This window comes from Asparagus officinalis, chromosome 7 (assembly GCF_001876935.1).
Source record: "Asparagus officinalis chromosome 7, Aspof.V1, whole genome shotgun sequence".
In the NCBI taxonomy this organism is placed as follows: Eukaryota; Viridiplantae; Streptophyta; class Magnoliopsida; order Asparagales; family Asparagaceae; genus Asparagus; species Asparagus officinalis.
In genome coordinates, this window is record NC_033800.1 from 141768903 (window position 1) to 141892639 (window position 123737).

Below are 123737 nucleotides of genomic sequence, written 5' to 3' on the forward strand. Positions count from 1 at the left end.
TTCTTGCCAAGAACACAATGCTCACAGAACTTAACTTTTCTATTTTTGGCTCCCTTCAATAACCCCTGCTTACACAGCGTCTATAGTGACTTCTCTCCTGTGTACCCCAATCTGTAATGCTAAAGTCTGCTAATGTCCACCTCTAAAATAGCTGAAGCAGCCTGGCCAATCATAGTTCTTCCCTTCAGATAATACAAGTTCTGACTACGGACTCCCTTCATCACCACCAAAGATCCCTTAGTAACCTTTGCTACAGCATCCTCAAATGTCACATTGAATCCCTTCGCCTCCAAAGCTCCAATTGAGATAAGATTCTTCTTCAACCGAGGAACAAATCTCACCTTCTTTAATTCACGGACTACTCCATCGTGCATCTGAATCCTCATGGTACCTATCCTACTAATGCCACAGGATTGATCATTTCCCATGACAACAAAACCCCCTTCGAGTCTCTCAAATGATGAAAACCAATCTCGCCTAAGAGTCACATGATAAGTAGCGTTAGAATCAAGCATCCAATCTGATGCATCCAAGTGGCTCACCTCCGGAGTAATTAATAGAGAAAAGCTCGAATCATCGGAATCATCGTCTTTTGCAATATTAACCTCATTGGCCTTCGGGCCCTTCTTCTTGCTATTCTCCTTCTCCTTGATCTTTGGACAGTCTCTCTTCCAATATCCCTACTCCTTGCAGAATGCACATTGGTTCTTTCCTAGCAGGTGACGACCTCTTGACTTTGACCTTCCTTTATTATCACCTTTTGGATATGGACTTCTACATCTCATCAACAAGACATCTCCTGAAGTACTAGTGCGAGAAGTCTCTTTGTCCTTTCTCAAATCATAGTTTGTCAAAGCATTAGTAACTTCACTATAGATGATAGATGACCTCCCGTTTAACAAAGTGAGCATGAAGGTATCATACTCCTCATCCGGTAAGGAGCCCAACTAAATAATCGCCTTGTACTCATCAGATATTTTTTTATCAACATTCGCCAAGTCCGACAATAACTTAGTATAGTTATTCACATGAGCCGCTAGTGAGGTACCTCAGGATATCTGAAATCTAAACAATATTCGTAGCAAGTGCAAACGGTTCTCAACACTCTTCGTAAGGTACTTATTGTTGAGAATTTTTCACATCTTCATTGCAGACATCACCCCAATCACATCATACTTCAATTCCTATTCTAAACAGGATCTGATCACCCCACAAGCGTTCATATTCATCTTTTCTCATATTGTCCCTTCATATTTTGGTGGTCTCTCTTGGACCATGATGGTCTTCTCCAAATTCTGAGCATTGAGCGCATCTTGAACATCGCTCATCCACAAACCAAAGTTGATCTTGCCGTCATACTTCACCACACAAATTTTGGTGTTCTGAAAACCAACTTAAACTGTACTCGCCATCTTGTTGTTTTCACCAACTTCTTCACCCATACTCGTAAACTCTAAATTATAAAGAAAGATTTAAACTTTGAAAGGAATAAGAAATTACCCAACTAAACCCTAGATTGGATTCCAAATAGAACTCCTAACCACACGAGGAAAGCAAGCTATTCAACGACAACTCCAAAACCTATCTCCACCGAAGCTTAAAACTCCAAAAACCAAGCTTCCACGACGAATCTTCCTCTACTTAATGCCAAAATCCTAGATCTGAAATCTGAGCTCTGATATCAATTATCGCGCGCCTATGCGGAAGCGTGCTCGCTCACCAAACAAGTCGTAAGCATGGGAGAAAAATAATCAATCACACACGAGCACAATCCAAAACTGAAATACGGCAAATCAATCACAAATACATAGATATACGTGGTTCGGCAAATTGCCTATGTCCATGGGGAGAGGATGGGGAGATTCCACTAAATTAAGGACAGTACAAAGGGTTACAATCTCACAAAACTCACAAACTAACCCTCAACCAAAGCTCTCAACTTACTCACAATATCTCCGCCTCACAATGCTCAAAAGTCTCTCTAATCTCTGATTACAACTCTCCTCTTTTCGATGATCCTAATCTCTTTTAAGGCGTTCACTATATATAGAAAACCTAAAACCAAAACAGACTAGGAATTCGAAATCCAAAAACAAAACAAATTAGGAATCCTAATAACATGTTACCAAAACAGATTAAGAATCATATTATCAAAATATATTAGAAATCCTAATAATATGTTACCAAAACAGGTTAGGAATCTGCTATCCAACAAATTTCCTTTTCGCCATTAGGCCAGGAGGAGTGGAAACGTACCAAAAAAAAGCTAATGTCATTCTCAAGGAGTTATAGAGTTGTCGAGTCGAGTTGTATCCTCCAAAGATATGGTGACGGCAAAATCCTATAGGGTAATGTGATCTTGTTCCTCACGTCCTTTCTTTTTTCATTTAAACACCAGAAAGATATATTATGTCTCAATAATGTCTCTGCATCCAGTAAGCGCAGGGCAACTAAAAAATATATCAAATTAAATATATAGTCTTTTCTGAATAGTTGGTGGTTGGTTTTTAATGAGCGAACTAGAAAATATATTCGATACATCAAGTGAAAGCTTTAATTTTCTGTTCTTTAATTTCGGTTATCACTTCACAGCTTGTGCATAATAAATTTATTTGGAATGAGTTTGCTCAGGGGGTGTTAGTCAGCTAGAGCATTTTTGATAGAAGTGAAACAATTTAATTTTATTATGGGATAATTTTTTAATGTGAGATATTTTAATGGGATAATTGGGAGTGATATTTTAAAACATGATATTTTAGTGGGACAATTGTTAGTATAATTAAGGATAATTTGGAGTGATATTTTAAAACATGATATTTTAGTGGGACAATTGTTAGTATAATTAAGGATAATTTTTAGAAATCAATAAGCATATAAGTCATGTATTTTGATGATCATACTAGTATTTATACATTTTAAAGCTTATTATTATTATTATTATTTTAGTGTTAATTAATCTTGAAGAACTATTAGATAGATTATAAGATTAACTTCTTGATTTTTTTTGGAATTATTATTGTAATATAAATTAAAAAAATAGTATTTCCTTTTTTTTCTCTTTCTTTTTTGATCTACCAGACATCATTCCATCATCTCTCAATTTTAATTATTTTTTAATAAAACATAAATTTTATAATTTTTAAATTTAAATTAATTATACAATTCAAATATTTAATAAAAAGTAAAAAATAGCATTACATAGAAGGGAATGATAAGAAGATCGAGATGTGATCTAATTTTATGGTGTGGTTTGAAGATGACGGCGAAATGAAATTAAATACGAAAAATAAAAAGTAAATAATAAAGTTCTAGTTTTTTACCATGTAGTTCTAGCTTAAATCTCGGGGCAATTTGAGAGACTAGAACCCTCTCTTTTCTATATATAAATTTGACAAAAGTGGGATAATTTTTTATAATTATCTAAGTTCTACTTTTTATCCAGTTCTTGTTGACTAACACTGTATAGTTTTATCCTAGTTCTAGTTTCAATGGACTAACACTATTAAATATTGTCTCATAAATTATCACAGTTCTAATTTTGAGTTCTACTTGACTACCCCCCCCCCCGCCCTCAATTATCTGAGTTTTCCTAGTGTACTCTCAGTTTTGGGTTAAATCTTATAAAACTAAGTAATGGATTCTTGGGTCCTCCTGGTAGCTTGAGAAAAAATGCTGAATCATCATGTATGAAGGCATATTCGATTTGTCAAATATTTATGTATACAATAGTCAGCTTCAAATATTTTCATTGGCTGTGATTCTTTTGGTCCAGAAACTAAGAGCGGATTATAGGATTCATATTATTAACTTTTGACAATCACGTCATATAATATATATATATATATATATATATATATATATATATATATATATATATATATTATATATAGTATTGGTCTCATCGTACAAGGTTATTTACATCCTGAAGCAAGTGCATCTAAAAATAACGGTTCTTTCCTTTTTTTGGATATGGAGGCCTTCAAATCTTAAGAGTGAACAGAGAAAACTAGAAGTTACTTCTGGTGGAGAGAGATATTTGATATTTTCTCGACATACCACTTCAACTAGTTACGTTGGCTATTTATAGAGAACAAATAGAGCAGTGGACTCACCCACTCTCAACAACCTGACCACTAACTGGGAACCACTCCTTCATGAACATAAAACAAGGCAACTACACACCTGATGAATATATACCTTAAACTAGGAATTGTGAAAAACGTCTGACTTTGAATTTCTCCATTTACCTAACCTTGTGCTGTCTAACATTAATTCCACCAAATTTTTTCAATATTTTATTATTATTTGAAGGCTATATAAGAAGGGTATGGGAGAGAGTTTAGAACACAGAACAAACAGAGAGAAGTGAGAGTTGATAGAAGAGGGTGAGATAGAAAGAGAAGTCTTTCTTTGTGTAGAGAAGTCTTTCTTTGTGTGAGTCACAAGTTAGAGAGTGATCTCCTCTTTACGTGAGATCTGGAATTCTCTCTCTCTCTCTCTGTCTTTCTCTCTCTCTCTCACTCACTCACTCACTATGTGGTTAAGGCTGATGGTCATTAATTGAAAGCTAACAGTTGTACTGATACTTAACCGTATTGAGTTACCACAACGATCAATTCAGTCTAGTTTACGTTTGTCGTAGAATTCCCCTTTTGCTCGTTAGTCGGTGTCCTGCATTTTTAACATGCGAGTGTTTGTGTGAGCGCGCATAAGCGAGCAAGTACATACAAAAAGAAAAAAATTACCATGAGAAAGTATTGTAGAAAATGGCGATGAATTGTTCGAATTGTTGAAAACGGCAAAGCAAAACAAGATGTGCACAAGAGGAGGCTCAACGGTCGACTTATCGGGTTTGATCAGTCGACCGATTTGATCGCAAGCACATTACAGGAGTTTCGAGACAGTCGACCGATGAACATGCACAGTATAGGATCTGGAAACCACGTTCTGATCGGTCGATCGATGCATCCTTATCGGTCGACTGATGGAGGCCTACCGGTCGACCAATAGAGGTGCATCGGTCGACGGTCGACCAAAATAGAGGTGCATCGGTCGACCGATAGTAGATATTTCCTGGTTGGTTTTGGTTTGGGTTTTGATATAAAAAGAAACACGTTTTCTAGGGTTTCTTAATCAGAGAATTTAGATTTGTTTGAGCACTTTGAGAGGGAGATTATTATGAGGGAGTGAGAGATCTTTGGTTAGGGTTATTTTGAGTATTTGTGAGAGTTGTAACCCGTTGTTTTCTCCTCCATATAGTGAAATATCTCCATCCTCTCCCCATGGACGTAGGCAATTTGCCGAACCACGTAAATATATGTGTTTGTGTGTGATTTTGGCCGTTCTTTTGTGAATTGCACTCGTTAGTTGTTCTCCTCTTTTTGCTCGATGACTCGTTTGGTTTGTGCGCACGCTTCCGCCGATGCACAACAATTGATATCAGAGCTCTAGGGTTTTAGACCTAGGGTTTGGTTTGGGTGGAGGAAATTCGGTGTTAGAAGTTTGGATCTTGGAGTTCTAGGCTTCGGTGAAGATAGCGTTGCGGAATTGCCGTTGGAGATCTCGCGTTTCTCGTGTGGTTGGGTGTTCGTTTGGAGTCCAATCTAGGGTTCAAGTCAGGTAATTTTACAAGTCTATCAAGTTCGAATCTTTCCTCTACAATTCGGAGTTAGCAAGCAATGGCAGGAGATAGTGATGAAAGTAGCAAGACTACGACGAGTACAGTTTAGGTTGTACTTCAGAATACGAAGATCGGTGTTGTGAAGTATGACGGCAAGATCAACTTTGAATTGTGGATGAGTGATGTGCAACATGCATTGAATGCTGAAAATTTAGAAGAGACTATTATGACTCATGAGAGGCCACCGAAGTATGATGAGGCGATATGGAACAAGAGGAATCGGAATACTTGTGGGGTGATTAGATCTTGTTTGGAACAAGAGTTGAAGTACGATGTTATCGGCGTGACGTCTGCGATAAAGATGGAGCTATCTGCTTTAGTGCACACAAATCTTAAGAGTGAACAGAGAAAACTAGAAATTACTTCTGGTAGAGAGAGATTTGATATTTTCTCGACATACCACTTCAATTAGTTACATTGGCTATTTAAAGAGAACAAATAGAGTAGTGGACTCACCCACTCTCAACAACCTGACCACTAACTAGGAACCACTCCTTCATGAACATAAAACAAGGCGACTACACACCTGATGAATATATACCTAAAACTAGGAATAAGCAACAAGTTAGAAAGACTCCTTCAAAACTAAACCCGACGTGCAAGCATGGAAACAGCGTCACATGTCATCATCTGATGCATTTATATTTCTTCGTTTCACTGAACGTTTATATTCCCAACTAAATCCTGGTATTTTGCTATTTTTCTGCCAGACTTTGCTTCATGCAGTATTCATCTTTAAGTCCCACCTTTATGCATAACAGTGCTATCATTTGTCTTCAGTTATTGTAGAAGTAACGCTATGGTTGAAGATATTCATGCATTAATTGATGGTAAATAACGTGAGATCTGGGATTGCCTCTCTCTCTCTCTCTCACTCTCTCTCACTATGTGGTTAGAGCTGATGGCCATTAATTGAAAGCTAACAGCTGTACCGATACTTAACCGTATTGAGTACCACAACGATCAATTCAGTCTAGCTAGTTTACGTTTGTCGTAGCAGAATTCCCCTTTTGCTCGTTAGCCGGTGTCCTGCATTTTTGACATGCGAGTGTTTGTGTGAGCGCGCATAAGCGAGCAAGTACATACAAAAGGAAGAAGAAAAATTACCAGGAGAAAGAATTCTGTGGACCTGGTCCACTGAACGCGTAATGTTTCAAGGGGGTGAGAGACCTTGGATCAGCACAAAGCCATAGGATTTGGGGGGTACTCCTCTCTTTTTGTCCCATCACTTGTGGGATGGATTTGGTCCATTGCAAAGTTTTCCAGCATACGCGACTGCAGGAAGTCGAAACTGAGCCACGTGGGAGGCTCAAGGTGTTATCTCTGTGAGGAGAGCATGTAAACAAGAGGGAGTTGATTGACTGCAATTAAGAGCTGTAGGAGTTAGTTGAGTGGAAGCTGAAATGAGGCAGAAGCAGTACAACTTTATGCGATTTGATGGAAAAGCTAGCTAACTAATTTGGTTGTGCTATTGACTACTGAAAATGATCTTTGTTTTAACTTACCAGAAATCGTTCTCCATTTATTTGTTGTGCTGATGCAGAGTACCTGGAGCATTTTGTGCCTATGGTGACTGAGAACTGAACTATATATCAAGACTTCCCTCTCCATATGGTTGATTAATGTTTTAGATAACGTTAGACGCTTCTATGTGTTTTTTTAGCACATAAAGATTTTTTCAAAGATTTGAAGTCCTATCCTCACCATTTTTCCCGATGAACTTGGATCACGTTCCAATCTGATCCATTTTAACTTGACACATTCTCTTCACCTATCGTTATGTTTAAGCACACAATAACCCCCTTTTGGTGTGGTGAGTCCGTATAAGCAGCCCATGTTCGTCTGGGCGCTCTCAAGGATTATGCGAGCGGCCTATGCACCGCCGAGGTCTAGGTAAACGTCCAGATCATTTTTTTTAACGCAATGTCGATCGATTTGCAGTCACCTATCTTTGAGAGTTCTTTTATTTACCCTCTTTTTCATCCTTTTTGTGTTTTCCTTTTGTTCTTACACTTGTAAATGAAGAAACCGCGAGAAATTTGGTGAAGAACAGGTTTTGGAAGCGCAGGGGAACTGTTTGGGAGTTGCGCGGTCGACCGCAGCGCAAGGCCGGTCGACCGCGAACGTGCACAGACTCTGAGAGGAGTCTGGATTTAGCGCGGTCGACCGTCACGGTCGACCGCCAGACCCTGTAAGTGATTTTAAGCTCTGTCGTTGGTCGCGGTCGACCGCGTAGCGGGTCAGGCCCAAAATTTGTTTCCTGTTCTTATTTGGTTTTGGTGTTTGTATAAATACCAATACACGTTCAGGGTTTCTTAAGGCAAGAGTTTGGGATATTTAAAGTACAGAAAAGAGGTATTTTCTGAGCTATTTGATTAGGGTTTATTTGGAGAGATTAAGAGCTTTGTTGGTGAGATTAGTTTGTTCCTTCGAGTGATTTGTAATCTCAAGTTGTACTCTTCTTCTCTATTAGTGAAAAACCACATCCCCTTCTTGCCCCGTAGACATAGGTAATTGCTGAACTACGTTAAAATTGGTGTTTTGTTTGTGCATTGATTTTGGTTGGTTTTGGCCCTCGTTGATCGGCAATTGGTTTGGTTCCTAGACACGATTTTCAACAACAATTGGGGTATTTTGCCTAACTATTGGTATCAGAGCCCGGGCTATGCTTGGGTTATTTGGAGGAGTAGATCGATTTGGAAAGCTCATCTAGGGTTTCAGTTGGTGAGAAATGTAGGATCTTTTTAGTAAAGCTTCTTTCTTATCTCAGTTTTGGATCTATTCTTCGTTTGTTTACGCACTAGTTGTCGGTGTGTTGAGGATTATGACCGAGAAAGAGGGAGTTGAGGGTGGTTCTTCAGGTGTGAAGACTGTCCAAAGTTTGAGTATCCACTCGATAAAGATTAACGTGGAGAAGTTTAATGGCACTAACAATTTTGGACTTTGGCGATGCGAAGTCTTGGATGCACTCAATGCGTCGAATTTGGAAGATACGTTGGAGTTGGATGGGAAACCGAACGACATTGATGAGAATGTTTGGAAAAAGATGAATCGGACAGCGTGTGGTGTGATTAGGTCTTGTCTCACTCAAGATCTAAAATATGATGTGATGAATGAGACTTCAGCTAAGAAGATTTGGGAAGTCCTAGAGAGCAAGTACTTAACGAAGAGTGTCGAAAACTGCTTGCATTTGAAGAGAAGGCTTTATCGCTTCTAATTGAAGAAGGGGACATTCATTAGTGATCACATGAACCACTACATGAAGCTTCTTGCAGATTTGACGAATGTAGATGTCATTGTTGAAGATGAGGACAAGGCGTTGCTACTGTTGAGTTCCTTGCCCGACGAGAAATATGAGATGTTTGTCCTTACTCTTATTAATGAGAAGGCATCTCTTTCATATAGTGAGGTCACCGCTATATTAGTGAATTACCAACTTAGGAAGAAGGACAATAAGACTTCTATTGAGCCGGTAGCGGGGGCATTGGTTACAAGAGCAAATGGTCCAAACCGAGGTAGAAGGTCACAGTCTAGAGGGGCACATCTTAGAATTCGTAGAAATCAGTGTACTTTTTGTAAAGAAGATGGATATTGAAAAACTGAATGCCCAAAATTGAATGATCAAGTCAGGAAGAATAAGGGGAAAGCTATTCAGGCTTCAGAGGTGAATGTTGTCAAGGCTAGTGTCAACGATTCAGATTCAGATTCTTCGGGCTACTCATTATCCGTACTGTCGTCAGTTTGTGTTACCTACTCTACAGAGTGGATGTTGGACTCAGGTGCTACATACCACATTTTTCCTAGGAGGGATTGGTTCTCCAGCTTCCAGGAGTTAGAAAGAGGGGATTTCGTGCTCATGGGTAATTGTGATGCCCCTGGGTTCACACAAGGCTGCAGTCTAAGGTGAAACCAAGAATGTCAAACCTGTCATGCACCACACCGTGTAATAACATGTTTCACTATCACAATTAACATCTCTCTAGTAGAGTCAATAACAGGTGTAGGTACAAAAGCAAGTAAAAGATAATACAAGTGATAACTGATGAAATGATAACAACCACATAGATATCTCATCATCCAACCTACAGAAATGCATAGTCGATGGCTGAAGTAAATAAACTGGAGTTCTCAATAAGTCTCAAATACAAAATATCTGAGTAAAAGAAATAAGGCACACCGCCTTTACAACATCTAAAATATAGTCCTCAAATGTCTAACAGAATCTATAGTGGAGCTCCAAAATAAAACATAACTAAAAATAGACAGCTGAACACTAAAGTGTGTCGCCATCAACCTGCGACTCTCCGGGCTCCTGGCTCGTTACCTAAAAAGGGAAGGGACAACGAGCATCAAAACGCTAGCGAGCAACATCACAACCAACCCCAAGGGAAAAGGCTCGTTGTAAGAAAATACAGTTAATACATATAAATCTAAAATCATGGTTCCTATCAAAGAGGGTTTTAGTATTTAGAAACCTACAACACGAGCATAGGTACGTCGAGCGAAATAATCCCAACAAGAAAATCCTCATGTATATACCTTGTATCTCAAATTGTAAATCCCTAAACACCAAACCTGAAAAACTAGTACGGGAACAATAATAAAAAGAAAATACAACTCATTTCAGAACATAAATACGAAATCATGTCATAACTAACATAGGTGGCATGTCATAGCTTACATGAGTGTCATGTCATAACCTCATGTGAAGTGCCATATGCAGGGTTAATACAGGTGTCCAATACATGAACTAGATATAGTGATTTACCAACTCATGGTACAAATAAGTAAATATCCAACACGATGACTGAAATGGATTATAGTCCAACACGAGGACTCCTATGGATTATAGTCCAACACGAGGACTGTGCAACTGTGCAAATATCGCTAATATACATAGAAATATCTACTATATAGATTTCACACTCGACTCGGTGTGCAAATTCTAAACTGGTACCCTCAGGTCATCTATTATGCATAGATACATAGTAAGACTGAAAGCCAAAGTCAAAAAATCGAGGAAATCCCACCAACAGGCGTAATACTCAACAAAAACCAAACAAGGCAAAGAATCTATGCGGCGGTCGACCGCAGAGGTCACCCCGATCGACCGCACACAGAACCGAGGATCACTGAGCTCAAAAACTGAGCGGCGGTCGACCGCAGAGGTCATCGCGGTCGACCGCGACCAGAGCAGAACCCCAGTGCTCAACTGAACGACCCACGGTCGACCGTCGTGCCACCGCGGTCGACCGCGCAGAGGGCAGACAGTCTCTGCCCTCCTGCTCGTCCAGCGGTCGACCGCCGCGTCCACCGTGGTCGATCGCGAAGCAGACAGAAGCCCAGTAAGGGTTTCTGTCAGCTTCGAAAACAGTTACACTTGATGATTTCTTATGTTATTGAAATTCTAATATTTCTAATGTGTCATTTGGCAGAAAACAGCAAATTTAAACATTTAAAATCTATCACCAAGATCCCAAACATATATAAACATGATTTAGATGTTTTTAAAATAGTAAAAACAGGATTAACTTTTGCTAAAAACATTTTCAGATCTAGATCTCATTAATTAAAATTCGTTGGTGAGCTTTTAAAAATCTAAAAAGTTTGATTCTCACATCATATGCCATAAAGATCAGTTATCTATACATAAAATACGATTTAGGCCTAATAAAACCAGATTAAAACACAAGTTTAAGCATGAAAACCAAAAGGGGTGAAGTTGGGTGAGATGTTACTCGCCTCTGATGAGAATAAAACCCTAGATCTGTAGGAGGATGATCCCTTTCGCTGAATCCCACCAAAAATCCGCTGAAAAACCCTTCGAAACTCCTTCCAAATCACCAAAGAATGAAAACTAGGGTTTGAGGGGAAAGAGAGAGGGCTAGGGTTTCTGATTTCAGATGAAGAGAAGCCTCTCTCGGGTATAAATATATATATACTAACCCGACAAACTTGACCCGAAACCCGTTAAGACCCATACCTAGAAAAACAATCTGCCTGTTGCACGGTCGACCACCGCGCCCAGCGTGGTCGACCGCACAACAGGAAAAATATCTCCTGAGTGCCCGACTGTTGTGCGGTCAACCGCCGCGCCCATCGCGGTCGACCGCGCAGCAGTAAAACTGCCTGCTTTGGTTGTTTATCAACATACTGACTATCCACATGATTTCTCTCACATAGAATCACTTGTTGGGTTCCCAAACACTGGTTATCACATTTATCTATAATATATATGATTGTTTATCATAAAAGAATTATTTATCACTAATAATTCACATATATTCATTATAAAAATTATGGGGTTTTACAGTAATGATCATGAATGCCCTATTTGTGGTATTGGCACCATTCGGATCAGGATGAGTGACGGAGTGATTCGGGAGTTAGTTGGAGTGAGGTTCGTTCCTCAGTTGAAGAAGAACATCATTTCACTTGGAGCTTTTAACGCAACAGGCTATAGGATGACCTTGGCGGATGCACATTTGAAGGTTACATTTAGGTCCATGATTGTGACGAAGGGCATTAGAAGGAGTAACTTATACTATTTGCTTGGGAGCACGGTGATTGATAGAGCTCTGACGACTTTATTAGATTTGGCTAGATTATGGCGTAGTTTGGTGCTGGGGTATATGATTGGTGATGCCGTGCATAGATTGTTGAGGAGTGCTTTGACCTACAGATGGAAGTCCTTTTAGCACATTGGGATGAGCAAGACCGTGGTAGAGTTTGGCACTTCTATCCATCGAGCGAGGGGTCTTTTAGAAGGTGTTCAGTCAGGCATTTGGGGGCCTTCCAAGGAGACATCATTGGGAGGTAATCGTTTTGTAGTTTCTGCAGTTGGTGATTGTTCTAGGTAATATTGGGTCGCAACCAGTTCCTGTTGGTGTAAAGTCCTAGAAGTCAACAACAATTGGAAGAAGTGTATTGGCAAAAAAGTAACTCGTTGTTCTAGATTTAGTAGGGGTCCTTTCTTGTGTTTTTGCCGAGCTCATGGCAACTTGAAACACTTTATTGGTGAGGAGACTTTGGGGCGACGAGATGAGATGACAGTTTCGATGGGTCGTTCCTTTTTGGAGGAGGATCGGTATTGGTTGTCGATATTGGTTCTGGTTCTGAAATTTTGATATATTTGGGTCATCTTAGTCATAGGTCGCTGACTGTTGCATTAGGAGTTATTGGATTTGGTGGAGCTGCTTCAGATTTTGGTTGGTATCGGATATTTGATTATCCAATATTTGGTCACATCGAGGATGTGAGATTTGATCCGATTGCGCGTTTGGGATTCGGAGGCTCATTTGATTATCATTTGGAAGCTTCTGATTTTGGAATGTCACTTTTGACTCTCAGCAGGTGGAGAGTATTGATCAGGTCATTTGGATATAACAGCAGGTAGAGGGTGATGCTACTTCACGTTGAGTGGAACTTATTCCACATACTCCAGATCATACTACGTCATTTGGGATTCCAGCTGAGGTGGCACAGGTTGGGGATCATTTGATTTTGGATGCAGATGATGGATTGGCTTTGTTTTCAGTTGTAGCTGGTGGACATGATTTGGATACGGCCATTGGTTCACCTCTTATGGAGGTATTTTATTTGTATCAGTTTGGGGCCGCTATCAATTGCAGATCCGTTGGCGATATTGGTGAAGAGTTGCAAACTTTTCTATTTGATTGAGGGCCTTTGGAGGCCATTTGGGTGAACTACGTGAAGGCTTGATTCCTTGGGAAAGTGGATACGTAGGCAGTCAGTTTTGATGCAGCCGATTTGGTGAGTAGATACCGATATTTGGGTGAGTGTTCGCACTTCCGTTTGGGTCTCGATTTGTTCTGGATGGAGTCCGTTGTCATGAGTCCATTACCATGGTGTACTGGACGTAATAAGTGAGGCATTTGGTTTGGTCGGTGTCGGCTCAGTTTTTGGAAGAAACTTCACCGAGGTGGAGAATTGAAGAAACCGTGAGAAATTTGGTGAAGAACAGGTTTGGGAAGCGCAGGGGAACCATTTGGGAGCTGCGCGGTCGACCGCGGCGCAAGGTCGGTGGACCGCGAACGTGCACAGACTCTGGGAGGAGTTTGGATTTGGCGCCAGACTCTGTAAGTGATTTTAGGTTCTGTCCTTGGTCGCGGTCGACCGCGTAGCAGGTCAGGCCCAAAATCTGTTTCCTATTCTTATTTGGTTATGGTGTTTGTATAAATACTAATACACGTTCTAGGGTTTCTTAAGGCAAGAGTTTGGGATATTTGGAGCATAGAAAAGAGGTATTTTCTGAGCTATTTGATTAGGGTTTATTTGGAGAGATTAAGAGATTTGTTGGTGAGATTAGTTTGTTCCTTCGAGTGATTTGTAATCTTAAGTTGTACTCTTCTTCTCTATTAGTAAAAAACCACATCCCCTTCTTGCCCCGTGGACGTAGACAATTGCTGAACCACGTTAAAATTGGTGTTTTGTTTGTGCATTGATTTTGGTTGGTTTTGACCCTCGTTGATTGGCAATTGGTTTGGTTTCTAGACACGGTTTTCAACAACAATTGGGGTATTTTGCCCAACAGTAATGAGGCCGTTGCTATTCTAGAGAGCGTTAGTGCAGTTTAGGCTCTGGTGATCCATTTAGAGAAGGCACTGTATCTTTATCAAATATATGAAACTCCTGCATTTAAATTTGTAGTAGGAAAATGATTTAAGGGCCCAAAATATGGGACCAAGGGAGGAGACAGGTGAGGTGTCCATTCCCTATTGCATAATGAGTTGGTCATGCCAACTCATTATGCAATAAGGAATGGACACCTCACCTGTCCCCCCCTGGTCCCATATTTTGGGTCCCCGTAGCAACACTCTTTGTAGTATATACGTTTTGCAAGTAATTATAGCTGAAGCCTTAGATAAATACCCCTCTTAAACTGTTACACAGCCTCGTACTGAGCATTAAGACCTTTTATATCTCCTCTCTTGCCACGAGTCCTCATCTAAGATTTGTTTCTTTTAACCGAACTTAGCGTTTTGAATCCATTAATAAAATTTATTACAATGACCACTCATGTTCCATGGGTTAATTTCGGATAGACCCCTTAATTATAGTTTTATTTTTGCAGATTGATCCGTGAGTGTTTTTTATTTTATTTTTACACACTCTTTTACCCTTAGGTCTGTTTGTAAAAAAAAAAGAACAATTTCCTCTTTCTCTCTGAGAGTAAAGGAGTCAAAATAAATTCACTCGGGGGTGTATCCCCAGTATTAGTAATAAAGAGATCCTTTTGCAAATGGATGATGGGGTGGGTGTTTCTTTTTTCGGTTTTTCTATAGAGTGCCCTTGGGCACTCTATAAGAGAGGAGAGAGATAGAGAGAAATGAATGAGGAGGGGGGCCCTCTGATTTGCATTGGGATCCTCTCTTCATTCATTTCTCTCTATCTCTCTCCTCTCTTATAGAGTGCCCAAGGACACTCTATAGAAAAACCGTTCTTTTTTAAGTTTAAGACAAAAGGCTGGGAGTCCATTCGTATTGATTGTATCCTTACTTGAGTCTCAAAGTTAGGAACAGTTACTAACCCCCCCAACCCTCTCGATTTAATGCCTCATCGATCACTCACTATAAAACCGTAGGCCCCTCGGCCTCGCTCCCTCCCTCATTTCATGGCTCATTCCAATACAACCAAGCAATGGAGCACAGCCCCTTTGGGGGACCTAACAAGCGCAACACTTCTACCAAAAGCATGGCATCATCCACCAAGGAGGAGCTTCTTCCCAACGCCAGAACACGAAATCTTCACTCAGGTCATGGCGCCCGGTCGTCGGCTGCCGGACCCCCCTCGCGGCTCGTCGGCCATGATCCACGGCTACGCCTCCGAGAGCACTGGCTCTTCACGCTGACAGCCGTCGCCATCGCAGAACAAGGATTGTGGCGGTTCGCCCTCGACCTCCCCGCCACGGCCGGTCCGTACGGCCCTCGACCCACCTCCCGTCGATCGACCCGTCGTCGCCTGACTGCATCCAAGTCTTTGACCGCTCGAAAGAGCACCCTCGGCCTCCCTGCCTTCTCTACGGTGAATCCTCGGCGGCGCATCGCAATGCTGATCGCGCTGCCGGCGCAAACAGGCTGCTTGGTCGGCTTGTGCCTCACGGGCGATGTGCGGCGTGTCGATGAAATTCAAACCGATATGGCCGTTGGAGGAGTTTCTACCTCTAGTAGCATTCTTGTTGCCAAAATTTAGAGCAATATTTACGAAGTCATTGATTGAGAGCTCATACAAGGTGAAGTGGAAGAGGGCGTTGGCTCGCCGGAGGCCGACAGCGAGCAAGGCAGAGCACCCAACGTTCGCAACGGCGATGGAGTTTCTGAGGGTGGTCAGAGAGATCGAGAGGAGGAGTCCGGAGCTGAGGCTGCCGGTGTTGATGGTGCACGGGAGTGAGGACCGTGTGTGTGATTTGGGGTCTGCTAAGGCTGTGTTCGGTTTGATTGGGAGTGAAGATAAGCGTTTGGAAGTTTTGGAGGGAACGTGGCATCAGTTGGTGGCTGAGAGGGAGGACATGGTTGAGTTTGGGTTTGAAATTATTTTTGACTGGATTAAGGAGAGGGCTAAGAGAGGTAATTGTGATTAGAGTGAGGGGATTCGAATTTTTTTTTATAGGAAAATTGCTTCTAGCGCCTAAAATAACAACTATTCTTCCCCCACCCAAGACTTTTTCAACACTCACAAAACCCTTAAAAGCAAATCCACAATTCTCAGAGCCCCAAAAACACAAAAGCTAAAAGTTTAAAACATGTGAAGATCATAATACTCATTCTCTCTCTCTCTCTCTCTCTCTCTCTCTCTCTCTCTCATGATGTCACTATGATGATTTGAAATGGGTTCTGAGTGAAAAAATTCTAGTTCCCTCTAAAATTTTTCAACGGCATCAACATCGACGATGGAACTTTCCCAGCGTTCGTTCATGAGGCGAAGAAAAATATTATCTTGAAGACGGTGATGACGAGTTTTGATGGATTCAGCGTCACTGTTCCGAAGAATAAGGAGGCTCCGACGACTCCCAGTGTAATTTTTCCCTTTTTAACTTGTATTTGAACCTGAGAGTTGTATCTTTTTGTTATTTTACATATTGTTATAATTTTTTTTAAAATCGATGACTTAAGATTAAAGCAGAGTCTGTAAATTTATATATTATTGTTATTTTCTGTAATGAGTTTGTTGTTAAGGTTATGAGTTGGTTGTGAAGGATGCAAGTACCCTAGCTAGAATCTTATTAGATATTAATGCCGATTAAAAGTTATTAACAAATATATCCTAACAATGATGATATTCAATAAGATATATGCAAGGGTATATATGCAAAGGGGAAAATAAACAAGAAACAATATAAACAAATAGTGGACACAAAGAGCAATCCAAACATAATAATATGATCACGGAGTTCAGACCTTCCATCCTACGTCTCCGCTCCCCACTCCCGAGGAGAACTCCACTATCGACACACCCGGTTTGGAAGCCGAAACTTCTCTACACACTCGGTTTTCTATCTCACCGAAAACTCTACAAATCTCTTACAATATACATACACAAACTACAACCTCAAGTGTTGGTCCTCACGTATCGCCTCCCTCAAGTACTCGACTTTACTACCTCTCTCTAGGCTTTACTACCGACGTCACTCCTCTTGGTATCGACTACGTCCTCACCACACACTCCTCTTGGTGTAAATATGTATTACAAGGTGAACTCTCACAATAAGGGTCAAATACAAGATTTTGTTCTATACAATAGGTGAGAAAATAATTTAAGCTCACTCTCAAGGTTACACTCACCACAACCCCAAATTATACAATATGTGAAAATAGTTAAGCTCAATGGTTGTGTGTGCAAGCAATGAGAAAATTAAATATAAACTCAATTAAATCTACCAAATATAAATATAATAATTAAAGCATAAACATGCTAGAGATATGAGTTTAGAAATACTTCTCTAATCACAAGAGAGAGGGATAGGAAGATTGAAAGCTCAAACTAAAATTGATCTCCTCTTCTTGTAAAATAATCTTCACAAAACTAATTTTGTAAAACAAACACTTAAAACAAACTAAAACTCTTTTTAAACTTGTTTTAAAACTTATCTTCTTAGTTTAGAAGTGAAATGGTATAGGGTATATATAGGATGAAGAAACAAAGCTCAAAACCCAAGTGAAATCTAACAAAATGATAAAAAAAACAGAAACTAAAATATAGTTGTTACAGGCCATCAGTCGACTGACAGATTGGATCAGTCGACTGATGAGCTGACCGTTATAAGCAGCTAACAGCTCATCGGTCGACTGATGAGCATAATCAGTCGACTGATGACCTCATTAGTCGACTGGTCAGTCGATCAAAACGAAACAGAAACTTTTGATGATTACAGGCAGTTTCATCAGTTGGCTGATACACGCCATTGGTGCGGCATAATTATGTACCAAAATTGCAAGTGCACAATTTATCAAGTTATGGTATAAAAATATCGATCCCACGAGGAAGGTGTTTTGTAGGAGAAAATATAAAATCGGTTCTTATGTTGTGTGCGTGACAAATAGGAGTGATAAGTGAATGTGATTGTGAAGAGATTGAGATAGTGAAAATTGTGTGTAAGTAGGTGCAAAGTGTAAATGAGAGTGGATTTGAAAAAGAATGAGTATGATTAATAAGGTGAGAAGGAAAAAATGAATAAAATCAAGAAACAAAAAAAAATCAAGAATGAAGAATAAAATTCTAGAATAAAAGAAAATGCAAAAAATTAAAGATGGTGGATTCAATTATAGATATGGATAATCTTAAAATTCTAGAATAAAAGAAAATGCAAAAAATTAAAGATGGTGGATTCAATTATAGATATGGATAATCTAAAATTGAACCCACTTCTTAGAAAAGGGTGATTCCCTAGAGGGTTCTAGCCTAAAGGTGAATCAAACAGCATAAAAATAAACAAAAAGAAAAACTAAACCCAAGAGGGTTCTAGCCTCAAGGTGAATAGTGCAAGAAATTAAAATCTAACTACAAAATAAATTGCAAAATCTAAACTAAAGAATAAAATTGCAAGAATTAAATGCAAGAAAATAAATCTATTCTATAAGCATGAAATAAATCTAAGGCAAGAGGGTTCTAGCCTCTTGGCTATTTAACAAGAAAATAAAATCTAAACTACAAGCATAGAAATAAATCTACACTAATAAGCAATAAAAAGGAAATAAAAGAGAAAAAGGAAAGAAAATGCAAACCTCTAAATAATTCTTCATCTCCATCTTCATCATCCAACAAAGAGAAGAAATATTTAAAGTGGTGAAAAAATTATTATTATTAATTGCAACTAAAGTTACAATTTTTGGAAGGCCTTCTCAATTAAGAGTAGCCCTCCTCTCCAAAAGGAGTTTATAAAATTTTCACACCTTAACCCCTCACTCTCTACCCCTATTTATAGTAATTTTCAATGAATATGAGCCATTGGATTTGTCTTGAGCCCCAAGTAACAATCTCCACCTTTGAATTTGCTTTTTGTTCTAGCTCAATCATAAGAGGCCTAATTGATTTTCATTTACAATTGAAAATCAAATTGCATCAAGTAAGCAAGTCCGGTCCATTTGGGATCCAATTCTGCAGCATTCATTGGCCCAATTCATGCTTCATTTGTTTTAGAAAATGAAGAGTCCAATGACAAATGGACAATGCATCAAAGTCCGGCCCATTATGTAATTCACTTGACTTTTACAAGCTAAGTTTGCAGCAGCCCATTTCTTCATTTCTCCATTAGATTTCCGGCCCATTTCTCCATTTGGTTGTTTTTTTTTTAATTGAAATCCGGCCCACTTCTTCAACACAGCAACTTCATTGTCCGGTCCTTGATTCATGTGAAAATTAAAACCCCAATTTTTGCATCTAAGTCCATTTTATTCCAACTCTTTGCATCCAAGTCCATTCCATTGCTTTTCTTGGTATATTTTTTTTTTTATGGGCTTTGCTCTTTGGGCTTCAATCATTTTCCTCTTTTAAGCTTTTGCTTCATGGGCTTCTAAAATGCTACAAAAATAAAGAAGATAGATTTTGAGGGGTTTTTACATTTAATAATATTTATTTATATTTTCATTCATTTATGTGCAAACTAATCTAACAACAATTATTAATGGTATATTTATTCATATAAAATAGATAATAAGGGTATAAAACTGTAATAAAATATGATTATCAGCCATTAGTCGACTGATAACATGTTATCAGCCTGGATTGAATAGTAAAAATAAAATTCAAACCTCTTTTAAAAATATCAAATAAATTCAGAAAAATATAAAACTTTGGAAAATGAGTGTAACCATGATAATGAACATGTTACAAAAAGAATTTTTTAATTTACATTTCTTATTTGTAAAATCTCATCATTTTACAAAATCACATAAGTATGAACATGTTGAAAACTTGATTTTGCCAGAATGACTTAAATAAAACTTTGAAACACTTTAGAATAGATTTATAGACTTATACAAGATATGAAAATAGTGTAAATAAGTCTTCAATCTATAAACATAATATTTTGTAAATTCAATAGAATATGAAGCGTATAAATGTGAAAATGAAGATATATATTTCTTCATATCTATATAGCTAAACCAAAACAACTTATCCACATAGAAAATAAATAAGTATTATATATATATTTGTTTGCAAAATCTTTTGTGGATAAAACACATAAACTATTAAATTGTGTGTGTATAATATTGAGCTTAAGATATTAACACACAAAGTATAAACCCTAAACTAATTTACTCAAGCTTGATAGATCGTTATTGTAGCTTGTCTTGGTAAACATGGAAGAAGCTTGAACTTGGATCTTGACTAGTATGCATAGGTTTCATTATACTATTCCGCCAACCTCCATTTGATGTGATCGTGAATGCTCGATTTCATCCATCCTTCAACTTATTGTTTGTCTAGAATGTAAACCGAGTGTGTAGAAGTTCCGGCTTCCAAACCGGGTTGTGATAGTGGATTTCTCCCCGGGAGTGGGGAGCGGAGATGTAGGACGGAAGGTCCGAACTCCGTGATCATTTGAGTGTGTTTGAGTTTGTCATTGGCGCATTTGCTTTTGCATTTATCTTATATCGCCAATTGTGCATTGCTCATTTATTTCATCCACTATCCAGTTTATTTTGTTTACCCTTGTGTTAGTTTATATATCATTGCACATACATTGCCTATATCTCTTTGTTAGGATATATCTCGTTATTCATATTGTTTATCCTAGCTCATATATTATTGTATTTCATAATTGCTAGGATAACTTGTTAATTAATTTTAATTGGTATTTAATCGGATTAGATTAGCATAAGACCCTAATCAACCCCCCTCTAGGGTCTAACAGTCTCAACTATAATACATCTGATATCTGAATAATGAAAATGTCTCTACATGAATCAACTAAAAATCGTACTAAGGCACACTACCTTTACAATATGAATATGAAACTCTAATATCTGGATAAAACTCAAAACTACAGTGGAGTCTCTACAAGTAAAAATACGCGACTGCGACTATGTTGATTCTTTTGATAGCGCTTATACATTATGGAAATTCATAGAAGCGCATCAAGGAGACTTGGAGGCGATCCGACAAGCTTTGGAGGATCCTGCTTCAAGTTCATATGGAGCTTCATTCACACGGCCACTAGGCGATAGCCCTAGTGAGGTTTGCGAGTTCGAAACCATTAATGATTTACCTAATGATGAACTTGCTTGTGCTAGTGAAAAATTGTTGCATGCCTTTAACAAATTGCACAAAGATTTTGTTGATTTACAGTGCAAGCATGATAATTTAAAATCCGATCATGAGAAGCTAGTGTCCAAATTTAATGTCATTAAAAATAAAAATACTATGCTTAAAGAAAGCAATGACTTATTAAATTTGGAAAATAAAAATTTGATCTCATCTATTGCTAGCCTATCTCATGCTAAGATTGATGCACTGCTTCTTTTATAAATGACTATTTATGTTCTACTTCTAAAAATGCATATGTGCCTAAAAATGAAGATTTGAATCTTATGAAAAATAGTATTTCATCTTTAGATTCAACTTTGAGAACATGCATTAATAATCATAAGAAGCTTATGGATATATGTGCTAAGTCAAAACCATCCACTCATTATGCACACATGTATAGCAAAACTTATAAGTGTTCAATTTGCGGCCGTCAAGGTCATTTAGCTAAGTTTTGTTATGATGCACACAAACATAAAAATATCAATGCTCCTTGTGCATCTCATATAGGTTCTTCATCACATGTACACACACATGCACCCATTGTTCATCATAAGCATGCTCATGTGTATAGATGTGATCATTGTGGTCGTCTTGGTCATTTGGCCAAATATTGTTTTGACTTGAAAATTAAATCTCATTTGCCAAATGCTTCTAGTAGACCACATGTTTTTAAATGTGATGTTTGTGGTAGGTTTGGACATCTTGCTAAATTTGGTTTTGATTTGCAAAATACTCCAAATTTGCAATTTGCTCCAAAAAGACCACATTTGTTTAATGATGTTTCTCATTTGCAAAATAATTTTAAAAGAAAATCTTTATTTGTAAATGATTCCCGTGCACTAGTCAATGGTCCATAAAAACAAATGGATCTCTTTCATTGCACATATTGCAATCGGAAGGGTCATTTGAGCGATTATTACTTTGACCGTGTTAGTACACCACATTTGCCTAAGAGGGTTCATAACCCTAGGACTTTGAGCTTAATTGATAGGGGTCATGTCCCTAAATCTTTTGGTACCAAGAGTTCTTGGGTACCAAAATAAATTTGATTTTCAAACTAAGAATTTTAATGTTTTTATCTTTCTTTGTCTTGGTTTTGAAAATTACCAAAACAAATTTGATTTTTAAACCAAGAATTTTAATGTTTTTATCTTTCTCTTTCTTGGTTTTGAAAATTATGCTTTGAAATCTTTTTATATGAAAACAATTTATAATTGATAAAATCTTTTGTTTTCATGATTATTTGCTTTGTTTTGATGAGAGATTTGTACTTATATAACCCTCCGGATTTATTGGATGTTTATTCCCAAATCATGTTTACCGGATGCTAAAATGTCATATGGGTTAATACTAGCTCAAGAGCTAGATAGAGTTGCCTCTCTTGATTTTTAAAAATCAATAATGATTTGGTTTTATGATTTAAACTTTGATTTATGATTTTAATTGGTTGATTTGTTTTCATTTGAAAACTTTTTTACATGATTCTCATGTTTCTCTTCTTTTGATTTCATAAATCTATTTTATACATTGGCTTTTATGATATGAGACAATATGTTCATCTTGATATATTTATATATGTTCTCATTATCTCTTGAATGTGAGTGATTTTTGGCATATTATTTATGCTTGCTCACATGTTTGCCATGATCTTTTATTGCTTATATTTCATATGGCTTTTTGATAGGGGGAGCTACTCCCTAAATTTGCTTTGTACTCACCCATGCTTATTGATAGGGGGAGCTTTCGCTCTCTTCATACCTTTATCCCCTTTTTGATGTTGTCAAAGGGGGAGAAATATTGTGAGTATATTCCTTCTTGTTTATATGCATGTGAATTATAAATTATATATTCATTTCCTTCATGCATATATCTTTTTTTGTAAATTGTTTGTCATCATCAAAAAGGGGGAGATTGTTGGCCTTCTTGTTTTGATGATGTTTAACAAACAATTTACCACTAATGTTGTTTGTCTAGTATTTGTGTTTTCTTATTTATTATAGACAAACAACGTTGTTGGAGGATGGATGGATTGAGCCTACACGATCATATCAAGAGGAGGTTGGCGGAATTGTGGAGTGAAGCATCGTACAATTCAAGTTCAAGATCCAAGTTTAGCTTCATCCGCAACGTGTACCAAGTTGAGCTCAATGAAGATCAAGATCAAGCTTGGGTAATTTAGTTTAGGATTTATATTATGTGTGTTTAATACATTAAGCTCAATATCTATACACACACATTTATTGGTTTCTTCGTATATATATATATATATATATATATACATAAGTTTTGGTTTCTATGCATATATATAGTTATATATATACATACATGTGTTTTAGGTTTTTATGTTCATTTATTGGTTTCTTTGTATATATATAGTTATATATATATACATAAGTTTTGGTTTCTATGTATATATATAGTTATATATATACATGCATATGTTTTGAGTTTTTATGATTATATATATGAAATTATATATTTCATATTTTCTACTGTGTTTTTCAAAATATTGCATAGAATATGCAATTTTGTGAAAATATTGTATTCTTAGTTTGTAGACTTCAATATCAGTTTATACATGTTTTACTAAGTCTATAAAAATATTTCACAAAGTTTCAAAAGTTGGTTTATGTCAAAACATCAAAATTCAAGTATCTCATATTTTCATGTTTTGGACTATTTTGTAAAATGATGATATTTTTCATTTGGGAGGACCTTTCTGATAACCAGACACTGTAGCATGTTTATTATCATGTCTACAATCATTTTCCAAAGTTTTACATTTTTTGGAATTTGTTTGATATTTTTAAATAGTGTTTTAAATTCAGAAAAACAGCTTTCAGAATCAGTTTTCTGTTATATCAGTTTTCGGTCGACCGCACCGGTCGACCGCTCATTTGTCCTTTTGTCAGCATGCAGCAGAGAGTTAGTCGGTCGACCGATGCGGTCGACCGAGAGCTCCATCGGTCGACCGCACCAGTTAACCGACGAAGTTCTGATTGCATTCTCTATTTCAGTCCTGGATCGCGGTCGACCACGAGAATTTCCGGTCGACCTTCCGGTCGACCGCCTCTCAGTCTGACTGTTTCCAACGGCTAGTTTTGTTACCGTTGGCTGGGGTTTTTAGTCTTTTGTTTTGGGAGTTTTGGCTGAGATTTCAAGTGGGTATAAATACTCTATTGCTGTTCTTTTTCAACCAAGCTAAGAAGTTTTTAACAATGGTTTTAAAAAGGGTTTAAGCTTGTTTTAAGCTTGTTTAAGGGTTTGGTTTAAAGCTGTTTTGGTTTTCACTAGTGGAGGAGATTATCTTCTTGTTTGGGCTTCAATCCCCATCTCTCCATCTTGTTATTCAGAGAAGAATCTCTAAACTCATTTCTAGCTATTTCTTATTTTGTTTATAATTTATATATGCTAGATCTTAATTGAGTTTAGTTTTGATTTTGATTTCACTCATTGTTTACACACACCCACTTGAGGGTGTCTTGACTTTGGCTTAAGGCTCGGTCTGCGCATTCCGTCCGTTTTCGTTGTATTTTCATCATCTGAACTCAGAATCATGCGGTCCAGAATGCGTCGGAAAGCCGACGAGGAGTTCTACAAGCTCCCATGATTGAATCATATGTGAGTAAATAGGACACGAGAGACGCTTCTTCTTTCGTAAGCAACGTGCCGTTCCAGGTTCATTCATGTTTCCGTTATTCCGAAATTCCGTTGCTTCGCATGATCCGTCGACTCACTTCATGCGTTTGTCGTCGTCAAATGAGCTTCTGTGACTCAAATAGCAACGTTCATCATCTTTTCTCTGTCTCGAGCCACGTGCGGGGATCTATAGGTAATTTTTGACGCCTACATTTATGTTTTTGTATTTATTATAGACAAACAATATGTTGGATGATGGATGGAATCAAGCATTCACGATTACTAGACAAATAATATTAGGAATTGTTTGTAATCATCAAAACAAGATTAGAAGATGTAGGCTCATAACACGAGACCTAACAATCTTCCCCTTTTTTATGATAACAAACAATCTACACAAAGAGTATATAAGATATACAATAAAGCACAATACTCTTAAAATATACCCGCAATCCACTTGTTTCTCCCCCTTTGGTAACATCAAAATGGGGAAAACAAAAGAATAAGAGAAGGAAAGCTCCCCCTATCAATAGGCACAGATGAGTATAAAAAATAAAAAAAGATATAGGGATTGCTCCCCCTATCAAAATGCCATATGAAAAGTATGTAATTATGAACATGGCAAACAAATGTGAGCAAGCAATATAAAAGTATGCTAAACACCACTCACATACAAGACCAAGTAAACACTCATATGTGTATCATTAATACAAAGTGTTACAAGGGTCTAACACAAAGATATATATATATATATCCATAGGATATATCAAAAATAATAACAAATTCTAAAAATAAAAATCAAAGATTAAAAATCACAAATCAAGAATCAAATGATTTGTCAATAAATTCAAAAGAAAACACATAATTTATCAAACCATAAATCATAATTGATTGAGAACATATAGAAATACATTATTATGAGAATGATGTCTCAACACATGAAAACAAAGTATATATATCTAAAAAGTGTTTGATCAATAGAAGAAATCTTCTTTGTAGAACTTGATCAAACCACATAAGGAATACATTATAAACCACAACTAGATGATCCGGAAGCTCTTCTTTGTAGAACTTGATCAAACCACATAAGGAATACATTATAAACCACAACTAGATGATCCGGAAGCTCAAACATATAAATGTCATCATAAGAGTGATTTAAAATGATCTCATAAACATAAACACATAGTTCAATCAAAAAAATTGAAAACAAGGTATAATAACGAAAAAATGATGTTTTAGCAAAAAAATCATCTTGATAAAACTCGTATCAATTCATAAGGATGAATACATAAAAATCTATGAAAGAGAATCATGAAAAAATATGAATGATAACTTTTCAAATCAAATACCAAGTATAGAATTGTTTTTAATTTTGTTTATAAAACTTTAAATAGAAAACATCTTTAAGAACATGAAAAACTAAAAAGTTAAAGAATTCGTTCTTAAAGATTAAACATGTTTTGGTACCCAATTACTCTTGGTACCTAAGAGTCTAGGAACATGACCCCTATCATTAAAACTCAAGGCCTTTGAGTTATGAATCTATTTGGGCGTGTATGGTGCACGGATACGGTCACAACAAAATTCATATACGTGACCTGTTCGATTGCAATGTGTACAATGAAAGGGTCTAAAAGATTTGTGTTGACCAAGTGGTGGTGCACGAAAATCATTTGCAGACAAAGGTAATTTATTTGAAGCTTTTTGCAAATGAGAAACATTTTTTAAATCAAAACAAAATTTGATCAAATGACCAAAACGACCACAAAAATTATACTTATACACTTGAGGATGTTTATAATTATCACTATGTGTGTGTACATGTGTATGAGATGGAGAAGCTTGATAGGATGCACAAGGATGAATATATTTAGGCATGGTGGATTTTTGTGCATCATAACAAAACTTAGCAATATAGACTTTGCGGCCGCAAATAGAATACTTGTAAGTTTTGTTATACATGTGTGCATAGTAAATAGGTTTCTTAGAAACATTATCATGAGACTTTGCACACAAGTCCATAAGCTTTTCATTGTTGGTAATGCATGTATTTAAAGTTGAATCTAAGGATGATATGTGTTTCTTTATTTGATTCAACTCATCATTTGAAATATATGCATTGTCACAAGTAGTAGAACAAATAAGAGTATCTAATTTATTTTTATTAGCCTCTACTTCTATCATAGCATTATTTTTATCATGAGTCAAACATGCAATATCCAATCTTAATTTTTCGTTGCATTATTTAAGATTAACATTTTCATTTGCAATGAAATTAAACTTAGATATAAGGGACTCATGATCGGATTTTAATTGAACATGCTTGCTTTTTAATTCTTTAAATTTATGTTTTAATTTCTTATGGTCATGCAACAATTTTTCATATTCATGTGCGAGCTCATCAAAAGTAAAATCATTATCGTTGTCGAACTCGCGTACCTCACTAGGGCTATCACTTAGTGGTCGTATGCATGAAGATGAGGCTCCTTTTGAACTTGAAGCCGAATCCTCCAAATATTGTTGGATTGCCTCCAAGTCCCTTTGATGTGCTTCTATTAATTTCCATAACGTATAAGCACTATCAAAAGAATCAAGTTTGTTAGCAAAAGATAAGCCAAAGGCATCAATAAGAAATTCTAACAAACACTTGTTCATAGCAAACAATCTAACATCATTATTACTCCACTTGGATTTCTCCATAGTGGGTATAATATAAGCGCGTTCAATAATTTCTCATATATCGATATTTGTAGATCTAGCAAAAATGTTAAATCTAGCACACCATTGTTCATAGGGGAAATTAATAATTTTAGGAGCAATGTTAATAGCATAACCAAGACTATGTGCACTGTGCATGTTCATGATATGTGCAAGCAAGAAACAAATAATATCAAAACAAGATTAGCAACAATAATAAGAACAAGGATCTTTAACTTAAGGTGGTTAGACCTTAAATCAAAGAGCACCAAGCTCTGATACCAATTGAAAGTACCCTAGAGGGGAGTGAATAGGGTTATTGCTAATCTTATTAGATATTAATGCCGATTAAAAGTTATTAACAAATATATCCTAACAATGATGATATTCAATAAGATATATGCAATGATATATATGCAAAGGGGGAAATAAACAAAAAACAATATAAACAAATAGTGGACACAAAGAGCAATCCAAACACAATAATATGATCATGGAGTTCGGACCTTCCATCCTACGTCTCCGCTCCCCACTCCCAAGGAGAACTCCACTATCAACACACCCGGTTTGGAAGCCATAACTTCTCTACACACTTGATTTTCTAGCTCACCGAAAACTCTACAAATCTCTCACAATGTACATACACAAACTATAACCTCAAGTGTTGGTCCTCACGTATCGTCTCCCTCAAGTGCTCGGCTTTACTATCTCTCTCTAGGCTTTACTACCGACGTCACTCCTCTTGGTATCGACTACTCCTCACCACACACTCCTCTTGATGTAAATGTGTATTACAAGGTGAACTCTCATAATAAGGCTCAAATACAAGATTTTGTTCTCTACAATAGGTGAGAACACAATTTAAGCTCACTCTCAAGGTTACACTCACCACAACCCCAAATTATATAATATGTGAAAATAGTTAAGCTAAATGGTTGTGTGTGCAAGTAATGAGAAAATTAAATATAAACTCAATTAAATCTAACAAATATAAATATAACAATTAAAGCATAAACAAGTTAGAGATATGAGTTTAGAAACACTTCTCTAATCACAAGAGAGAGGGATAGGAAGATTTAAAGCCCAAACTGAAATTGATCTCCTCTTCTTGTAAAACAATCTTCACAAAACTAATTTTGTAAAACAAATACTTAAAACAAACTAAAAATCTTTTTAAACTTGTTTTAAAACTTATCTTCTTAGTTCAGAAGTGAAATAGTATAGGGTATATATAGGATGAAGAAACAAAGCTCAAAACCCAAATGAAATCCAGCAAAATGACAAAAAAAAAATAGAAACTAAAAATATAGTCGTTACAGGCCATCAGTCGACTGACGGGTTGAATCAGTCGACTGATGAGCTGACCGTTATAAGCAGCTAACAGCTCATTAGTCGACTGATGAGCATAGTCTGTCAACTAATGATAAAACGAAACAAAAACTTTTGATGATTGCAGGCAGTTTCATCAGTCGACTGATACACACCATCAGTCAACTGATAACATGTTATTAGCCTAGATTAAATAGTAAAAATAAAATTCAAACCTCTTTTAAAAATATCAAATAAATTCAGAAAAATATAAAACTTTGGGAAATGATTGTAACCATGATAATGAACATGTTACAAAATAAATTCAATTTGCATTCCCCATTTGTAAAATATCATCATTTTGCAAAATCACATAAGTATGAACATGTTGAAAACTTGATTTTACCAGAATGACTTAAACAAAACTTTAAAACACTTTAGAATAGATTTATAGACTTATGCAAGATATGAAAATAGTATAAATAAGTCTTCAATCCATAAACATAATATTATAATTTTAATAGAATATGAAGCATATAAATGTGAAAATGAAGATATATATTTCTTCATATCTATATAGCTAAACCATGTGAAAATGAAGATATATATTTCTTCATATCTATATAGCTAAACCAAAACAACTTATCCACATAGAAAATAAATAAGTATTATATTATATTTCTTCATATCTATATAGCTAAACCAAAACAACTTATCCACATAGAAAATAAATAAGTATTATATGTCTATTTGTTTACAAATCTTTTGTGGATAAAACACATAAACTATTAACTTGTGTGTGTATAATATTGATCTTAAGATATTAACACACAAAGTATAAACCCTAAACTAATTTACCCAAGCTTGATAGATCTTCATTGTAGCTTGATATTAACACACAAAGTATAAACCCTAAACTAATTTACCCAAGCTTGATAGATCTTCATTGTAGCTTGTCTTGGTAAACATGGAAGAAGCTTGAACTTGGATCTTGACTAGTATGCATAGGCTTCATTCCACTATTCTGCTAACCTCCATTTGATGTGATCGTGAATGCTCGATTCTATCCATCCTCCAACTTATTGTTTATCTACAATACCTAATAAGAAAACATAAACACTAGAAAAATAATATTATGAATTATTTGTAATTATCAAAACAAGATTAGAAGATGTAGGCTCATAACATGAGACCTAACAAAGGAAGGTTACGAGTTGGTTTTGAAGGTTAAGAGTTGGTTGTCAAGGTTACGAGTTGGTTGTGAACCTCGGTAATGAGTTGGTTGTGAAGGTTACGAGTTAGTAGACAACCAACTCATAACCTTCCTTCATAACCAATTCATAACCTTAACAACAAACTCATTATAAAAAAATAACAACGATATGTAAATTTACAGACTCTGCTTTAATCTCAAGTCATCGATTTTAAAAAAAATTACAACAATCTGTAAATTTACAGACTCTGGTTTAATTTACATATTGTTGTAATTTTTTTAAAAATCAATAACTTGAGATTAAAGCAGAGTCTGTAAATTTACATATTGTTGTTATTTTACTATAATAAGTTTATTGTTAAGGTTATGAATTGGTTATGAAAAAAGGTTATGAGTTGGTTGTCAAGGTTAATTACGAGTTGGTTGTCAAGATTACGAATTGGTTGTTAAGGATAGGAGTTGGTTGTTAATGTTACGCATTGGTTGTAAAGGTTATTAGTTTGTTGTGAAGGTTACGAGTTGTTTGTGTAGGTTAGGAGTTGATTGTGAACCTCGGCAATGAGTTGATTGTGATTGTTGTTAACTAACCTTTACAACCAACTCATTACCGAGGTTCACAATCATTACGAGTTGGTTGTGAAGGTTCACAACCAACTCGTAACCTTCACAACCAAGTCGTAATGGTTGTGAACCTCAGTAATGAGTTGGTTGTGACGGTTAGTTAACAACAATCGTAATCAACTTATTGTCGATGTTCACAACCAACTCCTAATCTTCACAATGAACTTATTGTCGAGGTTCACAATCAATTCATAATCTTCACAATCAACTTATTGTCGAGGTTCACAACCAACTCATAATCTTCACTACCAACTCGTAACCTTCACTACAAACTTGTAACATTCACAATCAACTCATAACATTCACAACCAACGTGTAACCTTAACAACCAACTCGTATCCTGCACAACCAACTCGTAACATTGATAACCAACTCGTAACTTTGGTAACTAACTCGTAACTTTGGCAACTAACTCGTAATCTTAACAACCAACTGGTAATCTTGACAATCAACTCGTAACCTTAACAATAAACTCATTGTAGAAAAATAACAACAATATGTAAATTTACAGACTCTGTTTTAATCTCAAGTCATCGATTTCAAAAAAAATTACGACAATATGTAAAATAACAAAAAATATATAGCATTCAGATTCAAGTACAAGTTAAAAATGGGAAAAATTACACTGGGAGTCGCAGGAGTTCCCGTCTTTTTCTTCAGAACGGTGACGCTAAATCTATCACAGCTTGTTATCAATGTCTTCGAGATCGTAGTTTTCTTCATCTCATGAACGAACGCCGGAAAAGTTCAATCACCGATGTCGACACCGTTGGAAAAATTTAGAGGGAACTAGAATTTTTCCCCCCAAAATCTATTTTAAATCATCACAGTGACATCATGAAGAGAGAGAGAGAGAGAGAGAGAGAGAGAGAGAGAGAGAGAGAGAGAGAGAGAGAGAGAGAGATGGTATTATGGTATTCACATGTTTTAAACTCTTAAGTTTTGTGTTTTGGGGCTCAGAAAATTATGGCTTTTGGGCTAGAAGTAATTTTCCCCTTTTTTGTATTAATTATAGATACATCCTATGTACTATGAAAGACTGTAATTCATTTTTCCTAAAATTTTTTATAAACACTTGGTTTTCTAAATGTGCAATGAAACCTTTTATCGTTAGGTTGATGAATTGCCTCAGTTTGATGGGAAATTTAGGTTTTGTTTTTCAATTAAAATGAGAGCAAAAAATGACAACCTGATGAAGAAGTAACGATGGAACAACATCCTTTGAAGTCCAAGAAATGTATGTAATGAAATAGTTGGAGTATGAGTGTTTTCATGCTCTCATAGTAACTGAGGTGTATATTTTTAAAAAGATTTTTTTTTAGTAAGAGAAAATGAAGGTGTGCATGACTATTAAGGTGCTCTTGCGGGTTTTTAATGAATTAGGATCAGCTAGGCTTTAGGTTTATTTTATTTGGTTTTACTTATTGGTTAATTCGAAATATGAATAAGTAGTATTCTTAAATTTGGGTGGTTCTTTATTTAGCAGAATTTTTTCGGCTAAATTGTACTTAAATTCCCTATAGTTTCACCAATCTAGCACTTAAGTGACCCATATTATAGAACTATGCACTTAAATGCCCTATTGTTTCCACCGTTAAAAAACCCAGACACCATTAATATTTCCATAAAAATGAAAATACCCCTCCCCAATTAAATTTCTACACTTTTTCTCCTCATAAAAAAAATCGAAAATACATAAAAAACATAAAACAAAACGAATATTTCCAAGATCGAGAGGCTACCTTCTTCATTTTCTGCAAAGAAATTGGTGAATAATTAGAGATGATGTAAGATTTTGGTGCAAATAAGATGGAAAAGAGTATATAGCATAGGGGTGATATATCTGTAAATTAGATGAACTTTAAGGGTAGAGAAGTGTATCATGATATCACATGACAGGTCACACGGAAATATTTTGAGAATCTACTAACGTTTTATTCATAGAGGGCACTAATATACAATATTTTGAAACTTCGGAGCATTTATCTATAACACTTTAAAACAATAAGGCACTTAAGTGTACAATTTTAGAATAGAGTGCATTAAAGCGCAATATTGGTAAAATTGTGGGGCATTTAAGTGCAATTTAGCTTTTTTATAATATTTCACAATACACCCTCTACAAATTTTGCTTCTTCTAAAATATTTTAGTTTAATTTCCAAAAATCTATGTTTATAAGCTGTAAAAGGTTAGTAGTTGCAATAAGGATAAACCTAGTTCTTGCAAAAATCTAACTCTCGGAAGTGGACAGAATTTAGTATTTCTCGCTTTTTATCTATTATATATTTTGCGTTTTATATTTGGAAAATTTGCTTCAAGGCCCCAAAAGTTAAAAAGTAATGTGCATCAGCCCCCTGTACTTTTACCCTTGTGTATAAATCCAAAATACAATGTAAAATTGCATTTTTAGCCCCGCCAACTCAGCAGAATGAGAGGGAAATTTCTAAAACCTATTCTACCCCTCCCGCCCACAGCGCTACAGTGTCCACGTGTTGGTAACGGTGCCTTCCCACTCCGTAACTCAAATCAAGGCTCTCTCTCTCTCTCTCTCTCTCTCTCTCTCTCTCTCTCTCCCTCCCTCCCTCCCTCCCGCTCTCTCTCTTAACAGTAGCCGGTGAAATTCCTAAATCTCCACTCTAGGGTTTGGTTGAAATCGGCAGAAGATGGCCAAAAAACCGACGAACAAATTCAAAGTTGTTCATCATCCACCTCCGTCGCTCTAAGGTCAGGAACCTGCACTGACAACGACAAGTGACAAGACTCACCTTCGACCGAGGTTAAAGACCTCCCCTCGCCGGTATCAACTGGTAAAGAATCCCCCTCGCCTTCCAAGAATTATGAAGACCCCATTTGCCATCTAAGACCGACCATGGACCCTCTTCGTCCACCCATACGTCATCATCAGGGAATGGCAGCACTGATGAAGCCATCCATACCCTATTGGGCATGCAAAATGGGTTACCAAGAAAAAGAAAAATTACAAGTTCAAAACAGGCATTAAAGAAATCCATAAAGAAGTAAGTTGATGTTAAAATTTCTAATTTAGATAGATGTTATATATTAATGTTGGTGCATTATGAACTATATGCCTAGATCTATGAAATGTAACATATTAAGGTTAGCAATGAATGAATGGTTGTTACGTTTTGTTGTAAGCTACTAACGTTTCTTATAAACTGTTAACTCTGGACATTGGTTGAAGGTATTGGTATCTGATACCTGACTTTACACAACATGTGTTAAGTTTTATTGGTCGATAACAAGTCTGGTGATTGTTTGTTAAGGTGTATAGCATAACTGTTATATTTCATTGTTGCATGTTAACTAATTGCTATTGGATGTTAAGTTTAGAGAGGTTGATGTTAAATGTTAAATTTTAATACAAGAAAAAGTCTGGTGCTACTGCTGAAATTAGACCTACAGCTAGTTTCAGAGCATATTATGATTTTATGAAAGTCCTCGAACCGAGAATGAGGCGGTGTCACTGGGATGCATACCAAGGGTGTACATTTGAGTATTATGTAATGTTTGGTCCCCCAGCCCTAGATCGACCCATGCTTGAACTAGTTTTGAGTCACTGTGTAGGAAATGAAGTGATGTTTTCTCTGCCTGATGTCGAAAGTGGGAGAGAAAATATTGTTAATTTTGATATGGACTGGGTTCATGAACACACTGGTTTTCCAATTAATGGAAAAATAATTTACAGTAATAGAGATCCTTACCCTAGGATTTGATTGGAGTATTTTGCTGAGAAATTTACTAAAAGTGAAAAAGAATCACCAAAGAATATACAGCGATATGTGGAAGGGCTACTGGAATCTCTTGTTGAATCAAAAAAGAAGAAGGATATTAAGGATTTTGTGTTACTACAGATTCTTTATCAATGTTCAAAGATTTGGTACCCTAGCAGTGTCCAAGGCATCCCTAGGCTCTTGTTCAAATATGTGGATTGCACTGAAAGAGTGAAGAATGTGGCCTGGGGGAAATACATTTATGACCAGACGAAGAAAGGAATTAAAATTGCTAGAAAAGGTCTGAAAAAACCAGGAGTTTCATATGTGCCTGGATGCAAGCCTCTGATCCCTATAAGTTGTATTAATTTTTTTATTGTTATGGTTAACTTGTGCATATGAACGTTTGCCTATATTCTGTCAACTTAAGTTAAAAGTAATTAACGTTAACTGGTTCATGTTAACTATATTAAGGTCAGTGTTAAAGTTTGTGAGGTTAGTGTTAACTATAGTTCAGTTGAGTTCTGTTAACCGTATTCATGTTTAACTATATTTTAGTTTAGTTCTGTTAACTATATTCATGTTTAAAAGATCAGTAGTGCATACTAACTGATTAATTGGAATAATTTGTTTGCAGCTATGGTACTACGAAATGACAGGGATTAAAAGATATGCCATGAGTATTAGATTCAAGTCATCCCTCACTAACTGGGTGATGATTGGTGAGAAGTCTGGATCTATCCAAAAGGATACAATAGTTGTAAAAGCTGGAAAAACTAGCATTTCTGTTGTACAGAAACCGCTAGCTAAATTTAGCACATGGGTAGAGAAGTATCTACTCAGAAGGCCAAATATGAGGGAGGATGATTCAACGAGAATTAGAAGTAAATGGATTCAACCACTCCTAGCAAAGAAGAAAATATGACCTTCTCTGAAAAAATTTATCAAGGAGAAGAAAGCAGATAGCAGGAAGAAGATTGGAGAAGAAAAGAAGGGTGAAAAGAAGGAAGAAAAGAAGAGATCGTCAATAGGTTTGGTAAGATCTAAGAGCTAAACTAGTGTACATTAAGTATATTAGATGAACTATTGACTTTGATGAAAGGATGTGTCTGGTACTTGTTTGCATGTTAATAATTAGCACATACATGTGAACTGTCTGGATTTAAGTTGTATGTGTTAACTGTAGGCTTTTACATGTTAACCTTTATAAGGAATTGTTAACTGTTTTCTTTTTTTATAAATTATAGATTATATCAAATGTCATTGATGATGCTTTTCAAAGGGAAGATGAGATTAAGGAGTTACCAATTAAGGAGCACCTCAAATTCTAGAGAAATATTGCTAAACTAAATCAGAGAATATATCATTCACTGAGGCTCTCAAAAAAATTGTATTGTCAAACCTTCATGAATAAGATTCGTAGGCTTAATAAAAAAGTTAAGGATTAGGGGATCTGGTGACATAATAGATCCTGAAGTTTTAAAGGAAAATGTGAAGAAGCTTATTGCACAGCAAAAGAAAGGAAAGACAACCGTGGATGAAGCTTACCGGCATGATGCCGATAGAGAAATCCTTGCTAATGAGTTTGTGCCTGATTATACAGAGGGTAACCTCTGGGAGCATTTCAGTGGAGACGAATAAGTGAGAGATGAAGTAAACAAGAATGAAGAGGACAAGCAGTTAGATGAGAAGTGATTTGACGTAGAGGAGGAGACACAATTTTAGACTAGGGATGTGCATACGTAGCAGCAAGGGGAAGGTGGGCTTGAGGATATTCCACTCAGCAATTTCATGAAGAGGCTGAGAAAGGCGGTGAGCAAAAACTATGTGGGTTATAGGAGTAGAGCTCCAAGTACAAGAGCAACCAAGAAAAGTCAACCGGTTAGGACACCATTCACCGAGGAAAAGAAACTGAAAACTAAGGAAGGGGAGCAAAAAGATAAACCAGTTATTGTCAGTGACAAGGTAGACAAGATAACAGCTTACTATGATGACAGTGTTGCCAAGTGGGACGTGTTAAAAAGCATGTATTTGACTGATGTTGATCATGCTGCTTTAAAGGAGGCGAATGGGGGTATTCCTAATGTAGGTACATTTAGCTTATGAGTGTTGGATAGTGATGGGGCTTTTATACATAACTACAGAATACCAAGCAATGTGCCAGCTAAACTCACAGCTGAGGAAAACAAATAGCTCGTGCATTACTGCAAGTAGAAATATAGTCAGTAAGTGCTGGTCAATGTTAATCCTTTTACTATATATGTTATTTTACATGTTTAAGATGTTAACGTTTAGTATTTCAATGTTAACTCTCTTTAATAAGTTGTGAACGTTACTAGCTACTTGTTATGTTTTCGCGTTTAGATGTTAACTTTTATGATTTAACTTTTGACCCTCTGCTATAATTTATTATTCTGAATGTAATATGTTATGTTTTAGTTTTTAGATGTTAACTTGGAACATTTAGGTTTTAACACGCAGCCTAACCGTAATTTATTGATTTTAATGCACTTGGATGTCATCGTAACAGATAATAGCATGATTACGAGGACGGATCTACTTTATTTGATCTGAGGAGGAAGGCTCGATGACAAAGTAACAGAATCTTTAAACATGTTACATATTGAGTGAGTCATTGTGATCTGAAAGAGTAACATTTGTATTTTTATGGCAGGTAACCGAGGCGATATTAGATAGATTATGGTCATGGTTATAGTTGCTTGAGAACGCTACAATAAACAAGCAGTATGGGATCGTATCATTGTTTTTCTGTGTAAGTTTGTTACTCAAAATCCTCAACTTTATATATTAAAGCTTATGGATAGCACGTTACAGATTATAGTTAACATGTTGGCTTTTACATTTAACATAATACATGTTATAGTTATCATGGTTCATTTATAGTTAACACGTTGTATGTTACAGTTAACATGGTGCTCATTAAAGTTCATGTGTTATAGTTACAGTTAACAGCGTTTATATTATAGTTAACATGTAAGCAGTTATAGTTATCAGTTTATATATAATAGTTAACATGTTAGCTATTATCGTTAACATGTTAAGTGCTATGGATAACATGTTACATATTACTGTAGGCGTTAAAAATTACCTATAGGTTTCCACACACAGCTCAAAATGAAGAGATTGTGATGAACATCATTATCCGAGTCAAAAGAGGATTATCTGATACCGTGGAGAAGTAAAGTGAGTCGGCAAAGCATACAAGTCAAAGAAACGTCGAAACGTGTGCAAAACGACTGAACAAGACCAAAATTGGGAAATCTGAGAGACCTAGCCACTTCGATGTGACCCGTACTCATGCTAGCTACCTCGACGTGACATGCACTCATGCTAGCCACCTCGATGTGACTCTCACTCATGCTAGCCACCTCGATGTGACCCGCACTTATGCCAACCACTTCGAGATGATGCAAGGATGATAAACGTCATCACCTGAGTCAAACAAGATTATCTAGTATCGTAAAAGAGCTAACGAAATGCGCAAAACGGCAAAACAAGACCAAACTAAAAAGTCCGGAGAAGCCCCTAGCGGCCGAGTCGCATTAAAATGACTCAGTCAAGGCCAGGTGGCTCAGCCAAGACCGAGCCACCCTGAAGTGACTCGGCTAAAGCCGAGCCACCCTAAGGTGGCTCACGCACAGAAACGCCCAAAACATGTTTTCAACGATATTCTCAGGATTCTTTCATTTCAGAACCTCTCCAACTACTTTGATATCATCCCTAAACATGGTTAAGTAGTTATTAACCAAAGATATGGCCAAATTACTTGTTCTTATCCTAAAACGTCATATCTGAAGTCTATAAATACAAGCCTAGGGCCCCTATACATGAGAGATTTGAAATTGAGGCGAGGTGTTGTCCCTGTGAAGAGTGATCCACAAATTTTAAAGAGACTAGTGAGATCTTGGTGAACTCCAGCATAAAGAGGGAGCTATTCGAATGATCTGAGGCTCTTTTCATCATTCCTTGATATTAGACTTTGTTTTGATCTCGAGAAGAGTAGTAAACTCACTTCGTTGAGATTATTTACTTCAGCGATTATTTCCTTTATGAGGCAAGAGCATTGAGCTTTTGTTCTATCAACTGAATCTGATCCGTGGCGGTCCACGAATAAAAGCATCTCAGGTACAGGCAAAGAGCACATGCAAGCAGCGGGTGATAAACATCATCTGCGTGTGTTTTTAGAGAGTTATATTTTTCTTATTTTTATTATGTAAGAAAGTATTATAAGAAGACTAATTTTACTTTGAATCTGTAATCGATAAACGTGTAATGGATTCAGTATTAAAAACAACTTTTGATGCAAACACATTGGCGACCACAGTGGGAGCCAACAGCCTCTCTGCAGAGGCTGTCGTGTCACAACCAAGGATCTTGATCCATGTTGATATGGAGGTCAAGTACGAGTTCGACTAGTAGAAGTTTGAGAAATACCTCTCATCCTCCTCTTCAAGATCTTCCATGCCCCGTAGGTGCAAGAAGGTCTCACCTTTTAAGAAGGTTTACACGCTAAGGAAGACTCGGGTGACTCTTGCCTAATTATTGTTAAGGCTTCCCCTCGCAACGCTCCTCTGATATCCAATGAAGCAGGAATTTTAGATCACAATGACTCCTCTTCAGTCCAGGAGTTGTTTACCGAAGGCACGCCAATTCTAATGAAGATGAATAGTCAGAGGCAACACCAACGCCTCACACGTCAGCTTGCCAAGGCCTTGGAGCCGGTTGACGAGATCTGTCATCATGCGGATCTAGAGTTTAGGAAGCCTCAAGCGAATCAACCACCTCAAGGGCACACAGTTGATTCCTCCTCCAAGCCATCAACCAACGAATGGATTCTCATCAAAAGAGCCCGTTCAAATCTCAAGAAGCGCGTCCAAAAGCATCGTGCACGTGCAGCATGCGCGCGGGCCCTTGCACGACAACCACATGAGTTATAGAAGGAAGAGGTGACCAAAAAACCACCAAAACCATGCCAAGTATGGAGGCCAAAATCTAAAACAGTAACTCAGACAAATGCTGAGACTCCCAGAAAACACGAGTCACCCCACAAAGGCTCGGCCAAGGTCGATCTACCTCAAGGTGGCCCGCGCCAAGGCTGAGCCAGTATAACTTGGCTCGTACAGTGCCAAGCGAGCCCGCGCCCCCCGCGCGCCCCCCCTTTTTCAACCCTGGCCGCCGCTGCATCGCCTCCTATAGCCACTTCCGAGTCTACGTCCGCTTCTATTCACATTCCTATTAATCATGTACCTCCGGTGAAGTCCCACAGTAGGGTGGATCTCTCCTGATTTAAGATGAAGATCACGGATCGCCTTAGTCCTTTACACGAGGATCGAGGCAAAGCATCAGTTAAAGAGCGCTTGGGTCCAGTGAATGAATCCCGAGCAACTCACTGGACTGGGGGTCGTACACATCCTCCTAAATAGTTAAACTCATCTTGTCCTGGGAAAATTCCTGTAACCGACCGTATTAGGTTGCATGTTGAAGTCCAAGAGCCCGTTGAGGTCCTGCGCTCACGAAAGTGTGGTTCCAAATGTGTGACTCTTGAGATTTCCAACAATGCGTTGCACCCTAAGAAGGAAACGTACTCATCAGAAGACAATATTATACCTGAGAAGTCGTGCCAACACACAATAGGTTGCTCCGATCATCATGCCGATAAGTTGTACTATCGTGTTGGGGGTATGAACAAGTCTTAGAAGAAAAGTATCTAGGAAACTAATTCTCACTGTCCGTGTGAGAAGCTTATTAGGACAGTATTATCAGAGTGTAGCTACCCTAAGACCGCTCTACAGAGGTCTCGGTATTCCAAAGGCTTTCCATTGAAACATCAAAACCCAAATCAAGATGCTCCCGGAAAAGAAGATCGGTCATTCAATATGACGAACTTCCAAAAGTCACCATCAACATGGATGACAAAGAAAAGTCTGTGTTCACTTTGAATAACGTTAATCCCAAATTTTCTCCAGGAAGAAAAGTCGATTCGAGAATAGCCCGACGAGTGTCTTAGCTCCAGCTAGAAGCCGTCAGACATGGGGATTACCCAAGGATGCACGAAGGACTGTCTTCAGAAGACTAACTTTCGGATACTTGCTCCACAATCACCTCTAATGATACAATGTCTAGCATAGGGCGAGCTCGAGAAGTATTCATGACCACTACCGAACAAGTGGCTCAACTTCTTCAAGAAGCCTTGGTCAAACAGAAAGAAGATTTTAAAATCAAAATGGAGATGGTCGTGCAATGGGTCAAGGATTTACATGCCTACCAACTTCAAGATTTATCAAATCAGCATGGTGAATCCATTCGTCGGAACACTACCAATCAGGTAGACAGCGATTTGAAAGTTGAAGAAATTATCAATGCTGATACCCCTCCCGACAACATGGATGCTGGGGGTGGTCCCATCGATAATAACAATGTTGGGGGTGCTCTTGTTGTTCCTCCCCAAAATTCCCCAAAGGGAAATACATGCAAAGAGGACCAGAAGATGAAAGACCTCGAGAGTAAGATCAACACCTTGATGTCCGCTCGAGAGGGGATGAAGATCGGGATTCCATGTCCGTATCCCAGAGAGTGAGAGTCGATTCTGTATCCGGTGAAGTTTAATCTAATTAACTTCATGCCATTCAATGAAAGAGGTTCACCCACTCAGCATCTGGTTTATTTCATGTCCCACCTGTGCATGATCTTTGGCAACGAACCTTTGATGGTCCGGTCATTTATTGGCACCCTTCGCAGAGCTGCCTTCGACTGGTACTGCTATCTCAAGCCGTGAAGTATTAATAGTTAGAACAATATGGAAGGCTTGTTTCTCACCAACTTCTTCGATGATGACACTGAGGTGTCTATTGGAACACTCTTCGATGAGAAGCAGAAAGATGAAGAATCGGTTGATAGCTTCGTCAAACGTTTTCGGAATAAGGCAATGAACTACTAAGATCCGGTCATGGAGGATTTCATCCTTCAAACTTGTCATAACAACCTCTCCCTCAACGTTCTAGAAGCTATGGGGATTAGTTTGTCCAAGACCTGGAAAGAGTTGAAGGTGCACAGAGAACAAGCCGAGCGTTTTCTCAAAAGAAAGAAGATTGAGAGAAGCTAACCAACGGCGAATTTCACTCTTCAAAGTAAAGGAAAGGTACCTGCAACTATTGTGAATGCCAATCAAACGTCACAACAACAACCTTGGAGGCAACAGAGGACTCCCGATCCGAGGTCCCAGAAAGAGCATTCTTTCGAAGATGATGAAGTTCCATCCATCTTTAAGTACCTCCTCGCCAATAACAAAATCAAGCTGCCACCTATTGCGAATCAGGAGAAAGCTAGTAAGTCTTCGGACCCTAAATACTGTGCATATCATAGGAGGGTCCATCATCCAGCCAAGACTTATTTTACTCTGAAGAACTACATTCAAGCCTTAATTAACGCCGGCATCATAAAGGCGAAACAAGCCAAATGAGAATGACGAATACTCCAAAGAGTATACGAGTATAAACTACTACTTTATGACCTCCAACTGGTATACGAGGCTAAACTATTCCCTGCTTTTGATGGAAAGTTCCTGGAGAATATTACACATAATATTCTTAAGGATAGCCCGACTTCCTCCGACGGGTAAACGAGGTTAAACTGCTTCCCTTATTTCCAACAACGAGAAGTTCCCGGAGAATATTACATATAATATTCTTAAGGATAACCCAATAATGTGACCGAATACAATTAGATTTAGGTTTGCTAAAGATCTGGGGATGGAATATCTCAATACATTCTAATGGGAAGTTCCTAGAGAATACTACACATGGTATTCTTAAGGATAACCCAAAACCGATTGATTATTCAAGATGAAGACCCGTCATCTGAATAATTCATTCTTAATTATGATAATAAAAAAATAATTAAGAACCTCTCACTGTGGCTATTTAATCATTTCCAAGATGATTAAAACCCTCTCATTGTGACTTTCCGAGCATTCTTTCGTCGAGATAAGATTCAATGACTTCATCGGGTCAATCTTCCCTCACTAAACTCTCATGGTGTAACTGTGGAGTGCTTGATAATTCATGATCCTCCACCACAAAGTCCCTCACTGATCAAATTAACGAATGGTGGGTTCACTAAAATTCTTTCTGGTTTGATCCACTCAAACTCCCGTTGTGTCTGTGTACTCAACACTCCCGTTGTTAGAATCCAGACATAGTACTGGAAGTTTCAAACCCCCTCGTGTTAAAGTCCTTACAACTTGACATCAGAAACTCCCACTATATTAACACAGTGGTTTGTACATATTAGCACTCCCATTATTATTTGTATCACCCCACTCCCATCTTGGTCAAACCTTTAAACATTTAGGACCAAAGCCAAAATCCCCTATCGATTCATTCAATGAGCGAGAGGTCCACTAAAAATTGAACGATCAAATATTTAAACAGTTAGGGTCGTCTCAAAATCCCTTCTTGGTCAGACCTTTAAATATTTAGGACCATAACCAGAGTTCCCTTTCGATAAACGAGATATCTCCACCCACATCGAGCGATCAAACCTTTAAACAGTTAGGGTCATCTCAACTCCACTTTGGTCAAACCTTTAAACAGTTAGGGCCAAATTTGGAATTTCATCTCGATAAATGAGAAATCCCCCTTCAGATTAGATATCCAAGACTTTAAACAGTTAGGATTATCTAAATCTTTTTTGATTCTCAAAGTAGAGATCCCACTCTTAGTTTCACCCTTCAGATTCTTGAAGCGGAGATCCCACTTTGAGTTTTTTTGCACCTTGAGATAGAATATAAAATTCTTCCTCTCCAGCACAGGGTTCGTCTTTGCCCCAAGAGAAGACCCACTTTCCAACACCATAATTCATGCCTTACACACATAGTAAATTTTATCTCGAACCTAAGTAGAGATAAGTCTACGCCTAACACGCATTGTCGGTTAGTTTTTTACCGTAAAAAGGACAAAAACCTATGTATTCAACATCATGGCAAGCAATTATTAACAACGTCATTATCCATGTCTTACACACATGGGGAATTTTATCTCGAATTCTAAGTAGAGATAAGTCTACTCCTGAAACGCGTTATCGGTTAGTCCTTTATCGTAAACAGGACAAAGCCCACGTATTCGACATCGTGGCAAATTAATAACACCATAATACATGTCTTATACGTATGAGGAATTTTATCTCGGACCCTAAGTAGAGATAAATATATGCCTAACACACGTTGGTGGTTAGTCTTTTACCATAAAAAGGATAAAAGCTCACGTATTCAACATCGTGGAAGGTCGTTATTAATAACACCATAATCCATACCTTATACACATGGGGAATTTTATCTCGAACCCTAAGTAGAGGTAAATCTACGCCTAACACACTTTGTCGGTTATTTTTTTACCATAAAAAGGACAAAAACCCACGTATTCAACATTGGGGTAGGTCGTTATTAATAACGTCATAATCCATGTCTTACATGCATGGGAAATTTTATCTTGAACCCTAAGTAGAGATAAGTCTACGCCTAACACGCGTTGCCGGTTAGTCTATTTTCATGAAATTGACAAAGCTTATGCACCAAGTCCAAGAGAATTCATTTTTTAGTATAACGTTACATGTGAAACGAGTTTAAATAATTTACATACTAGCCCGATTCAAATTGTGATCGGTAAAGGCTTATAAAATCCATTGATGGTTGAGCGTTTACCAAAAATCCTATGCACATTGTCGGGTAGCCTATTCCCGTAAGAATGGTAAAGTCTATGCATTCAATATCGTAGTGTCAAGTCTAAGAGAGTTTATTCTTTTAGTACAACGTCACGTGCAGAATAGACTTAAATAATCCGCGTGCTAGCCTGACTCAAACGGTAGTCGATAAAGGCTTATCAAATCCGTTGATGGTTGAGGATCTATCAAAAATCCTATGCACATTGTCAGGTAGCCTATTCCCGTAAGAATGGCGAAGTCTACATATTCAATATCATAGCATCAAGTCTAAGAGAGTTCATTCTTTTAGCATAACGTCATATGCGGAATGGACTTAAACAATCTGCATGCTAGCCCGACTCAAACGGTAGTCGGTAAAGGCCCGTCAAACCCATTTATGGCTGAGGGTTTACCAAAAATCCTATAAGTATTATAGTTATTTATTCTAAACAGAATGACTAATCATAATAAGGTACAAAAGTCACTAACGCACCAACTTCACCAGTCGGTCTCGTGACTTGAACACCCGGAAGAATATCAATTCCAGCCGAAGTTTCCACGAAGGACCTTGGACGCATTCGCAGTGGTAACCGTATCAGCTCCAATAGCTGGTCCTACAATCAAAACTCCCCTATGGTTAAGCAAATAGCTAGCGGAACGTAAGGGTAAGATCCATACCTGCAGATGAACCAGTATTAACAGTTGGTCCTACAACCTCTACACTTGGGCCTGTCACACATTATAACGCCAGTCGAGCTTAAACTGTATAGACTCCAGTTAACATATGAGTATAAATTATGTTCATGCCGGTCAACACATTATAGTGCAAGTCAACACCGATCAACATGTTGCAATGAAGGTTAATACCAATCAACGTGTTACAACGAAGGTCAAACACCGGTCAACGCGTTACAATGAAGTTCGATGCCGATCAACGCGTCGATAATTTAGCCAAAATAAGGCTCAAGATAATTCTCAAATCCAAATTAACCCCGGGGAGCTCAATCGCGATTCAGATATAAACTCCCGACGAAGATGATCAGTTCAATATTGATTCAATGACACGAGCTAATTCAGATATCAACACGCCAGTCTCAGTTCAAGATTTCAATAACGGTCAGACAATAAACGTAGCACCGGAAGAATTTCAACTATTTAACAAAATACTGAATAGACTAAAAGCTGAATACGTTGATGAATTGAAGGTTGGGCGTATCATATCCAAAGTATTCCAGACTCCTCTATAAAAGAATGAGACTGAAACAATTTGAAAGGGGTATCTGTAGGTATCAAAAATTATCTATAGGTTTTCGCACACAGCTCAAAATGAAGAGAATATGATCAACGTTATTATCTGAGTCAAAAGAGGATTATCTAATACCGTGGAGAAGCAAAGCAAGTCGGCAAAGAATACAAGTCAAATAAACATCAAAACATGCACAAAATGACTGAACAAGATCAAAATCAGGAAATCAGAAAGACCTAGCCATTTCGACGTGACCTACACTCATGCTAGCCACCTCGACATGACCCACACTTATGCTAGCCACCTCTACATGACTCTCACTCATGCTAGCCACCTCGAAGTGACCCGCACTCATGCTAGCCACTTCAAGACGAAGCAAATATGATAAACATCATCACCTAAATCAAACGAGATTATCCGATGTCATAAAAAAGCTAACGAGTGCACGAAGTAAGTCAACAAAGCATATGGCTTAACGAAACAACAAAATGCATAAACAGCGGAACAAGACCAAATCGGAAAGTCTGGAGAAGCCCTTGGTGATCTAGTTGCATCAAAACAACTCGGCCAAGACCAGGTGGCTCGGCCAAGGCCGAGCCACCCTAAGGTGGCTCGCACAGTGCCAAGCCACCTTAAGGAGGCTCGCGCCCAGAAACACCCAAAACGTGTTTTTGACGATATTCTCGGGATTCTTTCGTTCCAGAACCTCCCCAACTGCTTTGATATCATCCCTAAATATGGTTAAGTGGTTATTAACTAAAGATATGGCCAAATTACTTGTTCTTATCCTAAAACACCGCATCTGAAGTCTATAAATACAAGCCTAGGGCCCCTATACACGGGGGATCAAAAATTGAGGCGAGGTGTTATCCCTGTAAAGAGTGATCCATGAATTTCAGAGAGGCTGGCGAGATCTTGGTGAACTCCAGCATAAAGAGGGAGCTATTCGAAGGATCTGATGCCCGTTTCATTATTCCTTGAGATCAGGCTTTGTTTTGATCTCGAGAAGAGTAGTAATCTCACTTCGTTGAGATTATTTATTTCTGTGATTATTTATTTTGTGAGGCAAGAGCATTGAGCTTTCGTTCTGTCAATCGGATTTGATCTGCGCGATCCATTGGTAAAAACATCCCTGGCACAGGTAAAAAGCCCACACAAGCAGCGGGTGATAAACGTCCTATGCGTGTGTTTCTAGAGAGTTGTATTTTTCTTATTTTTCTTATTTTTATTATATAAGAAAGTCTTATAAAAAGACTCATTTTATTTTAAATCTATAATTGATAAACATGTAATGGATTCAGTAATAAAAACAACTTTCGACGCAAACAATTACCTTAAGTGGCACCGTTGCAAATTAATTAGTTAACATGATAAATATTGCTCCTGCTTATGTCTAATTTTTGTAAAACAGCATTCACTCTATGGAGATCATCCTTATCTACATCAACTATATAAAGTTTATATATAGCATCATATTGCTGTTGGCCGATCAATAATCATTTTCCCAATAGTTCGTCATGACCATTGGCATTGTATCGAAGTTAGATTGGATAAAAATTTAGCTTTACACTATAACTCGGTAACTCACAATTCTTATCTTGAGCCTGTTAATAAATTATCAACTTCATGGACCATATGAAGGCCGCATTTGATCCTGAAAAAACCTGGAGGACATATCAATATAAGGAAATCTCATGCGAGTCTCAAAAGGGAAGGTATGTTGCAAATAAACTCTATCACTTTATTAAAGAAATTTTGTCAAAAAACTAACCACAAATAAGTTTTATATTTTATGATTTGTAGCTACGACTGTGGAATATATGTTTACCTTTATATACGGGTTATTCTCCAAAAAGGTGATGTACTGCATATTACGCGATGATTCGTCAGAGGTAGTACGTGTAAGGCTTGCAGCGGAGCTGATAATAGAAGGTCGGCAATTGAAAAATCTCAAGAGCACACTAGATGCGAATGATCCAGAATTAAAGGAGAGTGTATCAACCACAATTGTAAAGGCCGAGGAAGAATCTTAGCTAGACAACAAAAAAACAATCTTTACCCTTTTGCTTGTATAAATTATCCAAAATCTGTAAGGTGTAATGTGATACTTATACGGAACTACTTTGTAGATTGACATTAACTTATGGATTATAGATTAACATGCTACTTGTCATATACACGTTAAATGTTGACAGTTAACAGATTACATATAAGATTTAACGGATAAGGGATTGTAGTTAACAGTTTAAAGATAAGAGTTAACACATAACTTATTTTAGTTAACAGCTTACTAATAAAAGTTAACAGATAAGGAGTGTGATATACAATGCATTTTACGTTATAATTTAAAAATCCACAATTAATATAATTGATTATACAATGCATTTTACAAATAAGATTTAACAGATAATTGGTTATAGTTAACAACTTACAAACATCAGTTAACAGAAAATGATGTATTATTAACAGGAGATGCTTGTTAATTAATAGTTAACAGTTAAGGGATTAATGTTAACAGTATAAAGATAAGAGTTAATAGATAACTAATTTTAGTTAACAGTCTAGTGATATAAGTTAATAGATAATGACTTATAGTTAACAGGATAACTATTTTAGTTAACAAATTACATATTACAGTAAACAGGTAATGGATTATAGTTAACAAATTACAAATAATAGTTAACAGGTAATAGACTATAGTTAACAGCTTACTGACTCTTGGTATCAATCTACCAGTTAAGGTGAACATGTTATATATCATAGTTAACATGCACTACAACAAAGCTATTTTTTTATAACGTTGAATGATAGCGTTTATGTTGTAAGTGCTATAGATCGTATATACATTATTTTTTGATAGCGTTTGGAAAATTTTAAACGCTATAAGTACTTATCATAATTTTTTTTGTTCCGACGCTTTGAAAACTTAAGCGGGAGACTGAAAACTAAAACATGCCGCCCCCCAAATTTCATTCGTCTCCCCCCCCCAATTTCATTCGTCTCCCTCTCTCCTCTCAGATCTCTCTCTCCGAGATCGACCCGTCGGGACCTTACGGCCCCTCTCCGATATCCCTCACGAGCTCGTACTTCTCCATCGCCAACCCTAGCTAGCTAGCTAGGCCTGCCTCCTCCTCATTCGAGAAAGCTAGGGTTTTTACAAACGGAGGGTTGTGTTGGAATCGAGGCACATGGGATCACTACTGCTGCTGATTTCTGATGATGATTTCGCGTCGGATCGGATCGAGGATGCAGTTTTTGATTTCTTTATTATTATTGTTTGTTGTTGGTGTTTTTTACAGGATTTTTCAATCGTTTAATTTGGGTTTGTTTTGATCTGAGAACGAGGGGTTTGTTGCTGTTTCTTGAGGGTTGGAGAACCATGGGAATATTTGAGGTTTGGAGGACGACCGCCGCCAAACCGCCGACCGCCGCCCTCTCACTCGTTCTCTTCCTCTACCTCTCTCCGCGATCAAGGCGACAGAAATAGGTGAGTATACCTAACTCAAAAATAAGCTCGTTGGCAATGAATAGAAGTTCCATCTTTTGTTTTATTTTGTTTTCTCTTTGTTTTTGTTTTCGGTTTATATTGCAATGGGAAAAATAAACTGCAGACGTATTGGGCTTAATTGTTTGCAGCTCTGGCCCAAGGTTGTGATCCGCAAATGGCTCAATATCAGCACCAAAGACTCTGATTTTAGTGCTAATGAAGGGGATACCACTGAGAGCGATTATGAATTTGAAGGTTTGATTCCAAAGATATTATGTTTTTTGAATTTAGTTGATGGGTTTTTCTTCTCTTAGTTTGATTTGTTTATTTTCAGTACTTTTAGTGGCTTTTAATTGGATTTGTGTGCAATTATGCTAATGGGAATATTGATGGCAAATGAAATTATTGTATTTTCTGTTAAATTTTTAGCAGAGATGTGCCGATGGGAGAGGCAATTGTGTGAGGAAGACAGGAGATAGGGCTTGGGGCTGAATCATATGGTAATTTCTTAAAGACACTTAGTTTTTTTTCTTTGTGATTGAAATTATTGGGTTGCTTGTAAATCCAATTGATGTTTGAAATTTATTATGGTGAGTACAAAGTTTGGGGTTTGCATTGCAATACAAATAAACATAGCACTAGATCTCATTGGTGTGAACTTGAAATAGAATCAATTTAATGCTAGAGTTTTGGTTCTTGAGCTTCGCACTAGATCTCATTGGTGTGAACTTGAAATAGAATCAATTTAATGCTAGAGTTTTGGTTCTTGAGCTTCGTCTTGTTTCAATCAATTAATGATATGAAATAGAATCAATTTAATGCTAGAGTTTTGGTTCTTGAGCTTCGTCTTGTTTCAATCAATTAATGATAGCATTTAGGATTTTGTCATGTGAAATCATTTTCCCCTTTGCTAATCTTCTTATTTGCTAGCCTACTGGATGTGAGGAGATGTTATCTGTTCATTTATTTTACATTATGAGGGATTTATGTATTTTTTAAAATTTATGCTTTGGGTGTGTTTACTGGTTATGAGGGATTTAAAGATGCAAAGTTCATGTTTTTGATGTCCTCTTTGAGATCCAATGATGTAAGTTTTGCTCAATCAACGATGAAAATTTGGGTTTTCTTGATTTATAGAATTTTTTGGCTAAATTTCAAAACAAAATGGACTAAGAAGTCATGGAAGAAGGTAAATGGTCTATTCCATACTCCCACTTTTATGATTTGCTACAACGGAATGACTTCAAACTTGAGATTTTTTGGTAGTTGCTGGTCGGTGAAGTTCATGTATCTAGAAAAGGAAATGGTGTTGAGATATCTCATAGACCTTGATGTTTTATCACTTACAAATTTCATCGATAAGGTATAGGAATGTTGGATTTACTGGACACATCACAGTGACAAACATAAACTGCATCTTGAAGGAATAACGTGGTGACTTAATGATTTTTAATTGCACTTCAAAATCTAGATGTTGGCTTTAGTTGAATACTTCAAATCCACTAATTTCTAACTTGCCTATTTTAGGGTTCGGATTCTCTCCGACCATTGGGTTTGGGTGGTGTACTTTCTTATGTAGTTTCAGATATTTATTTGTTAACTCTTTAGTGTAGCTGGGGCTTGGGTTGGGAGTTTCTATTGAATTACTATGTTAGTTATAGTTCCTGTGAATTACTCTATTCACTTGCACATGAAAGATTTATAAGTGCATATGATTGTGGATCGAGCTCCGTTTCCTCATGTCATGTTCCTCTAAACATCAGTCCTCCATGAAATGTGCAAGGCTCATTGGTTGAAGTTTTAAAATATGCGGTAGTGCTCCCCTCGACAGAGACATGGCAGTTTCAGAATTTATTTTCTTCTTTTAATTATACATTATGCAAGCTCCTGTTTAACAGTAGTTCCTGTAGGACATTCCTGGAATATCCTTTGGTGTTACTTATGTTTATGGTCTTCTATTTGAATTTCATATTTTTGCTGCTTTTTACAGGCTGTCATTTTTGTTGATAATTCTGGAGCTAATATTATATTGGGCATATTGTCATTTGCAAGAGAATTGCTTCAGCGTGGTACAAAGGTTAAACCTTTTACTGTCAAATGGCTTTGTCAGTTTTCTTTTCTTATCAAATCGAAGCATTGTCGTATTGTTGAATTTCAGACTTAGACTTCTTGTTTTACTTGCTTAATTTGCTTTCAGAACCTCATTTGTTCAACATGCACTTTTCTAGACAACAATTGAGTTTCATTTTTATTTACTATTGTATTACTGTATATCAGTGACATCTTTTAGTAATCAAGAAAATGAAATGTTTTTATATATGTTTAGTACGAAAAACCTTGTTATATATGTGTAGCAGACTATCCATATCAAGTACTTATTTCACATATATCAGAATCATCACTTATTCCCCTTGCAGTCTACAACAACAACAACAACAAAGCCTTATTCCCAAAATTTTTGCGTCGGATATATGAATAACAAAAAATGCAGCTAGGGTTTTTGTTGAGATTTGATAAGTAGAAAGGGTTGAAAGCTTCACAGCTTATCCAACAAATTATGTGAAATATAAGTGAACTATGATTATCAAGCTATATCCCAAAAAATTATGTTAGCTTTTTTAATCATCTTTTTCATTCTTTTTCTATTAGCATCTTTTGTTGGTGTGGTCTTCCATTCTCCCTCCCTCTCCAGCTTTCACTTAGACTAGTCTCTTGTTGCTTATGATAAGTTCTTTTACCACTTGTAAAGCAGATATGCATCTTTATTTTTCTATGAGAATTGCTTCAGTCCTTCTATTTTGGTTGTTGATTTCTGTTTTTAGTCCAGATCTTCATGGCTCTAGGATTTCTAATTATTGGTGTTGTTGTTTTCTGTTTTGTGTCCATATATTCATGGCTCTAAGATCTCATTATTGGTGTTGTTAATTTTTATTTTTGCAGCAGTACTAGTACTCAATTGCTGAAGATGATGAGTCTCCCAAGTCATATGTAATGCAACAAAATTAGTTTTTGTTGTTCTGTGTACTATGGTTAATTTCTTGTACTCCATGTTGAATTATCCAAAGACTAGTATTTATTTTTTGGCACATTTGTGTTTTAATTTTTGTATGCTACAACTTGGTTATGTATCAGTTTGAACCTTTAAATGAAATATTTGTTTTTATGGTTGTCATAATTGGAAGCTATTTCTAGTTTAACATCAAAGGTTTATAGGCACAACTGAACTGCTATAAGAAGTGGAAACAATTGCTGAAATGCTATTAAAAGAAGAAAGATAGCATTCATTGAAACGCCATTGTAGTAACTCAAACGCTATCAAATGTAAGACAATAGCAGCGTTGAAATACTATGAATGAAAACTAACTAATAGCGTTTTTCAACCGCTATGAAAGATATTTGTCTTAGCAATATAGAAACGCTATTGAATACTCTTTTACAGCTACATAAAAACGCTATGGTTGGAAACTTTTTGATAGCGTTTGGGGAAACGCTATGTAAAGCCACAGACCTACTATAGCGGGTTCTGACACAGCGTTGATTAAAACGCTATGAAATAATACCATAGCGTTTTTCGGCCGCTATGGTAGATTTCAGGTGTTGTAGTATTAAAACGCTATGAAATAATACCATAGCGTTTTTCGGCCGCTATGGTAGATTTCAGGTGTTGTAGTGATGGTAAATAAGAACGTTCATATACACAGCTATTACATACATAAGTATTATCATAGCTAATAGGGCAAATTTGTACATCATTTTTATATCACATTCTGGTTATAGTTCACATATATATAAAAGTATTTCAGTTCATATGCATAGCTATTACATACATACAAAAGTGTTTCACATCCTTATATCAAGCAGCAATTGGTTTGTTGCCCAAAAGTGTTTCACAACTCTAATATCAAGCAGCGATCGGTTCGTTGCGCAAAAGTGTTTCACATTCCTAATATCAATAGGCGATCGGTTCGTTGCAAGTTGCTCGGTTGTGATCTTCGGTGTGGCATCAAGAGCATTTCGAAGGCTGTTTGTTAATTGTTCTATTGTTGATACGCCATGTTTTATTTCTCCCCTTTCTTTTTACAGTATGTGGTGGAAGTAGCTCGATCTCATCCCTTGGCGCACTTCGCTTCTCAAAATCTGGTATATGATAGAAAATTGGGCTCATATCTCCTTTTAAATGCTTCTATAGACATAAACCAATCGTAATATTGGTAAATGTATCTCTTCATGTAAAAGATGACTGCACATGCATGCTTGCAAGGAATTCACATGACGTTCCAAACACGACAAGTGCATGTCTTCTTCTCCAAATCAACCCGGATAGTTTTATGTGATTGCACTTCAAATATGTCATTTGCAGCTTGTTTAACATCCAATGGACGGTCTTTCTCTATATTTTCTTTAAGCACCATCTCTGCTTTTGGACAGAGATTTCCACCTAATTTATCTACAAGTACCCTGTGATTACTCATTCGGACCATTATTTGTTTACGAATATGCTCAATCATTTGTAGAATTCGTAGCATTCTAGCCTCCCTTATTCAATTATTAAAAGACTCAACGATATTAGATGTTAAGCGCTTATACCTAAAATTATATTAGGAGAGCATTAACAGTTATACAATATCTGGTTATATATATAGCATTAACAGTTCATATATATAGCTAACAATTTCAGGACATATACATGTTAAATGTTGACAGTTAACAAATTATAAATATTAGCTAACAGATAAGGGATTATAGTTAATAGTTTTAAAATAAGAGTTAACAGATAATTGATTTTAGTCAACAGCTTACATATAACAGTTAACAGATAATGACTTATAGTTAACAGGATAACTGTGTTGGTTAATAGGTTATATATAACAGTTAACAAATAATTAAATATAGTTAACAGCTTACTGAATTTTGTTATTAATTTACTAGTTAAGATTAACATGCTATATATCATAGTTAACATGGTAAATGAGAATGTTCATATATGATCGTAGATATAGAACAACTGCATTTTACAGTATACTTTAAAGAAACACAATTAGTAGTTAGCACTTAACATTTAATAGTTAACAGTTAAACCATATAAGTTATCAGAGAACTATTGATAGTTAATAGTTAAATATTATAAGTTAGCAGTTCTAGAGTGGACGTTAACAGTTATATTGTAAATATTATCATTTTCTATATGAAAGTTAACAGTTACGAGACAAAACTTAAATTCAGTGACAAAAAGCTTCATTCTTATTTCATCAAATCTAAACGTGATGTATAACATTACCTTATTCTCAGAAAGAATGCATTTTCCCACTGATCAGGAGAGTAGTTCACAGCAATGTTGTATGCCCTTGGATCAATGTCATATTATCTCTTTCATGTAATCATTCCATTCTGCTATTGTATATTTATAACAATCAGCTTGGAGCAAGTTTCTCAAAACATGAGTGTCCTTCGATTTCATGCCCAAGTCCTTAAGATTTACAACAAGATGTAGAACACACCTCGAGTGTAGAGCTTCTGAAAAATATTCTTTTACTGATTCTTTAATTCCTTTTTCCACATCCGAAATTATAACAAATTGGTAGGGAGGATTGTAAGGGTCAGCCCTGTCATAAAGTATAGACCATAGACCTTAGAGGGATCACTTCCAATTTATCAAATTCTCCTGATCACATATGCAATACGCTAAGGAAAATATCCCTTGGTCCCTCATCGTACACTATGACGGAAAGGAGTATACCTTTATATCAATCCTTCAAAAATGTATCGTCCAAAAATAGAAGGGGTTTGCATCCACTCAAGAAACCATTGATGCATGCAGCATAACAAACAAAGAGTCTTGAAAACCTTCCCTCATTCTGTTCAACATGTATATAGCTGTCAGGATTTATCTCTTTTACCATATGCTCATATCTAGAAAAGTAACAAGCAATCATCCAAAGTTAACATGTTATCAGTGTAACATAACAAGTGAACATCAAAAGTTAACATGTTATTAGTGTAACTTAACAAGCGAAAAAAGAAAGTTAACATATTATCAATGTAACTTAACAATCTAACTGTGAAAGTTAACATGTTATCAGTGTGAAAATAAAGAAAATTAACATGTTCCCGATGACATTTACCAAACAAATGATGAAACTTAACATGTTATCAATGTTATCAATGAAACTTAACAAGGAACATGTTATCAATGTTATCAATGAAAATTAACATGTTATCAATGAAACTTAACAAGGAACATGTTATCAATGTGTTTTAACAAGCATACGATGAAACTTAACATGTTATGGTTGTAGCTTAACATGATTAACAACAGACTTAACATGTTATCTGTGTAAGTTAACAAGCATTGTAACAATAAAGCTTAAAATTTACCATCGTAGTTGATCATACGACTCATATATATATCCACGTACAGCTTCTCTTGTGCTCTCTCTTTCCCCCATCATATCTTAATGTAATCAATTCTAAGACCGTAGTTTGTGAGGAACTCCTTTTGCACATCAACGGGGTGGATTTCTAAACGGACCTTTAGGAGTGGTTGCAACTGTGTTACAATAAAGTTACGGGATGCCCTTGAATGACCTGCATTTTTCCCGTATTGTCCACAAGTGTGTTCATTCACAAACTTCTTGATCGAAAGTCTCTTTTCATTCTTAACAGGTGAAGCGAACAACATCCATGGGCACTCGTAAGTTTTTTATATCGACAATATACACGGATACGTTTTGGTTCGTTCTTTTTTAATTCATAATCAAACATTTTGGCCATAGAATAGTATGTCAAAGCCAATCTTAATTCATCAGCACTTTTAAAATTCATAATCAAACATTTTGGCCATAGAATAGTATGTCAAAGCCAATCTTAATTCATCAGCACTTTTAAATTCTTGACCCTCTTCAGTTAATGAGAATAGTATGTCAAAGCCAATCTTAATTCATCAGCACTTTTAAATTCTTGACCCTCTTCAGTTAATGCATTGTGCCACCAACTAGGAATCATTATTGTATTGTTAATAATGTCATTGGATAGCACTACAATACTATAGATGGGATTATTATTGTGAATTCTTTCTGAACTATGATTTGCGGCAAAAGTGCTATCAATAAATTGTAACTTCAATGTAGTCATAATGTTGCACAAATATAAATATTTTTTTAAATAATGACCAGGACTTGTAGTTAAATTCTACATCTTTAAAAGTTAACACATATACCGTAAAGCTTAACAACCGTGCCAAACAGTTAACATATATCAGTCATATATAACATTTAACCTGAAATAATAAGCTATACTACTCATTTCACCACATTTTACTCACACAATTCACAACTTCTCAAAATGATACGGGTGTATCTTCTCTTCGGGAGCTTAGCGATCCTCATGGGAGCTTGAGGATAGATGATTCTCATGATAGCATGAGAATAGGGGTGTAAAACAGTACAGTGGAACGCAGGTGGAAGCGTGGAACGAGACGACTAGCAGCAGATTCGAAGAATCCATATTTCAGCCTGTGAGTTGACTCATACATGTACATGAGTCGACTCAAGAACTCAAGCCCTGTTAGCAAAAGTTTCTGACCAGCCGACTCATCAGTTATGAGTCGACTCATATGAGGTCATGAGTCGACTCATAACTATTCATGAGTGGACTCATCGGAGCTTTCCAGATTCGTTAAGGACTCTATTTACGTGTTTTCCTGTTTGGGTTGGGCTTGGTTATTTACCAGATTACCATCCACGTTTGTACACCTATATAAAGGGTTGTTTAGGGTTTCTAAACATCATCTTAGATATCTTAATCAGAGAGGTAATTAAGAGAGAAATTCTAATCTTTGTATTAGGGTTTAGAGAGGATTGAGAGGTTGTTCTTGATTCTAGTGAGATTGTGAGAGAGATTTGTAATAATTGATTCTTCATAATCTAGAAAAGGTATTTTCCTTCGTCATACTAAATTGTTCTTGTATTTTAGTTGTCTTCTTCTCAACCCACCTTTTGGTAATTCCGCGACCAAAAGGTGCTCGCACGGCAACTCGTATCAAGTTAGTATCAGAGTAATCAGATCCTGTGAAGGAGGCATCCTGTGTATGGTCCTTACTCGATCACAGTACAAGAAGCTTGACGAGATCCTTATTTCCTTGGAAGAAGTCCACCTTATTTCCTTGGAAGAAGTCCAGAAGATAAGGAAGGAGAAGATGGCTGAAGGAGACAATTCAGCGAGGATTGATGCATTGGAGAAGCAGATCGAGACGATAGGTTCGACTCTCACACAACTCGTCAGTCTTATCCATGGAGGTGGCAAACAAGATGAATCTTCTTCGAAAAAAATTATTGAGTCCGATGTGGTGAGAGTAGATTCAGATTCCGACGAGGAGGAGGAGACCGTTAAGGCTGCATTGCATCAAGGGGGTAAGAATTCTTATCAGAACCTAAAGATTGACTTCAAGGTGGAGATTTCTATTTATGATGGGAGTGTTAACATCGAGAGGCTTGATGACTGGATCGAACGGATGGAGACGTATTTTACTCTTTATGTCTATTCGTCAAAAGAGAAGATTGTGTTCGTGACTTTGAAGCTTTTAGGGCACGCGTTGACGTGGTGAAAATCCTACTGCAAGCAGGAGAAGAAAACGGTATCGTGAAACAAGTTCAAGGAGTTACTGAGGAAGCAGTTCTACCTGGTGGGATTCCTTAAAGAGCGTTAGTACAAGTGGTATGGCTTGTGCCAAAGGGTCAATCAAACCATTCAAGAATACACCACAAAGTTTCAGCAGCAGGCGATGGTCCTCAACATTGCGACAGAGGAATATTCTGTGTTTATGAAGTATATGGCGGGATTGAGAGATTACATCCGAAAGGAGATGAAGCTATTCACGGTGGAATCAATTGCAGAGGCGAACGTGAAGGCTATTGCCCTCGAGGGTAAGCAAAAGAAGGGCAACGAGGCTAAGGGAGACTCCAAACAGACGGGAGGCGAGTCTAGTGGTTCTCAATCTAAGGAGGAGAAGAAGAAGGGTGATCCAGGGAAAGCATGGCTGATTTGTACTCACTGCGAGAAGACAGGGCACACAGCTGATCGGTGCTGGAAGAAGTATCATCATCTCAAGCCAAGAGGGTTGAAGAAGAAGGAGGAGAAAAAGGAATACATGATAGCTCAAGGTCCGAAAGAAGTCCCGAGGATGACAGAGCCCAACAACAGTCTCAACCTTATAGCGGGGAAGCACACCACGAAAGAGGATGATGACCCGAGAGAGCAACTCTTTGTTCTTAAGTTGTAAGTGAAGACCAGTTTGGTTGATGCCATTGTTGATTCGGGCAGTGAGAAGAATTTGATATCCGAGGCATTGGTTCAGAAGCTAGGTCTGAAGACGGTCAAGCATCCGAAGCCCTATCCATTGGGGTGGATTCAGAAGGAGGAGAAACTGAGTGTAGTTGATCAATGCACTGTCAGATTTGTGTTCCACGAGTCGTATATTGACGAGGTCACGTGCGACGTCATTCCATTGGATGTTTGTCAGATTATACTGGGAAATCTGTACTTATGGGATAGATATGTGATCTACGAGAGGCGGGCTCAGAAGTACACCTTCACTAAGGATGGTGAAAAGTTCATATTTCGTTTGGCATCTCTTCCGAGGGAGACAAGCTTGGGGACGGTGATGCGAGCGAAGAGACTAGTGAATGCAAACAAGAAGTTTGTCTTGCTGTGCATTAGAGAAAAGCCTTCGACAAAGGATTGCAACTTAGAGCGAACGGTGACTACGACGAGACGCGGGATGAATGAGTTATTTCCGATCGGACGTCGAGACCGGATTCCTAGCAAGGCCAGGTGGTGCAGAAAATATGGAGGAGCTCGAGAGTTTCCTCAGCAAAAGTTCTAACTTGAATGTGACTTCAAGTTCCTAAAGAGGGGACCCATGATACGGGTGTATCTTCTCTTCGGGAGCTTAACGATCCTCATGAGAGCTTGAGGATAGATGATTCTCATGATAGCATGAGAATATGGGTGTAAAACAGTACAGTGGAACGCAGGTGGAAGGGTGGAACGAGACGACGAGCAGCAGATTCGAAGAATCCAGATTTCAGCCTGTGAGTCGACTCATACATGTACATGAGTCGACTCATCAGGTTGAGTCGACTTATGCCTGTCATGAGTCGACTCAAGAACTCAAGCCCTGTTAGCAAAAGTTTCTGACCAGTCGACTCATCAATTATGAGTCGACTCATATGAGGTCATGAGTCAACTCATAACTGTTCATGAATCGACTCATCGGAGCTTTCTAGATTCGTTAAGGACTCTATTTACGCGTTTTCCTGTTTGGGTTGGGCTTGGTTATTTACCAGATTATCATCCACGTTTGTACACCTATATAAAGGGTTGTTTAGGGTTTCTAAACATCATCTTAGAGATATTAATCAGAGAGGTAATTAAGAGAGAAATTCTAATCTTTGTATTAGGGTTTAGAGAGGATTGAGATGTTGTTCTCGATTCTAGTGAGATTGTGAGGGAGAGATTTGATTAGGGTTTAGAGAGGATTGAGATGTTGTTCTCGATTCTAGTGAGATTGTGAGGGAGAGATTTGTAATAATTGATTCTTCATAATCTAGAGAACTAGTGAGATTGTGAGGGAGAGATTTGTAATAATTGATTCTTCATAATCTAGAGAAGGTATTTTCATTCGTCATACTGAATTGTTCTTGTGTTTTAGTTGTCTTCTTCTCAACCCACCTTTTGATAATTTCGCGAACAAAGGGTGCTCGCACGGCAACTCGTATCACAAAAATTTAAAGATAACTTACATTTCAGAAGGTTCCTTCAGGGTGGTCTGATATTTGGAAATATCTACATCTATAAAAGCTCGGATATGGATCTCTAGACAACCGATATTATGGTTGTGCTCCACCATACACTTCATATCATCCTCATTCTCAATCTCAAAACTGAGATCAGGTATACTTTCAGATTTATACACCATTGATAACGCGTCATATGGAATCTTCAACCTTTCAGCCACGTCAAACTTGAACTCAAAAAAAGAGGTTGCACACGTTACCCTTGAGAACATTGCTTTCTCACCCAAGGACACCATGCAAATCAGGGGTTTCTCTGCCATAAATAAAGGAGATTTAAGAGGACTAATGAATGGAACGTTAGGACAAGCGGGGGGTTGAAGATCATAAGTCCTAAGTTCATAATTGTGCCCTTTTCACCATAAATGAACTCTATTCAAAGAAGAGTGGGTTAAGAGGAGATATAATGGAAGGAACCTGTCAAATTTTTCCCTCAAAACCACCATCACTTCGCCTTAATTGCAACTGGAAGCGATCTCCAACAATCAGATCGTGTTTTCGAGGCTGGAAGAGAAAGTGAGGTATTTTTGGGTCTCTGGGTGTAAATATGGGTGAGAGAAGCTATATTAGGGCTCAGTCACATTATTTTCAATTTTTAATAAGTTTAGCATATGGGCCAAAGTACATGGGGCTGGGCCACTTGAAAACTCTGTTATCGGAGTCTTGAAGCAATTTTTCCTTTATATTTTTCTTTAAATGGAGTTTCTTTTCTAGAGGACAAATGAATTTTTGGATGATGTGACTAGTTAACTTTCTACGGATGGACATTCCTCAACTTGTCAGGTTGTACACCTTTCCTCTTCATAATGTACCTTAAAACATATTTCACATTGCAATATTTCATTCCTTTTGTCTGTGAAATTCGTTTCAGTGTTAAAATGCTAGTGTACTTTAATTATGCTAAGGTATTTTTCCCCCTAATCTCTTATTAACGGTACACAAGGCATTTTCCCACCGTTTCACTCAAAAAGAATAAAAAAAACATATTGAGAAATTGATTGAAGATTTTACTTGCTCTCCAAGTTGAACAAATTATGGCAATGACTAAATTAAGAAGTTTACTTGTTGGACAAGTTAATTAATTCTACGGTGGAGATTCATTCATGTTGCTCGGAGGCCAAAAGAAGGAAGCTATAAGTAGTGAGGTTTGCTATAAGAATTACGCGGTGCAAGAAATTGAAGAGAAAGAGACCAGAGAGTTGGAGAACGATTGTGTGGCTTTGCATTCGGTGCGGGAGTTGCGAGAAAGTTTAGTGTACGGTGACTTTCACAATAGAACGTACTATCGTGTTTCTTTCTCGGTCTTGTAAAAAGCATTGTTTTGGGTATTAACCTTCTAGTCGTTGTTGTTTTATCCTCGATTTTGTTGTATCTGTATTATCTCTTTCATTATAAGAAAGAACTAGAGATCTCACGTGGATGTAGACAATTTGTCAAACCACATTAAAATTAATGTCTTGTGCTTATGCTTATTTTTCGTTGTTATTGTTTACTTTTCGTATGCAACACGATCTAAAGTTCCAACATAAAGTTTGTAAGTCTAAATGCAAAGATTTATACACATCGATTGTGGAAAACAAACAAGAAATTATAGAAAGTGGATAGTCTGAAATTGACAAATGGTAATTCTTATGTCCAAAGTATTTAAGGTACCGTTTGGCAAAGGGTTAAGTGAGGGGTTAAGGAGACTTAACCCCTTCTTAACCTGCCAAACACAACAAATCTATATAAGGGTTAAAGTGAGTTAACCCTCCATAATTTGCCAAACATAAAAAATATAGAATGGTTAAGTTAACCCCTCTAGAGGGGTTAAAATGAGTTAACCCCTCAAAATGAGGGGTGTACTAATACTCCTATTTAGATGGAATAAGAGTTAACCCTTCTAATTATAAAGAAAATAATCAAAATCATTGTTATTCCCAAACACTAAAACTGATCATAAGGGCTAAAATAAAACTTATTTAACGGGTTAATAATTTAGTCCTTCGGATTATCAAATGGGCTAAGTACATTAATCCTTCTCTTTAACCCCTCTTCATTAACCCTTTGCCAAACGGGGCCTAAAGGTATATGAGCACAAGTGAAGAAAGTGGGACCTACTTTACATTAGAACTCGATCCAATCAACTACAACAATTAAGAGGGCCATCCTCTTCCAACTTCCACCAGTCCCCTCCATATCAAATTTATTAAGATAACAATATCTATACTATTTAATAACTTGGTGGGGATACCAAAAGCTTGAAGCACATTTTACATCCTGATGGAAGCGTGAGGAGTGTATAATTAATTTTGCTATAGGAGTTCTTTTTTTTTTCCTTTTTTCCTTCTCTCTTTTCTTTTTCAAAAACTTTCTAAATTTTGATATGAGTATATAATTAATGCTTACTAATTAAATATCTGTCATAATTTGTGTTGTAAGAGATAAATATCAAATGATAAGGTTATTTTCTAAATAATTTCTTAGATATAAATGAATATAAATACAACAATTGGATATCATCGAAAGTCAAAATAAATCTACATACTAAGGAGAAAAACAATTAAACATAATAATTCTAAGATATAATATGAAACATACTCTTCTTATTAACATCATCTGAATGAACTCTATTTTCTTTTATGAATATAATGTCACCACAGAAATTGAAATATTTGTCACAACCAATTTCAAATGAGGCAATAACTCATCACGAATGAAGAAATTGCTGGAATATTAATAATAATTTGCCCTTGAACATCCAATATAAATTATGTAATGATATTTGTAATGTTAATAAATTTAATTGTTGCACATAATTTGGGTATTATTTATATAATTGTTATATATATCCTTAGAAGTTATTTTGTTAGATCATGCACTGTGATGGTCACTTGCTTGGAGATATGATCTAACTTAGAAATTTCTTAAATTTGTGCTTAACCTATAACTAGTAAAGGATAACTTTGTTATAACATGTTATTATGCATGACACCGATATATGAGATATGGTGGTGGGTCTCAACCATCGGAAATGGAGATTCTCCGGGTGTATGTCATAAGCACGCATTATGATGTGTGTAGCACTAGACCGTATTTGAATTCTCTAGGATGAGTCACCTAAGAGATAGAGAATTTAAATTGTTACATGGTCCCTTTGACTTGATGATATTATCATTTTCGATTTGATAATTTAGTATGCTTTGATGTGATGGTTAAGCTTGTTTAGCAAGCGCTACACAACCTGAAACATTGGGTTGCTAATTTTCATTTAGGAAAATGATGGATGTCTAGATAGGATCCAGTATGCTCATTATGATGAGTTAATTTATTATGCATTCCCATGAAGCTATTAAATTCCTGCCGGCAGGTGGTTTTGAAAATATTTTAAAAATTTACTTTCTTATAAAAAATAAAATATTTTGATGTTTCAAAATGTTTTTTATTTATGTTCATGGGAATTGCAAATTTAGGCATGAGCAAATAGGTGAGTTGTCCTGCTTAAAAGAGTTGCCTAAAATAAATGATACTGGAAGGGAGTGAATGTAAGATATTATTTATTAATAATTAATCCCATATTATGGAAGAGCTTTTATGAACAATTGGTCGGATAGGGATTTGATTGTTAAATTAAAATTATTAATTTGATTAATAATTGGTTCTCGATATGGGACCCAATTGGTCTCACTAATGTCATTAGAAGAGGTATACATGCAATACAATTCTATTTCTATCCTTAATTGTTATGGATAAAGTTTTTGAACAAATCTATTCTATCCTTAATTGTTATGGATAGAGTTCTAGATAATTATGAATTGTTTAAAGTTAAAATCTCTAAGACTAGTGTAATCCTATAAATAGGGTTCATATGTAGCCTTATGAGAGGTTAAGAGAAGAGATTCAAAATCTTATGAAGATAATATGAAGAAATAGATTTTTGAGAACCTATCTCTCAGTATTGCTCCTCTACGGTGACGGGTGGATTTCAATTGGAGGCTTTTTCTCTTGAGGAAGCTATTTTGGATTGATCTCGGGACAGATTATTGTAGAAATTCGGAAAGCGTTTCAGGTATTCTTCTAATATTTAATTAATTTTGATTAATAGTCATGATATACTTTTTCCGCTGCGTTGTATGTCATGATTCCAACAGATGGTATCAGAGCGGGTTTAGAATCCAATATGTAATAATTTAATAAGATTAAATTATTTTTTAATTCGGGTACTGTTCACCGGTGTTACTGTTCACCACCGAGAACACTGTTCATCCGGCGTGGTTACTGTTCATCGGGTTACTTTTCATCTCAGTTTAATTTGTTAAACTGAAATTAATTAGATTAACTTAAAAGTTTGATTAGATCAAACTATGGTGTTGTTGTTCAAAGGTTATGATTATTTTGATTAAGATCAAGATTAGGGCTCGGGGTTACTGTTCATGTTCTCGGATTACTGTTCATCCGCAAAAAAAAAAATTCTTTTTTTGATAGAGATCAATTGAGGGTTTTTGATATGATCATGGTTATGATTCTTTGATTAGATCAAGTATTTTAGTTATTTATTTTGATTAGATGTGATCTAATTGGGTTCTTTATTAAAAATAAAAAATAAATAAATAAAAAAACTTCGCCACCGCCGACGGTGGCCGGCCACCCGCCGGACAACCCGCCGCCGGCCATGGTTGGCGGCGGCGGCCCCCCAAACCCTAGACCTAAAAACTTTCTTCATGGGTTGAAGGAGAAGTTTGATGGGTTTACAACTCTTAATGGGTTTTGAACCAAATTTCAATAGGAAATAGGATAAGAGCTAATGGGTATTGACCCATTTCATATAAACCCAAAACCCAAAATGCTATTATGAATAGGATATATTATAACGGGTCTGATCCGCAAACAGAACCAGACCCGAACCCTATTAGTTTTGAATTTTATTATAAAATTAATCTGAGACCCCTGATTGACCAGGAATTGTTCTGAAGTCCATCAGATTCTCAAACACGCTATAAAATTAGTTATAACTCCCTGAAAAACCCAGAAACTGTTCTGGAGTCTGTAAGTATTGCTGAATTGCTATCAGACCCCTGTTTGATTCTGAAACTGTTTTGAAGTCCACCAGTATTGATGAATAACTGTAAAATTAGTTACAGACCCCTGTTTGATCCAGAAATTGTTCTGAGTCTATTAGTATATTAAATTTTGATGTGAAATTAGCTTCACCCTCCTGATTGATTTTGAAACTGTTTTAAGATCCATCTGAATATATTGACTAATTTTCTGATTAGTCCCTAATACTTGCAGAATTTGTTCTGAAGCCCATATATATGTATAATTTAGTTTCTTTTATTGAAAAGATTATCCAACTCTTAGTTAATTGTTAGAAATGATATTGTATCATGTATATTTCTGAAATATTATTTGTATTATACTTGTGATATGATCATGTTGATTTTAAATTGTTTAAATTCAATAATTCATGTGATTAAAGTAATACATGAAAAATTACTGTAAGGTCCAGAATTGTTCTGAATTTGTTTTATTAAATAAGACAGTTTAGAATTTATTAGAAATTGACTGTTGTTATTTTCTCTCAGTTATAATAAATAACAAAAGTTGTATAGAAGTGTAGATAGATTAATTTTTTAAGAAATATAAATCTAAAGGTCTTCCATCATAGAGATATAACTTAGATAATAATTTTTTAACTTATCTGATGCCACAAAGGATAGGGTTTGTTAAAATTTATTATCTAGTTATACCTCGCATAAGGATGCCAAGTATTTTATGTATAATGGGACCACTAGACTAAAATAGGTAGTGCCACCTGTTTTATATAAAATAGCTGGATTGATGGGTTAACACTTCATTGATGTCTTGGGGTGCTCGCTAAAATAGTGGGGCACATCTTACATCAAAGACCAAAATTTAAAGGAAAATCGTTAATTGTTAATGATTGAATAGATGATTCTACCTTGTTTAATTATATTCGATCTTGAAAATCTGGAGGTTTATAATTAAACTTGGATTTCCTGTTCACATTTAAATAAATGAGAGAAATGTTAAATGTTAAATCATTACTTAAAATATCCCTGGTAATGATTGTGCAATAATAAAATAATAACTTACAATATTTGTGTTATTATATTCTGCTTGTACATGATGACTAAATTTTGTCATTTTGATATGTTATTGAATGATTATAAATTAGATAGCCCGAACTGTTGGATTGGAAAAGAAATCTATTTAATTTTCAAATGCTGAATGTTTGGCCTATGATTGTCTAAGGTGACATACCCGCTTAACCAGATGTAACTGATGATAAAGATCATCAATCATAATCCTGCTTAAAGATAATAATGATAAAAGTAATGTTCATAAGATGAAAACAGATATATATTTTCATATGATGTTTTGATATATATTGACAAATTAGATTTGTTGGAAGTTAAGATCGAAATCAAACGTTGATGTGATATTTACTTCCTAATCTCACTCCTTGTTTAATTTAACTACCGTTGTATTAGAATTGAACAACTTGTTAAAGAAAAAGTGAAAAGAATATTATTAAGCAGGTTAAATCCATAATGATGGATATCGAACTGGATTGTCCAGTATTAAGAAAAGAAAATTTTCTTAAGAGGGAAATCTAAAAAGTAAAATAGATTTCTAAACATGAAGCGGAAATTTAAATAATGAAAGTCATTAGAAAAGAAAATTGTAAAGGTTGCATTATGTCACTTAATAAAGAAATGTCTTTTGAAGACAGTTCACCCATTGATTAGTAGAGTCTACTAATGTGAATGATTTTTATATATGATGTATTCATTCTAGTTTATCTTTACATACTTACAAATTTGTTGTAAGAGTACATGAAAAGATTAACTTTGACAATGAAAATAAAAGCCCTAGTTTCAGCATTGTAAATAAAAATAAAAATAATACGAAATTTGTTTCTGTTTTGAGTGAAGGGCATGAAATGAAACTTAAAGATTGTCTTAATGTTAGAAGAAATTTGATTTCCATTTTCTAAATTTTATAGTAGTGATTTTCTATTTTCTTGTAAAATAGAATTTCTATTAAAAGTTTAGAAATTGCTTTGTTGATAATTATGAAATTAAAACTGTTTATTTTCATGATTGCCACCCTTAACTCTTATGTAATGTAATGTTATTGGAATTGATAAATCTCTTAAAATATAGATTGGATCAAGGTAATCCAACTTATCTTTGGCACAAAAATACAAGGTCATGTTAATGTTGATAAGATCAATAAATTGATAAAGGATAGTCCTTTGATTTTTCTAAATTAGAATATTTCTCAACTTGTAAATATTGTCTAAGAGACATATGACCAAACTATTTTTCTAAAATAGTGCTAAAGCTCTTGCGTACTCTTGACTTCATACATTCAGATGTATATGATCCTTTAAATGTTAAAGCAATAGTTAGATATTCTTATTTTATAGCATTCATATATGATGTATTTATATATTGATGTATTTATGTGATTGCATCATAAATTAGAATATTTTTGAAGTTAAAGAGGAGTTTGATAAAAGTATCAAAGTCATCTGATTTGATCCAGATGACAAGTTCCTATTCTTAGGAGTTTAAGAGATTTATGAACAAAATGGAATTGTTAGTACTTTGACATCTATTAATTTATCACTCCTAATTATTTGTCTGAAAGATGGAACTAAACCTTATTCGATATGGTTAGGTTTATGCTGGGCATTAACCTGTTCTTATTTTCTAATAGGTTATGCATTGGAGATTGCATATTATTTATTATGTAGAATTCCTGCCAAATCTTTTTCTTTCACTCCATATTAGACATGGATATGAAGAAAATTAAGTGTATGACGCTTGGAGATCTGGAGTTGTCATATTCTCATCAGAGAATAAAATATGGACAAAATGGGAGTCTAAGGTAAATAATATCCTACTAGTAGGTTATCCTAAAGAAAGTAGTAGGTATTATATTGATAATCCTAGTGTAGTTTTCAGACAATAATTATTACTAGAAATATGTTCTTTTATAAAGTCAAGCTTGATGATTAGGATTTATATAACTCAAGAAGAAAATTTGTTTTCTTTAGTGGGAGAGTTATTTAATCCAGTGGGAGAAACTTCAAATGAGTTGAAGATTGTATAAATTTAGTGGGAGCTTTAAGTAATAAAGTAAATGTAGATTTACTTACTAAATTTATTGTTGAATACACTGATTACAATTAGGAGATCAAACAGGATTTTCATCCACCTGTATAGTACAGTAGCCTTGTTAAAATATATTTGATGAAAAGTAACAAGGAGAATAAAAATCCTAAAACTTACACAAAAGTCATGTTGGACATGATTTCATGTAAGAGACCTGATATCATATTTGATGACAAACGGGTATTAATTATTGAAGAATCTTTTCCTCTAATTGTAATATTATAGTTCATAAGGATCCATTTAGTCATTTCAATGTGTTATGAATATAAGATATCAATAAATGGATTTTAAAATAACCTTCTTGAATGGATATCTTTAAGAAGATATTTACATATTATAGAATCAAGTATGTAAAATTCAAGAAGATAAAATTGATTAATTGAATCAATTAAAGTTATGAACTTAATCAATCAAACATTCATTTTGATGAAATGTTTAAGGAAATTGATTTTAATCATATCCTTAAAAAGAAATAATGTGTGTATAAGGAACAATAAAGTAAGTCCATTATATTCCTATCATTGCATGTTGATGACATATTGCTCATTAAGAATGATATTTTTTAATGTCATGAGTAAAAGTAAGATTTAGTTCTTTATGAAGGATTTTCTTTTGACATTCTATATCGTAGATCTTAAACTCTATATAGATAGAGAAATAGATATATAGAGTTGTCACAATCTACTTATATGGATAAGATCCATAAAAGATTCAACTTAATAAGATTCCAAGAAAGGAAAGGTTCCTATAAGACATAAACAATCTCTCTTTAAGGAAATGTGTCCCAAAAAGGTTATTGATCTTGTAAGTAGTTTTCAATCCAATCATAATAATAGAAAGTCTGTTTCGGGTTATATTTATATCATTAATAATAATAGCAGAATATGTAGTGCCATGTTAAATCATTAAAAGAAGGAATATGGATTAATGAGTTATTCCATAAGCTTAATATTATTTCTTGTAATAATTTTCTTTCTCATTATTATTTGATAGTAATGGAGCTGTTGCAAGAAGCTTAGAAAGAAAAATTATCTTATTAAAGGTTAATAAGAAGAAATATGTTATGGTTTAATAGATGGCTGAGCAGATAACATTTAATGTCCTTTTATAGACCATTGTCTTAAAATGTTTTTGACAGATGGGAGTAAGGATTATATCTGATTGGATGTTAGGGCAAGTGGGAGATTGCTGGAATAGTAATTAATAATTTGCCCTTGAACATCCAATACAAATTATGTAATAATATTGTAATGTTAATAAATTTAATTGTTGCACATAATTTGGGTATTATTTATATAATTGTTATATATATCCTTAGAAGTTATTTTGTTAGATCATGCACTGTGATGGTCACTTGCTTGGAGATATGATCTAACTTAGAAATTTCTTAAATTTGTGCTTAACCTATAACTAGTAAAGGATAACTTTGTTATAACAGGTTATTATGCATGACACCGATATATGAGATATGGTGGTGGGTCTCAACCATCGAGAATGGAGATTCTCCGGGTGTATGTCATAAGCACGCATTATGATGTGTGTAGCACTAGACCGTATTTGAATTCTCTAGGATGAGTCACCTAAGAGATAGAGAGTTCAAATTGTTACATGGTCCCTTTGACTTGATGATATTATCATTTTCGATTTGATAATTTAGTATGCTTTGATGTGATGGTTAAGCTTGTTTAGCAAGCGCTACACAACCTGAAACATTGGGTTGCTAAATTTCATTTAGGAAAATGATGGATGTCTAGATAGGATCCAGTATGCTCATTATGATGAGTTAATTTATTATGCATTCCCATGAAGCTATTAAATTCCTGCCGGCATGTGGTTTTGAAAATATTTTAAAAATTTACTTTCTTATAAAAAATAAAATATTTTGATGTTTCAAAATGTTTTTTATTTATGTTCATGGGAATTGCAAATTTAGGCATGAGCAAATAGGTGAGTTGTCCTGCTTAAAAGAGTTGCCTAAAATAAATGATACTGGAAGGGAGTGAATGTAAGATATTATTTATTAATAATTAATCCCATATTATGGAAGAGCTTTTATGAACAATTGATCGGATAGGGATTTGATTGTTAAATTAAAATTATTAATTTGATTAATAATTGGTTCTCGATATGGAACCCAATTGGTCTCACTAATGTCATTAGAAGAGGTATACATGCAATACAATTCTATTTCTATCCTTAATTGTTATGGATAAAGTTTTTGATAATTATGAATTGTTTAAAGTTAAAATCTCTAAGACTAGTGTAATCCTATAAATAGGGTTCATATGTAGCCTTATGAGAGGTTAAGAGAAGAGATTCAAAATCTTATGAAGATAATATGAAGAAATAGATTTTTGAGAACCTATCTCTCAGTATTGCTCCTCTACGGTGACGGGTGGATTTCAATTGGAGGCTTTTTCTCTTGAGGAAGCTATTTTGGATTGATCTCGGGACAGATTATTGTAGAAATTCGGAAAGCGTTTCAGGTATTCTTCTAATATTTAATTAATTTTGATTAATAGTCATGATATACTTTTTCCGCTGCGTTGTATGTCATGATTCCAACAGAAATAACATAAATATATCTATAAAACTTGATGAAACTTTAATATAAATGCCACTTTTATATAAATTTTGAGATGATTAAGTTCTCACATCCATTGCAATGCAATAATGCTAGTTCTAAAATTGTTTTCCTGGATCCCACAATATGACCAACATTTATTTATCCTTCTCTCTTGGTTTAATAAAAACCAAACTACCCACCATGAGTGACTCAGAGAATTAGGAGACCTAGAGGGTACGTATATTTCAATATTACTCTCACAATCTTAAGTTGAATTTCAGACTAGATTATCAATAATAATAATAACAACAACAGAATTTCAGACTAGATTCTCAATAATAATAATAACAGAATTTCAGACTAGATTATCAATAATAATAATAACAACAAAAAAGACCAAATAACTATCAAAAACAAGACCAAATAAACAACAAATTAATGCCTTCGATGCTCACCCACCCCTTCACAATTATGACTGTAATCCAGCTATTTTATTTTATTATATAAAGCAAATAATCAGAAACGAAAATAAAGAAATATAATGCCAAATGTTTAATAATTGATGGTAAATACCACCAAATATAACTCAAGGCAATCACATCAGATCGCAAGCCAAAACCCCCATTTGAATGAGTTAGTACTAATGTAAGGTAGCTGAATATATGCCTCAATTACAAACTAACCAAATTTACACCCAAGAAAATTTCTATTGAAACCCTAACAAAGAAAACTATAATTCCAGCTACAACTGTAAATAAAAAAATTAAGAGAAAACCCACCCAAAATAAACTCTGAGACGAAACAGTACAAGAGCCAGCAACGATCTCATACACAATCCAGTCTTTTGGCTTGCTGTTTAGACTGAGAGGCATCAACCAGAAGTCCAGAATGATGCAAAGTAGAATGCATTTCAAAGGTTATACATAATTATAAGAAAATTAAAATCACTTTCTCTTTGCCGTTCCCTTTCTTTTTCCCTTTCTCTTTCTCTCTCTCTGTCCCTTCCTCTTCCTTCTCATGTTGCTTAAATCTATATTCGAGCATATCTCCACAGAAACGCTTGCTGAGAACATCAAGTTGTTCGATGAATGGCCTCTCCCGATATCCACCAATATGTCTTACCATTTCTACCCACCTTCTTTCGCAAACTTCTCCAGGCCTTTGATAAGTGACAAAACAACATTAGAATCTCGCATGAGCTGATTTTAATTGAGATTAGAGGCGAAAACAACAGGGACAAAAAAGTAGAGAAAATTATCATTATATCAATAAATGAATATATTCACGCCATATATGTTTGCCGCAATATATCATGTAAAACTATCAAAAGAAACATGCCACAGGAGTACAGGACTATGAAAAGGCATGAAGGGGGGAAAATGAACAGATTTTTTCTCATCTTAGACCCTCAAATCTTAATATTTATAAATTGGATGCCCACTATGAAATGTGGTCTTACGTAGAACAACTTAATTGATTTAGGGGTCTTATTTAAGACAACTTGAGATGTAGGGGACTCATCTAAACAACTTAAATGGATTTGGGGATCTTATTTAAAACAACATAATGGACTCATTTGCAGGTCTAGTTTAGGATATGAAGATTGGAGGGTCTAATATGAATTAATAAAGATTTTGGGCTCTAATGAGACAAAAAACAAGTTATAGCATGTGATAGTCGACAGTTAGAAACGAGGTTCATACAAGAATCAAATGTAACTGACAAAATAGAGGTGAGTGAACAGAAAGGGAATGAAAAACAGTTTTTATCAGATAGATTGATAGCTATAAAAACAATGAATATTAGCATGAACCATGGCAGTACCTTATAAAGATATTTATCAATCACTCAGGAATCGTGGGATGCTAATCCGCATGTTATGGCTTGGATGCAAAACTTATCCTAGAACAATTTGGTGACTTGTAAATTGGTACCTGCCTGTCTCTGAATGTATATCCAATTGTACAAGAAAAAAAATATAATTCTATTCAGCTATCTGGTTAATGTCAAACCCAAGGCAATTGAAAAGGAGGTATACTCCAGCATTATTTGCACCTTCTTAAGAGTGATTTAGAATCTGACAAGGCATAGCCTTCAGCTGAATATGAATATGAACCATAACAATAATAATAACATCATATAATAATATATACTATTATATTAAAACTTAGTGAGGGTAGGAAAAGTTGGAAGAACATCATGGTAAAATTGTCATTCATCTCGCTAAAGACGAAAAGTTTGTAGGACATGGTAAATTGTCCTTCATCTCACTAAAGACATGAGGACAATTTGGTCATTTCACACAAATTTTTTTCTTTTCTTCTCTTTCTTTATTTCTAGAACTTTAGAAAGCATATCATAGAGCTTACTAATAAATTTCTATTACTTTGTATATTCTAGAAAGATATAATATGAAATAATAAAGTTATTTTTCGTGTAAATAAATACAACAAAAACAACAATTAGAATTTCAATATATTCCAATATAAATATGTCATAACCATTTTCAAATAAGCTAAGATTAAATAACGCATATTAAATGAACAAATATCATAAAAAATCTAAGAAATATCTATTGATACTTTAGGGTATTAAAATGACCCTTTTTATAAAAATATTAGAACAATTAAGTTTTAATAATATCGGTTGCATGTGCATTTGCACGTTTTCTAATGCCAGTACGGTTAAATACTATAGATCACTTTCATGAATGACCCATGCTAATTCCAATGTTATGCAAGATAGTTGCAGAGGTTGCTGCTATTACTATCCAAGTGTTTGTGAATTTGACACAGCCTTCGCATGTGCATCTGAATTGGACAAGAAAAGGCAGGATAGTAATGCTTCTCTGTTGTGTGGTTTAGATTGCCAGACCTTATCAGATCAAAAGGAAACAGTACAGGTCTAGCAATTATTTGCACCTCTTCTTATATTGGAAGTTCGATCTCCTGGTAGCACCTTTCAATAACTTCTCGGATCTGAACAAGGTTTAAGAATTTGGAAAAGACGTGTGACCACCCTTCTTCTTAGCATGAACAAGAATTCAGTAAATTTTGAAATCATAAATGGTATTAGCAGGCACAAAGCAATATTTAAAGGTCGTCCTGCAAATCACGGAGAGTTGTCTATGCTACATCTATAAAAGTTCTGATCCCAATAATCAACTCATATTTCTATTTTTGGCGGTTAACCAGACACCAAGTGTGGGAAGGAGTTTTTGACCTAACAATACATGAATAACAGAAGTTATCAGCTGTAATCATCTACTTGAAACACAAGTGACAATAAGCATTAAAAATATAACTAGATGATCTTTTCTTCTTTTTACTCATGGAAAACTTGTAAGCAAAAAATTGAGAAAGGTAGCAAGAACATTACCGTCCATCAACAAGATTGTCCCAGTCAACATCTTCTACAGTGCAAGCTTCTTGCTTCTGAAGACTGCATGAACATTAAAATATTCAAAAATTAACAAGGAACCTCGTTCATACAAAAGCTCCAAGTGGCTACGAGAGACAAATTTCTTCGTTCTTAAACGTCAACAAAATAAACTATTAATTACAGAAATGTACAGCAGAAATTTTCCAGTGCCACTTGAAATCCAAATTAGATGTTTCGGAACAAAAAAATTAATTGTATAGCAAATAGTGGGAGCCATTACTAAAAGAAAGAGAAATAGAGGACAACAAAGACATACAGAAATTAACCTGTTTTTGAAACAATGAGAAAATGGCCAACCAAACAATGCTTGATAGCATCGATGGGTTCGAACTAGACATAACGTTGGTTACTGGTACCAAACTTAAGAGTATGTCAATTGTTCCAAACAATAATTCCAGCCTTCCCTTCATATTCAGGTTATGACAAATTACCACTGGATACCAACTATGCTTTAGCCATAATACTAGCCAGCCTGTGGCTCTTAATTAAGTGCTTCTATCTTTCAGAAACCTTCCGTGCTGGCCACTTAGGCCAATTAGCTACACTCAAATCACCTGAATCTCAATTACTTCACTGACCAAACTTACCATAAAATTATATAACATCCTCTGCAACCCCAAAATGGACCGCAGCAGGGATAGAAGATTAGTGTTTTGCATCCATGTATGAATCAAGCATTTAACATGCAAAATTTCAACATGATTAATAAACCTCAATTAATCAAAAAAGAAAAAAAAATAATCCAATGATATATACTTGTAGGCCAAATGACTCAAACTTAAGTAGAACCAAAAGTCCAAATTCTAACTAAACTAGAATTTCAAACAAGTTACAGAACAAACTAAAATTCTCTAAACAAATTCAATCATATATATTGTTGTTATCTATACTAACCTTTAATCGAAGCAGTGAGGGCAGGAGAAAATATGTATGAGTGGTGGGCATATATAGACTTATTGAGATACCTTCCACTCACAGAATAAATAAATGTCACTTCATCCTCTCACATGTTACTTAAATATTTTACATAATAGGTCAAACAAAATCTTAACAAAAACTTCAATTTCTATAATGAAATACTTTAAGAAATAAATTCTTTCAAAATAAAAATACAAGTGTACATCTCTATGTTTAGCATATCTATAAAAATAATTTCAATGATTTACTGAAGATATATTAGTAATGATACCATTGAAAACTATTGAAGGACAATTGTTTCTTTTTTCACTTTTAAAAAATCACCTACTCAACTTCAATATAACTTATGCCTTATTAGTGGTTAACAAAAAACAAAGTAAATTAAAAATGAATTACAAAAACATTCACGAAATCTCATTCTTTCTCAGATTAACCCTCAAAATAAATAATCTTTTGATGTTTTCATAGTAGAGATCCAGCAAAAACACTCATATACAAAATACTTTTTATAATTTATTATCTTTTTAGTACATGCATTATGCACGTACAGAAATGCTAGTGAAATATGCATAGAAATATACTTCGATTGCACAGAATGGGGTTAGGCTTCACAATCTTGAGAAACTTGTGTTGTGACCAATTGTCACATACCTTGATTTCTGTAATTGGTGAATTATCAATAGGTTCAGTGTGGTGACTTCTCAACTCTAAACCCAAACTTGTTTTAGATGACAACCTCTACTTGAATTGATTGCTTCCTTTCAATTTGGAAGATCATGTACTATCCAGAGGCAGTAGACTTATTCTCCTCCCTCTTCCATTCCCATCTAATATATCCTGTATTTCCACCTTCAACTAGTGATTGATCTTATAACCATAATCACTGGGCATTTCTTGGAAGGGAGAATAGGAACTAGCAGGGAGAACTGGCTTTGTGAAATGAAATATTGTTCGTTCTTCTAAACAACTAGGTATCTTTTAAAACTCCAAGAATTTAACCTCTCTCTCCTGTCGAAGTGGCTGCTCAAAATTGCTTACCTATCATCAATTGACTAGATCCATTCTTGTTTGCAGGTGTTTGACTAGAGCCATTCTTGTTTGTAGGTGTTCTTTACCATGATATGATCCACCAAGACCACAGACCTGTACTAAATAGTTGATTTATCCTTTCCGGAGTGGACCTCTCAAATCATTCCAGGAATTCCATTTGAGACTTTGCTCTATGTGTTGTAATGTCCCATGAGTTATATAGGTGACTTAAAGTTCTTAGCAAATGCCATGAGCTTTTCTTTAATATTGTGGAAAAGTACCACCATTAACAAGTTATCTGCTCTTCAAATCATATGTATTTAATACATAACCTTGGGATCTGAAAATTTATTGATTTAACTGTACGGAAGGGCATCCCCCCTCCCGCAGCGGGAGGAGGGGGGCGGGGTGTTTAAATGGAATTGTGGCTGTTTCTTCTGACGGGTCAATTGGTCATGTATTGTAGTCATTTACAAATAAAAAAAGTTTATGGCAGTTAATAATAATTAAGATCAGGTGCATGTAGACTACAGTTGCACCATATGGTAGTCTTTAAAAGTAAAGAAAGTCAACGTAATGTAAGCACGTTTGAGTAAAAAAAGTTTATGATAGCTACTAATAAACAGAAGAAAAAAATTATGATATGTAAGAATTGAACTTGTGTGGTAACACAGTATGGCAGTTCTTTAGAAGGAGTTAATGGCTTTCCCACTGCATTCCTTCTCCAGTATGTCTTTGTAGCATTGACACTTTTATCATGAAGCCACATTTGTGTCCGACACTACCCACCATTATTGAACACCAAAACTTCCTTGGGCAATTTTTGGATATGTGCATACAGTTATACAAATGTGACATCAATTATATAATGCATGTTCTAATTTAAAACACACTCCATACACTTTCTGGAATCTGGACCTCTATCGCACTCTTCACATGCACTTCTTTATTCAAATGATATGTTGAGATACCTATTTATTTTCATTTATACACCAAAAACTATAGCTGGTAATGCTAAGCAATTGGCTCGTATAAAATTAAGATTAATATGAATAATACTTTGTATAACAATTTTGAGAGCAAGTAATACTGACTTTGCGAAGTCATAGAAGTGTATACAGGTCAAAAGATTAGCGCACAAGAAATTATTTTATATGTCATATTTGCAGAAATAAAGTGTTAAACTCGTGGATACATGAACATTTACATGTAGACAAATTATTATCATTATTATTATTATATTAGTTACCATGAGCATGTGTCGTGAGTGGGTGGGTGGTTGAGGGGTGTGTGATACAGGAGAATCTTCTTTCTTGCTTCGGGAGCTTAGCGATCCTCATGGGAGCTTGAGGATAGATGATTCTCATGATATCTTGAGAATAGAGACGTGGACGAAGTCATTGAAGGTAAGGTTTTAAATGTCGGCCGACATATCCGACATGTCAGCCGACATGTCGGTTTGAGGGCTTGAGCGACACGACATGGGCGTTTTTAACTTGTATGTCGGTTTTTAGGGCCAAATCGAAAATATCAGGGTCATATCGGGCATATCGGCCAATTTTTCATCTTTGAAAAAAAGGCTGATATGGCCTTTTTTTAAAATCTATTTTTTGTTATCGGGTTTGGGTTTAGTGATAAAAACCCAAACCCATTTGACATGTTCTCATGTTTAAGAGTTTCTTATGAACCCGATAGAAAGAAAAGAGAAAATTTAGGACTGCAACGGACTTGGGAACTCATCACTCCTTTCGTGAATGACGACGACATTCCTCCACCTCTATCTCGGCTCTCCGTCGTCCATCTCCTGTTACGCCCCGAAATCTAAACCCCAACCGAACCTGAGGACGGCAGGGTATCCCGTCGTCGGGATAAAGGGAATAGGACGGTCGGTGACTCATCCGAAGGACCCCGAGCAGACAAAGAAGAAGAAGAGCCCCAGCACTGCCTCCCTGCGATGTCGGAATCCACCCATCGCCGGCGTCACCTCTAGAATTTATAAAGTATTCTTATATTGAATTTAGGAATGCTTAGATTACATTTCGGACATGATATTATACATATGTGCTCCACCCGATATGACAATCCGATATTTAGTCCATGTCCCCTAATATATCCCCGATTTTCGCTATACGATATGGATCTCAGCCGTCCGACATGAACCCGACATCGACATTTAAAACCTTGATTGAATGTGGCAAAAGCGAAGATTACGAAAGAAACTACAGGAAACGTTTTGAGCTTCCAGCGGTCGACCGCACGTGACGTCGCGGTCGATCGTGAACGTGCACAAATCTTAAGAGACCTCTAGACTTTTGGTGGTCGACCGTAGCGACATGTGCAGTCGGCCGACCAAACCCTGTAATGGGTTTTGGTTTCTGTCGTTGGATCCGGTCGACCGCGATGGTCTCTGCGATCGATCGCGACGGTTTCCTGAGCCTTTCTAGTTCGTTTGGGATTCTGTTTTCCTGTTTGATTTTGATTTGTTTAATTACAAGTTTGTCATCCACGTTGTAAACTCTATAAAGAGGATTGTTTTAGGGTTTTAACCAGTCAGAGAAATCAGAGAGGTGATATCCTAACCAAAAGATTAGGGTTTAGAGATAATTGGGAGACTATTCTTGATTCTAGAGAGATTATGAGAAAGGGATTTGTAATCTATTATTCTCATAATCTAGAGAAGATATTTTCCTTCGCTAAAACTGAATTGTTCTTGTGTTTTCTACCGTCTTCTTCTCAACCCACTCTTGATAATTTAGCGATCAAGGGTGTTCGTCCGGCAACTCGTATCAAGTTGGTATTAGAACGATTAGATCCTGTGAAGGAGGATCATGTGTATGGTCCTTACTCGATCGTAATACAAGAAACTAGGTGAGATCCTTATTTCTTTGGAAGGAGTTCAGAGATTAAGGAAGAAGAAGATGACTGAAGGAAATAGTTCAGCGAGACTTGATGCATTGGAGAAACAGATGGAGACAATGGGTTCGACTCTCACACAGCTCGTCAATCTTTTCTAAGGAAAGAACAAAAAGAAGGAATCTTCTTCGAAAGGTAAGAAGAAACTTATAGAGTCTGATGGGAAGGGTGAGGAATCTGATTCTGATGAGGAAGCCGAGATTATCAAGACTGTTCTGCATCAAGGAGGTAACGGTTCTTACCAGAATTTAAAAATAGATTTTAACGTGAAGATTTATGTTTATGATGGGTGTGTCAATGTCGAGAGGCTTGATGATTGGATCGAACGGATGGAGACATATTTTATTCTCTACGGATATTCATCCAAGGAAAAACTCGTGTTCGCGACTTTAAGCTTTCGGGGTATGCATTGACATGGTGAAAATATTATTGCAAGCAGGAAAAGAATGTGGTATCATGGAACAAATTCAATGAGCTACTGAGAAAGCAGTTCTACCCGGTGGAGTTCCTTAAGGAGCGTTGGTACAAATAGTACGGCTTGCAACAAAGAGTCAATCAAATCGTTTAAGAATGCACCACGGAGTTCCAGCATTAGGCGATGGTCCTCAATATTACGACGGAGGAATATTCTGTGTTTACAAAGTATATGACGGGTTTGAGCGAGTACATCCGGAAGAAGATGAAGCTATTCACGGTGGAATCTATTACAGAGGCAAGCGTGAAGGCTATTGTCATCGAAGGCAAGCAGAAGAGAAGCAACGAATCCAAAGGAGAGACTAAACAAACTAGAGGCGAGTCTAGTGGTTCTCAATCTAAGGAGGATGAGAAGAAGGGTGATCCAACGAAAACAGGACTGATTTGTAGTCATTGCGAGAAGACAGGACACGTAGCTGATCAGTGCTGGGAAAAGTATCCTCAACTCAAACCAAGAGGGTTGAAGAAGGAGAAAAAGACATACGTGATAGCTCAAGTTTCGAAAAAAGTCCCGAGGATGACAGAAGCCAACAATAATCTCAATCTTATGATAGGGAAACAGATCACGAAAAAGGATGACAACCCTAGAGAGTAGCTTTTTGTTCTTAAGTTGCAAGTAAAAACCAGTTTGGTTGATGCCATAGTTGATCCGGACAGCGAGAAGAATTTGATATCTGAGGTCTTGGTTCAGAAACTGGGTCTGAAGACAGTCAAGCATCCAAAACCCTATCCATTGGGGTGGATTCAGAAGGAGACGGGACTGAGTATATTTGATCAATACACTTTCAGATTTACGCTTCATGAGTCGTATATTGACGAGGTCACGTGCGATGTAGTTTCATTGGATGTTTGTTAGATTATACTGGACAATTCCTATTTATGGGATAGATACGCGATATACGAGAGACAGGCTCAAAAGTACACATTCAACAAAGATGGTGAAAAATTCATATTTCGTTCGGCATTTCTTCCGAAGGAGACAAACTTGGTGACGATTAACCGAGCGAAGAGGTTAGTGAATGCAAGTAAGAAGTTTGTTGCGCTATGCATTAGTTCTTATGAGGAGCCACTGAAAGAGGGTTGCAATTTAGCGGAAGGTGACTACGAGGAGACGCGGACGAAGGAGTTGTTTCCGATCGGACGTCAAGACCAAATTCCTAGCAAGACCAAGTGGTTCAGAAAAGGAGGGGCTCGCGAGTTCCCTCAGCTACAGCTCTAACTTGAACGGGACTTTAAGTTTCTAAAGGGGGAGGCCATGATACGGGTGTATCTTCTTCCTTACTTCGGGAGCTTAGTGATCCTCATGGGAGCTTGAAGATAGATGATTCTCATGATACCTTGAGAATAGAGATATGGACGAAGTCGTTGAAGGTGACAAAGACGAAGATTACGGAAGAAACTACAGGAAATGTTTTGAGCTTCCAGCGATCGATCACACGTGACGTCGCGATTAACCGCGAACGTGCACAAATCCTGGGAGGCCTCTAGTCTTTTAGCGGTCGACCGTAGTGACGTGTGCGGTCAACCGACCAAACCTTGTAATGGATTTTTGTTTCTGTCGTTGGATCCGATCGATTGCGATGGTCTCTGCGATCGACCGCGAAGGTTTCCTGAGCCTTCCTGGTTCGTTTGGGACTCTGTTTTCCTGTTTGATTTTGGTTTGTTTAATTACAAGTTTATCATCCATGTTGTAAACTCTATAAAGAGGATTGTTTTAGGGTTCTAAACAATCAGAGAAATCAGAGAGGTAACTCTATAAAGAGGATTGTTTTAGGGTTCTAAACAATCAGAGAAATCAGAGAGGTGAGATCCTAACCAAGAGATTAGGGTTTAAACAATCAGAGAAATCAGAGAGGTGAGATCCTAACCAAGAGATTAGGGTTTAGAGAGAATTGGGAGATTATTCTTGATTCTAGAAAGATTATGATAGAGGAATTTGTAATCTATTATTCTCATAATCTAGAAAATGTATTTTCCTTCGTCAAAACTGAATTGTTCTTGTGTTTTCTATCATCTTCTTCTCAGCCCACTCTTGATAATTCCGCGATCAAGGGTGCTCATCCGGCAACTCGTATCAGTGTGTCTAATCTCATATCACCTTGTTGTCATGTCCTTTTTGAAGAACTTTTTATATTCAGTGTCTATGTTGGGTGTCATGAGTTGAGATGTCACATTGTCACATGTATAGGATGAAATTAAGGGGGTAAAGCTTCTCTTTGAAAATCCGCAAAATTTCAAGGGAAATATCAACTAAATAGGTTGGTGTTTAAACTGCAATACTTACGCATCCAGTAGAAGATAATCATCTGTATCAGCCCATAAACCTTGTTGGACCAAGGGTGATGTTAGCTGGTCATACCTGTAAAGTACAACAAAAACTTAAGACCCAAAATAAGAATGATATGAAAGTCAAGTCCAAGTTACCAAAAAATCAAAACTAGGAAAATTGAAACTAAATTTTATAGTTGATTACAACAACCATCATAAATAAACATATCAACATCAACATGAGATAATGGACAAGAAAAGATATCACATAAGTGAGGGAGGAGAAAGGCAAGGGGTTGCAGTAGGGATGCAAACGAACCAAATAATTCAGAAATAATTCGACTAACTATTTGGTTATATTCCAGTGATTCAATTAATGATAAACAAATAGTTTTAGTATTCGGTACATAAATGAATAGAATTTAACCATATGCATTTTATATTCGTTTGATTATCAAATATTTGTTTAAAGTTTCATCCCTTATAATTTGTATTATTACTTGGATGATGGTATCTTTTTAGCCCCCTTACCTTTGGTAATTTAATTTAAGTTATATGCTAATTTTGAGCAATGTTTAAAAAAGCGAAAGCGCAAGGTGAAGCGAAGCGTAAGCCTCAAAACGTGAGGCGCAAGCCTCATAAGTTTTAAGTATTGTAATTTTAGAGTTCACAAAAAATATGAACATATAACATATAACGGTATGATAATTTATAAATAGGTACATTCATGTCCTCATTAGTATGTAAGAATTAAATATATGAAGTATAGATGCAAATCATAATAAACTAATCGGCATATATAACTTATTTATCTTATTTACACTCACATAATCATATTGAAGATACATAGGGTCATTCTAATGTTAGTTAAAAATTCTTTTATATCCTCATGTCTAAAGTGTATGCTTCAAAAGAGAAGCGCTTCAAAAGAGAACGTGAAACGCACACTTCAGTTATGCTTTAAGTGATGAGGCGTAAGCTTCAAGGGATAAAAAGCTTCTCTCTTGAGTTTTGAAGCGTTTACCCTTCAAAAAGTTACGAAGCGAGTTTTAAAGCGAGTTTCAAAAAACTTTTTCAAACATTGATTTTGACAACATACCGAGCTTCATGTTAGTTCAAACTACAAATTGTAGGGTTCAAAATGTCCATCTTCATCTATGATGCGAAACATGCATAGAAAAACGATTAGATATTTTAAATGTAAAAATTACCCTTTGAGATAGGGTTTTCATTAATTGTGGATTCATGGCTTCCAATAAACTCAAGAGTCTATCGTCTATTGTCATTAACCCTTTTTTTGTTAGGTCTCTATTTGCTCGTGTTGACATCCACGCTTAACTCTTCTTATGGCAACGGTCAAAATATTTTAGTGTTGTGACCTAAGTTGTGGCTATGCCAAAATATCTTTTTGATGATATCAATCGCGATCTTTTTATTGGGTGTGGAAAATTTTGATGAATAACTATATTAGTGCCTTCAACTGTTGCTCAACGAGAATATCATATTTGGTGATATTAACAACGAAATCTTCATAGTGTTGAAAGAGACTTGCTAAAGAGTTTCAAATGAAGACGACCACTTCTTTTAGTGTAAACTCTTCAAGATGATATCTTGACAGCATATTCTCCAAGTCTCTCATACAAATTTCTTCTTCACACATTTGAATTTCGCTAACGACCTTCATAACCCTTAGCTCTCCTAATAGATTAAGAAATTCTCCCTTGATGATAACTTCGTGATTTATTGAGAGGTTGTCTTTGCCCTCAACAATAAGAGTTGTTGCTACCTCAATCTTCAAGGAACCCGTGAACAGTGTTGCTCTTATTGATCGCTATTGACCCCTTCATGTTTCCCAGAGACATCAACAATTAACCAATTGTTGGAGCTTGAATCTTTTTACTCATGAATTTTGTAAAATCATGTCCTCCAACCCTTTTTTTAACAAAGAGCAACTCTTATAGATTGCAGTTTATACTCATGCACCCGATGAGTAAGGTGTGGATGCAATTTAGACTCATATCCCCAACAAATATGTAGTCGATCCAGTCTTAGATCCTCCAGGGAGTGTACACCAAAATAATGTGTTGAAGATCTAGTCTTAGATCCTTCATGGAGTGGCGTCTTTATTTTTTATTTTTATTTTTTTACTTGTGTTCAAATCGTGGGCAAGAGCAATATCTTAATGAGTCTTTCTTGATCTGTAAATGACAAGCTCCGATTAGGGCTCAGGTGTTGTAGACACTCTTCGTAAAAGCTCCGACCATCTCGCCACACTGTTCAAACTTGGATTTGACTTACGACAGAATGATCCATATGAATAGTTGAACATTGCAAGATTGATTTTTATTTCCTAAAGTTTTTATTTGCTCCGGACTTATGATTTTGTCCTTTTTCTACGTGCATCAATTTGTTGATGTAATACATGAAGACATCTTCCTGAAGACAATGTCGGTTGCCTCCTCGAAAACATCAATCGAAGATCCTCTTAATACATGAAGACATCTTCCTGAAGACAATGTCGGTTGCCTCCTCGAAAACATCAATCGAAGATCCTCTTTTCACCCGTCAAATGGACTACTTCCTTTGTGTCGGTTGCCTCCTCGAAAACATCAATCGAAGATCCTCTTTTCACCCGTCAAATGGACTACTTCCTTTGAAGATTTAGGATCATTTCATTCTTCAATTGCAAACCCATGAGATGATGCTCTCTTCGCAAGTTCTTTAAAACTTTAAATCACGGGTTTCTTTTCTATAAGTTCAAACCATTTTTTGATGACAACTTTGATATTTTGTTGATAGATAGTTTTTTACCCATAGATAAAAGAGTTGCAGGCAATCTTCGTGGAGCTTATATTTGTGAGTGAATAATCCCAACCCCAAGGTGAACGAGCATTGACAGCTATGCGTGATGTGGAGCCGCACCTGTTAATCACCAGTAACTCCTTCATGTATTGGAAGGCCGGAATATCATCAACTATTAGAACATGAAATTTTTTGTTGAGTTTCTTTTGGTTATGTATATCAGCACAAAGATGTAAGGTCCCACAAGACATGCCAAAATTTTGTAAACTTGAAATATCTAATCATTGTTCTATTCATGTTCTATATCATAAACAGATAGGGACATATTAAACCTAGAGATGGACATATTAAACCCAACCCAAATTGCAATATCTTTTAATTACATTGTTTCATACTCATAAACTATAAATTCAACGAATAATATTCACAAGTATTCGAAAATTAGTTGTATTCGAGTTCTAAGAAATTCAGAGAATAATATTAGAATTTGGTAATTTTAACAAATACAAATATGAACACCATGCTATTAGCCCTAGTTATAGGAATTGAGAACTCATTTGAGAGTAGTTAATATAGTCATCACATGGACTTCAAACTTGATGGAACGGTTAGGATTATTAGTTTACTTAAGGGTGTGTTTGACAGCTGAAAAGTAAATGGAAAGTGAAACAAAAAATAGAAAGTTACTCCATTTTCTATGTTTTCCTATTTGGTAATTGGAAAGTGCCTCAACAGTAAATGGAAAGTGAAGGATGTCACATCAACTTTTCAGCCCCTTTCACTATCTCAAAAATTTTGAAAAAGTGAATGGAAAGTGAGCAAAGAGAAAAAAAAAAGGAATTTTTATTTTCTCTCCGAGTAATTTCAATTTTGATATTCACTTTATATTGACTACTTTTTATGACAAGCCAATAGGACTAGAAGTGACCGTCACATCAGCTACTACCCCAAATTTTCATATTTTCACTTCCTATGATCAAACACGATTTGTATGTAGAAACAGAAAAGTACTTTCTTGAGAAAGTATATTTTCTTCACTTTCTACTTTCGATTTATAACCTAGTTGTCAAATACCCCCAAAAACTTCATCTCTTTGTTAAAAATCCAAATAGCTTTATATCTTTAACTTGGGGAAACCCGAATTTGAAAAGGTAAAATTGAAAGGACACTGTTATATGAAAAAAGGAAAGGTTTTCCAACCCATTTCATAGATTTGTGAACTGAAAGGTTTAAAAATATCATTTAGCTTGACTGGTGAACCTAAATTCAGAAGGTCAGACTAAAAAACACTCTTGTACGAAAACAAAAGGGAGTTCAAAATTACCCAACTAGATCTTTCTCATTTTGACCCCCAAATTTAAGTTTCTTAATGCTTCCTTAAATCCTTTTAACTTCTTTCAAAGAAAACATGTTAATCGTTTTGAAGTTAACAGAACTATGGGATTGAACTACAGGTTTAGTCAAGATGGTCAAAGACCAAATAACCCTACTACAAACGACTCAATGCAAGGGTTGGGCTAAGTACAAAAGGACAAAGGGAATTAAAGATCTGGACATGGGTTTCATCCCCATGACTTAATATGGCTATGGAAGTAGAAAATGACCATCTAAGGGGCTGTAAAGAAGATAGGATCAAATGGCCCCAGCACAGGTCCTGTCAAGGTCAGAGTAATATCCCAGGTGTTAACAATCAAAATAAATGTTCATTATTTAAGATAATTCAAAGAACTTAGTAGCTAAGGAAATAACAATTTTAAAGAACTAATATCAAAATAAGAAAGATATAAGATAATATAACTAAGCAAATAACAATTCATATGTCACTAGATGCAGTGGCAAATCCGGAAAACTTTTCCTAGAGGGGTGAATAATAAGTATCTATTTACCTACATGAAAATGGGCTACCAATTTCAAATAGACTAAATGAAAATGGGCAACTAATTTTCAAGGCTAAATACAAATCACTTGAAATTTAAGATAGGTACAAATTTTTTAAAATTATGGGGGACAATTGTAATAATAGAAGGCTTTAAAATGTAATTTCTAGATTGGTAGGGGTCCAGTTGCACCCCTAATCAACAATACTCACCGCCCCTGACTAGAAGGTCCTACAAATTTCATAAACACTAAAGGAAGTACAATATCCAGGGCATTGTTTGCCAAGTAGGTTTAGAATCTGATTTTCACTCACGTTAGACGTTTAGGTTTAATCTCAGATTTGACACTTTCAAGCTTTCAAATTCACATATAGATATATTGTAGATTGACCTCCATTTAATAACCGGTAGGTGATTCAGTTATTAGATAGGTTTACCCTTCCTTTTTTTCTTTTTTTTCTTTTTTTTTCTTTTTTTTTTAGTATTTTGATCTTAGCATCATACGAGCATGTGAATATTATAGCATACAAGTTTCGCTATCGGAAATATAGGCTTTGAACCATCATAGTTCTTTAAAGGTAGTTCCTTATCTTTTCTTTTTTTTCCCCTTTGCACTTCTATAAGTGAAAAATTGAAGAACTGCATCCTTACCCTTTTAGCCAGCAATCATCAACAAAATGAATCCTTCAGAGGTAAAACTGGGAAAGAGACAAAAGTTTGAAATACATATACTTACATTTGCAGTCAAGAAAACAAAATTATGAAAATTCCTGGTTGAAGGTATATTAAACTGTCAATACCAAATTTAACACATAAAGTGCATACCATTTATGGCAGCAACCTGACATTGTTCTTGTAGAAATATTGTCACTGATTGCTTCCCAAGATATACCTTCTCTAATCTGCAGCGCAAGACAGAGAGATGATATGTGATAAGGGAGGTATCAAAATGAAAAATAACACTTCATGACCACGTCCACAAAAATCATTAGTGGACATGACTACTTTCTGGAATTGCCAGATGTCCCCTTCTTTTATAAGGAAAAGTTTTTAATGCTGAAGACAACAGTGTGCACGACTATCCTACACAAACAATGTAGCCCACAGAAAAGCAGCGGCTATCCACCACAACAACCAAAAACCCACAAAAGCAGTGGCACTAAATGATAAAAACTACTAACCATGTTATTAGTAGATTTCTTTTCTTCAAAGGCTTTCATCCGCAAATTCAAGTTCACCAAATCAAATAAAGACTGGTACTCATCCTGAGACCACCGCCCTGTCCCAAAGACAAGCAACGAAAAAGAATCCTACTCAGCAGACTCTAATACATAGGAAAGGGAAAATTTGAGCAAGGAGCAGGGTATCTTTTCTACTATTGAAAGGACACGTAAGTAAACAATTAGAGTTATATGATAAATACAAGAGAAGATGGAGCAAAAATAAGACGAGCTATATAAAAGAACTATTGGAAGATAATTAGAGATGGAGATGCTTGGTTGAACTCCTTTATTGTGCTGACTTTGTAGACTACAACCATAATGAAACATCAGATGCCATTTGGATTTATTTACTTCCTAAATCTTACTTTAATTTTGATATACTCCAAAAAGTAGACATCAATCATAGAGACTAACCATCCATAAGGGATGAACTTTATGATCAACAATGTCAATATAGAAAAGATAGTGATAAACTAGATAAGAATTAGTCTTATTTTCACATCTGAGTGTGAATTAACTAAAAGAAATTATTCAAGCAATGGAAAAACGAAAGCCATCTCAACAATCTGATTCTCATTGTAGTTGTTCAGTAGTGCACGATGCGTCATGTGATATTAGGTCATAACAAAATAATGAGATACAATTTCCTAGTCCTGCAGATTTGTCCTCAGGTTCACAACTGAGATTGTTGTACAAGCATGAGCCAAAACAGGTAAGTGGTAACTGAAAACTCAAAGCAGCAGTCCACAAATGCATCTAGAGCATTTATATGAGTTAAATAGTTAATCGGTCATTTAATAGTTATACTGCTGTCAGGCAAAATTTCAAATCCAATATCATCCATCATTCAACCAAATTTACTAAAAGTAAGCCTACATATAAAAGTAGTAAATGGCAAATACACATGAATATCTAATACAAACATTAAAAAAACTTCCTAGAAACGTTTTGACATCTTCAGAGTAAGGATATATCCAAAATATGAGGAAAGTAACAGAAAAGAAGAACAGAGAAAAATGTGTAAGTGAAATTTAGCAACAATAGTATCAGTGCACTCAAACACACAGAGATACTACAAAGACACGGTCTATTACAATGATCAACATGTCTGAGAAACCAGAGCTAGAGATCCATAGATTCATAAGCAGTACCCACCTTTTTTTCTATTTGGCAGTCTTATCCTTCGCCAAGCATCTTTTATATGGATCCTTTGCTTCCCGAGAATTCCTGACAGCTTCTTCCAGTCTGATCCATATTCTGCATGAAACCTGGACATTCAAAATGCAAGAGAGAATTCCTGACAGCTTCTTCCAGTCTGATCCATATTCTGCATGAAACCTGGACATTCAAAATGCAAGATTTTGAATAAGCTTTGAAGATTAAAAAGTACCATATTCTGCATGAAACCTGGACATTCAAAATGCAAGATTTTGAATAAGCTTTGAAGATTAAAAAGTAACACAGGTTTTAGAATGAAAGACCTAGTCAGAGAATGTCTAAAAAAAATAGAGCAAAGCATCAATAGAAATAAATAATTGTATGAACCCAGAAGTGCTGATGACATAATATTCTTTGATAAGATTAGGGAAGAAATAATTTCTAAAGCTGAAGGGTGGAGAGAAGTCCTTGAATCTACAACATTTAGAATTAACAGCAAAAAAGAGAAAAACTGAAAAATAATGAACATGCAGTACATAATAGCAGTCAATGAAATAACTAGGAGTAATCACTTTCGCCATCTAGAATCAATCACTTGATAAGATGGTTGAATTGAAGTAAACGTGGTTCATCTAATTAAATAAGGATGCTTAAAGTTGAGGAGTCCTTCCGAAGTCTTACATTATGCGACTGTAATAGCTATTAACGTTGAGGTACAAATTTTATAGGACTAATAAGACCAACAATATTCTATGGATCATAATGTTGGGCAATTAAGAAACAACATATGCAACAACAAAGGGTTTAGCAAAATTTTAAATGTTATGATCCACTACATGATATGCACTCAGAAATATGATAAGAAATGAATGCATTTATAGGAGGTTAGGGATTGCTGCTATTGAGCTAAAAATGAGAGAAAATAGAGTAAGATGATTTGCCCACATGAAAAGGAGGCCACAATGTACCCAATTAAAAGCAGAAATGAGATAATAATTAATAGAGCAAGGAGGATTAGATATAGGCGGCAAAAAAGCTGGTTGAAAGCAACTACGAAGGATGTGATAGTGGGTAACTTCATGGAGAACATAGGGCGGCAAAAAAGCTGGTTGAAAGCAACTACGAAGGATGTGATAGTGGGTAACTTCATGGAGAACATAGCCTTAATCAATAGTCAACCTCAAAATGATTCTTACAAACCACCTTAAAAATAGGGTAATTATATGGCAACCACCTTTCAATTTCAATTTATATATAGACCACCTTTAGGTTTTTGTTGCAATCAACCACCTCCTAGTCAAATTTTCACTAAAAAACTAAAAATAAGCTTAAAAATTACAAGTTCAAGGGTACATGAGTTGTATCTTACTAGACCTAAACACTATAAAAATAGTCGCATGTCTTGAATATGAGTTTATTTTAAGGGTAATTTTGGGTTTTTAGTGAAAATTTTGACTTGGAGGTGATTGATCTTGAATATGAGTTTATTTTAAGGGTAATTTTGGGTTTTTAGTGAAAATTTTGACTTGGAGGTGATTGATTTTAACAAAAATTTAAAGGTGGTTAATGTGTAAATTGAAATTGAAAGGTGGTTTCCGTACCCTATTTTTAAGGTGGTTTCAAGGAAAAAACTTGAAAAGTTCTGTTATTGTTGCTGTTGTTGTTGCAATGTTGCATGAACCAGAACTGAAAAACTCATTGAGGAGTTAATTCAAGCAATGATCTAGCCTGACAAACACTAACCAACTAAGGGCTGACCTCTAAATATAACTATTTTTGGGGGATTTCCTAAATGCAAGAGATCTGAAGAGTATGTACCTAAAGATGTATCACAACTTAAGTTAACACATTTCAAACTACATAATTACAAAAGAAAACATATTCACTTGTGTAGGCAATAAAAATTGCCTTTAATCCTTATCAGAGAAGTTCAGAACAAAACTGCTAAAACCTCGCCGGAAATAGCAGAAAAAGGGGAAAACGCAGATATCTGCCAAACCGTAAGGAATTTGGCAAAACGGAGGAAGCGAACCGAAGCCTTCGGCTAGGTTCGGATGGCTCCATCTCGTCGAGATAGGCGATTTTCATATGTAATTCGTCCAATTCCGACTTACGGTTTGAAAGTTACGGCCTATTCTTCAATCCATGCTCAGGAGCTCGCCTGCAACTCAAATTCGCCTGCAGTCCCAAATCCGCCTGCAGACCCAAGTCTGCCTGCGCACCTGAGCTCGCCTGCAAACCCAGTTCGCCTGCTAGCTCGCCTGCAGACCCAAGTCCGCCCTGCAGCTCGAAATTCGCCTGCAGCCCCAAACCCGCCTGCAGACCCCAAGTCTGCCTGCAGTCCCAAACTCGCCTGCAGACTCAGCTCGCCTGCAAGCTCGCCTGTAGACCCAAGTCTGGCTGCAGTCCTAAGCTCGCCTGCAGACGTGCGGGTGGCCCAGCCCCAAGAGGCTGAGGCAACCAAGCCTGAGGGATCTACCCAAGCCGAGGCAGGGGGTTCTTTTCCCCCCGAACCAGTTGAGGCCGAGCCGAGATTCGAGAATGCAGGTCTAGGGGCTGCTGAATGGGTCGATGAACGATCCTCGCAGACCCCTGTGCAAGAGGAATCAACCATTTGTGTCGACGCAGAATACGCCTCCGTCGTCGACATGAACGCTCCTCGTTCAAAAAGATCCAAACAGCGGCGACGAAAAGCTCTCGCTCGTCTCGAGGCACAATCCCTCATCCCCCACGACAGCCTGAATTATTATTCAGGCTTGAGGCGAATCAACCTCTTGAGCCAGGTTCCCATTTTTGGCGAACCGCTCAAATCAGGCGAGCTTAGCAGTTTAGGCGAGCCCATCTCTTTGAGCCAGGTTCCCGATTTTGGCAAACCGCTCAAATCGGGCAAGCCTAGCAGTTTAGGCGAGCCCAACCACTTGAGCCAGGTTTCTATTTTTGGCGAACCGCTCAAATCGGGCGAGCCTAGCAGTTTAAGCGAGCCCCACTCTGTGAGCAAGGTGCTCAATTTTGGCGAACCAAGGGCACCTGGCGAACTCTGCAGTTTAAGAGGGCTTCGTCAAACAAGCGAACTTCACCAAGCTCGCCTGACGGCCCAAGATCGCCAGAAAGGCGAAGCAACAGCTCGCCAGACAGGCGCAGGCACACTGTGCCAATCTCGCCTGACGGGCGAACCTCGCCAGCATGAACCTCGCCAACACGCTCACGCCCAAATGGGGGTGGCCACCTCGTTTGCCTGCACGGGTCTGACGTCCGTCTCTGACGACGACGACGATTGCTCAGCAGTGGCAATGTCGGAGACTTCAAGCTCAGTTCAGGGCAAGCACACAAATGTGCACATGACTGACATCCCTGAGGAGATGTCTAGGAGGCTCGACGAGCAACAAGCAACCATCGACTCCCTGAAGGAGATGTTGGAGCAGCTCCTGAGCGAGAAGAAGAGGAAGAGAGAGAGGACTTCGCGGGCTTCGCATAAATCCTTGAAGCACAAAGAGCGGGTGCCTACTCCTTCTCACTCCTCATCCGAGTCATCTAGAGGAGCGTCATCTTCGGGCCATAACCCAAGAGACAAGAGGTTTGACGATCTCCAAAGTCAACTCGACGCCTTGAAGCTCCAGAAGCATGCGAACAAGCTGGGGGTTGTCAGACCGTATCCAATTGAATGGGATGCGGTCTCCTACCCGGCAAAGTTCGAGCCGCTGGACCTCCTGCAGTTCAATGGAAAGGGTTCTCCTACCCAGCACATCTACTACTTCCAGGCGCAAACTGGACACATAGTGGGAAACGATCCCATTATGACTCGACTGTTCATTGGTACCCTCAAGGGGGTCGCTTTTGAATGGTTTCGCAGATTGGAGCCTGGGTCCATCACCTGCTGGAAGGACATGGAAAGGCTCTTCGTGGCCAGATTCTTCGATGATGACACAGAAGTATCTATGGCCACCCTGCTAACTGTGAAGCAGAGGAAGACAGAGTCTGTAAGCAGCTTTGTCAAGAGATTCAGAAACCGATCGTTGCATTCCCGCGATCGAGTTTCCGAGGCCACGCTCATCGAGATGTGCCGGAACAATCTTTCCATCAGCGTTCTGTCCAATATGGGCGCTGTTGAAGCTCGCTCATGGAAAGACTTACTCCGCCAAGGAGAACAAGTCGAGAGCATGCTCAAGCATATGGGTGACGAAGACCCGCATGAATTTCGAGGGGATGATGACCAAGATGCCTTGGTAGTGGAGACCGATCCCTCATATCCTCCAAATTTCCCCCGCTGATCCTCTTCAATAGGACGGCGGGCCCACATAGTCACTCTAATCGTGACAATCTTGTCAAGTTAACACTACACCTCTGACAATCTCCCGTCGATCCTCTTCAATAGGACGACGGGCCTACAATCCTATCACGTTAACAATCACCTCTGATAGTTCTTCTGACACTCCAACTGGTGCATGAGTTTAAACTGCTCCCTTAACACTCCGACAAGTACACGAGTATAAACTGCTTCTTCTGATCCTCCAACTGGTATAAGAGGTTAAACTATTCCCCACACTTCCACTTCTTGAGCCAGGTTCCCAGTACGGGCGAACCGCTCAAATCAGGCGAGCCTAACAGTTTAGGCGAGCTCCACTTCTTGAGCCAGGTTCCTAGTACGGGCGAACCGCTCAAATCAGGCGAGCCTAACAGTTTAGGCGAGCTCCATCTCTTTGAGCCAGGTTCCCAGTTTCGGCGAACCGCTCAAATCAGGCAAGTTTAACAGTTTAGGCGAGCCCCACTTCTTGAGCCAGGTTCCCGGTTATGGCGAACCGCTCAAAACAGGCGAGACTAGCAGTTCAGGTGGGCTGCATCAAACTCCCACTTGGTCAAACCTTCAGATAGTTAGGACCAAAGCCACAATCCCCCGCCAATCCTCTTCAATAGGATGGCGGGACCCCCACTGTCATGTTAACGGTCACCTCTGACAAATCAACTTACCAGTCCTCTTCAATAGGATGGTAGGTCCATAGAGTTGCTCAAATCGCAATAAACTCCCACTGTCATGTTAACGGTCACCTCTGACAAAATCAACTTACCAATCCTCTTCAAAAGGATGGTAGGTCCTCAAAGTCGCTCCGATCGCGGCAATTCCTATCACGTTAACGATTACCTCTGATAGCCGACACCGTCATTCCCGCAAATGATGTTGTCCGATCAGTCGTCATACTCATACGTCCCTGAACGATTTGATTCTCCCAGCACCGTCTTTCTCATAAAAGGCGTTGTTATTTGATAGGCCTACTATGCGATGTGCTGCTATTTCAGGGTTCGTCTTTGCCCCAAGAGAAGACAAATCAGGGTTCGTCTTCATCTTTGCCCTAAGAGAAGACAAGTTTCCCCCTTATCCTCCGACTGGTGCATGAGGCTAAACTGTTCCCCTATCCTCCAACCGGTGCATGAGGCTAAACTGTTCCCTTACACTCCGACAAGTACACGAGTATAAACTGCTTCTTCTGATCCTCCAACCGGTGCATGAGGCTAAACTGACAAGTACACGAGTATAAACTGCTTCTTCTGATCCTCCAACCGGTGCATGAGGCTAAACTGTTCCCTTATACTCCGACTGGTGCATGAGGCTAAACTGTTCCCTTATACTCCGACTGGTGCATGAGTCTAAACTGCCCCCTTATACTCCAACTGGTGCATGAGTCTAAACTGCTCCTACCCTCCGACTGGTATACGAGGTTAAACTGCTCCCTTAAATCCAAACGCCTCGAAAGGCTAAGGATAGAGGAGAAATTTTAGCATTGAGCCTAAGAGAGACTCCTCGACAACTTACCATGCTAAGGGCAAGAGCATGGCTAGTCCAACTCAAACGGCAGTTGGTAAAGACAAATCAAGTCCGTTGATAGCTGAGGGTTTGCTCAAAATCCTAGAAGGCGATCATCAGCTGCGAGTGAGGAGTAGGGATCACTTTACGGGACTTCATATCCAAAGTGTTCCAGACCCCATGCGGCCTGATTCAGGTCTGAAAACTTTGGAGGGGGTTTTGTAGGCAATAAAAATTGCCTTTAATCCTTATCAGAGAAGTTCAGAACAAAACTGCTAAAACCTCGCCGGAAATAGCAGAAAAAGGGGAAAACGCAGATATCTCCCAAACCGTAAGGAATTTGGCAAAACGGAGGAAGCGAACCGAAGCCTTCGGCTAGGTTCGGATGGCTCCATCTCGTCGAGATAGGCGATTTTCATATATAATTCGTCCAATTCCGACTTACGGTTTGAAAGTTACGGCCTATTCTTCAATCCATGCTCAGGAGCTCGCCTGCAACTCAAATTCGCCTGCAGTCCCAAATCCGCCTGCAGACCCAAGTCTGCCTGCGCACCTGAGCTCGCCTGCAAACCCAGTTCGCCTGCTAGCTCGCCTGCAGACCCAAGTCCGCCTGCAGTCCCAAACTCACCTGCAGACCCAGTTCGCCTGCAAGCTCGCCTGCAGACCCAAGCTGCAGACTCGCCAGCTCACTGTCAACTGCCCACTTGGAGTATGGGAACAGTTACATCAGTGGTCAAATCCCACAAATCAAGGGAGAGGGCACAATACTCCAGGCCCGTCAGATGGCCGTCCACAGTACGAATGAGCGGACAGGCGCCGAAACAGCCTGCACCCTCATAAATGCGGCTCACCTCAGTTGTCCAGGTGAAGGGACGAGAGCCGCCAACGCTCGGTGGTTGGTCAGATCCACGCAAGCATCTGACAGCCGTTGTCACGCATACGAGGAGGGGCTTTCCCACTCCTATGTAGCGTGATGCAGAGCACAGCTCTTCGAATGACCATTGACGGTACGAATGAACAGCAGGACGTCTCCGAACAACGTGTGGTCACATCCCATAATTCAAGGAGCAGTCAAGCTATCTCCCTCACCTCTATTAGTGGTCAAATCCCATGAATCAAGGGAGAGCCCATGCCATCCCTTGCCTGTTAAAACCCATCTTCAGCAGCATGAAGAAGGGGGGATTGGCTGTTGCATATTCTGCTGGCTAATCTCCCAAAGGTTGAACCTGGACTTTTGCCAAAGGCTCCCCTCATTTGAAGAGACTCGTCGGAACTCTCCGACTTGAGGCTCTCGGGTAGACTCGAACCCACTTACATCGGACCTTCTACTGCGTACTGAAGCTCCAGCAGCAACTTCGATCGGATCGTCCAAGGGAAGCAGACTCGGCACGAGCACCGAGCGAAGCGTCCTATCGCCACCTAAAGTCCCCACACAAAAACAAAGAGGGCCTTCCCTCTGCTTCTGTTGTAAACATTTGATTTGTTAGTTTGTAATAAGCTTTCTTATAAATACAAACGAAACTCCTTTCTTCGGAAGAATCAAATTTTCACCCTACAACTTGACTTTCATATTAGTCTCATAGGTCATAAATAAATTCAAAGGCACGAAAACCATGTGCTAGAACAGTAGGGCACTCATGTCAGAACTCATACAGTAAAAGATCATGTTTCTGAATGGAATAAAACACGCACATGCGGGAACAGGAAGCCTAAAATTTTCCAAAAGCTAGAAAACTAGTAAATTAAAGACATGAAATATTAAAAGTCAAGGGTTTAATTTACTTTCTAATAATTTCATTCTCTTCTTCAGTGAAACCACGCTCTTCGCTCCTCTCAAATAAAGAACGCCCTCGACAATACACCGCTACAAGAGGTCTATAAGGTATGGCAGCACCTACAATCAACATACTGAAATGTAAATAAGCAATGATATATTATAGGTGTAAGCACTACAGTGGTACAGGCGTACAGCCAGTTACAGACGCACAGAAACTTGCATGACAATAGATTGATACATAGAGCTCAAACCCCCTCTGCCCTGGGGCTTATAGAAGTTGTTGAAAATATGTTTTACATATTTTCTTCCATAAGAGATGCATGGTAGGAAAGGCAGAAACACTTTTCCTCCCTAATAGGATACACATATTTATAGCAGTGAGTTGAAAAGATATAGAGATAGGTATGTGAAGAAGCAAAAGAAATAACAAAACTCAATTAAGGATGGTGGATTAATACGAACTGGCTGATTGCCAATTTGGTAGTTGACGATAAAGGTTTTACCCCAAAACTTAGCATATGCAGGAGAGGATGCATGCAGTTTTGTCATCTAAGAGAAATATAGACAATGGAATCTTAAACAGGATATCCAACAAAGTGAACAAATTAAAATATGATTCTACCATAAGCATGCAACAAAAGGTAGTGCATGCTGACAGACTCACATCTTCAATATACTACTAAATAAACTATCGATGCTAATGTGGGTACATCTTAAATTAATCTACTCCTATAACAAGAAATTTTATGCATCTCAGATAAATACGGGTTGACTGACAAAGGTGCTGAGAGGTCAGGTAATAATAGGTCAGAGTTCTATATGCTTCATAAGATTGTCTGGTCATTTAACATGCTTTCAGCTTAAGGTCATTTCCAGCTGAATATATGCTCTGTTCGGTCATTTGCTTCCTAGACCTTGAATTAACATGAAAAAAATGTTAACAGGGTAACTACAATCTGATTGACAGAAAAGAGAAAGCAAGTGAAAATCAAAATAGACAAAAGAAATTGCATAAGCCTCGTGACAAGCATAATACAAGTCATATAAGTGTCATTAGGGCCTACTGATTTCCTTCCAGCAACCTCTCACTTCTTTATATTTTCTGCAATTGAGTACCATTTCCAAGCCTTTCTCTCCTAACTGATTTGTCTGGAAAATAAAAAAAAGCATTAGCATTTATTACGATGTCAATTGATGCACATACACATGAAATTGAAAATAGAAGAGTAGCTGAAGAAAACATGAGAAACTTTTCATGCATTGTACATCAGTAAAAAGATCAAGAAGTTTTATTGAAAAAATAATCTAATAGTTGTTTCGCTCTTTAAGCAAACAGTGTCAACAAACTTGATGGGAAGCAAATCTATCTATTGTGCTTAATCATTGGTGCTAACAGGTCAACGTATTTAACTTAAGCTACATGAGTATTCAACAAGAATTGACTACTGCACATATATTGCCCAACTTATATCTGGTTGAGTGGATCTATATTGTGCTTAATCATACAGGCTAACGTGTTAAGGTCTTTAGCAATAAGTCTACACAAATATTGAACCCTAACTTATAATGGTCAAACAGAGTCAGAAAAATAAACTTGAAATTCAATATACAGTTTAAAAAAAGGTCACATTAAAGCTAAGAAACCATAAGTTGCAGTCTGTGAGACTCGCAATTTATAGAGGCAAGCCTTCCTAAGCAACCTCATGTGAAAATGCTTGAACATTAACAGGAGCATTAAACCAAATGACATCCTATCGCAGTGTAATGAAGAGTATTTGACAACAAACACTAACTCATAAAAGGGAAATACTAATCGTAATCACAATAGAATAAGATGGAAACTTGTGATGTGTGTGTATCTTATCCGGAGGAGTCTATCTAATTATTTGAAAATCAAGAAACTCACCTTTATGTAATTGTAAACAGAATCTTTGATCAACTGATCTTCTGCCTCGGTGAATCTTTTCCCGCGGACCAAGTTGTCCTCATCATATTCTTCTTCTTCACCGTCAGAGTTAACCTTGGGCGGAAATACCTCTATGTCGCCGGAAAAACTAACCCTCTTCAATTTTGAATTTTCCTCTGGCTGAGATGCCACTTTCTTCTTCATCGCCGAAGTAGGTTCCTCTGTCTCTTTTCCAACCTTATCCTTAGTAGCTTTCTTAGATTTTCCTGATGAGGGCTTCGCCCTGTCACTTGCTCCATCCTTCTGCTCATTTTTCTTCCTCTTCTTCTTATCAGTTCCTGCTTCAATGCTGACTTCCCCTTTTCTCTTCTTATTACCAATAACTGAACCATCGCACTCTTCGCTTTGATAACATCCTATATCTCCTGCAGTAGTGGATTTCTCACTAGACTCTAGTGATAAAAAACCAATCTTTTCGCCTTCTTGATCAACGCTTGTACTCTCTTTATTGTCATCTTCCTCTTTATCTCTCTTCTTTTTCCTCCTCCTCTTCTCCTTGTCTATCAATTCCATACTCTCTGTACCTGTTGCACTAGCAATCTCATTAGCTTCTAGCCGTAAAGATTCCACATTCCTCCTTTCTTGCTTCTTCTTGTCTTTCCTATGAGCTCTAAAATCATCTTTTCTATCAAAATCTGTGCTATCTTTATTGTTGTCGTCCTTTGCACCTCTCTTCTCCTTTTTCTTCTTCCTCTTCTCCTTTTTATCATTCAATGTCATCTCAGACTCCTTCTATTTGATACTTTTCTTATTAATATTTTCTATTAACATAGAAGAATCCAACAACGATTACATGATCAACAGAAACTAGAACTAAGAGCAAGGAGCAATGGCGGTGAGCAGAAGAGAAGGGGTGAGAATAAGATAGCTGTCACCGCCGTCAGGAGCTGATCGTCAAAAAACTGTAGAGGGAGGAGAGGAGAGCGACGATTGAGGCGGCAAAAGGGGGAGATGAATTTTGTTGGGAATTTTTATGTCCTAGATTGACGAAGGTTGTATTGCTGGACGCCCGAGGCCGAGGGGTGGCAATTACTTATCCGACCCCCAGATCCAACCTGACCCGACACGTCCCGTCCCGTTTTTACAAAATTTCCCTCAAATCATGAAAATTACTATTAGATCTCTCAAATCTTAAGTTATCCTAAAATTAGTCCCACAAATCGCTGAAATTGTTATAAGTCCTGCAAATCTTAAGTTATTTTAAGATTAGTCACTCAAATCATTGAAATTGTTATAGGTCCAGCAAATCTTGAGTTATTTTAGAATTAGTCCCTCCAACTAAGAGTAAAACTAGGAATTAGAAGGATTAATATAAAACAACCTATAAGAATTTAATGATCTAATAGCAATTTAAATGACTTTAAGTGACTACTTTGTCTTTATTTGCTATTTTCTCTATTGGTTTAAAGAACTAATTTTAAAATAACTTACAATTTGAGCAAATTAATACCAATTTTAATGATTTGAGGGAATAATTTCAAAATAACAAAGGTTTGAGGGACCTAATAGCAACTTTCATGATTTGAGGAAATAATTTCAGAATATGAAAGATATTAGGAACCAATATCAAAAAACTCCCTAAATTTATTATTTGATTCATGCAGTCTGCATGTGAGTTCCTTAATTGCTTGGTTTCTCAAGGAAAAATCGACCTAATATTTAATAAGACTAACTCTGACCCAAAATATCGTTGTGATGAATTTCAATGATTTTAGGGACTAATTTTAAAATAAATTAAGATTTGCAGGACTTATAACAATTTCAGTGATTTGAGGGACTAATTTTAGGATAACTTAAGATTTGAGGGATCTAATAGTAATTTTCATGATTTGAGGGTAATTTCATAAAAACATGTAGGGTTGGGTCGGGTCCAAGAGTTGGATAAGTAATGGTCACCCTTTCGGCATCCAGCAATACAACCTTCTTCAATCTAGGGCATAAAAATCCCCAGGAAAATTCTTATCCACCTGTTGCCGCCTCAGTCATCTCTCTCCCCCCTCTACAGTTCTTTGACGATCAGCTCCTAACAGTGACAACATGTATCTTGTTCTCACCACTTCTCTGCTCACAGCCCTTTCTCCTTGCTCTTAGTTCCAGTTTCATTCAGCAAGTAGTAGTTGTTGGATTCATCTATGTCAATGGAGAATAATAATAAGAAAACTATCAAATGGAAGGAGCCTGAAATGGCATTAAGTGATAAAAAGGAAAAGAGGAAGAAGAAAAAGAAGAGAGACGAGGACGATAGTAGTAAAGATAGCATAGATTTTGATGGAGAAATGAATCTAGAGCTTATAGGAAAGACAAAAAAAGGAAGAAATAAACATAGAAACATACCTTCACATAGTGAAATAAGCAAAAGAAAGAAATCACTTAGTCTTAACTCTACATCCTCTAAAACAAGTTATGATCCTCTCACAAAGTAAATCACTAAACAACATAAATATTAAATTTAAACAAAAATGTTTTTATGATATTCTTTTACTATAGATTCTTGTTTCTAATGCAAATTATAATCTAATCTACTACATTAGGGAACATAGTTTAAACTACATTTACATCTCCATTTGGAAACCATAAAATTTGTTCACGGAGATAGAAGGAGCTAACTTTGATATCAGCTGTGAATTTCATTGTAAATAACAAAAAAAACTGAACATTCATTTAAAAATGAAATCAGCCGCTGACACTAAAAAACCTCATAATCCATTATGGCATCAACTTCATAATGTTAACAGCTACAACACCCTCTTTGAAGCAGAATATTATACAAGTGTTTATTTCATAGTAAAGGAAAAAAAAATTATAGGTTTACTTGAAGAAGCAAGTATCAAAATGGACACAGAAACATGAAGCTGATAAAGGTATCAGAATATGGAAAACACATTAACTACCTAAAATCATGAATAGGACAAGATACTATTAACAAAATTGATTCACATTTTCATTCATATGCAAATGTATCAAGACAGTATACCATCATGATAGAAAGTGTGAAATTTCATATTAATGTCATCTATTAGTTGCCATGGTCTACAGCTGCAAATGTAGTTCATTATGATAAGTTTTACAGTAAACTAAGCACATTAATAATTCACCATTGAAAAGTAAATGTAAATACCAGTAGCACTAGATGTAGAATGCCTCGCAAAATACCTCTCGATACCACACTCTCCAGTTGCAAAAGTAATTCATTTTGTTATAGTTAAGTAAAGAGCACAGTAAATCAGACAAAATAACAAGACCAATAGCACTATGTCCAGAATACCTTGAAGGATATTCTTCTGTGCTACTTCTCATCATCAGAGCACTATGACTAGAATGCTCATCAATCTGGCTACTTCTCATTATCGGAGCACTATGTTTGCTACTTCTCATCATCGGTTTTAATTGTTGAAATCAGTTTCTCTACAAATTGAATTTCCCTTGCATCCCTTATAAATGCAGGCCGGTGATCTTATTCTTCTATTGTCATTAAAAGGACTCATCCCATTTGATCAATAACTTACTAGATAAAGGCGTCCGACAGGAAAAAGATTATACAAAATTTTGAGCACTTGATAAGCACGTCCATGATTTTATAGGTGAAGGCCTCCAACAAGAAACAGAAAATATAAAGCTTTTACCACCTGATAAGCTCGTCCATGATTTTATCCTCCAGAAGTTCACTAGGATTGCAATCTAAATCAGTTAATAACCTTTGTCTTTGTGGCACATATGCGAATATTGTCTTTGTGGCACATATGTGAATATCTAGATCTAATTTAAAGATCTCGCACTAGGTTAGCCTTCATGCCAACCATAAAATGAGAATGTGCACAAAGATTGTTGCAATTCCCCTAGACAAATTACTGATTTCATATTTGCAAATCAATATCCATTCTTCCTAGCCTTGTCGATAACTAATTAGCATACTAAATACGATGAATTTTTGGTCATAAACAATATAAGACAATTTAAGGCCATAGTTAACAATTGGTAAGTGCCAATTTGAAAATATTGGAAAGTTGGAGCAGCATTAGGAACTTTTTGTTGAAATATGAATAATAATTACATGTGACGAGAACATATTATCTAATCAACTAAACCATCATTGTAGTTATTCAGTAATTCTACACATGTGCAAAACACAAAAGGTTGCATATTTGACATCAATCGAATATGATACAATGAGTTCCATCATCCAATATCTATATGGATCATAGAGCCAAGGATCACAGTATTTTTTTAATACCACACCAAATCAAGCCCTGGAACTTCAAATATAGTATGATCACAAAGTTCTTTCCAATTAGATTGACAGTTAGGGATTCAACAAAGACTACTAAAACTATGCACCAAAAAATTCATAGCATATTTTTCCAATTTTTGACTTGTTTCTGCTACGCTTTAATACCTTATCAAAATCTATTCCATAAATACATAAATCAACTTGTCTGAGAAACAAAATTTATAAATCAAGTTCTGAAACTGAGAGAATACTAACGATAACTAAACCATCGAATACAAATAACATGCATATTGAAGCAAAGCGATACAAAATTTTCACCTTTATCTAGAATCATCATTTCAATTATTTCAAGGCACCAAAACCATAAACCAAAGCAACAGGGACTTAAATTGCAATCAAAATCATAAATCAAGTTCCGAAATTGAGAAGGGGAAGAAGTGTTTGGTACCTCGTCAATGATATGAAGGGGCTGAAGAATTCGGGTTTGCGAAGGTCGTCAATTTGTAGAGGGAGAGGTCGTTGTCGAAGATATGAAGTATGTGAAGACTTGGTGTTTGCAAAGATTGCCAATTTGCAGAGGGAGAGGTCGCCGTCGACGATGTGAAGGGATCAAGAACTTAGGGTTTGCAGGGAGAGGTCGTCGTCGATGATGTGAAGGGATCGAGGACTTAGGGTTTGCAGAGAGAGTGGTCTTCGTCGACGATGTGAAGAGATTGAGGATTTAGGGTTTGCCGAGGGAGATCTCGTCGTCGATGATGTGAAGGGACCAAGGATTTAGTGTTTGCTGCGGTCAAGCACATGGAGGGCGTCGTCATTGCAGAGATCACCGATCATGGTCGGGGACTATCGATCATTGATGATAGAAAGGAGATGACAATTAGGGTTTGTAAATTATGGAGGACTCTCAATCAAGTATCTGAGACAGTGAGCGGGAAATTTTTGAGGACTCTCGATCCGATAACTGAGACAAAAAGTGGGTGGCGTCAAAATGGGGGCTTAAGAGCATCTCTCCAATCCATTACACCAAATTTTACACAAAAAATAATATTTCTTTTATTATTCTTATCTTTTAACATTTTTATCTATTTAAAAAATATTTAACAAATTATATAATTATATAATATATTACATATAATTAATTATAATAATATATTTTATGAATAAAATAAAAATATAAAAATTAAATGCTAAATCAAATTAAAATATTACTTTCATAAATTCAACTAAAGATTACATTTACATTCAACTAAAGATTACATTTACATTTAACACCACAAATTAAAGTATAAATATTACTTTCATAATTATATAATACGAATGAAGGTTTGGAGGACTAATATTAAATTACCAATGAAGGTTTGGGGACTCTAATGTCAAATTATGAAGATATGGGGGGCTAATACCATAACACCAATGATGTAAAGGGACTGATATGCAAAGGAACAGCCTATGATCATCTCCTCTTTCTCCCTCTCTCTTAATTTCTACTCTTCGAATTTCCCCCTTTCGCTCCCTCGCCAAAAACCCTAACCCTAGAACTCAACAAAACATCAGCCTTGGTGCTCGTCCAATTGGGCGGGAGCATCTCCTGCGCGCTGCAGCAAATGAGCAACGCCATCCTCATCAACGAGAAGGTCATCGGTTTCACATGAGAACCTCCCCAAAAAATTCTGCGCCAAAGCTACAGTGTTGCGCCAAATCTTGTGCGACACTGTAGCACCTTCCCAAAATAGAGCTAAAAATAGCGCACGGTTGGAGAGTGAAATGGCGTTGAGTTTGCGTCATATTGGCGATTTAGCGTTGGGTTGGAGAAGCTATAATTGGGCTGCAAATGTAATGAAGCAGGCCACGCATGCGTGGATGTAAGTCTTTTACATCTGGGTAAAAAAAATTTGTGGACTCGATCAAATAATTGAGACAGAAAGTGGGTGGGGGTAATTTTTTCTTAGAATATATTAATCGTGCCAAGTGAAGATATAAAGTCTGTGAATTTTTTCTAGGAAGTTTCTTTTCTATTAACTAGTATAGTGCACGTGCTTTGGACGAGAATATATTTATTATGTTTTATATTTTTTAATTTTTTTGTTGTTGGCTATAAAATAATGAAATGACTTGCATAGTAATATAAATGAACAATCACAATTTTGTTTAAATGAATAAATTATATGATAAAACTATGTATAAAGAACTATATGATTAATTATCACAGTTTGGATAATTATTATAATTTATTAAAATAATTATTATATATTAAATAATTTCTTTTCTTTTAAATATAATAATACTATACATAGCATATTTATAATACTATTAGCAACTACATTTTAATTTAATAATTAGTTTATTGTACTATTAGTAAATAATTTACTAAATTGTATAATTATTAAATTAATTTAAAAACACTATTAAAATTATTATACTATTAATATTATTACAATTACAATAAATACAAATTATTTTTCATACTATTATCATACTTTTAAGAGGCTAATAAGATGAAAGACAACAGGTAGTTCTCCAAAAGAGGTGAAACCCAGAGGCATAAGAGCATCTCCAAGGGGCCGGAAAAATCCGGCCCCTTAGCTAGATTAAGGGAGAATGAAGGGGAAGGTGCTCCAAGGGGCCGGAAAACTTTTCCCTTCACCCCAAACCCCTTAACTCCCTCCCCAAATTAAGGGGAAGGTTAAAGTCCCTTAACCTTCCCCTTATAATTTTATATTAATATTTTTTTTTTAAATAAAGTTAATGTATAGTTAATTAAATTTAGTTAATATATAGTTAATATATAATTAATACTTTTAACATGATTTATATAAATTAATTATTATATAAATTAATTATTTATTAAATTTTAATATGATTAATTAATTTAATAATTATATAAGATAATTTCTTACTTTAAATTAATTATTTATTTAATTTTAGTTATTAATATTTAATTATTTATTCATTTATAAATAAACCATATATTTAATTAAATCTTAATCTATAAAATTAAAACACTAAATATGAATAATTAAGGGGTAAGAGGACTTTTAAGGAGGAACCATTGGAGGAGAACATCCCCCTCCCTTAAAACTCCCCCTAGATTAAGGGACATTGTAAGGATCCTTGGAGATGCTCTAAGGCATGAGCCTAATGAATTTTTCTTATTTTTAATTTTTGCAGAATTTTAAATCTATTTCTTTATTACTAAAAGAGAACAACAAAACAGGTGATATGAATAGTAACCTAATATTATAAACAATGAAAAAAATTAAATGAATAACCAACCCACGTTCCCCCCATATCTAGTACGGTTTTCCCTTTCCTCATTTTTATTAAATCTCTGCTTCGTCTTCTTCAACTTCAGACATCGTGTTCTACCTTGAGAACTCAAGCTCCGTTGTGGTTTCCCTTTCCCCATTTCATCTTCTTCCCTCTTCAACAAATTCCCATCTCATCTTCTTCCCTCTTCAACAATCCTGACCCCAATCACATTAGCATCATACTCTTCCTCAGCGACAACGTTGACATTAGTATCAAATCTCCTCCATCCTCAACAGAGTCCATCGCCGCCGCCTCCTCTTCAATCGGTAACATTCTCTCTCTCTCTAAAAATTTCTCACCCTAAAAATATTTTGATTTTGTTCCAAATCGCCTCTATTGCGGTTCTTTGTACCCCGGTTCGGACCCGAATCGATCCGATTCGAAAACCAAACATGGGATTATCTAGGGTTCATTCTAAATCTAGAGGTTCCTCCATCGAAACAAGGGGAGGTTTCAAACCCTAAAAGGTACATAGATAAGAGGCATCAACCGAGAGATCTCAATCTTATCCCCTTTTGTTCTTCAGTTTACTACATTAAGTTCAGAGAGGCTCCTCAATCTTATCCCCTTTTACTTAAGTCTATTCACAAAGACTCCTCATTAATATTGCTTGCAGAAGTAAAAGGGTGCTCATCAAAATTTCGTTTTTATTAGCTTTATGCATAGTCACTATTACACTTTCAAGGAGGATCTCCATATATTTACACTCTTTATGGATTAGGTGAACTCCCCTAGGTTTGAACTCATAAATTTTCTTCCATTGATTAGATTTCGACAAAATTTTAGATGTCTTATGCATCCATTGATTTGTCCTTTGTAGGGATTTGCTCGCTTAAGTGCTGTTTACGTTGGTACCGATATGCTTAACAAACCAGAATGCAAGGTAAGAAAATTATTTGCTAAGAGGGAAATTGAAAGAAAAGGGCAATTTTTTATGCATACAAATAATTTGAAATTTTGAAATCAATTTTTGTGTGGTTATTGGTGATCTTTTGTGTGCAGATTAAACAATGCTTCATTGATGATGATGATGGTGATGTTTACAGATTTAGTAGGACATAAGACAAATTTAGTCGCATAGATGGTTATGTCTGGTTGCTAAGGGTTGGGCATCGAATTCTTTAAGATGTTGTTCAGATCTCTCTATTTTTTAGAGTCAAATTTTGAACTTGCGATTTCTTTATTGTAGAGCCAAATTCAATGGAAGAACTTACATAAGAAAAAAGCAGATTTTTTGAATGTCTTTATATGAATATCCTCATTGGGCGATTGATAGGAATAACAAACATATGTGGAGGTTTTTTTGGGCGGGATCTGAAGATACTAAATGAGCATCTAATCATGTTAAATGGGGGGAAATGTGCAAACCTAAATGGCAAGGAGGGGTATGGATTCTCCACTTAAAAACTATGAATAAAGCTCTTCGAGGTAAATGGCTTTGGAGATGGACTGATAACACATCAATGATGTGGAGAGACATTATGTGTAGTACCTATTAATCTGATGTGGATAATTTGAACTGTGTGTGTCATAGCAGGTTTATCTGTCAAAATTTTGGAAAAACATCATCAATCATTTTGATAGCTTTATTTGTTGCAACTCATCTAATCTTAGGATATTGATTTGTCCTTTGCAGGGATTTGCTCGCTTAAGTGTTGTTTACGGTGGTACCTATATGCTTAACAAACCAGAATAGAATGTAAGAAAATTATTTGCTAAGAGGGAGATTGAAAGAAAAGGACAATTTTTTAAAAGGAACCACAAAAACGATGATCATTTGACCTTCCAATGGGGAAGTTTCAACCATTGTTTGCTGTTTTGGATGACAGGTGGAGTTTGAGGAAAGCCAAAAGGCTTATGGTGTAACATCTGAGGGGGAGACTGGCAAATGCAAGAAAGTAGCCTGTGGTCCTTCCTACTTACCTGACAAGGTATATATATACTAAATATATATCCATTAAAAAAGATTCTCATTGTTAAATTTAAACAACTTATTTTAGTCTGTCCTTGAACTTTTAAACTGAAAACTCTCTATTTCAACAAGTTCAGAAAGTTCGAAGAGTGTCTTGTGCAATATGTATAATGAGCCATCCTATCCTAGATACCAGTGATTCACACTCAGTGCAGATTATTATTCCGCAGAAACAATTAGGACGCAAATCTGACATGTATGTTTCTTTATTCCCTTGGGATGTATATCACTTCTAAATCTCATGTTTGCTATGACTTATTAGTTATAATGGATAATAATAATAATGGCAATAGTAGTGGCAACAATAAATGGAGTGGTTCTCCTGACCGAATCCTTTAAAGACCCTGTATTTCTTTTTTACTTCGATAAAGGAGGCATATCTCCTCTGAAAAACTATTTAACTTAATTTACCTAAGTAAAAGGGGATAAGACTAAAAATAAGCCACAGATGATAAGACTAAAAATAAGACTAAAAATAAGCCAAAGAGGCTCCTCAGTCTTATCCCCTGTATTACTATTTACCTCAATTTACTTAAGTCTATTCTAGAAGATAGCCACAGAGGCTCAGTCTATTCCAAGTAAATTTTCATACCATAGCTTTTGAATTGTAAATTTCAAAAGTTGACAAAGCTCACTGAGTTTTTAATTTAAGGTATCAAAATTATAATGGAATGTGTATTACATTTATCTATAGTTTGAGGATATTTGCATCGTTTCGAGCAAGCTAATAGTAATTTCAATTATTTGAGGGACTACTTTCATTAAATCATTAAATTAAAGAATTAATGAAAAGTTTGTGAATAAATATGGATTCTTGAATAAGAAAGAGAAATATAAAGTTAAAAGAAGAGTGAGTTTCATTGCAATTTTACTTATTAGTTTCGATATTAGTCCCTTAAATATTTCTTTTTTTGAATTATTCTCTTATATTGTTAAAACTGCTATTAGGTTCCCCAATTATTAAAATTAAACATTCACATTATTGAAATCGTTATTAGGCCACCAATTTTCGTAAGGTGCTTTAAATAACCCTTCGAAATGCTACTTCTACTTTTAATTGGAGGGATTGATTTGAAACAACTACTGAGATTTTGGGAAACTATTATCAATTTCAATAAAACAAAGGGCTAATTTTGATATTATTTAGGAATAAGAACACCTAATAGCAATTTCACTGATTTGAGAAACCAGTTTCAAAATATTAAATATTTAAGGGACTTATATTAAAACTTGATATTATTTCTTGCTCATCTTTTCTTTTTTAAAACTCTAATTAGTATTTCGCAGATGAATGAATTCTAATTATTCGGTTCACTTCCACCACTATACTTCATATCTAAAACAGAATACTTTATTTTCGTAACATGTTCAATATTTGCAGAAAATCTTTTAAAAACCGTGCTTGCACGGGTCTAAATACTAGTATTAAGTGAAGACAAATTAGGCACAAATTTCAAATTTTCTATGAAATAACATACTAAAATAATAAAATAATAGCGTGACCAAATGTTTCAAAAAAGTGAGGAAATGCATAATTAACAAGAGGTTATAATATATGATTAAAATGATTAATTATAACCAATGGCATATTTGAGAATTATCAAACCTAAAAGGGTAAAAATGGAAATCAAAAGTTTTTGACAAGTCAATCTTCTTTTATATGTAGTAAGTATTGAAGATATAGACTAATATGCCACACGTGCATTGCACGTGGCGTACTTGGTTTAAGAAGTTATTAGTAAATAATATATTCTACATTATTGATTCTTAAATATGTACTTACGACATAATGTTTACTTATGGTATATTGATACGTAATATATCATGCGCAAAAGTTACCAAGGCCACTAAATAAAGAAACTTAATATTAAATGCCTAGCATCTTGTTGGAATAGTAAAAAATTATTATTAGATGTAAAATTACAAAAGCTATAATAGTAAGATGCAATCACAACTATATAAAGATATTGTTAGAATAGCAAAGTTCATGGGAATTGTATATGTTAATTTTTTTAATACAGATTAAAGAATCTCAATCAAGAGACTGTGAACTCACGTGAAGAGCCAAAAGAAGACGCGTGAAAAGAAAACTCGTGGGGGCTACATCCGAACTCAACTCGTGATGATTTTTTGGAGGCTTCAGCGAGCTAAACTGGCCCACCCGAAAAAGCAAATTTGTGCCTATAAAGCCAAGTACTCCTAGGTTTTCGTGGAGTGTGCAATTGAGGGTGTGCAGGAGAGAAAAAGTCGGCTACATATTTCTTCTTTGACAGCGAAGGAGGTGCAAGGATTTTTAGCGGCTGCGGCAGAAAAAATCGCAGCAGGAGAATAGGAGTTTGTGCGGCTGTTTGGTGAAGAAAAATCAGCGGCTTTTGAGAGGGATTTTGGTATCCCCTTTGTGAGGGATCTGAGAGTTTGTGTGAAGGTTTAGATTGAGTGATTGTAAATCCTAGTTGTATTCTCTCTCTAATAGTAGATCCTCCCTCATTGCCCCATGGACGTAGACAGTTTGCCGAACCACGTAAAATTGATTTGTTTATGTTTGTGACCATTGTAATAGTTTTTAGGATCCCTTGACAAGTCAGTCCTAGAACTAATGAGAGAAAGAACCGATATCTCACTTTGTTGATATATTCGCTTCAGATTCTTATTTCCTTGATGAAACATGAATTCTTATTGATCTTTCTCTCTTATTGTGCACCAGAAACTCTGCCGAAATTTTCGCTATGCGCAACAAGTGGTATCAGAGCTCAGGTTTCAGATCTAGGGTTTGGTTGGAGTAGATCAATTTGGAGGCTCGTCTAGGGTTTCGTTTGGTGATAAATGTAAGATCTTTTGGTAAAGACTCTATCTTTTCAGTTTTGGATCTATTCTTCGTTCGTTGGTGCGTTAAGAAAGATATCGGGGTTCTTCGGGTGTCGAGGGTGGTGCTTCTGGCGCGAAGACTATTCAGAGTTTGAATATCCACTCTATGAAGATAGATGTGGAGAAATTTAATTGCATAAATAATTTTGGATTATGAAGATGCGAGGTTTTGGATGCGCTGAACGCGCAAAATTTGGAGGATATATTGGAGTTAGATGGCAAACCAGATGACATTGAAGAGAAGGTTTGAAAGAAGATGAATCGAACGACGTGTGGTGTGATTAGGTCTTGTTTGACTCAAGATCTAAAATATGATGTGATGAATGAGATTTCTACAAAGAAGATTTGGGAGATTCTCGAAAGCAAGTATCTGATAAAGAGTGTTGAGAACCGCTTGTATTTGAAAAGAAGACTTTATCGTTTTCAGTTGAAGAAGGGAACCTCAATTTGAGATCACATGAATACCTACACAAAGCTTCTTACGGATTTGACGAATGTGGATGTTATGATTGAAGACGAGGACAAGGCATTGCTGTTGTTGAGTTCCTTGCCCGACGAAGAATATGAGGCCTTCGTCCTGACTCTGATTAATGGGAAGACATCTCTTTCGTATAGTGAGGTCACTGCTGTACTGGTGAATTATCAGCTTCGAAAAAAGGATAATGAGACTTTAACTGAGTCGGTAGCAGAGGTGTTGGTCGCAAGTGGGAAGGGTCCAAACCGAAAAAAATTGAAAGTCACAGTCTAGAGTAGGACATCCTACAATTAGAAAAGATCAGTGTGCTTGGTGCAAGGAGACTGATCATTGGAATAAAGACTGCCCAAAGCTCGACGAATGAATGAAAAATAAACAAAAGGGAAAAGAGAAGCAACCATCATCAGAAGCAAACATCGTATCGGATGGTAATATTTCTGACTCTTTTATTTATTCGCTTTCTATCAGTCCTACATGTAGCTATTCGGAGGAATCTGAGTGAATGTTGGATAGTGGTGCGACCTATCATGTGTGTCCTAGAAGGAAATGGTTCTCCAGTTTTGAGAAACTGGATAGTGGTATGATGTACATGGCTGATAACCGTGTATGCCAAATCCTTAGGAAAGAAAGAATTCGCATAAAGATGTTTAACGGGACTGTTAGGGAGTTAAATGATGTGAGATATGTTCCTTCTTTGGGGAAGAACTTGATCTCGATTGGAGTTTTGGTTGAAGAGGGTCTGAATGTTCGAATTGAGGATATGGTTCTTAAGATTGTGAAAGACTCTCGGATTGTGATGAAGGACGTCAGGAGGAATAATCTGTATTACTTGACTGGAGGTATAGTGGCAGGTGAAGAACTGACTTCTATTAATTCGACTAGACTGCGATATTTGGGGCTTGACCATTCCTGTATTGATTTCTTGCATAGATTGAAAGAGGGTGCGAAGACCTGCAGTTTGAAATCTGATGAACATATTGATGTGAGCAAGAAGACTAAGGTGAAGTTTGGCACCTCTATTCACCGCGCTAAGGATCGTTCTGGAGGAGTTCACGTGAATGTTTGGGGGCCTTCCAAGGGGGCATCATTGGGAGGTAATAGAAGTTTGATTTTCTTTATTGGTGGCTGTTCTAGGCGTGTTTGGATTGCAACCAAATCCCCTATGGATAAAGTCCTAGTAGTCTCTAACAGTTTGAAGAAGTGTAAGATGGACAGAAAGGTGAAGGTACTTTATTCTGATTTTGGTGGGAGGTATAAGATGGATATGTTTCTGTAATGAGCCGAGCTCACGACATTTCAAAACACTTCGTTGGAAAGAAAATCTAATGACAACTTGATAGGATGACAAATTTGGAGAACCGTATCTTGCTGGAGGAGGATCGGTGTTTGTGGTCAAGCAATGATTTACAGAAAAGGTTCTGGACTGAGACTTTGACATATTTGAGTCATCCTATTAAAAAGTTATCAACTGCTGTGATTGGAGGTAAAACTCTATTGGAAGATAGGTCTGATTGTGTCACTTTGGATGAGGTTTCGATGAGGAAGCCAATTGACTCTCAGCAGGTGGAGAGTTTTGGACAGACCTTAATTGTATCGCAACAGGTGGAGATTGATGCTATTTCACATTGGGTGGAGATTATTCCATATACTCCAGATCATTCTGCATCGTTTGGGATTCCAACTGAGGTGACACAGTTTGGAGATCATTTGGTTCTGGATGCAGATGATGAGTTAGGTTTTGATTCGAGTGCAGCTAATAGATATAGTTTGGATATGACCATTGGTTCACCTCAGGTGGAGGTGTTTGAGACCATTGGAGGTGCTATCAGCCACAGAGTTGATATTGGAAAAGGGTTGCGAACTCTTCTATTGGATTGAGGTCGTTCGCGACCATTTGGGTAAACTACGTGAGGCTTGATTCCTTGGACAAGAGGATACGTAGGCAGTCTTTATGATGCAGCCGGGTTGGATTATTTGATGGGGGTGAGACCGATTTGGTGAGTAGACATCGACGTTTGGGAGAGTATTCGCACTCTTGTTTGGGTCTCGACTTGTTGTGGATTAAGTCCGTTGTCGTGAATTGTTTTCACTTCGTCCTGAACGTAACAAGTGGGACATTTATTTGGTTGGTGTTGGCTCAGTTTTGAAAAAACTTCACCAAGGTGGAGAATTGTGAACTCACGTGAAGAGCCAAAAGAAGACGCGTGAAAAGAAAACGCGTGGGGGCCACATCCGAACTCAACTCGTGATGATTTTTTGGAGGCTTCAGCGAGCTAAACTGGCCCACCCGAAAAAGCAAATTCATGCCTATAAAGCTAAGTGCTCTTAGGTTTTCATGGAGTGTGCAATTGAGGGTGTGCAGGAGAGAAAAAGTCGGATACATATTTCTTCTTTGATAGCGAAGGAGGTGCACGGATTTTTAGCGGCTGCGGCAGAAAAAATCGCAGCAGGAGAATAGGAGTTCGTGTGGCTGTGTTTGGTGAAGAAAAATCAGCGACTTTTGAGAGGGATTTTGGTATCCCTTTTGTGAGGGATCCGAGAGTTTGTGTGAGGGTTTAGATTGAGTGATTGTAAACCCTAGTTGCATTCTCTCTCTAATAGTAGATCTCTCCCCTCCTTGCCCCGTGGACGTAGGCAGTTTGCCGAACCACGTAAAATTAATTTGTTTGTGTTTATGATCATTATAATAGTTTTTACTTTTTAGGATCCCTCGACAAGTCAGTCCTAGAACCGATGAGAGGAAGAGCCGATATCTTACTTTATTGAGATATTCGCTTTAGATTCTTGTTTTCTTGGTGAGACAGTAATTCTTATTGATCTTTCTCTCTTATTGTGCACCAGAAACTCTGTCGAAATTTTCGCTGCGCGCAACAGAGACAAATTAATCTAGATTTCATACAAGAAATCAAAATATTTATGCAATTCAATCAAATATGTCGTATATAGGTTTGTTTATTCTGATTTACTCAATGAGTAGACAATAGATAGCCAATATGTTTTATTAGTTAATTTTTGTAGCCTAAAGTTGATAGGAACAAAGAATATATCGGTGGTTAATCAAAAAGAAGACAAACAAAGCTTTATGATTCAACACAATTATTAATGAAAGAACATAAAAGATGCTTAATAGAGGTAAGAAAATCAAAATGACAATTAACATTGAAAGCGTTCGGTAAGGGAACTAAAAGTGCATATGAATCAAGTAATCAATTAAGAATTAAACCATGAATACATCTAATGAACAAGAAAGCACAACCTATGACCTGTATTCAAAAGAAAAGGCGCAACTTATAACAAATATCACAAAAAGCTCTTCACAACATTGTGCAAGGAGGAAAAATCTTTAAATGGCTTTGGATAAACTTGAAAAATAAGACCATATGTTCTTTCAATGTATTAAAAGATCACTAGGAATCTTACCTGATTCACGATAAAAAAATGCACATACTAAAAACAATCTTTGGTTCCCAAATCGGATGTATACATACTCTTAAATAATTTTCCTATAGTCTATTATCCTTCTCTTTTTCAAGGATTCAAAAAAAACACAAATGAAGAGCCACAAATTGAACATGAAACATAATCTTCAACTCCATAAAAAATAAATCTTTAAGTCTACAAACCATTTGATAAATATTATCCAATGTATGCATGTGTACATACATATGCAAGCCACGTACACTATAAACCATTTGACAAAATTTCCACATAACATATTTCATAAACCATTGTGTTTGTATAGATATTTAGCTTAGCATGTAATGTGATGAGTTGAAGATGGATGGTCATCATTTTTAATATAGAGATGAAAAAGAGGTTATGTAAAGGAAAAAAAAATAAAAGAGTGGGTTAGTTAATTGGATCCATAACATATGCATTTATTAAATAAGTTATGGGATCTTTAAGAGCCTAAGACTAATTAAATATTATCATTACGATGATTTGCATTTAATTTAATTTAAGACTCATTGAATGAGACCTTAAAATAAATCAAATAAAGAAAATAATTAGAGTAAAGTTGAAATTATCAAATTTAAGAGGAGTAAAAGGGCATTCAAAAGTTTTAGCATTCCAATCTTTTTTTATGTGTAGTACGGATATGGATATAGATATAGATTATTAAATTATTTTTTCTTCACAAAAGGGGCATATTAAGTTGATCATCCATTGTTGCAGTAATTCGTACTTCATAAAAGACCTATAAGATACTTCTAAATTTCAAAGTCTATCATAAAATCCTTCTTCCACTCAACCTACTATCAGGTGATACGCACTGCAAATTAAAGTTTCCGCACGCATGTTTTCTTAAAGGATTACTTTTAAAGTGCATACTTATGCTTCTCCTCTGATAATCATGCAACAAAAAGCATGAAAAGGATCAACTCTTCTATTTGTGGTCATTATATTTGCTGAGGATCTTGTTTTTCGTCGATATTGGGAATTCAAGTTGATCTCCTTGGTGATGAGGTGGATGCTCTCGTGAGTCTTCTTGGAAAGATGTACATAGCACTTCATCATTACTCCCCAGTAGGGGTGCATTCGGTTTGGATACGGTTCGGATATCACACTTACCATAACCATAACTACTTTTTAAAAACGAATACGGATACGGTTCAGATATTCATCAGTAAGAAAAAAGCATTATTATATCCGCATTAAACGAAAACGGATATGGTTCGGATATTAGAGAGTCGGATACAGATATGATACGGATACTAATCGGATATTTGGGAAATAGATATGAATATGATATGACAAAAAATACATATGATTTTAGTTATGGTATTCAATATTTTTTATTTTTTGTTTAGGGCCTGTTATGATGTCATGAGGTTTGTCATACAGAATATGCGCAGTTATATGACCAACACAAATTTTCTCCTAAAAATTGTCATTGCCTTCAATATTGAAGGCTATAAGCTGCACGCCAGTAAGGTAAGTTGACAAAAGAAGGAAGGACACTAAGAGATGAAGATGAACAAGAAAACTTTTATCGTAATTATTTGCATGGAATAAAAATAAAATACAATCAAAACCTCAAATGCATATGTCGTACACTTGTGTTTGCAGGCACTGTTCAGTTGTTAAGAAACCTTAAAGTTGTTTTCAACAAAAAACCAAAAGAAAAAAAAAATCTCTTTGTCATTTTAACCTTTTCTTTTTTCTTTTTCTTTTTTTTTCCCCAAGAAGTTGTCTTAATAATAAAAAACAATTCAATCCATCAATGTTTTTTTTCAATGTTTATCTGAAGTATCAATCCTCACTGTAGTTTCACCCATGAAAAGAACACTCAATTTGCAGAGGTGTATGTTGGAGTGTAAAAACATAACCCTCACCCTTCACCACAACTACAGAGTTTCGATGCAGCAGAAGGAGCTTTAGAGGATAAAGCTTAAGTTATCCCCTAGCAAAGTAAATACATTTAGATTACCAATTTCACACCCTGTGCCTAAAGGAGAATGATCATTTACAAGTCTAATTGCACACTGAAGAACTAACAAAGGGAACAAACATTGCGCTTACCGTACCAAAGATACTACATAGGATGCAGTTAAATCCATGTAATACAAAATAACCGAGCTTCTCAAAAAATTTCACCCCATGAGGAAATGGGTTCTCTCAATTCTCCGACTCACCGAAAAAGTTCAATTAGGACCAAATTTATCAAATACCGGAACCTGTAGTTTCTGAAAATGTACTAAGTCAGCTAAATCTCCTAACGAAGCTTATATATTGACCCAGATTCATCCTAACTCATTATAGCAAAAACCCACTTCCTCGTATTAGTCACTAAATCAGTACAATGGCATCAAGAAGAAAAAACCCCATGAATTCATAAGAAAGGAAATATAACATGAATTAGAGAGGTTAGGGTTTAAGAGAGGGAGAACTCACTTGTTCAGGCTTGCCCGTGACCCTGGCGACAGCCTTTGAGGCCTCGGATGCTAGAGAGTCGGACTTCTTGAAGAGTTGAGCCGCGAAGAGGCGGAGGCGGAGGCGGAGGCGGAGGTGGAGCTCGGAGGAGGCTTGGAGTCCGAGGCGGGTTGCGATCTGGAAAGAAGACTCTAGGACTCTCTCGAGTTCTTTTGAGTTGAATTTGGGTCGGGTTGCGGATAACTTGCGTACATGTTATAGGCTCCCGGGGGGTTAGTCACCTAGAACTTAAATCTGGAATTGGGATAATCTGTGGGATAAATTTTTAAGGTGTTAGTCACATAGAATTAGGAAATGGGATATTTTTTTATAGTGTTAGTCAAGTAGAACTTTTGTAGAACTAGAATTGTATTATTTATTTTGTGTGTTAGTCAAGTAGAATTCTACTTGAATTAGAATTGGGATAATTTATCATAATTATCCCACTAATTTTACTACATATATATATAGCCATAAGTTCCCCTCTCAAAAATTATCCCACACATTGAAAAGAAACAATTGGGGAAAAAAAGAGAACGGCGCTTCCGTGATTTTCCCATCCACGAGATCAGGTAAATTAACTTCAATGCTTTGGATTTTAATTTCAAACTTTTTCATCTAATTTTGTGTCTTCATACGTATGAATGGACTCATGGTAGAGGGGGAAAACCTATGTGCTTCTACGTATCAATAGTTTTTTTAATGGTTTGGTATTTTAATGGTTTGGTATGTATGCTTCCACGAGATCAGGTAGCAATCAATGCTTTGGTATTTTAATGGTTTTCTGTCTCTGTGCTTCTACGTATCAATAGTCCAAGCGGTGGTCAAAATATTTTTTTGTCAGATCAATGTCCAATTAATTGATAGTCAGTTAATATTTTAAGAATAAAATTAATAGTTTTTGAAATTAATATACAAATTCTCAACTACACCATTTAATCCTTGTGAAAAAACAAGAACGTCCTCGTACGTCTTAAGATACACCGATTATCCAATAAATAAAAATCACTAGATAATTCTTTCTGTTTGATAAAAAAAATTATTTAATTTATACGGGTCTAAATCTATCGGATCCACATGCTGATAAAAGTGGACAATCCATTACACAAGCTTTTATGATTAGGGTTTATATGAAATTAGGGTTTATGTTGCAATAGACAAAAAATAAGTTTACATGAAATTAGGGTTTATATGATACACAAGCTTTTATGATTAGGGTTTATATGAAATTAGGGTTTATGTTGCAATAGACAAAAATTTCATAATATCTTGTGTATGATATGCAAGCTTACATGATATGCAAGCTTTTATAATTAGAACATGATACTGCTTAAATATATGATATTAAGCTTCCACCATATTTGCACAACAATCAACTAAGTGCTAATAATACTAGCTGAAATATATAAGCATGATCCATGAAATATATTAGCATGATCCATGAATTTACAACTGTTATGATCAAGTTTATATTGTTGTTTGTGCAACTTCAAGCTCACTTTGTTAACCATCATGTTTAGTCTGTCATCACCAATATTTTAATCCAATTCTATATTTGAGATTTTGAAAAGTTATTTTTGAATTTGTTATAGGATGGACATAAGATCACAGAGTCAGGATCAAGAAGAAATATTTCGAGGTCTAGAAAGTGAGGGACAAAAAAGAGCAAGGATGGATTATATGACATGGACTGAAGCAGAGGCTAACGAATTGCTTAGACTGTTAGTAGAGGAAGTTAAGAATGGAAATAAGCAAGCAAATGGCAGTTTTAAAAAGTATGTGATTCTGAAGAATGTGATACCCCCTCTAGTTGAAAATTTTGGAAAAGATTTTAGATATAATCATGTAATGAACAAGATAAAGCAATGGAAGAGAAAGATTGCACCTGTGGAGATCCTGATGAAAAATAACTCTGGTTTTGGTTGGGACCCTACCACACAGAAATTTACATCATAAGTTTCATGTAAATTGATTATATTTCATTGGTTATATTATTTAATAGGATGGAGGAAGATCAAAATTTGCCCATTTTATATTTTCATCATGAAAAGACTTCGATGATAATCTTTTGATTCGCGTAATCGAATTAGTTGCTGAGGCTGCAGATCTGATCACAAAGGTATCAGGATGTCTATCAAGGGAGTTCATAGCAAATACGCTTAATTTTCGAAGTCCTCGACGTGGTATTACAGATCTTGGTCTCACATACTTACAGTCCAAGATGGATAATCATCCTCAAGATTTTCGTAGAATTTACCGTATGTACCCAGATTGCTTCATGAAGTTATGCAATATCTTGAGAGAGCGGGGCCATATACAAGACACATACCACATTAGTGTTGAGGAGATGATTGTTATTTTTCTTCTTACGGTTAGTCAGAATCAACGATACTCTGTTGCAACGGATCTATTTGATCGTTCAAAATGGACCATCAGTGTATGTTTCAATAAAGCATTACATGCATTGGTATCTTTAGCATCATGCTTGATGGCATCACCCCCTACTGATCCACCTGATAAGGTTAAATCAGAATCTCGCTTTTGGCCTTATTTCAAGGTAATTATTATTGCTTTAGAATTTACACACACACAGACACACACACGTGCACACATGCGTGCATGCCCCCACACACATCACTTGAGATGGTCTGACACATTGATTATTCAGGACTGTATCGGTGCAATAGATGGGACTCATATACCGTGCATGGTGTATAACATAGATCAGACGCCATATCGAAATAGACATGGTTTTCTCTCTCAGAACGTCTTGGCAGCTTGCACATTTGATCTCAAATTCATTTATGTCTTAGCTGGGTGGGAGGGTTCTGCTAATGATGCAAGAGTCTTGAAGGATGCAATGAGTAGACCTTATGGACTCCCACTTCCACAGAGTAATAATCTTTACATAGTATTCCATCAATTAAAGCATATTTTTTAGTTTTACAATTTTTTTCTCATTCATATTTATATTCTTGTTTGTAGATAAATTTTATCTAGTTGACTGCGGCTATCCAAATAGGCTACAATTTCTTGCTCCATACCGAGGTCAAAGGTACCATCTTTCAGAGTTCGGCCCAGCTAATAATCGACAACGACCACGAAATTCAAAAGAAGTTTTCAATCATCGGCATGCGTCTCTTAGAAATTGTGTCGAGCGCATCTTTGGAGTTTTTAAGTCAAGATTCACTATTTTCAAGAGCCAACCTCCAGGTTTTCCATATGCCACACAAATAAAGATGTTCGTTGCATGCGTAGGATTGCATAACTTTTTAAGATTAGAGAATACAAATGATGACTTCGACATTTATGATCTTCCACTAGAAGCTCCACGAAATGTTGCTGATGCAGATGATGACTCCGATGAAGAAGATGAGTTACAGACTCAACAGACTCAACGAGCAGCTGTAGGAGCTTGGAGAAATTCTATGACAGATGCCATGTGGGATGATGGAAGTCGAGTCACTCTAGGAATTTAGATTTTTATTTAGTTGTAAAATATTTTATTATTTGAGATGAATAGTGATGTTTTATTGCATTATATTTTATAGTTATTACTAGACTAATCAATTGCTTATCAATCTTATATTATTTTTAATATACAACTATTAACAATAATAATTTATACTCACCGTTACCCCCACCAAATTATCCCTTTCATAATATTATCCACCATTATCCCATCAAATTATCCTACCAAATATTATCCACCATTATCCCATCAAATTATCCTACCAAATTATCCAACTTTAAGAATTATCCATCATTGTTCCACTAAATTATCCCAGTGTACCAAATTATCCAACTTTAAGAATTATCCATCATTGTTCCACTAAATTATCCCAGTGTTAAAAAATTATCTCACTTTACCAATTATACCAGTTCTACTTAAAAAGTTCTAGGTGACTAACCCCCCCTTAGCGCATTTTAAATATCCAGATATTCGGATCGTATCCGTAATTTCGACCCGATAACCGTATGCGAATAAAAACCTAAATGTAGGCTGTCTAAAAATCACAATAGATAGCTTATTCCCCATCAAACACCGACGACGGAAGTTACAATCTGACGACTTCCAGAAGGCTACAATTTGAGGACCTTCACGACAACTGATGAAATCTCTAATTCAACAGCCTTCACAATCAACATCGGGAGTTACAATCTGACGACTCTCATATTTTTAAGGAGCCAAGACGAAGATTACAAGAGGACGATCTGTGCAAAGCTCTAGCAAAAGAGACTACAAATTGACGGTCTCTTCATATTAGAATGCAGATATCTCTCAAACCGTAAGGAATTTGGCGAAACGGAGGAAGCGAACCAAAGCCTACGGCTAGGTTCAGATGGCCCCGTCTCGTCGAGATAGCCGATTTTCATATATAATTCGTCCAATTCCGACTTACGGTTTGAAAGTTATGACCTCATATGTAATTCGTCCAATTCCGACGTACGGTTTGAAAGTTATGACCTGTTCTTCTTAGCAAGTTATGTTCTGAAGTCCGTCTGCAAGACTGGACTTCGTCAGAACATTGAACTCAGCCTGAAGCCCGCCAAGCCCGCCTAAGGTTCGCCTCTGCATTACAGAGTCAAAGCGCACATGCTCAACTCTGCGTTTTCAACATCAAAACGCAGAGTTAATCGCTAAAATAGCACAACTGTGCGTTTTCAGCCGTTAACAGGCTCAACTCTGCGTTTTTAGTCTAGAAACGCAGAGTTAATCTCTAAAACAGCACAACTGTGCGTTTTCAGCCTTTAAACAGGCACAACTCTGCGTTTTCAGCCTAAAACGCAGAGTTCATCTCTAAAACAGCACAAACTGTGCGTTTTCAGCCTTTAAACAGGCCAACTGTGCGTTTACAACATCAAAACGCAGAGGTAATCTCTAAAACAGCACAACTGTGCGTTTTCAGCCTTTAAACAGGCCCAACTCTGCGTTTTTAGCCTAAAACGCAGAGTTCATCTCTAAAACAGCACAATTGTGCGTTTTCAGCCTTTAAACAGGCCCAACTCTGCGTTTTTAGCCTAAAACGCAGAGTTCATCTCTAAAACAGCACAACTGTGCGTTTTCAGCCTTTAAACAGGCTCAACTCTGCGTTTTCAGTCTAGAAACGCAGAGTTAATCTCTAAAACAGCACAACTGTGCGTTTTCAGCCTTTAAACAGGCCCAACTCTGCGTTTTCAGCCTAAAACGCAGAGTTCATCTCCTAAAACAGCACAACTGTGCGTTTTCAGCCTTTAAACAGGCCCAACTCTGCGTTTTTAGCCTAAAACGCAGAGTTCATCTCTAAAACGCATGCGGCCTGTGCGTTTCGACTCCCAGCGAGCGCCCAACTCTGCGTCTCATCTTTAAGACGCAGAGTTAAGGTCCGAACGCAAGCGGCCCTTGCGTTTTCAACTCCCAACAAGCGCCCAACTCTGCGTCTCATCAATAAGACGCAGAGTTAAGGCCCAGAACGCTGTTTTCAGCGTTTTGACTCGTTCAAAGCACTAACAGAACGGTTTCAAAACCGTTTTCCCCACTATTTCGGGAGCTGTTTAAGAGGGGGTGGTTACACCCCACTCAGCCCATGGAGGAGCTAATTAAGGGGGCAGTTGCCACCCCTAAACCCCCTATAAATAGTGGGAAACTCAACTGAGTTCGGGCTCTCCTTTTTGGCTGGCTTTTGGCTCTGGGCTCTGGGATCCTTCTTTTTGGGCAGCAAGGGGGCGATCGACGTTCATCCTCAGCAACGATCGACCACAGGAGCATTCCCTTGGCTTATAACCGACTTTCGGTTCAAATCAACTCTTTTCTACATTATATATATATACTCTTAGTATGGTATAGATACTAAGATATAAGAATATAAATATATATAATGTAGACTATGCAGTTATAAGTATACTTGTAATAACCGTGAACTTTCGATACTAGTTAAAGTCTACATTATATATATATACTCTTAGTATGGTATAGATACTAAGATATAAGAATATAAATATATATAATGTAGACTATGCAGTTATAAGTATACTTGTAATAACCGTGAACTTTCGATACTAGTTAAAATAATTTCTCGGTATTTTAAAATATTTAATTATTTTTTAAAGAGTATTTGTATTTTTCTCGATTTTCTAGAATTTTCTACGATTTAAAAGTTCAAATTTTATATTTATTTAAATGATTTTGATATTTATAAATTAATTTAGTGCAGAAAAAATTTCTGGAATTAATTTGTTGTGTTATCGATACTATTATGTAACATTTTAAATAATATGTTGTATTATTATTACTATTACGTATTATTTCGTGTAATATAGTGTATTATTATTAATATTACGTATTATTTGTACAATTTGTTGTATTATTACTACTATTACATATTATCTATTATATTAGTATAACTGGTACGTTTTATTTTGTAGATAATGTTCTCATAATTATTTGATTTAAAATATAAGTAACTATATTTTTTATTAGTTAATTTTGTTAAATACCTAAACCCTAATCCTATATATTTATATATATTTTTCGTTTCTTTTTCCTTCTTTTATTCACGTGAAATCGTCACCTCCTTCATTCTCTCTCTCTCTCTCTCCTCCCTTATCTCCTCTCTCCCCGCCGAGATCGAGCCACTCT

At 36.5% G+C, this 123737-nt stretch overlaps 3 protein-coding genes, 2 long non-coding RNA genes and 1 pseudogene across 7 annotated transcripts; 5 read left to right on the forward strand and 1 right to left on the reverse strand.

The window, feature by feature from the left end:
- Nucleotides 15793-16333, forward strand: LOC109849159 (monoglyceride lipase-like). Its single transcript, XM_020418974.1, has one exon. The coding sequence runs from the start codon at nt 15807-15809 to the stop codon at nt 16278-16280; it is 474 nt and encodes a 157-aa protein (XP_020274563.1). The 5' UTR covers nt 15793-15806; the 3' UTR covers nt 16281-16333.
- Nucleotides 48915-49611, forward strand: LOC109849563. The gene is made up of 3 exons (XR_002249165.1): nt 48915-49111; nt 49261-49366; nt 49544-49611. It is a non-coding gene; the product is annotated as an uncharacterized LOC109849563 (long non-coding RNA).
- On the reverse strand, nt 71265-117278 carry LOC109848506 (cyclin-D-binding Myb-like transcription factor 1). Of its 3 annotated transcripts, none has more exons than XM_020418023.1 (11): nt 117101-117270; nt 103033-103545; nt 98297-98880; nt 97455-97539; nt 96396-96507; nt 88814-88926; nt 87617-87714; nt 87261-87337; nt 81773-81847; nt 74092-74154; nt 71265-71872 (listed from the first exon to the last, which is right to left on the reverse strand). In XM_020418023.1, the coding sequence occupies exons 3-11, from the start codon at nt 98867-98869 to the stop codon at nt 71641-71643; spliced, it is 1428 nt and encodes a 475-aa protein (XP_020273612.1). In that variant the 5' UTR covers nt 98870-98880; nt 103033-103545; nt 117101-117270; the 3' UTR covers nt 71265-71640. The 3 variants fall into 3 exon arrangements, 2 of the variants coding, with proteins under 2 accessions (XP_020273612.1, XP_020273611.1); XR_002248825.1 differs by lacking the exon at nt 103033-103545 and adding an exon at nt 72538-72657 and having other exon boundaries at nt 71763-71872; nt 117101-117278; XM_020418022.1 differs by lacking the exon at nt 103033-103545 and having other exon boundaries at nt 117101-117278.
- On the forward strand, nt 103383-108101 carry LOC109847879 (annotated as a pseudogene).
- On the forward strand, nt 117645-119012 carry LOC109848200. Its single transcript, XR_002248728.1, has 2 exons — nt 117645-117690; nt 118711-119012. It is a non-coding gene; the product is annotated as an uncharacterized LOC109848200 (long non-coding RNA).
- Nucleotides 119275-120684, forward strand: LOC109847880. Its single transcript, XM_020417112.1, has 4 exons — nt 119275-119675; nt 119787-120012; nt 120104-120579; nt 120670-120684. Exons 1-4 carry the CDS (start codon nt 119340-119342, stop codon nt 120682-120684), a joined length of 1053 nt encoding a protein of 350 aa, XP_020272701.1. The 5' UTR covers nt 119275-119339.

What these genes read in the sequence shown, in the direction of transcription:
- LOC109849159 (XM_020418974.1), top strand. Translation starts at nt 15,807, where the DNA reads ATGTGCGGCGTGTCGATGAAATTCAAACCGATATGGCCGTTGGAGGAG.
- LOC109848506 (XM_020418022.1), bottom strand. Translation starts at nt 98,869, where the DNA reads ATGGAATTGATAGACAAGGAGAAGAGGAGGAGGAAAAAGAAGAGAGAT. An exon ending in GAGAATGAAATTATTAGAAA is followed by an intron (nt 88,927 to 96,395) that starts GTAAATTAAACC and finishes TTGAATGTCCAG; the next exon opens with GTTTCATGCAGAATATGGAT. An exon ending in GATTATCTTCTACTGGATGC is followed by an intron (nt 74,155 to 81,772) that starts GTAAGTATTGCA and finishes ATGTTCATGCAG; the next exon opens with TCTTCAGAAGCAAGAAGCTT.
- LOC109847880 (XM_020417112.1), top strand. Translation starts at nt 119,340, where the DNA reads ATGGATAATCATCCTCAAGATTTTCGTAGAATTTACCGTATGTACCCA. An exon ending in GCTTTTGGCCTTATTTCAAG is followed by an intron (nt 119,676 to 119,786) that starts GTAATTATTATT and finishes TTGATTATTCAG; the next exon opens with GACTGTATCGGTGCAATAGA. An exon ending in TGGACTCCCACTTCCACAGA is followed by an intron (nt 120,013 to 120,103) that starts GTAATAATCTTT and finishes TCTTGTTTGTAG; the next exon opens with ATAAATTTTATCTAGTTGAC.